This window comes from Hemitrygon akajei, chromosome 5 (assembly GCF_048418815.1).
Source record: "Hemitrygon akajei chromosome 5, sHemAka1.3, whole genome shotgun sequence".
Taxonomy (NCBI): domain Eukaryota; kingdom Metazoa; phylum Chordata; class Chondrichthyes; order Myliobatiformes; family Dasyatidae; genus Hemitrygon; species Hemitrygon akajei.
In genome coordinates, this window is record NC_133128.1 from 126,544,587 (window position 1) to 126,666,482 (window position 121,896).

Here is a 121,896-nt window from a genome sequence, read left to right on the forward strand (position 1 = left end):
AACATTCAGCTATGAAGTAGTATCTGTGGAGAGAGAAACAGGCTCCATGTGCCGGGCCGACCGTTTGTTCTTGCTTCCACAGATACTGCCACCTCAATTCCTGTTTGTGTTGAATTCCGACACGGCACACCTGTCCTCCTATCGCTATCCAAAGGAAAAGCCGGCTTGTCTGCCGGACCAACCGCTCGCGGCAGGGCAGAGTGGCAGTGAATATTAAACTCCGGCATTGGGAATAGAATTACCGGCGTGTCCAGGGGTTGAATTCAGTATACTCTTACCACTCGCCCTCCCAGACTTGTGATTCCAGAAGAATACCAAGAAGAGTAGACAGTGGAAACGCTCCATTTAGTCTGAAGATCTCGGTCCCATCCGCTGTTCGCTTCTAGTGACACGGGCTGTAGTGGAGTCTTTGATTTAATAAGATGATGCGCAGAAAGGAAGTTGCGAGTTTCCGAACTTGCAACCTGTAGAGGAAGTATTGATGCTGAGACTCTCATTTCCCCTACTAACCCATTCACCCGTCACGGTATGTTCTCTTACGCCAGGAGCTTATACTGGAGGGAAGGGTCCCCTCTGCCGAACTGGCCCACAATTAGCTCAGCGCTCCTTCGTTCACGCCGGCTTGCCAGAAGTTGTAAATAAAGAACGCGATGAAGAATGGCGACAGAGTATTTGATGGAAGACGCGTGTGAGAAACGGGGTGATGGAAAATCAACGCAGGGGGAATATGTGCCAGGCAGTAGCAAGGAAAGGGAACCTAACAGAAGATAATAGATTATAGTTTTATAACTGAGAAACCTAAGACTATTAGAGAGACAGAGGCAGAAAGAGAGTGAGAAGAGGAGAGGCGGGGAGAGGGGGGAGAGAGAGAAAATCTGAAAGGGTTTGTAATAGACACTATGGATGGAAAAACTGTGGAAAATAAGAGCAGAAAGAGATCGTGGCAGATAATAGAAAGCATGAGTGTGATAGACATTGGAAAGGAGAGGGAGAATAACATTCACGGAATGAGAATGTCGTCACGAAAGAGAAAGACAGTGGAGGAGGAAATGTGTGTGTGAGAGAGAGAGAGAGAGAGAGACGGTGAGGGGGGGGGGGGGGGGAGAAGCAAAACGACTATAGTGGAGGAACAGAATACAAATAAATATCACCTATGGAGCCACACAACAAGGAACCAAGCCCTCAGTCAAAACTCAAGGGAAACATATTTAAGGTAACTGTCAGAAGGAGCAGAAGGGAGATGTAGAAAAATATTTTCATTCAATTGGTGGTGGGCGCCCAGAGCCCGCTACATAAAGGGATGATGGAGGTAGAAATTCTCGTCACATTTAAGCAGTGCCTGGATATGCACTTGAAGAGACACCAGGCTCTGAACTTGGTGCAGTAAGGCGGGGCTGGGCTCAGTAACTCGGCTTTGATCTGCAAAGACATAATTAAATGAATACCCTCCATCTCTGTCATTAGTTCTCCACGATGTCTATTTGGAAAGAAAGGGTCTTAGCTGAGCTTTCCAAGGACAGTAGTTTCATCTCCATAGCATGTACTCAATATTAAAGTGTCGACTTAAACTTTTAGGTGACTGGTAAAAAGACTCTTACCTGGAAATGGCTATCACAGGAGAGCCCAACTTTAAACGCACGGATGGAAATTACAAAATGGAAAGATAACAGCATCTGTTAATCATAAGCTGGAACAATTTGATTCATACTGGGAAAAACAGTTTAACTACATAATGCCTCATAGGCCTGATTTTATTCTCACAAATCAATGAATCTGTTGTAAAAAAAAAAACACTCCCTACTTGTACATAGTTTTCTCCTTTTGCTTGTTCTTTCTTTCCTCTCTTTCTATAAGTGTGTACCTCAGATAAATATTAAGTGGAGATCTGAGGCAACTATGACTGTGATATATATGTATAGTATCTGAAACACATCTTTTGGAGATGTTTGTTTGATGATGAACTTCAATTAAAAAAAATTACAAACAAAATTGTGTTTCAGGGAAAGAGATGAAGAGACTCTGACCAGCATTTTGCAATCCCTAACCAACCCCCCTCCCCCCCCCCCCCCCAGATTGAGCCAGGGTGCTAGTGGCATAAGAGTTGTTTTTTAAGTAGTAGTACTACTTATAGAAAGAGATAAAGCTCTTTAGGAAACCACAAGACCAATCAGCTTGACATCAGTGGGGGGATGGGGGGTAAATTATTAGGAAATATATTTGGTGACAGAAAAATAATAATTCACCACCATCTATTCGAGAGCACTCACTGTGGATTCATTGACTTAACAAGGACATGGATGCATGTCATTCTTTTGATGTTGCTTTGTGGATTTTAGCAAGCTGTTCTACCAAGAACCCCACGATGGATCGTGGTGGAGGGGCTTGTGAGTTCCTGAGATCCCGAGAGTGGCGCTCGCTGGAGTTTAGCCATTTGGCACTCAGGGTCACCCATGGTGGTAAGGTCAAGGGAGAAGTTCCAAAGAGCAAACTAATCAAGACCTGACAGAAGATGATGGCATATCAAACACCAGTGAAGGCAGAGGAAGGCTATAGCAGTGAGAGATCCCCAATCACCTTGCACTGGACCCTGATCCTGATCTGTCAAGGACTGTGTGGTGGCTGCCCATGCATCAGGCCCTCCACATTAAACAAAGTCACGCACAGACTGTTATGACATGCACCCAACTGTGCCAGCTTCTGGTGTTTTGGAGCCATAACTCTCCAGCGCAGCCCCTTTAAGGGTTCAGGACTATCCCGCTAAATGGCAATTGTGTTTTGGGCGCCAAGAATCGAGTGTTTAAAGAGAACTTGAACTGAGTTTTGGTGCTTAATAGTGAGTCTAAAAAGAGATATCATTTAGCTTTTGCCCAGTTCTCATTCCAGCTTTATACCGTGTCTCAATTCCAGTGTAGGATACTCCAGCACTTTGGTCCAAACTGTCCTCGTCAAGACCTCTTGTCACAGTATGATAGAGCCAACGTGGAATCAGCAGGGTATCAAGAGTCTCTTGGCCACTGTTGCCAGCCTCAGCCAGCGGATTTCCAGACAGAACTTGGAGATACGTGACCTCCAGGACGCCGTGTATCAGCTGTCATGAGGAATATGCCAGATTCACTCGGGTGAGGCTGCCGGTCGCTCTGCGGAGCCAGTACATCTTCCGATCCTGGAGAGATTCGATGGAGACCCGGGTTCTTGCCGCGGCTTCTTCACTCAATGCTCACTGGTGTTTGAACTCTTGTTGACCCAGTTCCCTTTGGAGCATGGAAAAGTGGCCCTCATGGTCTTTCTTCAGATGTATGATCTGTCTTTGATTATCATGGATGAGAAGCACTAGGATGGCCTTATTTCAGAGTATTGCGTAAGAAGACCATGAAATGTTTCTTCACAAAGAAGAAGGAAAGTGGAGCTGAAGGACGGAAGAGACAAAAGCTGGAGGCAGAGGAAGCCAAGAAGTCGAGCAAGTTCTTCATGCCCTTCTTTGAAAAGCCCGGAACAAGTAGTTCGACCGGTTCCAGGGAGTCGGCTGCACTTGCTACAAGTTTGTTAGAATCCAAAGGTGGATCTAGTACAAATGCATCACAAGCTGAGGAGGAAGTCAAGTCAGATAAATCCGAGTATGATGAGATTAAGAGTGAGACGGCCACAGAGAATGTGGACATGACAGGAGGGGAAGACGATGGTGATGTTGAGTTTATTGACGAGATTTGACCTGACCAGATTGAACCGCCGACACTGAACCTAGTGAACTGGATGGTGTCAAAGAGCCACGAACTGTCATACCAGAAGTGATCGAACAGCATGACACCGGACTTCTGAAGTTCGACAAGGATACCGGAAAAGCAATTCTGCCTGATGCATTGAGAACAGAAATAATAAAACTGGGTTCAAAGTATTTCCAGAACAGGGAGGGGCATTTCCTACCAACAAATAACTGCTTAATGAACAAAACTTGGTTCAAGTGGAAATTGGGAAATGGTCATGGTGAGGAAGTGACTCGCTCATGACTGGTCTATTCTCCTTCTAAAAAGTCTGCATTTTGTATCTGTTGTCTTCTCTATTCCTGGTCAGACCATCAATCCTCATTGGAGCAGGAAAGTGGATTCAACCAGTGGAAAGCACCTGAAAGGATTAGTGTTCATGAAAATGCCAAGAATCATCGGAAATGCTTCACACAGTGGAAAGAAATGGAAAGAAATTTAGCTGGAAACAGAAGAGCTATTGATGAGTTATTAATAAAGGCAGAAGAGTTATTGATTCATAGATTGAAAAGGAAAAGCAGAAGTGGTGTGATATCTTGACGAGAATCCTTCACTGCATAAAATTCCTTGCAACTCAGAACTTGGCTTTGCCAGGACACAGGGAGTCACTCCAGCTAGGCAATGACTCCAATGTGGGAAATTTCCTTGGCTTACTGAAACTACTGGCCATCTTTGACCCTGTCATAAAAGAACACCTCACTCATTTGGAAAGTCAACCTGGATCCACGTCTTACCTTTCACCGGGTGTTCAGAATGAATTCATCCTCATGATGGCATCCACTGTTTGCCAGAGTTTACTGAGAAGCATTCGCAAAGCCAAGTACTATGGTCTTATGTTTGACTCGACTCCTGATCAGGCACACTGTGAGCAGATGTCAGAAATAGTGAGGTATGTGGAAGTTGATTTTGAGAGGAAAACAGTCTGTGTTAGAGAGTCCTTCCTTGGTTTTATCCAGATAAGCCAGAAGGAAGCTGAGAACTTGGTTGAAGACATCTTGAAACAGCTAGAGAAAGACAAAATGGAGCTACAAGATTGTCGGTCACAGTGCTATGACAATGCTGCTGTGATGGCTAAATACAGCAGAGGTGCTCATCAAAGAATAAGTGAGAAAAACAACCTGGCAGTGTTTGTGAATTGCAACAATCACTCACTCAACTTGATGGGTGTACATGCAGCCAAGCAGGATACAATGATAGTCACGTTTTTTGGAACCATCGAAGCTCTCTACATGTATTTCTCTCGTTCAACACAGTGCTGGGAAAAATCAGGTGGAGTGCAAGGACGGAAGCAGTGAAGTCCATCAAATAGAGGAGATACTTCAAGTTCTCCAGGACATGATAGACAATGAAAACAAGACCAGTGAAACAAGAAGTGATGCAAGGCAGCTGGACAACTGCATGTTGAGTTACGATTTTCTGATTTTGCTAGGATTTTGGAACAAAGTACTTATTCGCATTGACTGTATTCAAAAGAGGCTGCAGGATCCTAGCATGAACTTCCACGATGCTGCCCTGGATTTGAAAGCCCTCCGAGATCATTTTTATGATGAAAGAGAAGTGTTGGTCAGAAGAGTCACTCGAAGAAGGGGTCGGTCTCTGTCAAGAATGGAATATTGAAGTTGAAAGATGTCAGAGACGAAAGAAATGAATGGCTAATGAGAACTTGAGAGACACTGGGTTAACAGCTAAGGAGTCATGAAGGGAACACTTGACCGTCTTCACAGAGAAATGGACGAAAGGTTCCTGAAAGCAGTTTGGGTTCTGAAAACGACACTGACGCCAAGTTTGGGTTCCTTCTTGATGTCGAGGGACTGTGTTACGGCACCGACAGTAACAACCTAAAGAAGAAGTGCAAAAATTTGGGCAAATTGTACAGCTCTGATGTTGATGGACAGCAGCTATATGAAGAAATTTTGGGTTGCAGAATGTTGCTATCAAGGCGGGTCAACATGAAAATAACAAGACCTGAAGAGCTTCTTGAATTTATTGTTCAATATGGACATGACAGCATCTTCCCCAATCTTCGCATTGCTATTCAGATAATGCTAACCATTGTAGTTTCCATCGCCAGCTGTGAGAGATCATTTAGCAAGTTAAGACTAATACTTCTGTATCTGAGAGCCTCCATGGGTCAAGGCAGACTCTGTGATCTTGCTCTGCTGAGTGTAGAAAGAGAAGAAACTGAAAAAACTGACTTTGATCACATCATAGACTAATTTGCATCAGTGAAAGCCAAGGAAGGTGCAGTTATAATTTTCATGTAGTGCCATAATTTGTTAATTAAAAGATTAATGAGCTTGACCTGTATATTTGAGCTGATATTATGGTAAAGTTATCTAAAAGATGGGTGTCAGATGTTTGGACAGGGGCGCAATTTCAGTGCTTGCCATAGGCGCTATTTTCCGTAGATATGTCCCTGCAAGGGAGTGGTTGGAACAAGGAAGCCTTGGCCATTCTGTACCGCCATGGACTCTGGGACGAACTAAAAGATGTCCTCACCTTGAGAGAGCCAACAGGGGACTTGGAGGTCCTCATCAACCAGTCTATCTGCCTTGACAATCGTCAGGCGGAGTGTGGGAGAGGCCACACTATTAGGCCAAAGAGGACTAGCCCGAGCTCAATCCATTGCTGTTCCCCACCCCACCCAGAACTTGCACGGTGACCCACTCATCTCCTGCTTCGGACTCTGTCGAGCCCATGTACAACGGTTTCACAAGGCTCTCAGCTAATGTGGTTCCAGAGTTGGAATGAAGGCTGCTACTATTACTGCGGGGAAGTGGGTCACATGTGAGCTGACTGTCAGTATTGGGTGGACGGTGACATTAACAGCCACTACTCCCAATCCCATTCGTGCCGAAGGCAGAGTTCATCTGGTGTAAGAACTTGAGGCAGGTGAAGGCTTTTGTGGACTCTTGGGCTGCAGGTAATTTTCTGGACTTGGGAACTGCCTGTTGGCTTGACATATCACTGCAAGAGTTGAGCCAGTCCATGCCCACAACTCTTGGATGGTTGTCCGCTAGGTTCTGGGCAGATTCAGCAACAGACTGTGGTTTTGCAGATGAGGCTGGGGGATCACATGGGAGACATTAGTTTTTACATGATTAACTTGCCACTCACACCCTGATTCTGGATACTCTTGGCTGCCCCAGCACAACTCATCCATGGGATGGAGGTACGGACGGAGTCTAGAGAACCTAGGGAGGAGACTCGGAGATCGGGCGAACCACCTCTGCCACCTAAGAAGCCTCAGGAGTTGTCCTTGAAGGAGGGTTCAGAAGAAATTGCAACACCCAGGCCAGTTGAAGTTCCTTTGTATACAAGGAGTTGGAAGAGGTCTTCAACTAGGGAAAGGCCTTGACTCTTCCACCACACAAATCCTCAGACTTTGCTACAGATCATCTTCCTGGTACTTATCGATTATACGTGCTCTCAAGTCCAGTGAGCAGTGCAATGTAGGAATATATAAACTTAGTCCTCCACCTCCCCCAGCCAGCGCAGGCTTCTTTGTACAGAAGGATGGGAGCCTGCGGCTATGTATTGATTAGAGGATTAAACTGCATTAACAGTCAAGAATTGTTACACCCTTCCTCCCATGAATACTGTCTGTGAGATTCTCCAAGGGGCAAGAGTAGTCACTAAACTAGACCTACGGAGTGCATATAATCTGGTTCGTATAAGGGAATGCGATGAGTGGAAGACTGCATTCAATACGAGAACCTGGTTATGCCCTTCAGCCTTGCGAACATTCCAGCATTTATATTGATGTGCTCCAGGATATTTTCCATAAGTATGCTTTCTTCTCTCTGGACGATGTCATAATTTTCCTGAAGTCCATGGAGGAGCACGTCGCTCACGGCTGTGACCAAATACAAATCGACCTTTATGTCAATTTGGAGAAGTCCGAATTTCACGTGACGACTATTTCATTTCCGGGTTTCATCTCCAATGGCAATCTCAAGATGGACCCTATGAAGACCCAGGCAGTCAGAGATTGGCTGCAACCATCCAGTGCCAAACAAGTCCAACGATTCTTGTGAACTGAACTGAACTTCAGTGCTCAATCATTAACACAATTAGAGAGATCATCAAGTGTTTTGTTTCTCCAGGTTTTTAGTGTCTCGATTCCACCTGTGGATACTCAAGTACTTGGGTCCAAACCATCCTCAACAAGGTCTCTCGTCACACAGGCATTCTTAATTAAGGTAATCCATCCTAACATCCCAGATTGGTATTTTCAGCCATTTGAGGACCCAATAACAGACAACCTCTTTGGAAGACATCATCCTCAACTCAAGCGATTGCATTACTACTAGATTGATTAGGAAAGTGAAAACCCTTGTGAAAAAAGCAAACTGGATCCAGAACTGGCTCAGTGTCAGAAGGTAATGAAAGATAAGTGTTCCAGTGACTGAGAAACTATCGTGGGTTTCTGCAGAATTGCTGTGGTGAAAAATCAGCAATCTAAACTTAAACCTGAATTCTGGTTGTGTAATAGATACTAGCATTGTCAGGTGGACAATCATGAGAATGAATTTCATAAATGTATCAATGATTGTTTAGATGGACAGAACCAACAAATAAAATACAATTGAAAATGCATTTGGGCAGTGCAAGCATGATCACACAATACACAGAAATGGTGGGATATAGAGAAATAGAGAGAAGCAATGTGATGCAGAAATGAATGAGTACAAATTCCTGAAAGCAGCATGATGGGTTGATAAGATGGTTGAGGCTAATGGAATATCTGCTTGTATTAGATATGTATAACATATCAGAGCATAGAGATGGTGCTAGAATTGCATAAAATGCCTATTAAGGAATAACTGTATACATTGATACAAGAGGTTCTGCAGATGCTGGAAATCTAGACAGACAGACATGCATCCCTCCAGAGATGCTGCCTGAACTTCTGAGCTCCTCTGTCATTTTGTGTGTACATTCCTGGTTTTCACAACGCAGTAAGAAGCTTTGAGCAGTGGCCAATTGGAGAGGTCTAAGCCTGAGGATGTAATTAACACAGGTTGCCTGATCTAGTATTAAAGGCAGTAATTGATTATTACTATTTTTCTTGGTGCTTTGAGCAGAGGCCAAACAGCGGTCAGGATTGATTAGCAAGAACAAATTAAAGTAAGGCAGGGGCAAGCAGAGCAGCCATTGTTGGAGTGGACAGCATCAAGAGTGGAGAATTTGAGGCTTTAGCTCTTTGTGGCTTCAGTCAGAAGGCAAAACAAGCTGTGTGTGTAGAAGGTTTGGCACGTTTATATTTTCTCATTTAGAACAGTAGAGATACAGACAGATTAGTGGAATGTTCTTTTTGCAGGATGTGGGAGAGCAGGGAGATCTTCAGTATCCTTGATAACAGCTCGAAATGCATCGAGCTGTAACTTCTAACAATCTGCATTAAGGAGTTGGAGCTGGAAATGGATGAACTTCAGATCATTCAGGAGGCTGAGGGTGTGATACTGTGTAGGTAGCACATAACTATTTAGTTACACCCAATGTGCAGGACACAGGAAACTGGGTGAGTCAGGAAGGGGAAAGGGGTTAAATAGTCAGTGCAGAATATCCCTGTGGCTATCACCTTGGATACTGTTTTGGGTGGGGGGAGGGGAAGACCAAGCAGAGGAAAGTCACAACAGTTTGGTCACTGGCATAGAGTCTGGCTCTATCACTCAGAAGGGAAGGGGAAGAAGAAGCGAGCTGTGATGATAGGAGATCCATTAGGGGAACAGAAAGGAGGTTTTGTGGATGAAAATAAGATTACCAGATGGTACGTTGCCTCCCAAGGGTCAGGGTCTTGGACATCTTGGATCAAGTCCTCAGCATTCTTAAGAGGGAGGGTGAACAATCAGAGGTTGTGGTCCATGAAGGTATCAATGATATGGGTAGGAAGGGTGATGAGCTTCTGCAAAGTGTGTTCAGGGAGTTAGGTGCCAATTTAAAGGGCAGGACCTCGGAGGTTCTAATCTCAGGATTGCTACCCTCACTACGTGCTGAGGCCAGTAATAAGAAGATTATACAGTTTAACCCACAGCTAAGGAGTTGGTGTAGGAGAGAACATGTGATTGTAGGATCACTGGGTTCTCTTCCAGAGAAGGTGGGACCTGTATTTAAGAAACAGTTCGCACCTCAACTGGAAGGGGACTAATATCTTAGTGGGAAGGTTTGCTAATGCTGCATGGTGGGGTTTAAATTAGTTGCAGGGGATGGGAACCAGAGTGGCAGAACAGTTATTGGTAGGTTGTGGAGACAGATGTTGGTAAAACCTCAGACAAACTTGGGATTCAAAAGGTTGAACATGTGTCTAGTGTCCTGACCTGCATAAATTTCAATGCAAGAAGCATTATAGGAAAGGCAGAAGAGCTTGGGGCATGGATCAACAGCTGGAATTATGATATTTTGGCCATTAGTGAGACTTGGTTGCAGGAGGAGGACTGGTAACTCAATATTCTGGGGTTCTAATGAGTCATTGTGGGGGGGGGGGACTGAAAAATAAGAAAATGACCATGTTAATGGGGCTATATTACAGACCACCCAACAGTCTGAGGGATTTAGAGGAACAAGCTTGTAAAGAAATCACAGACCATTGCAAGAAACAAGTTTGTTATAGTAGGTGATTTTAACTTTCTATATATTTAATATATTGCACACCCATACTAAAAATTAAGATTATATGGGATAGTTTGTCAAATGTGTTTAGGAAAGTTTCCTTAATCAGTATGCAGAAGTCCCAACAATAGTGTGCAATACTGGATCTGCTATTAGAGAGACTTCTTCTTCTTCGGCTGTCCATCGATTTCGATATTGACTGAGGCCTGGACGAAGACCGGCAGTTGCCCATGCTGCAAGTCTCCTCTCTTGAACACTGATGTTGTGCAAGGGAAGGGCACTAGGCTGATACAGCTTGGCACCGGTGTTGTCGCAGAGCAATGTGTGGTTAAGTGCCAAGGACACAACATGCTGCCTCAGCTGAGGCTCGAACTAGCGACCTTCAGATTACTAGAACTGAAGAGACATTAAGAGAATGTCAACTGTTCTCTTTTCCATAGATGCTGCCAGGCCTGGACAAAATGTAGGAATCACTGAGTAGGAAGTGACAATGTGACAAGATGATCAGTAAACTCTGACAAAAATTAATAGAGAAAAGAAAGATTAAAGAAACGAGAGTAAAATAAACTGAGCAGCACAGCATGCAGATTAGCATGATAAATCTCATGTGCCATTCTCTATATTGTTGCCCAGTGTCTGGACCGGATGAACAGAAAACTCTTCAATAAATCGTCAAAGACTGAAATTTCCCAGTCTCTGACTCTATCCCTCACCCTGAGCAGTTTATCAAACTGTGATAAGATTGGTGTTGTATTTGATCCTCAATTGTATTTTCAGCCATTTACTTATTCTGTAAGTCAGGCTGCCTATCCCCACCTCCCAGAAAATCACCTTTCCAAAGGCCTTGCCCATGCCTTTGTAACCTCTAGATCTTACTCTCCCAACAAACATGATGAGCCTGTCATCCATAAGGCTATCTGTCCTGCTTGGCAGCGCAATAATATCAGCGCTGGACTCCGGAGCGAAGGTTCCTAAGTTTGAATTCAAGTTGGGTTGAGTGTCGAGCTAGCAACTCAGCCTTGTAAAAACAAGAATAGCTTGCTACGGAAACACCATCATGACAGTGCCCCGATAACTCCACTGCCGAGTTATAGGCTATTCTTCTTCTCTTCATAAGGCCATCTATTCTCTGCTTCCATTATTGTACCTTGCTGATTATAGTAGATGCTGGTCAAATGACACCTCAGTTTTAAAACTTAAGAGTAATTTTCAAATCTTACCTCTTCCAATTCTGACACTACCATTTCCCACCCCTACAATCTCCCCTATCCTTCAAAATGTCTGTGCCTGTCTAATTCTGACTTCATGAACATCTCTGGCTTTAGTTTCCCACCACCTGCTACTGGCCTTCAGTTGACAATGCATAATTCTTCTGAATTCCCTCCATTAACTCTCAACATTTTCATTTTTCTTTCACTTGGCATTTTACTTTCTTCCATGCCTTGGTGGTAAATAGTTTGATAACTATCCAATTAAGTAGCCTTATTACATAATGGTGCTATCTAAATATAAATCATCAATGTTGACAATGTAGAAAAACAGCAGATGGACGGAAGATTACCAAATACAACTCAAGAAAGAAACTATAGAATAGCTACAGCATAGAAAGAGGACATTAATCTTTTATGTTCGTGTTGGCTCACTATCATACCAACTTCTCAGTTTTAACACCCCGCCCCCACTTCGCCATAACCTTAGCTCATTTTTTCTTAACCATGTATTTATTTCATTCCTTTGTGAAGGTCACAATGGAAACTTTCTCCACACTAGGCAGTATTTTGCAGATTCCAACCAAAGGCGAACTTTGCAGAAATAAATCTGTTGACGAGGGAGAAATAGACAGGGCAAAAATGGTAAATTGTTTATTCACGTGGTGCAGATATGAAGTTAAAATTGGAAAAAAATCCACCAATATTGAAGAATACTTAACCTATCCTTTAGCACTTTCCAATTCCCAAATGTCCAGTCATTTTCTTCCACTTACCAAAACACTTCCACAGCTATAAACTGCTCAACAGCTTCTTCCCCTTTTCAGCTAAACTTACTCTCATCTAGTTAATTGCAATTGGTCTACATTTAACTCCACTTGCTGTTCACAGCTTTTACAGTCCTTCCTTTTTGGTCTGTCTAATTCCCCACATTAACCTATCAACCATTAAACTTCATCAACATTGCATCACTGAGGCAATATTGGTATCAACAAGAATGTTACCACTAGCCACCAATATCTAGCAAACTCTATAAGAAATATACCAAGATGTTAATATGCATTCTAAGTATTGTACCCACCCTCTTTAAAACTTAAAATTAACTTTTCCCTCCTTCCCTCTTCTGACCAAACATGAAACATCAATTCTTTTCCCTTTCCATGGATGTTGCCTGACCTGATGAGCATTACAACATGTTTACTTCAGATTTCCAGCAGCTGTAATTTTATTGATTTTCACTTTCTGGAATAATATCTTCAGTTGCTAAATTTCAAATGCTTATGACAGGAGCGGCTTAACAGTGCTGATCTTGTTTGTTGACTTAAACCACGTACACTCTTATCTGCTGAAATAATTTACTGTTCTAGGATTGCTAAAACCACATTTTCTCAAAATAATTTGCTCAACATGCACATGTATCTCAGAATCACAGAATGATTATATCTGTCAAGTAATCCAGCCAGTTTGCCTTCTTACCCTCTCACCATAGCCCAACAATTGTTTTTTTCCCTTTCCAATGTTTGTCAAACTCCTTTCTTTAAATGTTATAGTTAAATCTGATTTATTACACTTTGGCAGAGCAATCAAGACTGTAAACACTAGCTGCGTGACTTTCCTTATAGCTATTTTGCCAGTTATTTTCACGAGTTAATTTTAAAAACAGCGTATCAGAATCAGGTTTAAAATCAATTACAGCATGGAAACAGGCCATCTCGACCCTTCTAGTCTGTGCCAAACGCTTACTCTCACCTAGTCCCACTAACCTGCACTCAGCCCATAACCCTCCATTCCTTTCCTGTCCATATACCTATCCAATTTTTTTTTCACTTGGATATGTTGTGAAATTTGTTTTGTGGGAGCAATACATAATAAAGACTATAAATTACACTATGATATATATTTAAAATAAGTAGCGCAAAAAGAGAGCAAAAAAACCCTGTAAGAATGTCACTGAATAAAATAATGACCCACACATATAGTTCCCAGGTTATGCCCAGGCAATGAATGATACATACCTTCAAGTTGCAACAGGTTGAGGTGTTCCATTAATTTTATTTTCTATTAAATAAGGGCTTGGTATTCTATAAAATGGGTATTCTGTTCATGTACTATGAACAGAAGTGACAGGAGAAGCAGCTTCATGAAAGAGCCATTGAGTCTTGTCATTTACATGAATGCAGTAGTTCATCTGTCAATTTTTTTTTACTGCTGAAGCCACTACTCAGGTACCATTGCTTCCAGTTTGAGCAGAATTCAGAGAGGAAAAGGTTTTAGTGAACACCCTCAACTTCTGTCAAGGTGTGGTATATTCTAAACATGAGGTTCATTGATGAGGTCAATATACACAAACAGTCATTATTATCATTATGTGCCATGCCTATGATGTAGGCAGTGATGGTCCTATAACCATGAGTGTTTTTGGCAATTTTTTCTAAGTGGTTTGCCATTTTCCTCTGGCAGTGTCTTTACAAGAGGTGAACTGAGCTGTTACCAATTCTCTTCAGAGATTGTCTGCCTGGAATCAGTGGTTGCATAACCAGGATTTCTGATACGCACCAGCTGTTCATACAACCATCCACCACCTGCTGCCATGGCTCCAAGTGACACTGATCAGGGGCTAAGCAGACAAGGGAAAGAGCGCCTTACAGTTTCTTTGGTAGAGATGCATCTCCACCCCTCCACCCACAAACAGTGAATCCTTCTTATCCTCCCTTTTGCTCCTGCCCTTGCTATACAACCAGTAAACATCCGTGGCAATGAGATATTAATTGTTCTCATTAACTGCTCTGAAATCAAATGCAGCTGGATCTCCAACTTCTGCAAACATCAAAGGTCATCCTTTAATAAACACTGTTGTGCATGAGGAGTTAAAATAGTGTATTCTATGAGAGGTTGAAGTACACTTAATCAGAAAGATGATAGAATTTGATACAGTGAGGGTGTGTGGTGATTATGCTCACCTTTATACACTCTAATTACTTCATGAGCCTAACTTAAACAGATGGAAGTGCTAATAAGAATTTTGAATGTTCTGCCAAGTTAGCAGTTTTGCTAGTTTTTGGGTGATGCATGTCAACATTGACTTTCGTTTACATATTACCTATGTGAGAAAAACAGACTAGAATTTCTAAGGTTTTGTCTTTTGTCACTAACATGGATTCTATATTGCTGAGATCAATTCTTGATCTGCTTGGTACCTCACCTGCTGTAAACCGACTGATTAATTAATCATCATCTGAGCTAGTTATTCTATCTCTGTAAGACCTTGCTTTGTGTCAAATCAGGTGCCTTTTAAATTCCCAGTGTTAAATCCTCCAGCTTTCTCTTATCGACACTGTTAGTTGTCTTCAAAATTCCTAATTTTTGCATTATGACTTCCCCTCCATAAAACCAGAGATTCGTGATTAATTTAGTTTATAATTATTCTGTTGCAATAATATTATTGCATTTTCTGACAATTGACGGTAGAGGAGCTCTCTTCTAGATTGCCATGTTCTCAACTCCTCACTTCAATCTACTGGGACTGAACTAAAATCAAGGGAACATACTGGAAGGATCTACTAAACACTGACCAGTTGCAACCAGATCTTTCAGACGCTGGGAATGCTAGCCATGATTTAGACCATAAAACATAGGAGCAGAATTAGGCCATTCAGCCCACTGAATCTTTTCTACCATTCCATTATGGCTGATACTATCTCATTCTAATGCCTTCATCCAATAGCTTTTGACACGCTTACTAATCAAGAAACTATGCTTTAACTATACTCATGGAATTGGCCACAGATTCACCACCCTCTGGCTAAAGAAATTCCACCTCATCTGTTTTAAAGGAATGTCCTATTTTTAGGCTGTGCCCTCTGGTCCTCGACTCTCTCACTATAGGAAACATCCTCTCCATATCCACTCATTCTAGGCCTTTCAATATTCCATGGGTTTCAGTGAGATCCCCCTTTATTCTTCTAAACTCCAGTGAGTAGAGGCCCAGAGCCATCAAATGCTGCTCACACATTAATCCTTTCAATCCAGGATCATTCTTGTGAATTTCCTCTAGACCCTCTCCAATGTCAGCATTCATTACCCGTTAGTCATATATTCTTTAATGTCTTCTCTTTCTTTGGGAAAAAAATAACAAGTTCAGAATAATTGAGGGAGAACCAGTAGTGCATTTGGATTTATAAGGTCTCATGTAAGAGATTAGCATGCAAAAAGTAAAGCATAGGAGAGTAAGATGCAGATTACAGGAAAAAGGTTCAGAATAAATGGGTCTTTTTCTGACTAGCAGGTAGTGATTAGTGGGGTACCTTAAGGCTCGTGCTGGCAACCCATCTTTTCATGATATATATCAAAGATTCAAATGAGGAAATTAAGTATATCTCCAAGTTTCTGAATGGTACACTTGGGTGGGAGATTAGGCATTGAGGAATGAGCAGATGTGGTATAATGAGGACAAATGTGAGGTTCACTTGGTAGTAAATACAGAAAAAAGAAGTGATCTGAATTATGGACTCCAGTCAATAAAGGCAATCATGACAGCTAAAGCTGGCAATTAAGATGGCAGGTAGAATGCTGACTTTCCAAATGAGGGAAATGAGTATGGGAATCTTGCTGCTATTGTAGTATATGCCCTACTTGAAACCTAGCTCCAGCACTATCTGCAGTTTTAGTCTTTTTATCTAAGAAAAGATGTTCTTTCTATACAAGGTGCTCAGTGATGAGAGGTAGGGTCAATTAGGCTTACATTTTTAAGGATTTAGAATAATGAGATACGGTTGTACTGGATCTACAGAATTGTAACAGTACAGGATGATTTAGATGCAGCACATTCCCAATGGTGGGATTCCACGACCTGGGATTGCAGTTTAAAATAAACAGAAAGCCATTTAAGGTTGAAATTTCTTCCAGAATCGTAAACTTGTAGAATTTCTCTATCACAGCAAAAAGCTGAAGGCAAGTTATTAAAACAAAGTTATTTTTCTTTGGGCTAGATAGATCAAGGATAGGGGAAAATGTCTGAACAGGGGACTAAGTTTGTGTTATCAGCCACAGTCACATCAAATGACTTTACAGGCTTTGATGGTCTACTCCCTTTTTTAAAACTTTGTTTCCAACATTAGGTACTCAGGTTCATCGCTATCTTTAAATTATTAGTCCCCCATCTTTCTCTGGAACATTTTGCCTTCTGAAGAGAGTTGCAATAATTGTATAATATCTCTCCTTCACTACTAATGGATAAATTTACCTGTGCAACTTTAACTTCTCAATGAATTTTACATTTATTGATTTACAAGATCCAATGGTTTGCACTGTTTGTCTATTGTCAAACATTTTAGTTTAATTTTGCTAATTACTTTGGTCAGTGATGGATCAGGGTAAATTTCAACATTTAAGAGAAATTTGGGTAGGTACAGTGAGTGTGTGACAAAGGCCCATCACTGATTACGGACGGCACACAGCACATTCAGTAAAACACTCAAAGGGGCATCCACACACATTATTCCCCTCCGCCATTCTGGTGAGTGCACGCATCACAATAAATCAAGTCACAATTTTACACTTACCCCCAGCAGTAATAGGTATGAAAAAAAGAAACACACTATGTCACAGTTTAATTATCTCAGGTCAATTTATTCATATTCATCTTTTCAATAAGTGTTTTGCCGAAGTGTCATGATAATCTGACGTTTCTCTCCTCCACAGTCACTGGGTCTGAAACCGAGCTGCTGCATAGAGTGTCTAATATAGAGGCAGCAGCAACCTGCACAGGTGTGCTGATGGTGGAGGATACCATCTTTAACTGGGTCAAGGGTCATCTTGTGGTAAAATTTTGGGGTTTATTTAAGTTATTTAACAGGGAAATGGTGACTCCTATAATGAGGTATATGTGTTTATTGTGAGAACTGGCAGCAGAGTTTCAGATTGTGTGAAATGGAAGATAATTAAGTTAATTAGCTTTTGGTTGGTCTAGGGGGAGGGGCTTAGCGGTTATAAGCCTCGGGTTACAAAGGTTTTGGTTTTTTTTCCCGTTTAGTCTGAGGGTGGCTGATAACCAGGCAGGTGACAATTGCAATCTGTATATTGTTACGTACACGTGATAGTGGTGTACTTGTCACGTGACAGGTGTTGAAGCTATACTGGACTTGAGGTAATGGTCTTGTGATGGTGGAATGACGTCATTTTCCCCACCAGTAGAGGTCATGTGACAGGTTTTTTTTTACAGGGTATAAAAGGAGGACCCCTCCCTGTGAGGAAGGGCAGTTCGTGGCTGGATTTGCCATGTTGACTTCATGCCACTGCGTGATTTAATATCATGACGCAGTGTGGTTGAAAGATGGAGTTTTATTTAATGCCTAAAGTTTAAAAGGTCATTGCCAGCAGTTTCTTTATAATACTGCTAGTTGAGAATCAGTGGAGAGTGAAGATCAGAGTTCGGGAGTTAAAAGATCGAGGAAAGTCTATTTTGATGGTGAAACAGGTTCGACCTTGTTTGATCCTCATTTGGAAGGAATTCGTTGACTGTGCTCGTGTTAATCCCTGTGAATAGCAGAAAGGATTGAGTACAGTGTTGTAAAGGAAAGGTCAGTGCCTTTAAGCCGTTACATTTCATCACCCCAAATTCTTCGTGGGAAAAGTTCGATTTGGAATCGCGACGAGACGACGTGAAAGAAAATTTAAATCATCTTAAAAAGTCTCTCCCTTAAATGGACTGTAAGAATTTTGAACTTTTGCAATACTACTTTGAAGAACTGTTTTTGCAACATCGCTTTAAGAATTGCTTAAGCTTCATTGCTTTAAGAACTGTTTAAGCTGCCGCACAGCAGCTGATTTCCGGTTATGTTAGTGATTTGTTTACTTTTGGGGGTTTGTTTTTCAGTGTTTAATAAATGTTCTATTTGTTATAAAAACCCCTGCCTCACTCATACATTTATTGTTGCTGAATACGTAACAATATATATTGTATTTTTTTTCATTCTTTTTCTTGTTTTGATGTGGGTGTCCAGGTTTTTGTTTTTCCATTATTTTTGTAAATAAAAGCACCTCAATCTATTTTTGCAACTCAAGCCATCTGGTTATTCCTCTTAGACAGTTGACCCACAGTTATTTGTGACAGAGTGGCATGCAAAAGTTTGGGTCAAAATTTCTGTTACTGTGAATAGTTAAGTGACCAGAAGCTGAACTGATCTCCTAAAGTCATAAAGTTAAAGATGAAACATTCTTTTCAACATTTTAATCAAGATCAGTGTAATATTTTTGCTTTGTACAATTTTAGAGTGAGAAAAAAGAAAGGAACGCCATGCAAAAGTTTGGGCACCCCAAGAGATTTGAGCTCTCAGATAACTTTTACCAAGGTCTCAGACCTTAATTAGCTTGTTAGGGCTATGGCTTGTTCACAGTCATTGTTAGGAAAGGCCAGGTGATGCAAATTTCAAACCTTTAGAAATACCGACTCCTCAAACCTTGTCCCACCAATCAGCAGCCATCGGCTCCTCTAAGCAGCTGCCTAGCACTCTAAAAATTAAAATAAATGATTCCCACAAAGCAGGAGAAGGCTATAAGAAGATAAAGTGTTTTCAGGTAGCTGTTTCCTCAGTTTGTAATGTAATTAAGAAATGGCAGATAACAAGAACAGTGGAAGTCAAGTTGAGGTGACAGCTGCACAAATGTGACCTTCATGGAAGAGTCATCAGAAGAAAACCTTTCCTGCATCCTCACCACAAAATTCAATGTCAGAAGTTTGCAAAGGAACATCTAAACAAGCCTGATGCATTTTGGAAACAAGTTCTGTGGACTGATGAAGTTAAAATAGAACTTTTTGGCCGCAATGGGCAAAGGTTTGTTTGGAGAAAAAAGGGTGCAGAATTTCATGAAAAGAACACCTCTCCACCTGTTAAGCACAGGGGTGGATTGATCATGCTTTGGGCTTGTGTTGCAGCCAGTGGCACTGGGAATATTTCACTGGTAGAGGGAAGAATGAATTCAATTAAATGCCAGCAAATTCTGGAAGCAAACATCACACCATCTGTAAAAAAGCTGAAGATGAAAAGAGGATAGCTTCTACAACAGGATAATGATCCTAAACACACCTCAAAATCCACAATGGACTACCTCAAGAAGCGCAAGCTGAAGGTTTTGCCTTGGCCCTCACAGTCCCCCAACCTAAACCATCAAAAATGTGGATAGACCTCAAAAGAGCAGTGCATGCAAGACGGCCCAAGAATCTCACAGAACTAGAAGACTTTTGCAGGGAAGAATGGGCGAAAATCCCCCAAACAAGAATTGGAAGACTCTTAGCTGGCTACAGAAAGCATTTACAAGCTGTGATACTTGCCAAAGGGGGTGTTACTAAGTACTGACCATGCAGGGTGCCCAAACTTTTGCTTTGGGCCCTTTTCCTTTTCTGTTATTTTGAAACTGTAAAAGATGGAAATTAAAAAAAGTAATCTTGCTTAAAATATTAAAGAGGTGTGTCATCTTCAACATTATGCCTTTTGGAAATCAAGTCATCTTTTACTCGCTTAGCTATTCACAGTAACAGAAATTTTGACTGGGGTGCCCAAACTTTTGCATGCCACTGTACATGGATGGGCGTGATATAGAGGGCTATGGTCCAGGTGCAGGTCGATGGGATGGAGTAAATTAATGGTTGGGCACAGACAAGATGGCCCGAAGGGCCTGTTTCTGTGCTGCAGTGTTGTATGACACTGACTCATCCTTCACCACCTTTTCTTTTGCTTGTTAGTTATTATTTCCATATATATTGATTATACTCTGTCCTCTTGGTCATCCTTTATTATCTTTGCTTTGTAAAAAGGGCCTTGGTGAGACCACACCTGGAGTACTGTGTGTAATTTTGTTCTCCTTACCTAAAGAAGCATGTACTTCCAACAGGAGGGTAGTGACTAGGAATAGCAGGTCTGACTTATAAAAACAGGTTCAATCTTAGGTTTTTTTTTTCTTAATGTAGAATGTAAGTTGAAACTAAATATTATGCAAAGCCCTGATTCAAAGTGATTCTGAGCAAATGCACTTCAGTGGACGTACCATTTATTTCTCATCAATTTATTCAACTTGCTCACAAAACAGGAGGAGCTCAAAAAGAATAACAAGTCCAATAATCAACACAATTAGCAGAACAGCATTAAAAAGCATTGTGCCACAAACGTAGAATCCTCCAAGTCTGGATTATTTCTTCAAAGGTAAAATGAAACTGATGAAAAATGAAAGGCAAGGTTACAAACATCTCAAGCTTAACAGAAGTCAGGACTTAGTAGTGGTGTTTCTCTTTCTTCATGAACACTGAAAAGAAATTACAAGAAGCATCAAAGCACAACTAATATGTTTATAGTGCAACACATTTCAAATTCTCAAATATCAAGAAAATAACCATACAGTATACCCTCCCCTAATGACCTAGCGAGTTGTGGAAGCTAGAATATATAATGATGCGTTGAGAGTACTTATTCAGCGTAATCACTGGTTAATTTTAAATTCACCGACCTGAGCTTAAGCAGTGATAGAAATGCCATAATTACCCTCAGCGTTCATAATTTAGTCAAATTAAGCATTCATCTTACCTACTGGAAAGGGCTTGAATGTTCATACTGACTCTATCTGTGCCTATTGTAATATGACCTTATTCTGCTTTTGCTCTTAAGAGGACAAAATTCTATTCACATTTTTGTACTACCCCATTTTACTAGAATCTATAAATATAGTTTAGTGTGCAAACTTAAAGCACACAGTATTGGGGGTATGGTATTGATGTGGATAGAGAATTGGTTGGCAGACAGGAAGCAAAGAGTGGGAGTAAATGGGACCTTTTCAGAATGGCAGGCAGTGACTAGTGGGGTACTGCAAGGCTCACTGCTGGGACCCCAGTTGTTTACGATATATATTAATGATTTAGACGAGGGAATTAAATGCAGCATCTCCAAGTTTGCAGATGATACGAAGCTGGGCAGCGGTGTTAGCTGTGAGGAGGATGCTAAGGGGATGCAAGGATAGGTTAGGTGAGTGGGCAAATTCATGGCAGATGCAATTTAATGTGGATAAATGTGAGGTTATCCACTTTGTTTGCAAGAACAGGAAAAAAGATTATTATCTGAACGGTGGCCGATTAGGAAAAGGGGAGGTGCAACGAGACCTGGGTGTCATTTTACACCAGTCATTGAAGGTGGGCATGCAGGTACAGCAGGCGGTGAAAAAGGCAAATGGTATGTTGGCAGTCATAGCAAAAGGATTTGAGTACAGGAGCAGGGAGGTTCTACTGCAGTTGTACAAGGCCTTGGTGAGACCGCACCTAGAATATTGTGTGCAGTTTTGGTCCCCTAATCTGAGGAAAGACATTCTTGCCATAGAGGGAGTACAGAGAAGGTTCACCAGATTGATTCCTGGGATGGCAGGACTTTCATATGAACAAAGACTGGATTGACTAGGCTTATACCCACTGGAATTTAGAAGATTGAGGGGGGATCTTGTTGAAACGTATAAAATTCTAAAGGGATTGGACAGGCAAGATGCAGGAAGATTGTTTCCGATGTTGGGGAAGTCCAGAATGAGGGGTCACAGTTTAAGGATAAAGGGGAAGCCTTTTAGGACCGAGATGAGGAAAAACTTCTTCACACAGAGAGTGGTGAATCTGTGGAATTCTCTGGCACAGGAAACAGCTGAGGCCGGTTCATTGGCTATATTTAAGAAGAAGTTAGATATGGCCCTTGTGGCTAAAGGGATCAGTGGGTGTGGAGAGAAAGCAGGTATAGGGTTCTGAGTTGGATGATCAGCCATGATCATACTGAATGGCGGTGCAGGCTCGAAGGGCCGAATGGCCTACTTCTGCACCTATTTTCTATGTTTCTATGTTTATCTAGTTCTTAGCTTCTAATCATTCAGAAAATAATGATTTTATTTTCCTAGGATCAAGGACTCACAGTTGTTCACAATATGATCTATTATTATTTTGTCTATTTAATCCATTATTATTCCCTCTACATCTTTCTGCCCTACTACATTATTGTTGACCCTCTGGTATTTTTCCAGTAAACTGAGGGAAGAGGTGGAATGTAAAATGTGACTAAATTACAAGTTAAATGCCAAGATCTTGCAGTGACTTGAACTTTCAGGATAATAATTCTCGCAGACCTGGTTTTAAAGTATTTGCATAAACTAGTACACTATAACAAATCAGTAAGTACTCTTGTATGGGATCATGGTTTGATGAGCACAGTTGCCCTTTTAAGTACTTGACTACACTAGGTCATTAAACAACTTGATAACATGAAGATAAATTTCTCTAACTTCTGGCTCCCCTTCTACCTGCCCATTAACTCCCTCTGGTGCCCTCCTCCTTCCCTTTCTCCCAGTTCACTCTCCTCTTATCAGATTGCTTCTTTTTCAGCCCTTTACCTCTTTCACATATCATCTCTCAGCTTCTCACTTCACACTCTGCTCCCACGCACAGACCTACCCCCTCACCTGGTTTCTTGGTTTCTCCTATCACCTGCTAGCTTATACTTCTTCCCTCCCCCCCTCTTATTCTGGCTTCTTCCCTCTTCCTTTCCAGCCCTGATGAAGAGGTAGGCTCGAAACACTGGCTGTTTATTTCTCTTCACAGATGTTGCCTGCCCTACTAAGCTCCTCCAGCATTTTGTGTGAGTTACTCTGGATTTACGACATCTGCATAATATCTTGTGTTTATTAAGCAGTAAATTGTTTAATTATCTGCCTAATACATAATGGAAGTGAAATTGATTGACATCAGTAGTACAAAATAGGTTCATGGTAATTCAGCGGCCCATATTACAATGCAACCAAATTTCTTCTTAATGTACATTTATCTATCATTAATACTTCTGTCAATAACACTTCACACCCTACACCTAAGATTTCAAAAGGCTCAATAGTTTTCATAAACTGTTTCAATTCAACATCAAATAGGCTGTGGTCCTTAAGGGAAAATCTTGCCTGACAAATCTGTTGAAATTCTTTGAAAAAGTAACAAGCATGATCAACAAAGGAGAATCAGTAGACGTTATGTACTTGGATTTTCAGAAGGCCTTTGGCAAGGTACCACACGAGGTACCTTAAGAGCCCATGGTATTAAAGGAAAGATACCAGCATGGATAAAGCAATGGCTGGTTAGCAGGAGGCAAATAATGGGAATAAAGAGAGCTCTTTCTGGTTGGCTGCAGTGACTAGTGGTGTTCTACAGGGGTCTGAGTTGGGACCATTTCTTTTTATGTTATATGTCAATGACTTGGATGATGGAATTGATGGCTTTGTTGAAAGTTTGTGGACAATACAAACTTAGGTGGAGGGGCAGGTAGCTTTGAGGAAGTAGAGAGGCTACAGAAACACTTAGATTTGGAGAATGGGCAAAGAGATGGCAGATGGAATACAGTGTTGAGAAGTGTATGGTCATGCACCTTGGTAGAAGAAATAAAAGGGTAGACTATTTTCTAAATGGAGAGAAAATACAAAAAAACTGAGGTGTTAAGGGACTTGGGAATCCTTGTGCAGGATTTCCTAAAGGTTTATTTGCAGGGTGAGTTGGTGCCGAGGAAGGCAAATGCAATGTTAGCAGTCATTTCAAGATGACTAGAATATAAAAGTAAGGTTGTAATGTTGAGGGTTTATGAAGCACTGGTAAAATTTCACAGAGTACCATGAGCAGTTTTGGGCCCCTTATCTAATAAAGGATGTGCTGACAATAAAGAGTGTTCAAAATAAGCTCACAAATATGATTCCAGGATTGAAAGGCTTGTCATATGAAGAGCTTTTGATGGTTCTCGGCCTGTTCTCGCTAGAATTACAGGTGATCTCATTGAAACATATCAAACGTTAAAAGGCATCAATAGAGCAAATATGGAGAGGATGTTTCCTATGGTGTGGGAGTCTAAGACTAGAGGACACAACTTCAGAACAGTGGGATGCCTGTTTAGAATGGAGATGAGGAGGAATTTCTTTAGCCAGAAAGTGGTGAATCTGTGGAATTCATTGCCACAGGTGGCTGTGGAGGCCAAGTCATTGGGTATATTTAAGGCTTTTGATTATTCAGAGCATGAAGGGATATGGGGAGAAGGCAGGAGACTGGGCTGAGAGGGAAAGTGGATCAGCCATGATGAAATGGTGGAGCACACTTTAATGGCCAAATGGACTAATTCTGCTCCAAGAAAATGTAAGATGAAATTCTGAACACTCTTAACACATACCCTCTATTTTTTGGTATTTGAAGATAGCCGTCGTTTTAAGATAGCAGATGACAATTTGACAATCGTGGTTAGAGCCAAGCCACTCAGAAAACCCTTGTTATTTGCCTTTACTTCTTTTAATGCTTCAATGATATCATTCCTAAACACAAATCAAATTACAAATTACTTTACCACTGCAATAACATAGAAATATAAAAAGTTAAGCTACATATTGCATGCATGTGTATCATGTAATCTCCTGTAAAGCAAGCCAAACCTAATCGCCCTTAAGTGTTACAAACCCAATATGTAACTATCCATAATTGAATCAGGTCAATTTAAGATGAGTTAGCTGACCCAATTGTGACAGTAAGACAGTAAGCTACAATTGGGCTGTGTTCTCAAGGTAAAAGAGGGAATACACAAAGATTCTTGTATTTTGCCATTCCTTGTTCAAAGTTAGAATGAAAACCTAGCAGACCTAAGCTTGGCTACATCTACCACTTCATTTTTAAATAGCCTGTCAACGAATACTTCTAGCTTCACGTGTGAAAAATACAGAAGAACGGGCACATTGTTGTAATGTCTAGAAGTCAGTAATTTCAAGAGACTGGATAGTAAGACGGTTGTGTTGGAAAAGTTGGGAGATTAAACAATCGAAAATTGTTGAATCTTTACGAGAAAAGACTGTCGCCTTGGAGAATAGATCAAGAAGGAACAATATATGAATTTTGGGTCTTCCTGAGTTGGTTGAATCGACCTTTAGAATTCTTTGAAAAGCTGTTCGCTTGTTTGTTTTCTGATGTTTTGGATACTCCACCAAGAATAGATCGGGCTCATCGAGCCCCAGTATTTAGATCCTCTTCTCAACAAAAACCTCGACCTGTGAAAATTGTGTTTCATGACTTCCAAACAAAGGTTACTATAATTCGCCAATCTCGTCGGTTAGGTATGATTAATTTTGAAGATTATAAGATAAGGTTGGTCAAAGATTATTCCCGAGGTATTAAATGAATGTTTTAAGTATAAAAAGGTCATGGTGGAATTTAATAACAAAGGCTATAAACCTGCACTAAATTACCCTGCGCCCCTCAGGATTATTTTGGAAAATGGATCTCCTAAGTGGTTTCTTTCGATTGAGGAAGTGCACGATTTTCTTCAGGCCGAATCAAGTCCAGAAGATTAATTGTTTAATACTGTACCATATAAGCTACGCTTCCTTGGAATTTTGTAGTCTAATGGTTTTGTATGTTTTTCTTTTGAACAATTCTCTCTTCTATTCTCGTATACTCTCATAATTAGTTACTGTTATCGTATTTTCTTTGCCGAGTTAATTTTTTTTCAACATGATGTTTTGAACTCTTTTTTAGCTCTTTTGAATATTATTTAGTCTATCAACTCCAGAAGTTTAACTGTTTATTTCTGCTTCATATAACCTTGGTCCCTCAGTTTGGCTGATCAATTTGTTGCAATTTTGCAGTCTATTTGTTTATTACTATGTCTTTGAACAATTTTTTTTTCTTTTGAAATATTTTCATAAATAATCCTTATTTTTCTTCCTGTATTTTTATTTTTTCTGTTTAGAAAATTAATAGACTTAACTTCAGTAAGTTTTCTTGGAAATTATTCTTCGCAAACACTATGTTTTGAATTTTTTTTAGTTCTTTTTAAGGTTATGTAGTTTAGGTTGGAATTAATTCTGTACTAATCTTTTCTTCTCTTGGAGCTCTGCCTGTAGGATATTGTGGGTGGGATTTATCAATAGATTAAGCCTTTGCCCTTTCTTGGGCGATTTTTCTTCTTTGGGAGGGGGGAGGATGTGAGTGGATTGTTCTCTTTCTTGTTATCAGCTGTTTGGTTATCCCCGCTTCATCCATTGCTTGGTTAAGTATTTTGAAACTTAAGGTTAGGATTTTTTGTATATTCCAGTGGTTTATATGTTTAACCTCTGTTTTAAACATATTTAAATGGTACACAATATTAATTTATAATAATTTAGATGTGAAAGGCAATAAGATTTTTACCTATATTAAGAAATTTAAGGCCTCAATTATTTTTTTTACAAGAAACACATTTTCACAGATCTGACTGTGGGCATTTGTTCAAGCGTTGGAATGGTCTAGCTTTTCATTCTTCCTTTCAAGCCAAGGCCAGAGGTACTTCAATTTTGATTGACAATTCAGTTGCCTTTGTTCAACATGATACAATGTCTGACCCCAATGGGCGGTTTGTTATAGTCTCAGGGAAATTAGATAACAAACTAATGGTTTTTGCTAATCTTTATGCTCCAAATATAGATGATCCCAGCTTTTTTGAACTTTTTTCTTCTTTTTTTTTACCAGACTTAAATATGTATTCTTTAGTCTTGGGAGGTGACTTTAATTGCTGTCTTGACCCTGTTTTAGACTGTTCATCTTAGAAACGATAGAATATTAGTAGATCTGCCTGCTATATCCAACCTTTTCTAATGAAATGTGACATTATTGATATTTGGCATTTTTTTTTATACCCAACAAGTAGAGAATATTCCTTTTTTTCTCATTTTCATCATACCTATTCCAGGATTGATTAATTTTTTTGTCGATACTCATTTGATACTATATTCGATCCCGTGAATATAAAGAAATTGCTGTTTCAGATCATGCCCCCGTCTTTTTATCTTTAACTCTTCCGGATGTTTCTCGTTCAAACAGATTTTATCATTTTAATCCAATTTTACTATCGGATAAGGTTTTATAAAAATTTTTAGAGAGTCACATTACGTTTTTCTTTGAAGAGAATATGCTAGATGGCACACTAACCTTACTATTTGGGATGCTTTCAAGGCTTATATTAGAGGTCAAATTATTTCCTATACAGTAAGTATTAAGACAAATGCTAATAAGGAGAGAATTGATTTAGCCAATCAGCTGAAACATCTAGATCAAAAATATGCTTCCGATCCGGATTCCGTCTTATATAAAAGGCGTGTTATAGTTAAAACTAAATATGATTTGTTCTTAACGTACCCTGTTGAAACTTTTAAAAGATAAAAATCAATTTTACATTTATGGTAATAAAATGGGCAAACTTTTGGCTCAATAGTTAAATGTCAAATTGAGGAAATCTCCAAAGTGAATGGTGATATAACTTCTGATCAATTAGAAATAAACGATACTTTTAGAGAATTTTACTCTAAACTGTATAGCTCTGATTCCCCAAAAGCCAATTTTGCTATGAATAATTTTCTAGATTGTTTAAATATTCTCTCACTTTCTGAGGTTAATCGAAAATGGTTAGACCAACCTTTTCCTTCTGAGGAAATTGCCCGGGTTGTCCATTCTCTGAGTTGGGGGAAGGCTCCCAGCCCTGATGGATTTTCTGGAGAGTTCTATAAGGCTTTTGCTCCTTTGCTTATTCCCCACTTATTTTCTGTCCTTCCTGACTCTTTTAAATTAGGCAGGTTGCCACAATCCTTTTATGACGCCTCTATTTCACTTATTCTCAAAAAGAATAAAGATCCAACTGATTGCTCTTCCTACAGACCTATTTCTTCACTTAATGTTGATGCTAAAATTTTAGCTAAACTTTTGGCCCATAGGATGGAAAACATTCTGCCTTCTATTATCTCTGATGACAAGACCGGATTCATCAAAAATCGTTCTCATTTTAACATTCATCGTTTACTGAATGTTATTTATTCTTTTTCTAAAGAAACTTCAGAATGCGTGATTTCTTTAGATGCTGAGAAAGGCTTTGACCAGGTTGAACAGAATGATTTATTTAAAATATTAGAAAAATTTAACATCTGGTCCAATTTTATTCAATGGATGAAATTACTTTATTTATCTCCCACTGCACAGGTTCTTACTAACTCTCAGAGTTCTAAGTCATTTAGTCACCAACGTGGAACCAGACAAGGATGTCCTTTTTGAGTCCCTTGCTTTTTGATTTGGCTTTAGAGCCTTTAGCCATTGCGTTTCGTGAATCCGTTGACATCTCGGGTATTTTAAGGAGGGGTATCACTCATAAGTTGTCGCCTTATGCTGATGACCTTTTGCTCTACATCTCTAATGTGGAGTCCGCTCTACCCTCAGTATTTTCTTTACTTCCTGAATTTAGTCAGTTCTCAGGATATAAACCTAATCTTCATAAGAGTGAACTTTTTCCTTTGAATAATTTGGTATCACTCATCTCTGACCTTACCTTTTAAAATAGTAAGAAATCAATTTACTTATTTGGGTATAACAATTACTAGGAATTAAAAATCTTTTTAAAGAAAACTTTATCACTCTTTTGGAGTATGTTAAGAAGGTACTATTAAACTGGTCTCCCCTTTCTTTACTGCTGATTGTACTATCAATTCTATTAAAATGAATATTTTGCCTGAATGTTTATATTTATTTCAAGCCCTACCTGTTTTTATTCCTAAATCCTTTTTTGACTCTTTAAATTCGATTATATCTTATTTATGGAAGAATAAAACCCCCCCAATTAAACAAAGTTTATCTTCAGAAAACTAAAACTCTCTAGTTTTTACTCAGATTTTTCTCCATGCTGTAATAGGTGTAATGTCGAAGAGGCCCCTCTAATTCATATGTTTTAGTCCTGCCTGCGGCTTGATAAATTTTGGAAAGAAGTATTTCAAACTTTCTTGGAGCTTTTTAAAGTAATCTTTAAACCCAACCCTCTGACTGCCTTGTTTGGCATTGTTGGAGGAAATAATTTTACTCTTAAGCCAAATGATTTGCATATTTTGGGTTTTATTTCTCTTTTAGCTAGAAGAGTTTTGTTGCTTAAGTGGAAAGATGCCGCTCTGCGTACTCATGCCCATTGGTTGATTGATTTTATGTCATGTTTAAATTTAGAGAAGATAAGGTGTTCTACTTCTGTACCTAGACAAGATTTTTTCACATTATGGGGAACCTTTTGGAACTACTTTCACAATCTTTGACTTGTTCAGCAATGATGATGGCTATTATATGTTTGAATTAACGACTATGTTCATGATTTTTTTCTTTTCTTTTAACCAAACAGCTGTTTTTTTCCCTCTTTTTTTGTTATGGGGTTTTGATTTTGTTTTAGATTAGAATCAAATACACCTTTTCAATATTACATTTAATTTACCATATACAGATACGAGGCATTTCAACTTTGTTTCTGTTTTCAAAATATCATAATGTATTTGTATTCATCTATGTAAATAATCAATAAAATATTGAAAAAGAAAGTAATTCCAAGAATGGAGGAAAAATTCGAAGGGATATTCATTACATTTTTAAACAAAAAAATTGGTATGTGTATTGAGGATCTATTTTGTCTGCACTGGGAATACAAAATACAAAGCAGGATGCATTCAAATAAAATTCAAAGAGCTAAAGTAAATGTAATGTATAGGAATGCAAATTAAATGTTTTAATAACATTTTAAATATTAAATATATTTTAGAAACAATGAATTTACAGTAGAGATATAACTGAGAGCAAGTTTAGATAAAAAGTCTTAAGACAAAAAGGTGTTGAGAACAGTACATTCTAGAGCAGATATTTACTCTAATTATTAAAAAATTAGTTCCTGACCTGTTTGCTTCAGGGTGCGATACCAAGAGAATCTTCATTAGTTTGTTGAAACTACTCAAATTAGCAGAATTTGAGGGAATGAATGTTCCTGTTGCTGTAGGGGTGTCTTGTAGAAACTGCATCTGTTTATATGTCCGTCTGCTCATCTAATAACATGAATGCCAATTAGAATAAGTCTTTATTTTGCTGAAGTTCCTAGTTGTTTGTAACCTTAGATTATACTAAATTGCTTATAATAATTGTTTTAATTGCAATTATTGTTGGAATATTAGACAGCAGTAACAATTCAGACAACTTCTATAGATGTACCATAGAGAGCATCACTGCATCACTGTCCGGCATGGAGGAGCTATTGCACAGGACCAAAAGAAGCTACATAAAGTCGTACAATTAGTCAGCTCTATCTTGGGTGCTAGCCTCCATAGTACCCAAAACATCTTCAAGGAGTGGTGTCTCAAGAAGGTAACATTCATTATTAAGGACCCTCATCACCCAGGGCATGCTCTCTTCTCATTGTTACCCCCAGGAAGAAGGTAGAGAACCCTGAAGGCACACACTCAGCAATTCAGGAACAGCTTCTTCCCCTCTGCCATATGATTCCTAAATGGACATTGAACCATGAACACTACCTCACTTTTCTAATATATATTATTTCTGATTTTGCACTATTTAAAAGTTATTCAATATACATATACATATGTATACTTACTGTAGTTTTTTTATTTATCCTTTCTATATTATCATGTATTACATTGAACTACTGCTGCTAACCAATTTCATGATGCATATTGGTGGTAATAAATCTGATTCTGATTTCGATTCTGATTAACAGGGAATCCCCGAGTTACAAACGTCTGACTTACGAACAACTCGTACTTTTGAATGGCCTGCCATAAAGCGTATTATATTAAAAATCAGTTGGTGTCCGCCATTTTAAGTCGGATCACGCCACCGTTAATACTGTGTTGAGTGTGTAACTTTGTATTTGGCTAAAATTTTTCTTAGCAAAATTCACCCTGACTCCCTCCCCCCTTTTCCAGTCAGCACCATCCCCATTTGTCTCATTACAGATGGACTTTAGGACACAGGGGAGCTCGGGACCTGCCGCCCACGGCTGCTGCTGAATCCGTAGTGTTTCTTTTCCATTGAGGGAAAACAATCATGTTTGAAAATAAAGCAGAAATAATAAAGGGATTGGAAAGAGGTGAAACGCCATTGGTCACTGGAAAAGGCTTAGGCTACAGTCGGTCAACGATTGGAACAATTTTAAAGGATAAAGTGAGAATAATGTAGCATGTGAAAGGCCCTGCCCGATGAAAGCTACAATTATTATTAAACAACACAGTGGTTTAATTATTGAAATACATACATTTCTTAAGAGTTTTATATGCATAGCAAGGTAAAATATATACTATATATTAAGTCAAACGTTTGACTGACGCTAATTAATACCAGATGTACCTGTTAATAGACATAGAAGAGCATGTGCAAATTACAATTAATTTCTAAAAAATACTGCTTTGGATACATTTAGAGTATTGTGTCTTTTTCTATACATCTCACAGATAGGCTTTATAGGGTTTAGATACTGTAATTAGAAATTCAGTAAAATTATTAGAGGATGAGGGCCTTTAGTTGTGTGGCAATATTTAAGAAATGAGGTTGGTCTCCTTGGAATAGAGAATATGAAGGATTTGACAGAGACATTAAAAAACCCATATAAGGTATCGATTGAATACAAGAGGAAAACTATTACCACTTCAGAGAGATCAAGACTTAGGGGATAAAGAGCAAGATAGCAATGGAGTGTGGTGTCTCTGCAAGCTGCTCTCAGCATGTCTATTCATTAGTGTATGGTAATAGTTCTACTCATTTACATCTCAATTACTCTTAAACAGATTGTGTGTAATAAAGACAAATTCAGTCTACCTCATCGTGGCTCTTGCACCTTATTAATTACCTGCACTGCACTTTCTCTATGACTTCCTTTTTCCTTTGTAATACCTTGATGTACTTACGTTTGAAATTATCTATCTGAATGGGTTGCTAAATAAAACTTTTCAGTGTATCTTGGTACATGTGAGAATAATTAACCAGTTATAAAAGGAATGTGGTCAGCAAAAGAACTAAAAAGTGTTTTTTAAATGCATGAATAGATATGAAATTCGAGATCACTTTGTTGAAGATTCAACAGGGGTAATGACTGTTTTAGATTTCACTTTATGCAATGATAAAAGAGTTAATTCCCAGTTTTGTTGTAAGGAGGAATTTTAGGAAAAAGAAACCACAAACAGAAGAATTTCATGGCGAGTTTGAAAAACAATTCAAAAACCTAGGCTCCTAAATTTAAACAAACAAAACTATGAAGATATGAGGGGAGACTTGATTGTGTTTCACTGGAATACATAAAGGAAAGGCATTGCCTAGCAGTTAATTTACAGAAATATATTCCTTTAAAGCAACAAGAACCCATTAAGAAAAGTAGCCCATCTACAGTTGATAGAAATTAAAGACAGCATTAGAGGAAAAAAATCTGTTAGGTCAATGGATTGGAAGCACCAAAGAATTTTGCAATGGAAAAGGAAACTGATTAAAAAAAAAGCAAGAATGAGGAAGTAAACTGGCAAGAAACAAAGAAAACAGATGGAAAGAGCTTCTTGGGTATGTAAAAGGGAAATACCAAGCCAGGGCAAGTGTGGGCTTCTTATAGGCAGAGAAGGGAGAATTTATTTTTAGGAATAAAGAAATGGGTGAAGAATTAAACAACTCTGTTCTCACAGGAGAGACAAAACAATGGCTCCAAAGAACAGACCAACAAAAATAAAAATCCAGAGGAAATACACTGTTGTTGGTCGAATTGGCATATTGGCATATAGGAGAAAATTGAAGATCTGGTTGAATGGTGTCACAAGAGCCTCTCACTCAATGTTAGCAAAGCCAAAGAGCTGATTATCGATTACAGGTACAACAGCAACTCTACTTTCTTAGAAGTTTGCATATTTCGGCATGTCATTTAAAATTCTGACAATCTTCTAAGGCTGCACAGTGGAGAATATTCTGACTGGTTACATCACAGCGTGGTAATGAGATACCAATGGCCAGGAACAGAAAAGTCTATAGAAAGTGGTGGATACAGCCCAGTCCATCACAGGCAAAATCCTCCCTACCAATGAGCACATTTACGATTAGTGCTGCCACAAGGAAGTAACATCCCTCATCAAAGAGCCCTATAATCCAGACCATTCTCTCTTCTCGCTACTACCTCTGGGCAGGAGATACAGGAACCTTAGGTTGCATACCACCAGGTTCAGTAACAGTTATTACCCTACAATCATCGGGCTCCCAAATCTGCATGAATAACTTCATTCCTCTCAACTATGAACTGAAACCACACAAGTGTGTGTGCACATGCACTCGCACCAGAGGTCCTGAGGGCAAGAAGGGTGTGTAGCTGGAGCTGTGAGTGTGGAGTGCTGCCAAAGCTGGGGTACAGAACAATGTAGTGAGGGACATGGGTAGGTTTGTGGCCCCAGAGTGCTCATATACTTTTCTGCTTCTTTTAAAATTGTTGGTTCATTGGAAAATTATACCACTTATGACATGTTTAAAATATGAAACAGAAGTGTGCTAGGGTATATTAGCAGTAAAATCTAGTTCAGCTCTACCAAAGTCCCATGAATGCTGGGTTATTGTAGTTTTAAGGCACAAATGAATTATTTTTCTGCAACACTCATCTGCTGTGTTCCAGAGCATGATCACTTTTAGCATTTTAAAATATTTTACTTATATTGTTTCACTTTATGTCTTTTGCTCAAAATTATAAATTTGTATTCCTTGGTCCTTGAACATTTTGCAATTGAGAACAGCTTCCTGTTATCTATCACGTTCTAAACCAGTTATGATCTTGTCCACCACACTCAAATCTCTTTTCACCCTTTTCTACAAGAACATTTTCAGCTTTCCAGTTCTGATTGCTCACTCCTGGAATCTTCACAGTAAATCTTTATCTGTCTGTTACCTTCAGATCTTTCCAAAGTGTGGTGAGTAGAGTTTTCTATGTATAATCCAGCCATTGTTTTTTACAATGTCAATGAAACTTGTCATATTTCATACTTTGTTTCTTTATGAATCTCAAGTCTTCATATACTTTTGCAATCTGCATTTATTCCATATTGTCTCTGCTGAAGTGTATCGAGGCTCTCCACTGGTTGAGGTTGACCATGGATATTGCATCCTAGCTGTTTACGTGATAAGCAAGCCAGGATATGGAAAGCAAGCTATTGCCCATGCAGCAGGCTCTCCTTCTCCACGCAGCTGATGATTCTAAAGGAGTTGCAGAGACTGATACCGTTTGGCATCAGTGGCACTGCAGGAATTGCCCATCAATGTTGAACTCAACGTAGGACTGCATTAGGGTCTCCAGCTCCAGATTTTTCCTTGGGATTACGCCTGAAGCCTTCACCATGAGTGGATATAGCTGCAAGATTGTGGAAGTTTGGGATCAGAGTTTTCCTTCTCCTAGGTGAACTGCCAATCATGGCTGACGAGCCCCATCTGTCTGAAGCGACTGGTTTTAAGGCACCAGTAACCCACCTTTGCCCCTTCTTGTATCAGTAGAAGCGGTTCTACTGGACTTAGTAGCTAAGCTAGATGTGAAGGCCATGAGCTGGACTTAGTTGTCAGAGGCCATTTGAGGTGGAGGCCGTTGAGAGCGTTTAATATGTAGTGGTAGCTTATCTCCTCTACCTGCCCCCAGCCATGAAAACCTTATGATTGTATTGCTTTACTCTTTACTGTATTAAATTCCACATGAAACTTGCCTGTCAATTCAATATAATGTTTATCATCACTGATATAAATCATGCAATTTGTTTTGTGGCCACAATACAGTGTAAGATATAAAGATTACTAAAATACACAAAATAATTAAATGAATAGCACAAAAGAGGAATAACAAAGTAGTGTTGATGAGTTCATAGACCATTTGGAAATCTAATGACAAAGAGGAAAGAAGCTGTTCCTAAAATGTTGTTTGTGGGTCTTAAGGCTGCTGTACTTCCTCCCTGATGTTAGTAATGTGAAGAGTGCATTGTTAACACTCGAACAAGGCCTCTTATTTTTCTTTTGTTTAAACAACTTCACTTTCAACATCTTCCTTCAATATCTGAGGGCCACCACCTTTACATCCCACAATTTCTCTCTCTCCACATGCGTGCATGTACATAACAGGGAGAGTATGCATTTGTACTAAATACTTACATGGTCCAAATGAACAGAACATGCATGTCCTGGATTAAGGTACTTAATGATGGATGCCACCTTTTTGAGCCACTGCTTCTTGAGCTACTGCTATCCTTGTTAACACACCTTCAATCTGTAACTTTGGACCTTTACCTGTACGCTCATGTCCAAGCAATTAAAATACATGACAGTGAAGAACACCTCTGTCCACTATACTTTATGAGAAGTAACTATTTACCACTTCTCTGTGTTCTTTCCTTCACAAAGAAAAGAGAACTCTTCCCGGGGCTCCCGCCGGTTTCTCCGGGATCGTTTGCGTTACCGCACTGGACGCCGCGAGGCGCCCGTCTCCGTCACTCCGGATTCAGGGATCTGAACCCGATTCCCTTTTGATCGGCCCAGGGCAACGGAGGCCATTGCCCGTCCCTTCAGAACGGCATTCGCCCATCTCTTAGGACCCACTGACCCATGTTAAACTGCTGTTCACATGGAACCCTTCTCCACTTCGGCCTTCAAAGTTCTCGTTGGGGAATGGACTCTCATCTGTGGCTTCCCCTGTAGCTAGGCCGTTCTTCCGTGGTGAGGTCGCCAATCCCAGGCAAGGAAAAGACGCACACGAACCCCACCACCGGCTGTCGCTCTCAAAACGCTGTCGCAGGAATTCTCGCGTATCTTCTGGTGCGTCTGAAGGGATCCTCCCCCCCAGACCCTCCTTTATACTTCCTCACGGGACCGCCGGTGTCAATCTCTCTCAACCAGCCCACTTTGCCCGAGGGCTTTACACGTGGTCTTCATGAGACAATAGTCAAAGAGTCGCTTTATTCTGCTTCCCGGGGGAACGTGGTCTTCAGCACGTCTCCCTCTCTCTCTTGGGTCATTTGACCCCCCCTTGACTAGGGCTCTTGCGAATCTCACAAAGGAGGGGGCTGGGGTCATAACAAAGTTTTCTGCTACTAATCATCAAATTCAATTTTGCTAAGCAGTCTTGTGTGGGACTTCAAGTACTATCTAAAAATCATGTAGATGATCTTCTGCATTCCCTTTGTCAATATACTCCATTCTAAAAGCTTGCTCACATAAGTCATTGACTTCACTAGCCTGTAGTTTCTGCCATGACTCTGCACTCCCTTTTGAATAAATGCCATTTTCTAAGAGAAATCTAAAGTAGCACCTGATGAAATCCTGATGAAGGATCTTAGTCTGAATCATGACTGTTTATTCTTCTCCATTGAGGCCACCTGACTTGCTGAGTTCTACAGTATTTTTTTTCTGCTGTTCAAGATTTCCAGCATCTGCAGAATCTCTTGTGCTTATAAAGTGGAACTAAGTGGTTCTCCAGATCAAAGTTTGAAGTAAGTTTATTATCAAAGTACATATCAGAATCAGCCTTAATATCGCCGGCATATGTCATGTAATTTGTTGTCTTTTGAGGCAGCAGTACAATGCAATATATAATAATGGAGAGAAAAAACTGTGGATTACATTATATTAAATAAGTAGTGCAAAAATAGAGATAACAACATAGTGGTGTAGTGTTCATGGGTTCAGTGCCCATTTAGAAATCAGATGGCAGAGGGGATAGCAGATTGCTCAATGACATTCCAAATATAAATATATCAACTCCTATCTGTCTGAAAGGAACCCAGTACATGTCTGGAAGAAATCCAAGGGAATAAATTCCAGGGCACAAAACATAGTGCATCAGGTATATAAGATAAAACTTAACCACATCAGCCATTGAGACATGCATGGTCTTATATGGATAATATAGAATACAACAATTATATTGATGCATTCAAGCTAGAAAACAACCTTGTTACTCAGACCATCTTCTGTTTAATCTGGACCTCAAGTTTTTATAGATGTGAAACACCTGCAATCCAAATGAGGAGCTGTTCCAGAAATTAAAAACAGCAGAAATATTAAATAGCATTCCAGATATAATTACAGAAGAGAGCCAAGATCCGTAACAGAAACACGAAAGACTGCTGGAATGTGGAGCCACACATATAAAGCTGGAGGAATTCTGCTGGTCAGGTAGTATCTATGGAAGAAAATGGACAGTTGGCATTTCTGGTTGAGTGACTTCATCTGGACTGAAAGATAGAGGAGAGATAGCCAACATAAAAAGGCGGAGGGTGGCAGGCACTAGGTGGATCCAAGTGAGGGAAGGGGGGCAAATGGGGAAATGGAAGATTTTGAATAGTGTCAGAAGCTACAAAGACTATAGGTATGAGAAAAAGGGCTGAAGGTCATGGTGTCTGATAGGACAGAAGGAAGAGAATGGAATAAAGGGAGGCGGGGAGGCTAGTTCAGATAAAAAATGTCTGAACCCAAAATGTCAACTGGCCATTCTTCTCCATAGATGCTACCTAACACACTGAATTCCTCCAGCTTGTTTGATGGGCCAGATCCATTTACATTTGCACAGGTGGCCTTGCTAATTGCTTCAGAAATGCAACTACAGAAATGAGTATGCCAACTGGGTGGCAGTGGTGTAGCTAATAGTTACCTCTACACAACAACTCAGCTTCATTCTGACCTTTGGTAGGGTCTATGGTATCATGTGTTCTCACTGTGAACACACAGGCTTACTCTAGGTACTCTGTTTTCCTGCAACATCTCAAAGAGGGGTATCTATTAGGTTAATTGGCCATTGTAAATAGATCCTAATGCATAGATGAGTGCTAGAATCTAGATGGATGTATAGGAATGTGGCGTGAATAAAGTGCAGTTACCATAAATGGGTCCTTGATGGTCAGCATGGACTTGGAAAGCCAAAGAGCCCTGTTTCCATGCTATATCACTCTATTAACTGAACTAACGCTAAACAGTAATTCTGGTACTATATATTTATATATTACAGACATTGTGGTTTAGCTGAGAACCTGGTGCAAATTTATCATTGAATTGTTCCATTGTCAGTGATGTGGAGAAACTGCATGTGAGGATTAGTGCTGGCGGTGTGGTATAACCATTCTGCAATGAGATGTTGCGGATGGGTAGCACCTGCTTTGTATATTGATATACCACCAGGAACTTATGGTCATTCTTATCATGATGGAAACTTCACTACATAGCTCTTGACAGTTGAGAGGTTTGTTTATGCTAGTGCTGAGAGTACCCAGCAATAGAGTGCATTTAGTGTGCTGGCTGGGGTCTACCCTCAAACCTGTGATCTCAGTGCTGAGCAGCTATATCACTTGCCTCAAAGAACACCAACTCTCACAGGCAACCTGTCCCCACCTAGTTTTGGGGCTATTCAATGCTAGGGCAGTGCAAGTGGAGGATAGCGATTTATGCCTGATTCACAGCACTCAAGTTTCCAGAAGGCAGGGGTTTGTACCAGATTCTCAAAAGAGCAATGCATAACATAAGCAGACCCAGAGTGGATGAGAGGGGGAGGGTACCTACTCATGAGTGTTTGGACTGGAGGACCAAGAATGCTAACGTAACAATATTCTACAGGATTGTACATGCAAAGTACCTGCATATTTGCTCATAAAGAACATTTTTACCCCCAAAGCCGTCTCTTAAATATAACCTTTTTTTCTCTAGTACTGACTTAAGAAGGACAAGTCCTGTGCAGCTTAAAGTTTCCTCCACTTACATCACTCTTGAGTTAGGCAGTATTATTCACATGCTTAGCTGCACTGTACTTCTTTATCCAATGTCAACAGTCTTTCCCCATATAGCAAAGCACATGCATACATATTAATGCATATGGATTTAACATTAAACAAAATATCTAAGTAAAGACAACAGGCATTTTATATATTTTTTCAATACCTTATGAGAAGCTGCATGATGAATCTTTGTTAATTCAGAATAAGAGTCCCATTGACTGTCCGCTTTGAATTTGGTATTCTTTGTAGCATGGTCTTGCATCAGGTGGTGTTCCTTCAGTGGAAGCTGTGGATGATTTTTAAGTACAGATAACATGTGATCTTCTGAGATTTTTACCATATGGACTTTAATGGGCATTCCATGATATTCTCTTCCATTCATTTCATCCACTGCTAACTTGGCAAAGTCGGGAGAGTCAACTTTCAGAACTGCACACCTGACAAGAGCATAAGCAAAAATATTTATACCATATCTCCAATGCAAAAACATGCAGTTCCGTATCAAAAATAAGAAACTTTAACTAAGTGGTAGATGCTGTTAGATTTACTGATGTATCCTTCAGCTCAAAGCATTCTTGCCTTTTCCAACTGCTGAAAGTGTATTCTGATAATAGCAAATCAGAGAAAATAGGACATTTGGGTTTGAATAAATGTGGCAACCAAAATCAATCATTAAGAGTTTTGGGGAGTGAACAATAGGAATGTGGGATCAAAAGGACAGCAGAGTTGATATTGTATTACGTAGATTTTGGTAAGATCTTTGAAAAGGTCTCAGGTGGAAGACTGGTTCAAAAGATGAGGGACCATGAGATTCAGAAGTTGGCAATTGAAACAAGAGGGTGATGATAGACAACTGTTTTAGTGATTGGATGCCATCACTAATGATTCACATGGCTCCGTGTTGAAACCTTTGCTGTGCATAATATACTTGAATGATTTGGATGTGGAGTATGGTCTTAGGTTACAGCATGACATTGACAGGTGGGTGAAATAGGTTGAGAAATGGCAGACACAAAATGTTGGAGGAACTCAGCAGGCCAGGCAGCATCCATGGGAAAAAGAACAGTTCACGTTTCCACCTGAGACTCTTCAGCAGGACTAGAGAAAAAAACGAGGAGTAGATTTAAAAGATGGGGTGAGGGGAGAGGGAAACATAAAGTGATATGTGAAACTGGGAGGGGGAGGGATGAAGTAAAGAGCTGGGAAGTTGATTGGTGAAAGAGATACAGGGCTGGAGAAAGGGGAGTCTGATAGGAGAGGACAGAAGATCAGAATCAGAATTAGTATCATCGACATGTGACGTGAAATTTGTTAACTTAGCAGCAGCAGTCCAATGCAATACATAATCTATCAGAGAGAAAATAATAATAAATAAAACAATAATAAACAAACAAGTAAATCAATTACATATATTGAATAGATTTTTTTTAATGTGCAAAAACAGAAATACTCTATATTTAAAAAAGTGAGGTAGTGTCCAAAGCTTTAATGACTATTTAGGAATCGGATGGCAGAGGGGAAGAAGCTGTTCCTGAACTGCTGAGTGTGTGCCTTCAGGCTTCTGTATCTCCTACCTGATGGTAACAGTGAGAAAAGGGCATGCCCTGGGTGCCGGAGGTCCTTAATAATGGACACTGCCTTTCTGAGACACCGCTCCATAAAGATGTCCTGGCTAGTGCCCAAGATGGAGCTGACTAGATTTACAACCTTCTGCAGCTTCTTTTGGTCCTGTGCAGAAGCCCAACAGTGATGCAGCCTGTCAGAATGCTCTCCACAGTACAACTATATTAGTTTTTGAGTGTATTTGTTGACATGCTGAATCTCTTCAAACTCCTAATAAAGTATAGACACTGTCTTGCCTTCTTTATGACTACATCGATATATTGGGACCAGGTTGTTGCAATGAGGCTACACTCAGGTTGGAGGTACACCACCTTATATTCCGTCTTGGTAGCTTCCAATCTGATGGCATGAACATCGATTTCTTGAACTTCCAGTAATGCCCCCCTACTCACCATTCCCCATCCAGATTTCCAACATCTGCATATTTTCTCGTTTTTGAGAAATGGCAGGTAGAATTTAATCACGATAAATATGAGATGATGCATTTGTAAGTACTAATGAGGTTGGGAACATAAACCATGAATGAGAAGGTCTTAGTGAACACTGAAGAACAGAAGTACCTTGGCATTCAAGTCCAAAGCTCCTTAAAGATGGCAGCTTAGGAAAATTAAAAATTAAAGCAGCACTGGGGTATTGGACTACATTTGTCAATGTAGTAAATACAAGAGTATGTGGTTATGCTCCGATGTCATAAAACATTGGTCAGACCTCAGCTAGAGTACTGCTTGTAACTCTGGACACAACAATATAGGAAAGATGTGATAAAATTGGAAAGGGTGCAAAGAAAATTCACTAGGATAAAGGGATCAGAGATGTCAACATTCTCCTCCCTCCATAGAAGTGTTCCTCTAGCAGACTAGCTATTGCTCCAGATTCCAGCATCTGCAGTCCCAAGTTTTCACCAGGATATTGCTTTGGGTGGAGTGTTTCAGTTATGAGAGACTGGGGATCTGTTCTTCCTGGAGCCAAGGAGGCTAAGAGGGGAATATGACCAAAGCAAATATAATTATGATACGTTTATATATGGTAACAGCAGGAAATATTCTCCATATCTGAGCTGAATAAAACTAGTGACATAGATTTGGGGTAAAGGACAAAGAGTTAGCTGGATCTGAGAGGGATCTTTTCCATGCAGAGATTGCTGAGCACCTGGATTTTACTGCCAGAAAGAGTGGTAGTAGTAGTCACTAACAGCATTTAAGTCTAGATGAGTACTTGTCCATTCATTCCTCCCCACTAATCTCCCTCCTGGTACTTAACACTGCAAGCAGTCTAAGGTGTTATTCACCTCCTCCCTCACCTCCATTCAAGACCCCAAGTAATCCTTCCGGGTGAGACAACACTTCACCTGCAAATCTGCTGGGATTGCCTATTGTGTCCCGTGTTCCCACTGCAGCCTCCTCTACATTGATGAGATCAGTCATAAATTAGGGAATACTTCAATAGGCACCTCTACTCCATCCACCAAAAGTGGAACTTCCCAGTGGCCAAACATTTTAATTCCATTTCCCATTTCCACATGGCAGTCCATGGCCTCCTCTTGTGTCAAGATGAGACTACCCTCAGGGTCGAGGAGCAACAACTATATTCTGTCCGGGTAGCCTCCTAACTGATGGCATGAACATCGATTTCTCCTTCCAGTAAAATTCCCCCCATCCCCTCTTCTTCAATTTCCCCCTCAGAGTTCTTACCTCTTTTCACCTGCCTATCACCTTTACCTGCATCCCCTCCTCCTTCCCTTTCTCCTATAGACCACCCTCCTCTCCTACTGATTTCTTCTTCTCCAGCCCTTTATCTTTCCAACACACCTGGCTTCACCTATCAACTTCGAGCCATCCTCCTTCCCCTACCGCCCCCCCCCCCCCACCTTTTTATTCTGGCATCTTCCCTTTTCCTTTTCAGTCCTTAAGAAAGGTCTTGGCACGAAACATCTGACTCTTTATTCATTTCCATAGATGTTGCCTGACCTGCCGAGTTTCTCTAGCATTTACTGTGTGTTGCTTTCGATTTCCAGCACTGCAGACATTCTCATGTTTATAAGTACTTAAATTGTCTACATTTCAAATTCTGGAAGATGGGGATATGGGGATTAATACAGATGATTGCTCACTGGTCAATGAGGACATGGGGCCGATCTAAATAAAAATTCATGCTGTACGATTCTACAACTGAGAGAAGGGTGAAAACAAAAGTGAAATTAATATTTCACGTACAGAAAGAGAAGATGGAAAATGGTATCGATGGAGATACAAAAAGGATCAGTCTGTCAAATAATTTTCTCATAACTGTATTTAAAAGCTCAAACAACACAAACTGAAGGAATTAATTTTGACCTTAGTTTTTTTAAGTGAAAACTCATTGTTAATGGTTTATTAGCAGCAAATTAAAATACTAATTAACAATCCTAAGCATCCATAATGTGCAGCTTATATTTCAAACACGGCAATAAATGTCAAAAGGCAACTAACAAAATTCTGATTTCATCAACTTATTGCTAAAGTAGCACCAATCAAATTATTTTTGCTTATCTATATTTAACCACACATCAGTCTTCATTTGAAACAGCTATATAATTTATGTATAAATAGTAGATCACATTATTGAAAGCACTGCTACTCAAGACAATAAAATCTAGCTGAATATCATTATTACTACTTCACTTAACTGTTCTTCTACAAGTATTTACTGAAATGGTTATAATTAAATTACAGCACAGGAGTCCAGAATAACAGTATATGCAATGTGTAAAATGCACTTAAAACTGAGTCTTCCGTAACTGTTGTTAGACTAGGGTAGGATGTTAAGTAGAGATCTACAAAATTAGCATTTACTAAATCTAGACAGCAAAAATAAATTCATTGATTAGATAGACTGATAATGCAAATATCAGTACTGCAGAACCTCCAAATTAAAACTAATCTTTTTATATCTTATGCATTCAAGAGATAAGTATATTTAAACATAGTATAAATAATTATTTAGCCTTAAATTGCTGAATTTGTGTTTTTAATAACTAGGTTGTACTTTGAAAAATATTATAAACATTAAGAAAACCTCTGGTATATAAAGAGCAAACATACAAATTATGCTGAGGCTTTGGCTCAGATGTATTACATGAAATTATTAGAAATAAAAATTTAATATCCATCTTAAGAAATACAGAGGTGTAAAGACAGTAATAATGTTACTTTAGTGTAAAGGAAATAAATGGAGGAAAGAACAGAGTAGAAAATTTTCTAATTTAATCGGATAGTTCTTAATTCTCTTTTGTCTTATTTTGTTTCTGTGTCTATATTAACAGTGCAATATGAACACTTTATAGGAACACAGTAATTCTAACAAATTTCTACAGATAAAAACACAAAATGCTGGCAGAACTCCACAGGCCAGACAGCAGCTATGGGAGGAGGTAGTGATGACGTTTCGGGCCGAAACCCTTCATCAGGAGTGAAGTAACATGGGATGGTCGAGGGGGGATAAGAAGTGGGGGGAGGGATGAAGTAGAGAGCTGGGAAGTGATAGGCTGGAGGGAAATGAGCTAGGGGGAAGGTGGAGAATTATGGGAAATAAAAGAGAAAGAAAGGTAGGGCTGGGGGGAGATTATAGTGAGGGAGGAAAAGAGAGAGAAAGAGAACCAGACTAAAATTATAGATAGGGATGGGGTGGGGTGGGGGGCAGGGATATCAACAGAGGTCTGTGAGTTGAATGTTCATGCCGGCAGGTAGGAGGCTACCTAGGCGGGAGATAAGGTATTGCTCCATCGACCTGCGTGTGGCCTCATCTTGACGATAGACAAGGCCTTGGACAGACATATCGGAGTGGGAGTGGTCTGTGGAATTGAAGTGTGTGGCCACAGGGAGATCCCGCCACTGCTGGAGGACTGAGCGCCGGTGTTCGGCGAAATGGTCTCCAAGTCTGCGGCAGGTCTCCCCAATGTATAAATGGACACATTGGGAGCACCGGATACAGTATATCACCCCAGTTGACTCGCAGGTGAAGTGGTGCCTCACCTGAAAGGACTGTCTGGGTGCCTAAGATGGTGGTGAGGGAAGAAGTGTGGGGGCAGGTGTAGCACCTCTTCCGTTTGCAGGGATGAGTGCCTGGAGGGAGGTCAGTGGGATGAATGGACAAGGGAGTCGTGTAGGGAGCGATCCCTGCGGAAAGTCAAGAGTGGAGTGGAGGGGAAGATGTGGCTGGTGGTGGGATCCCGTAGGAGGTGGTGGAAGTTACGGAGGATTATACATTGGATCTGTAGGCTGGTAGGGTGATAGGTGAGGACCAGGGGGACTCTATCCCTGGTGGGCTGGGGTGAGGGCAGAGGTGCGTGAAATACGGGAGACGCGATGGAGGGCAGAGTTGATAGTGGACGAAGGGAAGTTCCTTTCTTTAAAAAAGGAAGACATCTCCTTTGCCCTAGAATGAAAGGCCTCATCCTGAGAGCAGATGTGGCGGAGGCGGAGGAATTGAGAGAAAGGGATAGCATTTTTGTAGGTAACAGGGTGGGAGGAGGAATAGTTTAGGTAGCTGTGGGAGTTTGTAGTAGACATTGGTGGATAGGCTGTCTCCAGAGATAGAAACAGAAAGATCTAGAAAGGGGAGGGAGGTGTCGGAAATATACCAGGTGAATTTGAGGGCGGGGTGAAATTTGGAGGCGAAGTTAATGAAGTCGACGAGCTCAGCATGTGTGCAAGAAACAGCGCTGATGCAGTCGTTGATGTAACGTAAGAAAAGAGGAGGACAGATACTGGTGTAGGCTTGGAACATAGATTGCTCCACATGGCCGACAAAAAGGCAGGCATAGCTAGGACCCATGCGGATGCCCATGTCTACACCTTTAGTTTGGAGGAAGTGGGAGGAGCGAAAGGAGAAATTGTTAAGGGTGAGGACTAATTCCGCGAGGCGGAGAAGAGTGGTGGTAGAAGGTGACTGGCTGGATCTGGAATCCAGGAAGAAACGGAGAGCTTGGAGACCTTCCTGCTGGGGGATAGAGGTATATAGGGACTGGACGTCCATGGTGAAAATGAGGCGGTGGGGGCCAGGGAACTTGAAATCTTTGAAAAGATGTAAAGCATGGGAAGTATCACAGACATAGGTGGGAAGGGATTGAACAAGGGGAGATAAAACAGAGTCGAGATAGGCAGAAATGAGTTCAGTGGGGCAGGAGCAAGAAGAGACAATGAGTCTGCCTGGACAGGCAGGTTTGTGAATTTTAGGTAGGAGGTAGAAAGGGGAAGTGCGGGGTGTGGGAACTATAAGTTTGGTGGCCGTGGATGGGAGATCTCCCGAGCTGATGAGATCAGAAATGGTTTGGGAGACAATGGACTGGTGCTCCCTAGTGGGGTCATGGTCCAGGGGTAGATAAGAGGAGGTGTCAGCGAGTTGTCTATTTCCAACACCTCCCTCCCCTTTCTAGATCTTTCTGTTTCTACCTCTGGAGACAGCCTATCCACCGATGTCTACTACAAACCGACAGACTCCCACAGCTACCTAGACTATTCCTCCTCCCACCCTGTCTCCTGCAAAAATGCTATCCCTTTCTCTCAATTCCTCCGCCTCCGTCGCAGCTGCTCTTAGGATGAGGCCTTTCATTCTAGGACAAAGGAGATGTCTTCCTTTTTTAAAGAAAGGGGCCTCCCTTCGTCCACTATCAACTCTGCCCTCCAACGCGTCTCCCGTATTTCATGCACCTCTGCCCTCACCCCAACCCCCGCCAGCCCACCAGGGATAGAGTCCCCCTGGTCCTCACCTATCACCCTACCAGCCTACAGATCCAACGTATAATCCTCCGTAACTTCTGCCACCTCCTACGGGATCCCACCACCAGCCACATCTTCCCCTCCCTCCCCACTCTCGGCTTTCCGCTGGGATTGCTCCCTACGCGACTCCCTTGTCCATTCATTCCCCCCCCCCCCCAAATCGAACTCCCTCCAGGCACTCATCCCTGTAAACGGAAGAAGTGCTACACCTGCCCCCACACTTCATCCCTCACCACCATCCTAGGCCCCAGACAGTCCTTTCAGGTGAGGCACCACTTCACCTGCGAGTCAACTGGGGTGATATACCGTGTCTGGTGCTCCCAATGTGGACATTTATACATTGGGGAGACCCACCACAGACTGGGAGACCGTTTTGCCGAACACTGGCCCTCAGTCCTCCAGCAGTGGCGGGATCTCCCTGTGGCTACACACTTCAATTCCAGACGACTCCCACTCCGATATGTCTGTCCGTGGCCTCCTCTACCGTCAAGATGAGGCCACACGCAGGTCAATGGAGCAATACCTTATCTCCCGCCTAGGTAGCCTCCTACCTGCTGGCATGAACATTCAACTCACAGACCTCTGTTGATACCCCTGCCCCCCCCCCCATCCCTATCTATAATTTTAGTCTGGTTCTCTTTCTCTCTCTTTTCCTCCCTCACTATAATCTCCCCCCAGCCCTACCTTTCTTTCTCTTTTATTTCCCATAATTCTCCACCTTCCCCCTAGCTGTTTTCCCTCCAGCCTATCATTTCCCAGCTCTCTACTTCATCCCTCCCCCCACTTTATTCCCCCTCGACCATCCCATGTTACTTTACTCCTGATGAAAGGTTTCGGCCCGAAACGTCGTCACTACCTCCTCCTATAGATGCTGTCTGGCCTGCTGAGTTCTGCCAGCATTTGTGTTTTTATTTATTTCCAGCATCTGCAGATTCACTCGTGTTGCCTTTAAATTTCTACAGATGTATAGTTGAAAGTATCCTGATTGGCAATTCAAATGCATATGAATGCAAGGAGCTGTAGAGCAGTGAACTCTGCCTAATATCCTGCAGGTACATCGCTCCCCACTATCAGTAGTATCCACACTCCTGTAAGGAGACTCAATAAAGCAACAGCCATCATCAAAGATCCCCCACCACCTGGGCCACGTCATATTCCTGCAGCTGCTATTAGGCAGGTGCTACAGAAGACTTAAGTCCCACACCACTAAGTTCAAGGGCAGAAATAGTCAGGGACTAATTATGGATTAGTCAACATGCTTTGTGCATGGTAGTTTGTGTATAATCAATCTCATTGAATTATTTGAGGATGTTACTTGGAAAGTTAATGACGGCAAGGCAGTGAATGTTGTATACATGGACTTCAGCAAAGCCTTTGACAAAGTCCTGAGTAGGAGGTTGGTCAAGATGGTTCAGTCGCTTGGCATTCAGAATGAGGTAGTAAATTGGATTAGACATTGGCTCTGCAGGAGAAGCCAGAGAGTGGTAGTAGATGTTGGCCTCTCTGATGGGAGGCCTCTGACTAGTGGTGGTGCCGCAGGGATCAATTTTAGGACCATGTTTTTTGTCATCTATGTACATCTATGATCTGCATTACAATGTGGTAAATTGGATCAGCAAATTTGCAGATGACACCAAAATAGAAGGCATAGTGGATGGTGAGGAAGGCTATCAGAGCTTGCAGCAGGATCTGGACCAGCTGGAACAATGGACTGAGAAATAGCAGATTGAACTTAATACAGACAAGTATGAGGTGTGCACTTTTGGAGGACAAACCAGGAATAGAAGAGCAGTAGAACAGAGAGATCTGGGAATACAGATCTATAATTCCTTGAAAGATGTGTCACAGGTAGATAGGATCATAAAGCCAGCTTTTTGCATATTGGTCTTCATAAATCAGAGTACTGAATACAAGAGTTGGGATGTTATATTGAAGTTGTGTAAGACGTTGGTGAGGCCTGATTTGGAGTACTGTGTGCAGTTCTGCTCACCTACTTACAGAAAAGATATCTATAAGATTGTGTAACTCTCAGTTTGGCTAGGGGATAATAGCCTCCAGCCCGGCCAAACAGAAATCCTGTTTGGGTGGATGCTGCTCGATGTGTCCCCTGTTAGAAATCAGTACCACAAAATAACAAACCGTACACAATATGTGATTAAATGAATGAGCTTTACAATTCTTAATTTGACTATATGGTTAGAAAAGAAACAAAAAAAAAGAGAGCCCATTATCATGAAACAGTCTACTGTGCAACGTTGGAGCTCACTGATAAGGCCATTCGTCCACCATTGACCTCCTCCGATCATCGCCGACCTTCGGACCCTCGCCCTAGGTGCACTCCGTCCGGCAGTCTACCAACTCTCTCCATTCATGTCTTCTGTCCTCGTCTCTCCCCGGCAAAAGACAGCAAATTCCCGGCTCCCAGACACACAAGAAAGAACATCCTGCTCATTGGCTAACATGTCTCGTTATCTCTAGTCATAACCCAAACATTGCTGCTGCAGAAAAACCATTACCTTAGCAGTGAAACATTACAGAGAGGCCATTACATTAGCAGTGAGAATGTTACTGGGATGCGAGTACCTGAATTACAGGGAAAGGTTGAATAGATTAGGACATTGCCTAGAACATAGAAGATAGAGGGGAGATTTGATAGAATTATACAAAATTATGAGAGGCACAGACAGGATAAGTGCAAGAGGTTTTTTCCACTGAGGTTGGGTGAGACTAGAACTAGAGGTCATGGGTTAAAGTGAAAGGTGAAATGTTTAAGGAGAACATGAGGGGAAAATTCTTCACTCAGAGGGTGATGAGAGAGTGGAAAGAGCTGACAGTGGAGAGCTCAATCTTATTATTCCTATTGAGAATTGGGATAAAATTCTTCAATTAGTTAATACATCATCTATATGTGCCAAACATTCATTAATACAATTTAAGGTTGTACATAGGGCCCATATGTCCAAGGATAAATTAGCTCATTTTTATTCTTATATAAACCCTATTTGTGACAGATGTCAATTAGAAATCGCGTCTTTAACTCATATGTTTTGGTCATGTCCGCTTTTGAAAAAATATTGGAAAGATATTTTTGATATTACCTCTGCGGTACTGAACATCGATTTACAACCCCATCCTATTACCGCAATTTTTGGTTTACCGACGGACTCACTCCATTTATCTCCTTCGGCCTGTCGAATGATTGCTTTTCTCACTTTGATGGCTAGAAGATCTATTTTGTTGAATTGGAAGGAAATTAATCCTCCCACGGTATTTCATTGGCTTTCTCAAACTATGTTATGTCTAAATTTAGAAGTGCTGTATTTGATACTTCTATTAAATTTGAAAAGATATGGAGACCATTTATTCAATATTTTCATATGATGTAATATGGCCCTGTGCCAAGCTTATTGGTTTTTTCAGCTTTAATTGTATGTATGTTGAGAGGATCGGAGTTGACGACATTGATGTTTATGTATTCTTGTGAGATACTATAAACAGCCCTTTTTTTCTCTCTTTTTCTTTAGTTTTTTCTCTTTTTTTGCTTTCTTTTTTTTTCCCTTAGATATTAGATTAGTAGGTTAGTAACTTGCATATATTTTTTTTTCTTTTTCTTTTCTTTATATGTTATATATTATGAAATATCTAGATTTACCTTGTTCATATATATACTATATGGTTCATGTTTTGGGAAAACTTATTTATACTGTATTCATTGCTTGTGTATTCCTTCATGTGTAATGGGAATTTGTATGTTTGTAATCCCTTTATTAATATATTAACTGTATTTTGTTCATAATATTTTTAATACTAATAAAGAGATTGAAAAAGAAAGGAAAGAGTTGACAGTGAAAGTGGTGGACGTGGGTTTGATTTCAACATTTAAGACGTTTGGAGAGGTGCATGGTGGAAAGAGTATAGAAGGTCATGGTCCAGGTGTAGATCAATGGGACTACGCAGAAGAATAGTTTGGCATGGACTAGATGGGCCAAAGGACCTGTTTCCGTGCTGTAGAGTTCTATCACTCTATAACAGCTACTTATTGGAATAAGTTTATGGTCACATGTACCAAGTTACATTCAAAAAGTTTGTTTTGCAGACTGTTTATACAAATCAAATCATTACTGAGGTAAAGCAATTAGGCGGAATAAAATGTAAAACTTTCAAAAAAGTGCAGTGGAGGTGGTTTTCGAACAAACATTATCCTAATCAATATAGTTTAGCAAGATTGGTACTACCTTGTATTGAAATGAACTTGTGGTTTTTTATCTAATTATATTTTTTGTGAAAATTTAGTTTAATTTATGTTTTTGTGAATACCGCTTATATAATGCTATGTGCCTGTGACGCTAGTGCAAGTAAGCTTTTAATTGCATCTGTACATGTGACAAAAAGCTTAACTTCAATTTTGAATTTTTTAGGGAAAGGATCTCATTCATTTCTTATAGATACAGTATAAGACAGAATGCAAACTAAGTAAATTAGAATAAAATTTCAAAATCAGAATCAGGTTTACTATCACTGGATTATATTGTGAAATTTGTTGTTTTGTGGCAGCAGTACATTGCAATATACAATAAAAAACTATAAATTACAAGTAGTATAGTATTTATGAAATTGATTAAATTAAATAAGTAGTGCAAAAAGAGAGTAAAAAAAAGTGGGTTAGTTCTCATGGAGTCATTGTCCAATCAAAAATCTGATGGGAGAGGGAAAGAACTGTCCCTGATAGGTGTGTCTTTTCAGGATCTTGTACCTCCTCTTTGATGGTAGTAATGAGAAGAAGGCAGGTCCTGGTTGACGGGGTCCTTAGTGATGGATGGCACTTTTTCTGAGGCATTGCCTTTTGAAGCTGTCCTGATGCTGGAGAGGCTAGTGCCCATGATGTAACTGTCTGAGTGCACAACTTTCTGCAGCTTTTTCCAATCCTGTGTAGTGGCCCCTCCATACCAGGTGCTGATACAACCAGTTAGAATGCCCCCCATGGAACACCAGTAGAAATTTGCAAGTGACTGGTGACATACTAAGTCTCCTCGAACACCTGTAGAAATATTGTCACTATCATGCCCTTTTTTGTAATTCCATCAATATGTTGGGCCAAGGATAGACCTTCAGAGATATTGACACCCAAGAACTTGAAACTGCTCAACCCTTTCCACATGTGATCCCTTGATGAGAACTGGTGTGCGTTCCTTCAAATTCCTCTTCCTGAAGTCCACAATCAATTCCTTGGTCCTACTGACTTTGAGCACAAGGTTGTTGCAACACCACTCAACCAGCTGATCTATCTCACTCCTGTATGCCTCCTCTTCACCATCTGAAATTCTGCCAACAATAATGTTGACGGGAAATTTATAGATGGTGTTTGAGCTGTGCCTAGCCACAGTGGGCTAAGCATGCATCCTTGAGATACACCAGTGTTAACTGCTAACGAGGAGGAGATGTTAATTCTGATCCACACAGACTGGTTGCCTGGTGAGGAAGTCAAGAATCCAGTTGCAGAGTGAGATACAGAGACCCAGGGTTTGGAGTTTATTGATTAGAATTGAGCGTATGATTGTGTTGAATGCTGAGCTGTAATCAATGAATAGCAGCCTGATGTAAGTATTACTATTGTCCATGTGATCCAAGGCTGAATGGAGAGGCAGTGAGATCGCATCTGCTGTAGACCTGCTGTAGCGATAGTAAATCGCAGACCCTTGCTTAGGCAGGAGTTGCCTAATCACCTCCTTTACCTTTAAAAAACTCAACTGACCTGTCGTTATAGTGAATGGTGAAGCCATTCGGCTGCAATGCTGCATAGAAATGGCAGTGGTGAGCCATGTTTCCATGAAGCAAAGTACACAGCAGTCCCGATGTCCCTCCGGTACCATATGAAATAAATCTCCATTCTGACATCTCTTCAATTCAACACAGGTTCTGATTATTGTAATGTTCAAACCGAGCCATTATATCCTTCCCAGCTACTCTCCAATTGCACAGAACAGCACAACCATTTAAGCAATTACCTGTAATCATTGTGCAAGTTGCCAAGCCAAACACCTGACACATGGTACTTCTGTAAAAGCCTTTTTAATTCCACCTGGTGAAAGTAGAAGCAAAGTTCATTGTTACATGATTATCACAATTGCATACAAAGCAATCATCAGCAATGTTCTTGTGCAAGTATTCAATAAACTTCTATCAGATTTTTACTTTAACAACTTACATGGGTTAGTATTTTTGATAAAACAGAAAATTTGATGAGTTTACTTACAGATGAAATGTGATTGAATGGTATTTAAAAATACAGTACCTCTGTTACTATTGTGGGCAATCCATCTATATAAATATAACTTGTTTGAGCTGTCTCTTTTTCCACAGATTTATCAACATGAACACCTATAAGTACAGGTCAATTATTATCCTTGATAAATAAGCAGACAAGACTTACAACATACTAATCATCAAATTATTACAGAAAATGTGTTAATCTTCCATCAAATGGAAGGGAGATACATAAAACAGTACACCACAGCGCAGGCACTTTGGCCACAATATTGTGCCGATCTTTTAACCTACTCTAAGATCAATCTAACACTTCCCTCTCCCACATCTCTATTTTGCTTCCATCCATCTGCCTATCTAAGGGTCTCTCAAATGTCCCCTCACCACTCCTAGCAGTGCTTTCATGAACTCACCACTTTGCTATTTGGGTTTATGAGAACAAAGTGTCCGGATGATTGACATATTGAAAGGCAACAAAGACCTGACAGATGTATTCCTCTGAGGAATAAAACTGACAGTTGAGGAAAAAAAAGCCATGAAATGTATGAATTCTGCAATTCAACAGCACAGATGGAGCACATGGGAGTCCAGCCATACAAGCAGACCAATATCTTACTCTAAATACCTAGAGATCTGGGAAATTTATGGTAGGTGTCATTGAATGACAGTGCAGGAAATATAAATGCTGCAATTAAACTAATATAGAGCCCTTTACCTTTTAGACCCTTTACGCACCCACCTTCTCCACAACTGGTTTCATCTATCACCTGCCAGTATGGACACCTTTCCTTCCCCCCACCTTCTTATTTTGGCTTCTCCTCCCTTACTTTCCAAACCTGATGAAGGGTCTCATCTCAAAATGTTAACTGTTTATTCACCTGCATAGATGCTGCAAGACCTGCTGAGTTCCTCCCTCATTTTGTGTGTGTTGCTCTGGATTTTCAGCATCTGCAGAATCTGTTGTGTTTACAATAACATAACTGATGTGTTGTAATCTCAACTCTGTAGTCCTGCATCCCCTGGAAAACTGCTTATCAACAATCCCTTTACCTCTCTCTTAAAATTATTCAAGGATTTCGCTTTCATCATTCTTTGTGGAATAGTTTCGAAGACTTAAAATCTCAATTTTTTTGCCTGATCTCCTTTAAGTGAGTGACCTTTTAAACATGGTCCTCTGGTTTTGCAAGTAACTATTTCAATTCATGGCTCAGTTAGAAGTTTAGAAACTCTCAGCAAATGGGAGTTCTGCTGTAAATTGTGTACACTAGTGAATATGAAGCTGTGTGCATCCATGTAGTTCAAACTTAAAAAAGAGTATCGTGTGTAGAAATGAATGGAATAGAAATGGATGAACATAAGAATTTTCAACACAGGTACAAAACCATAGGTGGCACATGGCAACTTTTGGCTATCAAGGCCTTTGTCAAATCCCAACTCCAAGGATGCCATCCCACACATGGGAGATTTCAGTTAAGTGAATGCAGTATTCTTCAAAGTGCCATCATGGCTAGAAGCAACCTGAGCTAGAATTATACCTTTGAAGCTGGTGCAATTTGAGAATTGAAAAATTGGAGTAACACAAGGACAAAGGGAAAATACTTTCTACGCTGAAATACCTCCCACTCTTTATCCCCAGGCATATGTTCTAATCATCAGCAATAAAACAGATTGATGACTGAGTTACAGAAAGTAAACATGAAACTTCCCGTTCTGCAATATCTTATCAATCCCTAGCTTAAACGGTACAATATTCTACACAAACACCTGTACTGACATCACCAAGTAATAGTGAAAAAAGCGCTAATTGGGACCGTTTTGACTTTTAAAGTAAAGAAACTGTCTATTCGATAGACAATATTTATGGCTGAAGCATTTAAAAAAAACTGGAACATAACAATAATCAAATCTCTAAACTTCAATGAATTAATTTGGATATGACTTTTCTTCTTACATTCATTGCTTCTTGGTTCACCTATTGCTGCTACAGCTCCACCTTGATCATTCACCTTCCCTTCTGTTGGTTCAGGGTCACCAGGGGAAACAAAATTCTCTTCTGCATCAAACCAGTCACCAGTTACTTCAAGGTCCTTGGCTGTAGGTGCAGAAAAGACAGCAGAAGTTCATTTTCAGATACTTAGAGAGAAGAAAATTAAAATTTAAATACTTTTACTAACAATTTTATCTGAATTACTTAAAATCTTCAGAAGTAGCACAATGTAAAAGGTTATGTCATAAATTTGATTATCCAAACTGGCCAAGTTGGTTGGAGTTAGAATTAATAGTTATGGCTGAATTCATTTGCACAAATACTGCTCTACAAATACCTTTCTACAAAAAACTATGCAGCTAAATTGAACTTAACTTGAAAGCTAACAACATAATAGTCCATCATTTGAACTTAATGCTACACAAAGGCTCAGGATTTAAAAAGGGTAGGTGATGCTATGTTAGATATTTAATCACAAAGTTCTGAAATACAGTAATGTCCGTAAAAGACCATGAAACTATTTGTTATAAAAGGTCCTAATAGTCAATCACTATCAACTCAATATCAGCCCAAGAGTCCTTGGCAGTCAGCAACATGTAATCTAGAGGAACATATCAGTTAGGCAGCATTTGGAAAGGAAAATATAGTTGACATTTTGGGTTGAGACCTTTCATCTATCCAGACTGAAAGATAGAAGGATGCTAGCTAGTATAAGAAGGTGAAAGGAAGGAGTAGGGGAAGAGCTGGCAGGCAATAGATGAATCCAGCTTGGTGGTGGTGGAGGGTGTTGGATGGAGTGGTATGAAAGGCAGACAGAGGTGGAAAGAGTGGGTGTAGCTCCAGAAGCTGGGAGGCGATAGGTGGAAGTGACACACTGCTGGAGATGATGGAATCTGATAGGAGAGAAGGATGGAATCAAGTCAAGGGGGTGGGGTGGGGTAGGATGGGTAAATGGGAGTAGTGGAGGAGAGAAGAGAATGAGAATATGTGAATCATAGGAAAATAGAATAGGTGAAGGAGAAGGATGAGACAGTGATGGGGGATGGGTAGATCAGGGAAAGAGAAAAAGGACAGTGGGGGAATAGTTACTAGAAGATAGAGAATTCAAGGTTCATGAAAGGATTGCAGTCTACCCAGACGGTAACCTACATCAAATGCACTACCTTTACCTAATGTATTTTAGACCTCTTTAAAAATACTAGTTAATTTGAAACAATCATTCTTTAATAAATCCATGCTGATGGTCCCCAATTAATTTATGACTTTCTGAACAAAGATATATGCCATCTCTTAGAATTAATTCCAATAATTTTTCCAACATTAAAAATAAACTAAACGGCTTACAATTATTCAATTTATTCATCATTTGAAATAAAACAGACCATATGATATAGAAGCAAAATTAGGTCATTCTGTCCATCAAATGTTTTGCCACTCAATCACGGCTGATGTTTTTTCAAGGTCGTTGTACTGCCTTCTTCCCATAACCCTTTAAAATAACCCCTTTAAAATCAAGAATTTATCAAACTCTGCCTTAAATACACCTAATAATTTGACTTCCAGAGTCCACTGTGGCATAAAAATTCCACAAATTCACCACCCTCTGGCTGATGAAATTCCTCATCTCTCTTTTAAAAGGATACCCCTTTATTTTGTGCCTTCAAATTAAAGACTCTCCTACTAATGGAAACAACCTTTCTATGTCCAATCTATCTAGGTCTTTCAATATCCCCTAAGTTTCAATGTAAAATATCAGCAGTCCTTCAATTACCCTGCACTATATTATAACCAGGGATTATTAAAAAGTAGTCAGTCTCTCCTCAATTTCCTCCTTTGTTTTTTAACAGCCTAGAGTATATTTCATAAAAAGTTAGTAGTTTACTAATTTCCATCAATGCTAAGTCTTCTAATACAGCTCTTATGTTTATCCCATCCAATATTACTCACTCTTCCTCATTAATCATCACACTGACATTCATCCCTCTTTTATGTTAAGTTTTGATTAAAAAAAAACAATCCACATTCTCCACCTCCACACCTTTGTATTCACCTCCAGGCCTGACTCTTCTTTATTCTTTGCAGGACAGTAAGGATTCTAGGATATCTGACTTACAGAAGAGATAATCAAAATGGGGAAAAAGACGAGTAGCTTCTCCTTGTGCATTAACAGCATGCATTTGCAAACTACAAAGAAATTTAAAGGTAGTTCAAAAACATGAGAAAAATGGAAAGAAAACTATTATCTTTAACAGACGTAATACCTCGGTTAAGGACATATTATATTCCTACTGCTGTGCTGTCCAGTATTTTATTTCAGCAGCCTTTCTGCAAAATGCAGTGGTTTTGCTAATTAAGCTTCATAGATTAGTATTTTGGTTTTTGCTAAGATAATGAGTCATTTGCTCAGCTAAGGAATGTTGTGTCAGCCAATCGGATTTGTCTTGGTAACATTTTGTGAAGTGGGATGCATTGGAACATTTGAGAGAGCTGGGCAGGATCAGATTTCTAAAGAACAGTGGGATGGTTTTGGGTATTTTGGCGGGCAGTGGTTGGAGAGAAGAAGATGCGGGGAACAGCACAAGGTCAGATGTTTACAAAACCCTGCCCAAAGGGGAAAACTGTTTACAAGAAGTAGTTTTTGCTGATGAGTGGTTCCAAGAGGAAGTGCCAATACTTCTGAGTTGACCAGTTTGTACATAACATTCTTCAAGGGAAGTTCGAACTGTGGCTGGTGATGTGGGTTCAACGCCTTTAGTAAAAGTGATACACCCAACTACTTCAGAAATGAACTCCAATGTTTATGTGCACACTTAGACTGGTTTAACTGTAATGGGCCTTTTTTCTTTTCTTTTTCTATTAACAATTTGTTAAAATTGAAATAACTGTAAATATATTTCCACTTTAATTTTATGCTGTTGTAAGGTCTGTTATTTCCTTGCGAATGATAACTTTGCAGGGGACAGTATTTACAAAGCATTCACCACAATTTTGGTTCCCTCATTGGAACGTTCCAACTTTCCTGTTTGGTTGAACCCAAATCATACCGACCCTAGACCTGTGAAGGCTTATTGAAGGTGGCCTTCTCACCGTTACTCATGAAATACTGAGTCACAAGGCTGTTAGCCAGAGTTAGATAATGAGCCTGGTTTATTACGAGCCATGGTGACAAGGTTACACAAAGTATAAACCTCCAACATCTCACAGAAAAATCAAAATACATTTGACACCATAGTATAAAGATTTGTAAAGGAGATACAAATATTTAATTTAAAAAGGCTTTAAGGAGAAGAGTAAAGATGCAAAGGAATTTTAAGAGGGAATTCCAAAGCTTTGAGATAAGGCTGATGAAAACATGGGCACCAACGGAAAATAAATAAAAATAATGCATAAAAAGTCAAGTATGAGCTTGCACAGAGATATTACATCAAGCAGACTTCTAGATGGATAGGAAATAATGGGAAGGAATAGATTTAAAAACAAAGAACAATAAAACTGAGGTATTTTCATAGCAGTAGCTAACATGTCAATTACAGAACGGGATGGATGCGATAAACGTGCAAGTTCTACAACCACCAGAATTTTGGACTAACGCAAGTTTTCATTGAATAGAATATGATAGAATGGCCAGAAATTCACTTCAATTCTCAAATCTCAAACTTTAAGTTTTCAGCTGTAGATAGACTAAGCAGGGGTGGAATTAGCCACATTATTGAAGTAGGATTATGTGATCTGTGATAATATGATTAGAAGCTCATCTTAGGATCAAATATATAATCAAGATTCTAATTTGTTTGAAATTACAAGAAAACAGCAGTCATTCAGCCCCTAAAGCTTGCCTCCTCATTCAATATGAAATGGCTGATTTATGCTGTTTTCAACTCCTCCCCTGGGCCAGATTCCCATAACCCTTCATCTTTTAAATATTGATCTAACTCCACCTTAAATATACAATGCCTATAAAAATTATTACTCCCCCCCCCCCGGAAGTTTTAATGTTTTAATGTTTTACAACATTGAATCAGTGGATTTAATTTGGCTTTTTTGTCACTGATCAACAGAAAAAGACTCGTTTGTGACAAAGTGAAAACAGATCTCTACAAAGTGATCAGCTTAAGTGTAACATGGGGCAAAATCAAAAAGGACGATGAATACAGGACTGAAGGTGTTAAATTTGAATGCGTGCAGTATACAGAATAAGGCAGATGATCTTGTAGCACTGTTAGAAATTGGCAGGTATGACATTGTGGGCATCACTGAGTCATGGCTGAAAGAAGATCATAGTTGAGAGTTTAACATCCAAGGATGACATTATATTGAAAGTAGGCAGACAGGCAGAGGACACGTGGCTCTGTTGGTAAAAAATGAAATCAAATCATTCAAAAGAGGTTATATAGGAAGATGTAGAATCCCTGTGGGTAGAGCTAAAAAACTGCAAGGGTAAAAATAAGACTCTGATAGGAATTGTTAATACAGGCCTCCAAGCAGTAGCCAGGATGTGGGATATAAATTACATGGGAGATAGAAAATGCATGTCAAAAGGGCAATGTTACAACAGTCATAGGGGAATTTCAATGTGCAGGTAGACTGGGAAAATCAGGTGGGTGCTGGATCCCAAGAGAGTGAGTTTATAGAATCCTAAAAGATGGCTTTTTAGAGCAGCTTGTGGTTGAGGCCACTAGGGAAAAGGCAATTCTAGATTGGGAGTCATGTATTGAACCAGATTTGATTAGGGAGCTTAAAGTAAAGGAACTCTTAGGAGCCAGTGACCATAATATAACTGAATTTACCCTGCAGTTTGGAAGGCAGAAAATAAAGCAATATGTATCAGTATTACAGCATAGTAAAGGGAATTACAGAGGTATGAGAGTGGAGCTGCCCAAAGTTAATTGGAAGGGGACACTATCATGGATGATGGCAGAAGAATAATAGCTAGAGTTTCTGGTGCAATTTGTAAAGTATAGGATGGATACATTCCAATGATGAAGTATCCTAAAAGGAGGATGAGACAACCATGACTGACATCTTCATTATTGTTCTGTGCCATGTCGTATGATGTAGGCGATCATGGTCTCATGACAGTGATTGTCCTTGGCAAATTTTTCTATTCGTTGTTTGCCGTTGCTTTCTTTTGAGCAGTTTCTTTACAAGTGGTCTCAGCCATGATCCATAATCTTCAGAGGTTGTCTGCCTGATATTCGCGGCTGCATAACCAGGACTTATGATATGCACCAGCTGCTCATATGACCATCCACGACCTGCACCCATATGACCTTGATCAAGGAGATAAGCAAGTGCTATACCTTGCCCAAGAGTGAGCTACGGGCTAACAGAGGAAAACATATCTCCACCCTGCCACCCTGTGGCTGACAAGGGAAATTAAAGACAGCATAAAAGGAAAAGAAAGGAACTATAATATAGCAAAAATAAGTAGGAAGTTAGAGGATTGGGAAGCTTTTAAAAAACCAACAGAAGACAACTAAAAAAGGCATAAGGAGAAAAAAGATGAAATATGAAGGTAAGCTAGCCAATAATTAAAGAGGATACCAAAATATATAAAGAGTAAAAGAGAGGCGAGAGTGGATATCGGACTGCTGGAGAGGTAGTAATGGGGGAAAAGGACAATGGGGGAATAAACAAATGGCGGATGAACTTGTTAAGTATTTTGCACCAGTCTTCACTGTGGAAGACTCTGGCAATGTGCCAGAAATTTGAGTGTCAGGGAGCAGAAATGAGTGTAGTTGCCGTCAGATCGCCAGTAGGAGGTAAGAGTGGGCTCCCTCACCTCTGCCGCCCTACCCAGGTGCCCCTCAGGGGTGTGTCCCAAGCCCCATCCTTTATTCTCTGTATACCCATGACTGTGTCACCACCCACAGCTCCAATCTGCTAATTAAATTTGCTGATGATACTACATTGATAGGCCTAATCTCAAATAAGTCTGGGACAGCTTCTTCTTCCAGGCCATCAGACTGATAAATTCATGCTGATACAATTGTATTTCTATGTTACACTGACTGTCCTGTTGTACATACTATTTATCATAAATTACTATAAATTGCATATTTAGACAGTGACGTAACATAAAGATTTTTACTCCTCGTGTATGAATGATCTGAGTAATAATATCAATTCAATTCAAAATAAAGCAATGTCAGTTCATCTTACATAGAACATAAAACCGTACAGCACAGGAACAGGCCATTCGGTCCACAATATTGTGCCGAACCAGCTAAAAAGCAAAGCAAAAACACTCAAGTACTAATTCCCCTGCCTACACAATGTCTGTATCCCTCCATCACATTCAGGTGCCTATCTAAACATCTCTTAAAAGCCTCTAAAATATTTGCTTCTACCACCATACAAGGCAGCACATTCCTGGCATTCTCTGAGTGAAAAACTTACCCCTCACATCTCACTTGAACCTACCCCCCTCATTTTCAATGCATGCCCTCTGGTATCAGTCATTTCAACTCTGGGAAACAGATATTTCTGGTCTACCTTATCTGTGCCTCTCATAATCTTATAAACTTCTTAGATCTCCCCCCAGCCTCTGCCACTCCAGAGAAAACAACCTAAGTTTATCCAGCCTCTTATGATAGCACACACCATCTAAAGCAGGTAAACCTCCTCTGCACCGTCCCCAAAGCCTCAACATCCATCCTACAGTGGGGCAACCAGAACTGTGTGCAATACGCCAGATGTGGCATAACCAGAGTTTTGTAACGTTGCAACATAATCTCTTCACTTTTGAACTCAGTGCCTCAACTACAAAGTAATAAAAGCAAGCATTCCATAAGCTTTCTTAACCACCTTATCGACCTGTGCAGCTACTTTCAAGGAACTATGAACTTGGATCCCAAGATCTCTCTGCTCAGCAACACTATTAACGATCTTGCCCTTAAGAGTGTACTGTCTCCTTGCATTTGCCCTACCAAGGTGCAACTCCTCACATTTATCTAGGTTAAACTCCATCGCCCTCGGCCCATACCTGCAACTGATCGATATTGTGCTTTATTCTATGCCAGTCTTCTACACTATCCACAACTCCACCAATCTTGGTATCATCTGCAAAAATACTAACCCATCCATTCACATTTTCACCTAGATCATTTTTATACATCACAAACAGCATAAGTCCCAGCAGATTTCTGCGGATCACCACTAACTACCGACCTCCAGCTCAAACGCCTTACTAAAATCCATATAGGCAACATCCACTGCCCTACCTTCATCAAGCTCTCATCACCTTGTCAAAAAATTTAATCAAGTTGGTAGGACACATCCTGCCCTGCACAAAGCCATACTGGCTCTCCCTAATTAGGCCATGGGCTTCCAAATGCTCATATATCCTATTCCTAAGAATTTTCTCCAGTAACTTCCCTACAAATGATGTGACACTCATTGGTCTATAGTTCCCAGAATTTTCTCTTGATACTTGCTTAAATAGAGGTACAACATTAGCCACTCACTAGTCCTCTGGGATCTCACCTGTGCCTAGACAAGACACAAAGATACTGGTCTTGCCACAGCAATCTCGTCTCTTGACTCCTTTAATAACCTGGGGTAAATCCCATCAGTCCCTGGGGACATCCACCTTAATGCTCATTAGGAGGCCAAACACTTCCTCCTCTTTGAACTCTAAATGCCTTAACATATTTATACACTCAGTACAGATGTCCTGATCCACCATATCCTTTTCCTAAATACCAAACCAATATACTCATAAAGTACCTCACTCACATTCTCTACATCTAAGCAAATGCTCCCCCTTTTATCCTTGAGTGGTCCTTCCTTCTTCCTAGTGATAACTCTTACATAGAAACATAGAAAATAGGTGCAGGATTAGGCCATTCGGCCCTTCGAGCCTGCACCGCCATTCAGTATGATCATGGCTGATCATCCAACTCAGAACCCTGTACCTGCTTTCTCTCCACACCCACTGATCCCTTTAGCCACAAGGGCCATATCTAACTTCTTCTTAAATATAGCCAATGAACTGGCCTCAAGTGTTTCCTGTGGCAGAAAATTCCACAGATTCACCACTCTCTGTGTGAAGTTTTTCCTCATCTCGGTCCTAAAAGGCTTCCCCGTTATCCTTAAACTGTGACCCCTCGTTCTGGACTTCCCCAACATCAGAAACAATCTTCCTGCATCTAGCCTGTCCAATCCCTTTAGAATTTTATACGTTTCAATAAGATCCCCCCTCAATCTTCTAAATTCCAGTGAGTATAAGCCTAGTCGATCCAATCTTTCTTCATATGAAAGTCCTGCCATCCCAGGAATCAATCTGGTGAACCTTCTCTGGACTCCCTGTATGGCAAGAATGTCTTTCCTCAGATTAGGGGACCAAAACTGCACACAATATTCTAGGTGTGATCTCACCAAGGCCTTGTACAACTGCAGTAGAACCTCCCTGCTCCTGTACTCAAATCCTTTTGCTATGAACGCCAACATACCATTTGTTTTTTTCACCACCTGCTGTACCTGCATGCCCACCTTCAATGACTGGTGTACAATGACACCCAGGTCTCGTTGCATCTCCCCTTTTCCTAATCGGCCACCGTTCAGATAATAATCTGTTTTCCTGTTCTTGCAGCCAAAGTGGATAACCTCACATTTATCCACATTAAATTTCATCTGCCATGAATTTGCCCACTCACCTAACCTATCCAAGTCACCCGGCATCCTCTTAGCATCCTCCTCACAGCTAACACCGCCGCCCAGCTTCGTGTCATCCATAAACTTGGAGATGCTGCATTTAATTCCCTCATCTAAATCATTAATATATATTGTAAACAACTGGGGTCCCAGCACTGAGCCTTGCAGAACCCCACTAGTCACTGCCTGCCATTTTGAAAAGGTCTCGTTTACTCCCACTCTTTGCTTCCTGTCTGCCAACCAATTCTCTATCCACATCAATACAATACCCCCAATACCGTGTGCTTTAAGTTTGCACACTAATCTCCTGTGTGGGACCTTGTCAAAAGCCTTTTGAAAATCTAAATATACCACATCCACTGGCTCTCCCCTATCCACTCTACTAGTTACAACTTCAAAAAATTCTATAAGATTCTTCAGACATGATTTTCCTTTCACAAACCCATGCTGACTTTGTCCGATGATTTCACCTCTTTCCAAATGTGCTGTTATCACATCTTTGATAACCGACTCTAGCATTTTCCCCCACCACCGATGTCAGACTAACCGGTCTATAATTCCCTGGTTTCTCTCTCCCTCCTTTTTTAAAAAGTGGGGTTACATTAGCCATCCTCCAATCCTCAGGAACAAATCCAGAATCTAAGGAGTTGTGAAAAACTATCACTAATGCATCCACTATTTCTTGGGCTACTTCCTTAAGCACTCTGGGATGCAGACCATCTGGCCCTGGGGATTTATCTGCCTTTAATCTCTTCAATTTACCTAACACCACTTCCCTACTAACATGTATTTCCCCCAGTTCCTCCATCTCACTAGACCCTCGGTTCCTTACTATTTCCGGAAGATTATTTATGTCCTCCTTAGCGAAGACAGAACCAAAGTAGTTATTCAATTGGTCTGCCATGTCTTTGTTCCCTATGATCAATTCACCTGTTTCCGACTGTAAAGGACCTACATTTGGCTTGACCAATCTTTTTCTTTTCACGTATCTATAAAAGCTTTTACAGTCAGTTTTTATGTTCCCTGCCAGCTTTCTCTCATAATCTTTTTTCCCTTTCCTAATTAAGCCCTTTGTCATCCTCTGCTGGTCTCTGAATTTCTCCCAGTCCTTAGGTGTGCTGCTTTTTTTTGCTAATTTATATTGTTACGAAGGATGAACAACTCTGATGGGCAAAAGGGTGCAGAGTTGCCCATGCCCCCCCCTTTTGGAGAATCGCATACTGTTACTATTTCGATGCTGCTAACGAGAGAGTAAGAGAGACAAAAGAAAACAGGCCAGGACATCTGTTACTGATAACAGCCTGAGAGAGAGTTATGTTTATCCACCATGTTATGACTCCCGAAAGACTTATGGCTGCGGAGAGGGCTGTTTATGTGGTACCATCCTGCTCATTAAAATTCCTCAGTGGACAGCCAGAGTGGGCTGGTTTGATGGGTTAAGTCATTCAAACCTGACTGACACCTGAGTGGGGATAAAAGTGAGGTCTGGGGTGACACCCCTCGGACGCACCAGGAAACACACTAGTGAGCATCAGAAACCCATGAGAAAGTGTGGGGCATCGGGGACCGAACGGATCGGTCAATTTCACTCACAGTGGTTATTGCGAGGCCGATGGGGGCTTGTGTGTGTGTCCACCCTTGCCTGGGTGACGAGTCCACCACAGAAGAACGGTCTAGCTAAAGGACAGAGTGGTCATACTTGAATGGACACAACAACACATTGACGGATCAAGATCGTAAAGGAAGGTTTGCAAGACAATAGCTGTCACTGTTTGATCGCCCTCTCTCTCTCTCCAACAATTACAACACATCGACCAACAACTACCTCAGCCTGCATGAACTGAACTGAACTTTATACTCACATACGACAATTCATTATCCCCTAGACAACGATAGGGTTTGTTTATTATTGATTATTATTATACCCACACTTCTAGGTTTAGTATTGCTAATGTGTATTATCTGTATATTTGCATTGATATTGTTTTGTATATTTTACTAATAAACACTGTTGAAAATAGTACCACCAGACTCCAACGGATACTTCTATCTTTGCTGGTAAGACACCCAGTTACGGGGTACGTAACAATATGTTTCTTCTTTGGACTTGATACTATCCCTAATTTCCCTTGTCAGCCACGGGTGCACTACCTTCCCTGGTTTATTCTTTTGCCAAACTGGGATGAACAATTGTTGTAGTTCATCCATGCGATCTTTAAATGCTTGCCATTGCATATCCACCGTCAACCCTTTAAGTATCATTTACCAGTCTATCTTAGCTAATTCACGTCTCATACTTTCAAAGTTACCCTTATTTAAGTTCAGAACCTTTGTTTCTGAATTAACTATGTCACTCTCCATCTTAATGAAGAATTCCACCATGTTATGGTCACTCTTACCCAAGGGGCCTTGCACGACAAGATTGCTAACTAACCCTTCCTCATTGCTCAATACCCAATCTAGAATGGCCTGCTCCCTAGTTGGTTCCTCGACATGTTGGTTCAGAAAATCATCCTGCATACATTCCAAGAAATCCTCTTCCTCAGCACCCTTACCAATTTGGTTCACCCAATCTATATGTAGATTGAAGTCACCCATTATAACTACTGTTCCTTTATTGCACGGATCCCTAATTTCCTGTTTAATGCCATCCCCAACCTCACTACTACTGTTAGGTGGCCTGTACACAACTCCCACCAGCGTTTTCTGCTCCTTAGTGTTATGCAGCTCTACCCATATCGATTCCACATCCTCCAGGCTAATGTCCTTCCTTTCTATTGCGTTAATCTCCTCTCTAACCAGCAATGCTACCCCACCTCCTTTTCTTTCCTGTCTATCCCTCCTGAATATTGAATATCCCTGGATGTTGAGCTCCCATCCTTGGTCACCCTGGAGCCATGTCTCTGTGATCCCAACTATATCATATTCATTAATAACTATCTGCACATTCAATTCATCCACCTTGTTACAAATGCTTGTTACATTGACACACAAAGCCTTCAGGCTTGTTTTTACAACACTCTTAGCCCTTATACAATTATGTTGAAAAATGGCTCTTTTTGCTTTTTGCCCTGGATTTGCCTGCCTGCCACTTTTACTTTTCACCTTACTACTTTTTGCTTCTACCCTCATTTTACACCCCTCTGTCTCTCTGCACTTGTTTCCATCCCCGTCATATTAGTTTAAAGCCTCCTGAACAGCAGTAGCAAACGCTCTCCCTAGGACATTGGTTCCAGTCCAGCCCAGGTGCAGACCGTCCTGTTTATACCAGTCCCACCTCCCCCAGAACTGGTTCCAATGCCCCAGAAATTAGAATCCCTCCCCCTTGCACCATTTTTCAAGCCACATATTCATCTGAAATATCCTCCAATTTCTACTCTGACTAGCACGTGGCACTGGTAGTAATTCAGAGATTATTACCTTTGTGGTCCTACTTTTTAGTTTATCTCCTAACTCCCTAAATTCACCTTGTAGGACCTCATCCCATTTTTTAACCTATATCGTTGGTACCTATGTGCACCACGACCACTGGCTGTTCACCCTCCCATTCCAGAATGTCCTGCAACCGCTCAGACATCCTTGACCCTTGCACCAGGGAGGCAACATACCATCCTGGAGTCTCGTTTGCGGCCGCAGAAACGCCTATTTATTCCCCTTACAATCGAATCCCCTATCACTATAGCTCTCCCACTCCTTTTCCTTTCCTCCTGTGCCACAGAGTCACCCATGGTGCAATGAACTCGGCTGCTGCTGCCTTCCCCTGATGAGACATCTCCCCCAGCAGTATCCAAAACAGTATATCTTGCTCTTAATATATGTACAGAATGCCTTGGGATTCATCTTAATCTTACTAACTAAGGAATTTTCATCGCCCCTCTTGGTTTTCCTAATCCTCTTCTTTATATCTTTTCTGGCTTCTTTATACTGCTCATGTGCTCCATTTGATTGTAAAATCTGAAACTTTATATACTTTTCCTTTTATTTCATAACTAAGTTCATCACCCCTCTAGACATCCAAGGTTCTCTTACCTTTCCATCTCTGTCTTTCATCCTAACAGGAGCATATCTTTCCTGTACTCTATGCAATTGATCTTTAAACACCCTCCATATGTCTGATGTGACCTTGCCAGAAAAAACGATGTTCCCAATTAACTCCTCTTAGCTCTTTCCCTCGCAGTTTGCCCTAATCCAATTTAAAACTCTCCCACAAGGACCATACCTATCCTGAAAGTTAAGGAATTGTGATCACTGTTGTCTCTGTTGCCTCACCCATTGAAAGGTCAGTCACCTGGCCAGGCTTATTACCCAACAGCAGATCCAGTACACCCCCTTCTCTTGTTGTATCTTGCACATATTGAGTTAAGAAATTCTTTTGGATACACTTAACACATTCTGCCCCATCTAAGTCATGTGCACTAAGAAGATCCTAGTTTATATTAGGAAAGTTGAAATCCCCCATGACAACTACTCTTATTATTTTTACACATTTCCTTAATCTGAATATGTATCTGTTCTTGAATATCCAGGTGGCTACTAGGGAGTCTGTGGTACAATTGCAATCAGTGTGACTGCACCCTTCCTATTCCTGAGGTCCAACCCAAATGGACTCAGTGTCTGAACCCTCCATCATGCCTCCCCTGAGTGTAGAGGTGATATTGTCCCTGATTAGCAATACAACTGTGCCCCCCCTCACTTTTACTTCCTTCTCTATCTTTTCTAAAGCTTCAAAAACCTGGTACATTAATCACCCATTCCTGTCCCTCTCTCAACCAAGTTTCAGTAATTCCATTGTAGTTCCATGTACTTATCCATGGTCTAGGTTCATCACCTTTACCCACAATACTCCTAGCATTAAAGTATACACACTTCAAACTATCTGACCCATCATACCTGTTATTTTGGTTTTGCCTTTCATTACTTTTCTTGACATCTACCTTCCGGTCCAGTCTATCACTTACTGATCTGATGCTTTGGTTCCCAGCTCCTTGCAAAATTAGTTTAAACTCTCCCATGCAGCATTAGTAAACCTCCCAGCCAGGATATCAAGTCCCCTCCAGTTCATGTAAAACTCATCCCTCTTGTACCGGTCATCCCTTCCCTAGATAAGGCACAAATGATCCAAGAACTTGAAACCCTGTCCCCTGCACCATCTCCACAGCCACTCATTCATCCATCCCATCACCCCTTTTGTACCTGCACTAGCCTTTGGCATTGGGAGTAATCTGGAGATTACTACCTTGGAGGTTCTTCACTTGAGCCTCTTCCCTAACTCTATTATATAGTCACTGCAAAGGACCTCTTCCCCTTTTCTGCCTATGTAATTGGTGCCAATATGCACCACGATCTCTGGTTGTTCACCTTCCTCTTTGAGAATATCCTGCATCTGCTCTGATAAATCCTGGCCCCTAGCACCTGGGAGGCAACACACCATCCTAGTGTCTCTTTTGTAGTCATAGAATGTCTTTTCTGTGCCCCTTTCAACTCTCCTATAATTACTGCACTGCCTCACTTTGTCCTCCCCTGTTGAGCCTCAGAGCTGGCCACCATGCCACCAGCCTGGCTGCTGCTGCCCTGCCCTGATGGGTCGCCCTGCCCAGCAGTATCCAAAGAGGTATACTTGATGCTGTGGGGAATGGCCACAGGGGAACCATATACTGATTTCTTAATCTCCTTACCTCTCCTGGCAGTCACCCATCTATGGTCTGAAGCTTGTTCTCTGGGCCTGACCACCTCTTCAAAAGTTAACATCTTATGATATAATACGGGCCAACATCTTCAGAATGAAACTCTAATTATGCTTAATTAGCTACTTCTGTCATGTTGTTTGTGTGTATGACATCAGGTTCCAAAAATAAACATTTTATTCTGAGTTGTGTTGTGTGTGTGAGGAGTTTACCAGGCAGTCAGAAACAAAGATTCAAAGTTCTATTCAGAACTTCCTTGGTGCTGCAGCACTTTCCAGTGGTCATAGGCTAGTTGTTCCCATCGACTCCCGGAACTGCTGGCCCACAACTGCTTAAAAAGTTGAGAGAGCATTTGGAATGATATCAAGAAAATGGGGGCTGCATATTGGAAGTACACAAAAGTCCTGCTTAAGCAGCAGAATGGGTATACCAGCTCTTCAACCACTCATTCACCTGTCCCAACTGCTACCATCGATCTCAACTGGTTCTTTCATTGGTCTTAGTAGCCAACTCAGAACCCATAAAACTCAAGTAGAAGCAAATCATTCTTGAGGACAGTAGACTGCTTTAGAAAAAGAATGTTGCTTCCCTCCAAGTAATTAAGCTTCTAATTAGGATTTAAGGACGCAGCCATACAGAAAGATTATTTTATCATTTTTTCTATATCGAAATAATGCTCTATAGAACTTTCTATTAAGAACTGCTCTGAAAGCCAGTGTAGGCTTGGTTAACTAAATGAGTTCCTTCTATGTTGTAAATTAAAACTGTCTAAGTCATAACAATCTATAACTTAGAAGGGTTCTTGCAGGTGGTGCAGTTTACATGCTGCTCCAGCCATTGATATCCTGGTTATAGAGGTTGCAGGCTTATGATGTGCCACTGCAAAACAAAAATGGTAAATTGATGTGATATGTAGGTTGTGTAGATGGTAGCCATAATGCGGAAACGTATGTTTAACATGGCAAGTCAGGTACCAATGAAGTCAATTACTTTGTTCTGTTGAATAAAACTGAAATACTTGTGTGCTCCTGGAGCTGCACTCATCAGGAATATGAGGCATGACAAATAATAAATGAAGACATGTCATTTAATGCAGAGTACCAAACTATTTACCTGTTATTTTCACTAATGTTTATCTAGCTTGTCCAATATCTGATCTATAGTGAACCACAGGATGTCAATGGTGAGGATAAGGGTGATGTCAATGGGATCACTTGGACATGTTACTGTGCTGTATGTTTCCATGCTACTATGTTTACATTTGAGTTAAATATTCTATTGTTTATACATTTTTAAGAAAAATAATGCTTCCCACCTTGATTTACTGTCTCTTCACAAACACTGTCGGCTTTATCTGACACATGTTGATTAAGATCACAACGTAGCTGTAGAAAAACACAAAATTTTAATTAAAAAGTTTCCAAGTTGGAAAACTGCTAAGGAAATAAATATTCTATACTGAACATTCACTGAAATATTCTGTATTATTAAAAGCTGTGTAATAAATTTTGCAAACTAATCATGCAGGTCAAAGATCAATTGTAATTAATTAAAATATAAATAACAACAATTAATGGAAATATGAGATAAAACAGAATGCTGCAAACAGTATGTCAGGAAGCAGCTCTGGTAGGAGAAATTAAGTCAATGCTTCAGATTGTTGACTCACGATAACTGGGAAAGAGAGAGAACAAGTTAGCTTTAAATTGACACACACAAATTACTGGTGGAACACAGCAGGCCAGGCAGCATCTATAGGAAGAAGCACTGTCGACGTTTCAGGCCAAGACCCTTTGACAGGACGAAGGGTCTCAGCCTGAAACGTCAACAGTGCTTCTTTCTATAAATGCTGCCTGGCCTGCTGTGTTCCACCAGCATTTTGTGTGTGTTGTTTGAATTTCCAGCAACTGCAGATTTCCTCATGTTAGTTTTAAATTGAAGTGAGTCTGAAGGAAGGATGAGGATGAAGCCAAGTTAACATTGGGGTGGGGGTGGGGAGGGGGTTGGAGAGAAAAAATCAGTTGCCGAACAAGTTATCTGGTTGGTAGGTTAATGAAGCTGACAGAGATGGGCATTGCAGAGAAAGCACTCAGGTACTCAGCAAATCAGTCACCTAATCTACGCTTGATCTTACCATCACCTTTCAAAATGGAGTTATACCACTATTTTAATATTTAAATTAATTATTTACTTCCTTAGGTTGCTCTCCAGGCTTATCATCATCTCCACAATTTTTTCTAGCTAGGTCTTCACAAGGTAGTTCTTCAATCAAAGCCACTTCATTTCTAGAAATAACAGGAATATCAAGTTGGATTTTTAATACAATTTGAACTTCATATTAGTAATCAAATGCCCCACTAAACCTACCCTTTTGCATACGTAACGTCCATATTCTTCCATTTCCTTTGCAAATTTTATACTGCACATGAGAGAATGGATGAATCAATGATAACACAGTTCAAGTGAAAGACTTTATTAAACCAAGGACAGTGAAATTACCAGAAAAATAACCTTAGTCTCTTATTCCATACATCTGGGACTAAACCAACTAGTTGTCAATGAGGCTTAACAAGACTAAAGAAAACTGTTTGCCAAAATCATCAAAAAAAATCAACAGGGAGTGCAGGGGAATGCTTTATAAAACGTTATTTAGGCATGCACCAACCAAGAAATTATGCTTCTTGCCTTAAGATGACTAAAAATAAAATGTAAAGAAAACATTGTGAAGGTGTCATTAAGAACTTGTTTAAGAAACTGTGCTCTAAAGGTCTTGTAAGATTTTAATGGCACTATGAAATTTTGAAGCAAAGTAATTTCTTGAGTAAATACCACAAAGTTTTGGTTTAAATTTATTTATTGTGGAACATGAAAACCGGGGCTTTAAGTTATGTATTGAATGAATTCTGAATTTTCCAGTGTCAGGTAACCCATAGCATATGTTCTACTACATCCGCCAGTCTTCCAAATGGAACCTCGGCAATGGCCTTATTGAAGTCCATGTAGAGCTCATAAATACCTCTTCAAAAAACTTAGTGAAATGCAGATGTCCTACCAACACATCTATGGTATCAATGATCAATCCCTGCACATCAGGTGTAGACTAATCCTGTACCTCAGGAATTTTTCCTATTTAATTTCTCTACCAATGGCATTAGACTCACTGGCCTACAATAAGCAGGCTTACTGCTGCTGCCCTTCTTGAGTAAGGCTCCACATTGTATCTCTATTTAAGAAGGGAACAAAGGAAAATCCTGGGAACTATAGACTGGTGAGTCTCAGCACAGTTGTAGGGAAATTGCTGGAGGCAATTCTTAAAGATAGTATATATGTGCATTTGGAAACCCATGGGCTAATTAGGGAGAGCTAATACAGCTTTGTGTAGGGCAGGTTATGTCTTACCAACTTGATCCAGTTTTTTGACAAGGTGATGAGAGAGATTGATGAAAGTAGGGAAGTGGATGTTGTCTACATGGATTTTAGTAAGGCATTTGACAAAGACTCTCATGGGAGGCTAATCTAGAAGATTAGGATGTACGCTGTCTGCAGCAAATTGGCTGTTCGGATTCAGAACTGGCTTGCGGGTAGAAGATAGAGGGTAGTGGTTGAATAGACTTATGCGAGTTGGAGGTCTATAGTTGTGGTGTTCCGCAGGAATCTCTGCTGGGACCTCTACTGTTTGTGATTTATAAAAGTGACCTAGATGAAAATATGGATGGGTGGGTTAGTAAGTTTACAGGTGATACCAAGATTGGTGGAGCTGTGGATAGTTTAGAAGACGGGCAAAGAATAAAGTAGCCACTCATTGTATCTATGTGATCTTTTGTTGCTGTAGCCCATCCATTTCAAGGGTTAGCATGTTATGTATTCCGAGATGCTCCTCTGCACACTACTGTTGTAACGTATGGTTATTTGAATTACTGCTGCCTTCCTCTCAGTTTGAACCAGTTTGGCCATTCTCTGTTGACACCTCTCATTAACAAGCCATTTTTTCCCACAGATTTGTGGCTTACTGGATGTTTTTTGCATCATATTGTGCACCATTTCAGGAGATCAGCAGTTTCTAAGATACTCAAACCACCCTGCTGGCACCAACAATCATCCACAGTCAGTCACTTAGATCACATTTCTTCTTCATTCTGATGTTTGGTCTGAACAACAACTGAACCTCTTGACCATGTTGATGTTTTTATACACTGATTTTCTGCTTCATGATTAGCTGATTAGATATTTGCATTATCAAGCAGGTGTACTTAATAAGTGGCCACTGAGCATATATTCATCTACAATTTGTATTTTAATTTCCTGTTTCTGTACTAACACATGATGTGACATGAGTAATAATATAAAAATTACTGCCTTTGAAATCTTGCTCAACCAATTTTTGCTTTTTAAACTTGGCCTACACAATTTTATCCCTTCTTTTACCTTCCTTGTCATTGATACCAATATTGACTATAACCTCTAAACATTTGCTCTTCCCTTTCAAAATATTCTGCAGTTATTCAGTGACATCATTAATATTTATGAAATTCTAACCCAATCCTCTTAAAGCTATATATAGTTAAAGAATGGTAGATTCCTTGAGCCAAAGGATGAAATCATCAGGTCTTGGGTCTTGGATTTCAGCATGGACTAGAAGGGCCGAGATGGCCTGTTTCCGTGCTGTAATTATATGGTTATATGGCTATATGAGTCCACTTTAAATTCTATTATTTCCTCCATTGGTTCCTGTCTTGATCAGTTTATGTACTAGGAAACAGCAATTTAATATCAAGCATTCCTCTTGGACATACTTTATTATCTCCTACACCTGCCCTCAATAGAATAATAGATAAAACAAGTAACAGTTAAAAAGCCCAAACAGAAGTATAGTTTCCAATAAGACCTGGAAGTTCCAGAGTTTATATGCAGATCTGGAGCGAATTGGCTGGCTTCCACTCAGGTGGCAGATGCACAATTGACTTCAGCATCCAAAGGTTTCTTAAAGGCAAAGGAAAATGCAGCATCTCCAAGTTTGCGGATGACACGAAGCTGGGCAGCGGTGTTAGCTGTGAGGATGCAGGGTGACTTGGATAGGTTAGGTGAGTGGGCAAATTCATGGTAGATGCAATTTAATGTGGATAAATGTGAGGTTATCCACTTTGGTTGCAAGAACAGGAAAACAGATTATTATCTGAATGGTGGCCAATTAGGAAAAGGGGAGGTGCAATGAGACCTGGGTGTCATTGTACACCAGTTATTGAAAGTGGGCATGCAGGTACAGCAGGCGGTGAAAAAGGCAAATGGTATGTTGGCATTCATAGCAAGAGGATTCGAGTACAGGAGCAGGGAGGTTCTACTGCAGTTGTACAAGGCCTTGGTGAGACCGCACCTAGAATATTGTGTGCAGCTTTTGTCCCCTAATCTGAGGAAAGACATTCTTGCCATAGAGGGAGTACAAAGAAGGTTCACCAGATTGATTCCTGGGATGGCAGGACTTTCACATGAAGAAAGACTGGATCGACTAGGCTTATACTCGCTGGAATTTAGAAGACTGAGGGGGGATCTTATTGAAATGTATAAAATTCTAAAGGGATTGGACAGGCTAGATGCAGGAAGATTGTTTCCGATGTTGGGGAAGTCCAGAATGAGGGGTCACAGTTTAAGGATAAAGGGGAAGCCTTTTAGGACCAAGATGAGGAAAAACTTCTTCACACAGAGAGTGGTGAATCTGTGGAATTTTCTGCCACAGGAAACACTTGAGGCCGGTTCATTGGCTATATTTAAGAGGGAGTTAGATATGGCCCTTGTGGCTAAAGGGATCAGGGGATATGGAGAGAAAGCAGGTACAGGGTTCTGAGTTGGATGATCAGCCATGATCATACTGAATGGCAGTGCAGGCTCCAAGGGCCGAATGGCCTACTCCTGCACCTATTTTCTATGTTTCTATGAAACAGCCAGCATCTCTACTTTTGATCAGCCTAGTAATTCCTACTACAAAATGAATGTAATAAAGGCCTGGAAGTCATTATCAACCAATAATACACTGAGCCTGAAGTATAGAATAGCACATGACATAAAGCTGCTTGGATAAAGTACCTAACTGGCACAACACTATTATTACCTCCCAAAACAGACTTTGAGAAGAAGTAAAGTGAATGACTAGCCATATACAAATTGAAAATTACCTATAATTTAAACAGCTTTGATCCTGAGAAGATGGTGATTTCTCTCCCAACTGAATAAGAGAAAAGGAAAAAGGTTATAATCAACTATCAAAACAATTCTAATCTGCAAATCCTCTCCTTTATTCTTTCACAAAGTAAATGTTTACATGCCTTCACTGTAGTTGGTCTTGCTGAAATCTCACCCCACTCATGACTGTGGAAACCAATTGTTAAATCAGCTAACTTGGGGGTGAACTGGGATCCCTTTTGCCTTTATTTTAGTCAGCTAAATCATTAAGAAACCATATGTACTTTATGGTGAAAATGTCTCCCATTTTGCTACAGAGATATGTGTCTCTTTTTTCCAAGGTTTCATTATGAACTGGTCTAGTGCCTAATCATTTAGAGAAATGACAGTTATACAGTGCAATAGACTTGTTAAGATTTGTAGATGACATAACTGAATAGTTCTAGCTGGAAACTCAAAATTTTGCAAAGGATTCATTAACCTGATCCTTCAATATGGTAAATGTATAAGACTCTTAGGATCTGAAGACCAAAATAATTTTAAGAGAGGTCTCTGGGCTTTGAAATTCTATTCACTCAGTTCCAGATAACCAATGCTCCACAATCTGGATTGTGCTGAGTTACTAAACTACAGGAAACTAAAGTGTGTAACATAAATAAACAACATGGTTTTTAGTTGGTTAAAATCAAACAACATGTAATATCTCTATGTTACTGAGACTAGACTTGTCCTGAATGCAATTAGTTGCAATTGCTAAGGAAAGAAGGATACATTCCAATATAAGCAAATAGAAATTCCAGGAACATGGATAGATGTAAAGAATATTAAAAGTGGTGTGGTTTTTCAGTCATTAAGTATCTGGCTATTCAAGAAAAAGATAAAATCTACCTGGCATCAGCAATACAGACAATTCTCTAAATCATTTCATACCATAGCTGGAACAAATGTAGCATGTGGCAGACTCCTTAACTCAACAGATAGCAAAGGGAGACTGTCCAAAGATATTCCTTCTAGCACTTTCTTCCTTATGCTCTCATAGTTATCTTTAAGCTCTTGTAAAGCAGAGGATAACGCAGTTGCATTGTCAGTGTCTACTTCAAATCCTGGGAACCTTTATAATAGTTAAGTGAAAAAAAAGTTCTCAGACAAAAATACAAAACAGGAATTTACACAATTTTATCTTAACAAGGAGCTAGAAAATTTTGGACTGAACTCTTCTTCAAAGTGATTTGTTACCACATTTAACACTGAAAACTTGAACAAGTAGATTGTATAGCTGACAACCTAAATAATTATAAAAATACCATGGCACAAACCTTCTTATCTTAAAATACTTCATCTGATTAGTTCATTTGTTGAACTAGTCGGCCAACTTTTGGACATTACTATTCCCCAATAAAGTAACAAATAAAAAAGGCAGAGTAACTGTGATTACCTTAACACTACAACCAATTTATTTTTTAGGAAGCTCTTATATACTTTGTGAAACTATGATATACGTGACGGAACAACGGAATCCATAAGACACTGGTTTTAGACAAGCTGACATTGTCTGCATGTTGAAATTGTGGGGTCTGAATTTGAACTAATTTAAGATGAGTTAAGTTGCCAAAAAATAGCTACTTATTTCTATACATTTAGAAACATCAGTTTCTCAATACTCTTACAGAGTTTTTGTTAGTATAGCTGAACAGAACTAGACAGCAGATGAAAAGGAGGAAATGTCAAAATGAATTAAGTTATTATACATGACATCTGTTAAGTTCCAAACTAAAAAGGAACCTGCCAATACTTAAATATTCTACCACCTTGCTTCCCCCATCTCAGTTTGAAAAATAGATAGCTAAGTATTGGACAACTGTTGGTGCCATGCAAATATTGTGAACTGAGGTTCATCATTTTGATCTCGGTTGTGATGTTATAAATGTTGGTGATATGGTTTCTGTTGTGAGCAACATAAACAATTCATATTGAATATGCCTATTAAGCTTCCAAGGGGTTTCACAGAAAGGTCAAATGAGAAAATAAAATCACTCAAGGAGATAACTGGACACATGACTAAAAGCTGGATTAAGGAGATACATTTTAAAGAGGGTCTTGAAAAAAAAGGCAGTTTTTTTTTGGATGGAATGAACTACAATTTTGGTAGCTGAAGATGGTGAAATAATTCAGTGTGGAGATAACTTTCAAAAATATAGAGCAAATTACAGAGATAGGGAGGAAAGAGAAGGTTAGATATTTTTAAGCAGATTTTCTTCTGCATGACTATGATCGGGATCAGTTGGGACATTCTGTGTGCCTGAGATAGCAAGGAACCATTGAATTGTGCATTGTGGGAGTGTGATTTGAAAAAGCAAGTGGGGCAAATTAAGATTGTCATGTAATTAGGCACTTGGCAAAGAGCAATAAAAAGTTAGGTTTAAGCAGAGCGGCTATTATTGGAGTGGGATAGTGGGGAAGTTGACACTTTGGCTTGAGAGGCTTCAGCAAGAAGAGGCTGATGCTATAGGTAGGTTTCGGGTCATTTTTCTTTCCTTTTTTCTTACTGCACAATTAGAGCAGTGGAAATGCCAGACAGGACAGTGGAATACTCTTGTTGCAGGATCTGGGAAGATGTACCTGCTCCTTAACCAGGGCTATGACTTGATCTGAGATGTCCCTAGCTCTAGCACCTGAGAGGCAAAACCTCCTGTCTGTTCCCCTAACTGATGAGTCCCTTATCACTAAAGCTTGTCTCTTCTTCCTTCTTCCCTTCTGAGCCACAGAGCCAAACTCATTGCCAGAGACCTGACCACTGTGGTTTCCTCTTTTAAAAAGAGGCTGCAAAGCAATTGCTCAATTAAATGTCACAATTGTGCTGAACTTAAAAGTTTTAGAATAAAAGATTCGGAGTCATCAATATTAGAAAAGAATTATGCATGATTTTTAAAAATAATTGGAACCTTTAAGTTGATCTCTTACCCTGAGGCATATCACTTATGAAGAACCATTTTTAAACTCTATTAGATATGACAAATACATGAAGTTCACAATTACACCATCTCTATACACCTACCCCAGGTCTCCAAAAATGCTCTGTTCAATATCCACATTGTGAATTCTCCAGCAATGCTGTCGACACATCCAGTATTGCATTTTTAAAAGTTGTAACTCTGCCTTCATCGTTCGTTGTTTCATACAGCAACAGCAGTCTGATGAATGATTTTCATCTTTGGTGACAGAATGGTAAACTGAACCCTGATGTTTTAGCCCTATACTTTAAAACAAAATGTAAAAGCTGATATTTAGAAAAACTTCTCGGTACAACTTAAAGTTTTGGAACACCACTAATTGAAATTTAGTCAGTTATGTCAGGTTCCTACCAGATTTCTACAGATTGAGCTTTCACTTCTAAAACATTACATCCTTTATCACCTCCTATCAAGATTCCAAGAAATACAATAGAATCAATGAAAAACTAAACACAAAGACTGAGAAACAACCAATGTGTAAAAGAACACAACTGCGCAAGCACAAAAATAAATAAATAATGCCAAGAACAAGAATTGTAAAGTCCTTGAAAGCAAGTCTATAGGTTGTGGTTTCAGTTCAGTATTGAGGTGAATGAATTTATCTGTAATGGTTCAGCAGCCTATTAGTTGAAGGGTAATAACTGTTCCTGCACCTGGTGGTATGAGACCCAAGGCTCAATAGGTAACATTTAATACAGAGCAGCATTGATATCTATACTGCTTGTTGCACAAATTATTTCCTTAATGAAACAGGGAAAACTATTAATTCCCTTGAATTAACCAACATTAGGTTGTACTTAATTAGTACAATATGAGTGTCACTGGCAATGCTTTCTACCCATTCAAAATACCCTCATAGTTAGACATTAGACATTTTCCTCAGGTAAAGTTTGAGTGTTCCAGGAACGTGACCCAGCAATGAATCTGTAGTTTATTTTTAAACCAGGAAGCTGAAGCAGAGGTTTTTCTGTATTTTTGAATAATTTGGAGGCATTGCTGAAGAAAACCGAGAGAATTGCTACAGTATAGATAGAGTTTACTGCAGCCAGACTATATTAAGTGGTGGAGGTGAGGGCATGCTAAGGAAGATGAATTGGCGCAAGTCAAGGAGTTTGTTTCCTGGATATGCAGAACTTCCTGAGCATTATTAGAATTACATCTATTCAGTGAAGCAGGAAGAAATCCACAATGGAGTAAGATGCTTCATTTGTTGCTGGATACTTAACACATTGTTAGTTCATAAATGAAATATCCTACTGCCTATTGTATAGAGCACAGTGGCAAGATAGACAAACAACTGAAGGGTATATCTAGAGGAAGAATTTGAATAAGGGAACCTTCAAGTTGAAGCTTTAGACTTTTGGAATCAGACTATTGGTGAAAGTAATGTGAGATAACAAGACTTAAGTATCATCTTAGGTCCCCTCCCACCTAAAGACACCTAAGACCTCCCACTGATCTGATGAGAATGTCATCAGAAGAATAAAAATTTAATTTTCACAAACATCTTCATAACCTGCAAAAGTAATGGTAATGTCTAGTTTGTGGTAGTATTGCTACCTTAATTAGATAGCAGTACAATGCTGGTCCCGACAGCCAGTAATTCAGTGATCAAAAAGTATAACTCTGAAGGCATTTGGGATCTAAAATATTCCACAGATAAGGCAGCCATCTGGTAATAATGCAATAGAGTTGATGTTTTTTATCAAAGACCTTTTACCAGAGTTGGAAATGTTGTAAGTGAAATAAATATTGAATTGCAAATATTGAAAAGGAGTGGAAGAAATAAATGGAAACATCTGTAAAGGAGTAGGGACCAAGAGCACGACAAACACTCCATTCATTTCCTATCTACACTTCCTCTAAAAATAATCTTTTATAATTTATTAACTTTTGTCATCCTCTGAACACCACCAATCTCTCCTGGTTTTCATCTATTTAAAACCTTCCCTTTTCTTTCTTTCATCTTCTCTGCCACCTACTGATTCAGTTTTATTTATTTACTAGACAACTGGGTGACTCGGGACACCCTTTGTGAGAAAGGTAGTGCAGTCTGATGAGACCTTTTATCATCTGTCTCTTCCTCTCTCCTCCTTCTGTGTCAGTTGTTGTCATTCTGGAGGCACACAGCCCTTTCATCCTTCGTCTCCTCGTCTCTTCTACCTTTTGTTCTTTCTCTCTGATCCTGGAGTTGTGCAGCCCTGGCCTGATCCGATTCTTGTTCTCTCCTCCTTCTGTGCCTATTGTTGTCATTTTGGAGACGTGCATGCCTCTCTTCCTCTGTCTCTTCTTCTCTCATCATTTTTGTCCTGTCTCTTTGATCCTGCAGTCGTGCGGCCCTAGACTCATCCGATTCTTTTTCTCTCCCTCTCCTTGCCTCTTCCCGACGACATTTGGCATCATCTCTTGACCACAATGTCCCCCTTCTCTTTCCACGCGGCATAATTAGGCTGACAATATTCTTTTCCCTTAATGCTGGATAAAAGATACAAAGCAGTAACACCAAATATTCCGGGATGCTGATTTCTCTTGATGACGTGGTTGGCGCTCTCCTAGATGAATGTGATATAGTCACCGCTGACTGCAGCAAAGGGTTTGATGGGTGTTTTGAAGTACTCCATTATAGTAAGATTTAATTATCTTTTATTGACGGGTCGCAGTTTGATCTGTCCCAATCCTGCACATGCTGATTGTGATTAGCAGAATGTGACCACTCGAAATAGAGCTGCCCTGTCCTTTTGCTGCATTTGGTGTCGCTGCTGTGAGCATCAAGAGGCGCTGCTGAGGCTGGTCGCGTCGCGGTTTCCATTACAGCTGGAATTGGCTCGGGTTGTGGAAAGCGGGGCCTGCTGATTGACGAGTGAGCAATTTTATACGAACATATAACCCCGAACTTTGCATGCATTCTGTAAGTTAGCTAATTTTAAGTCACTTTAGTCAAAAAAAAATGCCGCTGTAATGCAGTTTGGGCTAACTGGAGGTCACAAACAGACAAACAGAGCATGAGAATTTTAGTAGTATATAGATTACATCTACTTTGAAACATACAGCAAAATACGTTGTTTGCATTAACAACCAACACAACTTACTTTTAAAAATTTTAATGAAAGATCATGAAACTGAACCAAAAACATGGTTCCACAGATGCTGCCTTATAGACAAATATTTCAAGCATTTTGGTTTTAGCACTAATTCAGTTATTAACTACTCTAAGATCACTTGCCTTGAATATACATATTCTTAATGTGCCCTGTCCATTTCTTTAATTGGTACCAAAATAACTGTCCTTCAAAATTTCAGCTAGCTACATTGTTTTATAGTGATAGAATTAAACTTCTAATAGTCTATTATTATGGTAGGATCTGAAGATTCTTTAACAGTACCAAGCAATAGCTAGACTCCAGATCAAGGTATCAAACTATAATTAAAGGCATTGTATCTGCAAATGTTCTCAATTTAAAATAGAAATTAATTATTGAATAGCAGTATTTCACTATACTTTGCTAAATCAAAATGAAATAATATGTATTTGTCTACTATCAGATGAAAATATTTTCAAGAGATATTAGACAAATACATTTTATTTCATAAGTTCAAAATCACAATCAGGTTTAATATCACTGGCATAAGCCATGAAACTTGTTTTGTGGCAACAGTGCAATGCATAATATTAAAAAATATAAATTATATTCGTAAAGAAGATATTTCACATTCTTTCAAAGGATGGAAGGGTATACATTTTCACTCACCCTCTCAATCCAGATCGAGAGGCGTCTCTATCCTGTTTGATCAGAATGTATCCTTTATTCAACATGTAATTTCTGATACAAATGGGTGCTTTGTTATTGTTTCGGGTAGTCTTGAGAATAAACTAATGGTATTTGTGAATGTATACGCTCCAAATACAGATGACTCCTTGCTCTTTGAACGTCTTTTCTCTTTTCTGCCTGATTTGAATCGGTAATCCTTAGTGATGGGTGGAGATTTTAATTTTTGGCTTGACCCTAGATTAGACCGCTCTTCAAGTAAAACCCGTCACTAATAAATCAGTCCTACTTTGTAAATCTTTTCTATTTCAATGTAGTATTCTCGACATGTGGCGTTTTTTCCACCCCCAAGAAAAGGAATATTCATATTTCTCTCAGGTTCATCATATGTACTCTCGGATTGACTACTTTTTTATAGACAGAAACTTGCTTCCACTGGTACAATCCTGTGATTATAAGGAGATTGCTTTGTCTGATCATGCACCTGTGCTTCTGGCTTTAAGATTACCTGTTTACTCTGTACCAAATAGAAGTTGGAGTTTTAACTTATCATTGTTATCTGATAAAAATTTTCTAAAGTTTTTGGAAAACCATATTACTTTTTTCTTTAAAGAAAATTTTAAAGGAGATACTGCTGGTACTATAGTCTGGGATACTTTTAAAGCCTATATTCTTGGAAAAATTATCTCTTACTCTACCTATATAAAGAAGAAAGCTGACAAAGAAAGGTCTGACTTAGCAGCAATATTAAAAGATCTTGATCGAAAGTATGCCCTATCTCCAGATCCAAGTATATATAATAAGCGGATTGAAATCCAATCCAAGTATGAACTTCTGCTGACTTACCCAATTGACCGACAGCTGTTGAGAGATAAAACTCAATTTTACATTCACGGGGATAGAACAGGTAGAATATTAGCCAATTGCTTACAGTTAATCGTCAAATCACAGAAATTTTTAAAGATAATGGTACTAAGATATCCGACCATTCTGAAATTAACAACGTATTTAAAGACTTCTACCTTAAGTTGTATCAGTCTGACTCTTCTTCAGATGATACCCATATGTTTTTTTCAGTAATATCAACATTCCTACATTGTCTGCTGATAGCCTAACACAGTTAGATCAGCCTATTTCCAATGAAGAAGTGGCTGACGCTATACGTGCTTTACATTCTGGTAAGACCCCAGGACCTGATGGCTTTCCTGGGGAGTTTTATAAAACTTTTACTACGTTACTTACACCTTATTTATCCTCTGTTTTATCAGAGTCCTTTAAATCAGGTAAACTCCCTCAATCTTTTTATGAAGCATTTATTTCTCTTATTCTTAAAAAAAATCCAGCTGAATGTTCTTCATATAGACTGATTTCTTCATTAAATGTTGATGCAAAAATTTTTATCCAAAATCTTAGCTCGAAGACTTGAAAATATTTTACCATCTATTATATCACATGACCAGATAGGATTTATTAAAAATCGTTACTCACATTTTAATATACGTTGGTTATTGAATGTGATATATTCACCATCCAAAAAAATATTAGAGTGTACATTATCCTTAGATGCAGAAAAAGCCTTTGATAAGATTGAGTGGAATTATCTTTTAAGACCTTAGAAAAGTTTAATTTTGGGCCTAATTTTGTTCGTTGGGTTAAATTAATTTACTTGTCTCCTACCGCTCAGGTTATTACTAACGCTCAAATTTCTAAGCCCTTTAAATTACAGTGGGGAACTAGACAAGGTTGTCCTCTTAGTCCTTTACTTTTTGCTTTAGCTATAGAACCCTTAGCAATAGCATTTCGAGAATCTAAGGACATTACTGGTATACTAAGGGAAGGTATGACTCATAAAATTTCATTCTACGCTGATGATATTTTACTTTTTATCTCTAACACTGAAACTTCTTTACCTTCGGTTCTTTCTTTAATTTCCCAGTTTAGTTTTTTTTTTCAGGATATAAGCTGAACTTACATAAAAGTGAGCTATTTCCTTTAAATGACCTAATGTCATCAAATGCCAAATTTCCATTCCAAGTTGTTACAAGTCAATTTACATATCTAGGTGTAACAATTACTAAAAACTTCAAGAACTTATTTAAAGAAAACTTAAACCCCTTATTGAATTATGTGAAAAAGACACTTTCTAAATGGTCTCCTCTTTCTTTATCCCTAATTGGCCGAATTAATTTGATTAAAATGAAGATTATTCCTAAATTTTTATATCTTTTTCAGGCTTTACCTATTTTTATTCCTAAGACCTACTTTGATTCTTTAGATTCAATTTTAACATCTTATATTTGGAATAATAAACAAGCTCATTTAAGTAAAGTTTACCTAAAAAGAAATAAAGAGATGGGTGGATTAGCCCTACCCAATTTTAGGTTTTACTATTGGGCTGCCAATATAAGGAATATTACTTTCTGGTCCTATTATATTTATTGTAAATATTGTCCATCATGGGTCTCCTTAGAAGTTAATTCTGTAAAAAATTCCTCTATTGTCTCTCTTCTTGGATCATACTCTTCTTTTTCAGCAAATAAAACAACAGATAACATAATTGTTAAGCAAACTTTTAAGGATTTGGTCTCAATTTAGAAATTTTTTTGGTTTAGCGAATTTTTCGTTATCATCTCCCATCCTCCTTAATTATTTTTTTTTATCCCTTCCATGACTGACAAAGTCTTTAAGGAAAGGGATGAACTAGGAATTGTGTTTTTGGGACCTGTTTATCTCAGGATCTCTTGCTTCATTTGACCAACTGTCAACTAAATTTGCACTCCCAAAAACACGTTTTTAGAGATACCTTCAAATTAGAGATTTCTTACGTTTCCAATTAACTACTTTTCCTATAGGTCCTGATAAAAATTTACTGGACGATCTTTTAAATTTAAAACCTTTCGTTAATGGTTCTATTACCAGTGTCTATAACTTGTTGATTGATTCTAGACAAGACTTTTTAGATAAAATAAAAAAAGCTTGGGAGGATGACCTAAATTGTCAGATTTCTGATGAAAGATGGAATAAAATTCTTAAATGGGTTAATAAATCATCATTCTGTGCTCGTCATTCTCTTCTACAATTTAAAGTGGTTCATAGAGCTTATATTTCTAAACAGAAGCTGTCCAGTTTTTATCCAAATGTTTCTCCACTTTGTAATAAATGCAACTCTGCTGATGCTTCTTTAATTCATATGTTTTGGTTTTGCCCTAAAATTGAGAAGTTTTGGCGGGAAGTATTCCATACCTTCTCACAACTTTTTAGGGTCCAATTTGACCCAAATCCCCTTACTGCCTTGTTTGGTATTATTGCAAATGAAGATATAACTTTAAGTACTCCTAACCTACAGGTTTTAGTTTTTACCTCTCTTTTAGCAAGGAGAGCAATCTTGCTTAAATGGAAGGAGCCTACCCCTCCTACACATCTTCAATGGCTACGTGATATTATGTCTTATTTAAATTTAGAAAAGATCCACTGCTCAGTCTTAAATTCGAAACAATCTTTTTATGATATCTGGGGACCTTTCCTAAATTACTTTTCCAATTTATAAAGCTTAACAGTGCACAGACTTTTATGTATATTTTTATCTTCTCTTCTTAAGCGAATATGTTTTTTTTCTAATTATCCATTATCATCCATCAGCTTTTTTCTTTGGTAGTTGGTAGGGGGTTGACTTTTTTTAAAATATAAAAAAATTATTTTATGATGTATGACCTATCTTTAAATTTTTGATTACAGAGTAGTATTAGTATACCTTTATGTGTTATGTTATAACATTTTGATCAATTTTATTACAATATATGAATGTACACAAGTTATGTTGAGATGCATCTATGTGTTGCACTCTGTAAATTGTTTTTTCTTCTGAATAAAAATATTGTAAAAAGAAAAAATATAAATTACTATATATATATATACTGTATATACATAGACACACATACATATATCACATACATACAGCACACACATTAAAATAGTGCAAATAGAGAGCAAAAATGAAGTGAGGTAGTGTATGTGGATTCATTGTCCATTCAGAAATCTGATGGCAGACAGGAAGAAATGATTCCAAAAACTTTGAGTGTGTATATTTAGGTTCCTGTAACTCTTCCTTGATGGTAGCAATTAGAAGCGGGCATGTCCTGGGTGATGAGGGTCACTAATGATTGATGCTGCCTTTTTGAGGCATCGCCTTTTGAAGATGTCCTCAATGCTGGAGATGCTAGTGTTCATGATGGAGCTGACTGCATTTGCCACTTTCTGCAGCTTTTTCCCATTTTGTGCAGTGCCCCTTCCCATACCAGATGATGATGCAACCAGTTGGAATGCTCTCCATGCTCTATCTGCAAAAAGCTGCGGGAGTCTTTGGTGACTTACCCAATCTCTTCAAACTCCTAATGAAATATAGCCACCGTAGTGCCTTTTTCATAATTGAATCAATATGTTGGGCCCAGGATAAATCTCCAGAGATGTTAACACCCAGGAACTTAAATTGCTCACTTTTTCCACTGCTGATCCCTCAATAAGGATTGGTGTGTGTTCCCCCAACTTCCTCCTCCTGAAGTTCACAATCAAATTTTTGGTCTTACTTACACTGTGCAACTAGCTGATCTGTCTCACTCCTGTATACCTCCTTACACCATCTGAAATTCTGCCAGTCACAGCTGAGTCATTGGCAACTTTATAGATGGCATTTGAGCTGTGCCTAGCTTCACAGTCATCGGTGTAAAGAAAGTAGAGCAGTGGGCTAAGCCGGTCAGTGAGGAGGTGTTACATTGGATCCGCACTGAAAGTGGTCTCCCAATGAGGAAGGATCCAATTACAGAGGCAGGCAAAGAGGCCCAGGCTTTGGAACTTGTTGATTACTACAGCGAAGCCTTGGATCAATTAATTATCTATGATACACAGGGGTTAAGTTTCTATAGTTTCAGAAAACCAAAGAAATAACCAACCGATCTGGTAAAAAGGACTAACAGTTCAAATTTGCCTTTTACATACTAGAAATAAACATGAATGAATAGTGTAACACTATTCATCTGAACAAATTGAAATTGAAAGTAAATACTTCTCACTTTCACAACTCTCAAATCATCATGATTTGTTGTATCTTGTAAATATTTCACTATCACATGTTGAAAAAAAATCTCCACTGGAGGAGGGTGGAAATAGAGCGTTTATTTTCACACTGAAGGCATATAAGCAGATGCATGCTGCAGGAATTGGTGCTGGGTCCTTTGTTGTTTGTCATATATATTAAAAGATTTGGAAGATAATGTGGGTGGCATGATTAATAAGTCTGCATATGCTACCAAAATTAGTGGTATAAAAGATTATCTAAGGTCACAACAAGATCCAGATCAACTAGGAAAGTGGACAAAGGGAATGGCTAATAGAATTTAACTCAGACAAGGGCAATGCTTGGGAAATTAAACCCTATCAGGACTTAAGCAATAAGCAGCTGTGGCAAATATCTTTGAATAGTGAGACCTAAGCGTATAAGAACATAGTTCCCCAAAACTGGTGACACAGGTAGATAGAGTAATGAAGATATTTGGTGTGCCTCTCTTTATCAGCAAGGCATTGACAAAATGAGTTAAAACAGTATATTACAGTTGTTTAGGTCTCAGAGTTCTGATTGCAATTCTCATTACCACACTACAAGAAGGATGGTTCAAGCTTGAGAGGGTTCAGAAAAGACTCATTGGAAAGTTGTCTAGATTTAATGGCTTGAGTTATAAGGAATCTGGATAGGTTGGGACAGTCTCCTCCGGTGTGAAGAATGCTGAGGGGTAGTACTCATTGTCCTAGGGTTTAATAAGATTGAGAGGAATAGTCACAGCCTTTTTCCAAGAGTAGGGGAGCCAAAAACTAGAAGGCATAGGTTCAAGGTGAAGGGGGAAAGATTTAAAGGGCATCTGAGGGGCAAGCTTTTCAAACAGAAGGAGGTGGAATATGGAACAAGCTGCCAGAGAAGCTTGAGGTAGGTACAATTACAACATTTGGTCAGGCACATGAATTGGCAAGGTTTCAAGGGATTTGAACTAAATGCAGACAAATGAGATAAATGTAAACATAATAGTACAGCACAGGAACAGGCCCATTCTCACACAATGTTTGCAGAAAAACCTAGATTAAGTTGGGCCATACGGTGTTACATTATAAATCTATGACAGTGAGGTTTTCAAATTCTCTGACCAAGATGGTTGTGGAGACTCGGTTGCTGAGTCCAGTTAAGACAGAGAGAAACAGGGAAGAATGGGATATAGAATAGTGCAGGAAAATGGCACTGTGATGAAACTTCACACTCCAGAGTGTTTCTATGGAATATACTTAATGACTGCTTCTCATCTTATTGTTTTAAAGAATAATATACACTCGGTGACAAACAAGAGAAAATCTGCAGGTGTTGGAAATCCACGCAACACACACAAAACGTTAGAGGAACTCAGTAGGCCAGGCAGCATCTATGGAAAAGAGTAGAGTCGAAGTTTCCGGCTGAGACCCTTCAGCAGGACTCAGTGACCACTTTATTAGGTACACCAGTACACCTGCTTGTTAATGTGAATCATGTGGCAGCAACTCAATGTATAAAAGCATACAGAGAAGGTCAAGAGATTCAGTTGTTCAGACCAAATATCAGAATGGGGAAGTAATGTGATCTAAATGACTTTGACGTGGAATGATTCTTGGTGCCAGTTGGGGTGGTTTCTGTATTTCAGAAAGAGTTGCTCTCCTGGGATTTTTATGCACAACGATTTCTAGAGTTTACAAAGGATGGTACGAAAACTAAAAACATCCCATGAGTGGCAGTTCTGTGGATGAAAATGCTTTGTCAATGGGAAAAGTCAGAGGAGAATGACAGGACTGGTTCAAGCTGACAGGAAGGTGACAGTAACTCAAATAACCACGTGTTACAATAGCAGTGTGCAGACGAGTGTATCTGAACGCACCGCATGTTGAACCTTGAAGTGGATGAGCTCCCCTACACTCAGTCACCACTTTATTAGATACAGGAGGTACCTGATAAAGTGACCACTTAGTGTATATGTGATGGTGTTCCAGGTTCATAAACTGAGGAAGCAACTAGAGAGGAAGCTAATTTATGCTTGTATATTGATAAAGTGTTAATTGATTTTATGTTGTGCATTGGATGAACAGGCTGCATTGGTCACCTACTGGTATCTGCCAAAGTGCAGCATGCATAAACGTGGAGAGCATCATTCACTATAGCTTCCTCAGTTCACCTGGAAAACCCACTGGCTCCAGAAGGTAAAAGGAGAGCAGTGTCATATGTTCTTAACTGCCTGCAAGATTGTCTACGTACAGCTATACACCTGCTCATTAATTCAAATATCTAATCAGCCAGTTATGTAGAAGCAACACCAAGCACAAAAATATGCAAACATGGTCAAAAGGTTCAGTTGCTGTTCAGACCAAATATCAGAATGAGGAAAAAATAAGATCTAAGTGACTGACCATGGAGTGAATGTTGGTGCCAGGCACGGTGGTTTGAGTATCTCAGAAACTGCTAATTCCCTGGGATTTTCACACACAAGTCTCTAGAGTTTACAGAGAATGGTGCAAGAAACAAAAATAGACATCCATTGAGTGATAGTTCTGAAGACAAGAGCACCTTGTTAATGAGAGTTCAGAGGAGAATGGCCAGACTGGTTCAAGCTGACAGTACTACGCGTTGAACCTTGAGGTGGATGGACTACAGCAGCAGGAGACCACACTAAGTTCCACTCCTGTACCTAATAAACTGGCCACTGAGTCTATGTAATTGATTAAAGAATTATCCATTCAAAATGTTATTACTTTTATTTAGAAAAATCTTTTTTACTCAATTTAAGGAACCTGCTGACATTTCTTCTGCACTAAATCCTTGTTATTCACTCAGTTACTATCTACAGATCCATGCAGGCATTCATGAAATCGGCTTTGTATTTCTTGGAATGCTGGTACCAAATTATTCCCTTATCAAACCAGTTGTGGAGACCTAGTTGATATGATCTATAGTTATTACGGGAATGAAGGGAAAGGGTTAGCCCAAGAAAGTGTCATTGCCAGCAGCCTTAATGGCATTCATGAAAATCCATGGCATGAACAAGCAATTGAAGAATATAGTATTAATTAAATGTTGATAATCTTTTCTACATGCTCAATAAATACCCCACTACCCAGTGCTAAAAAGCAGTGACACCTGTTTCAGTGTCAAAGTTTCTACATGTTTCAAAAACATTTTAGTTACAACTCTAAGATACAACACCGAAGAGATATCTTACTCAATTTGGCTTTACTGATTTTGAATGACAATTTCTTAATGTACAAGGGCAATATCCTAAATATTTTGTGCTATCCAGTCATACAGAAGGGTTATCAAATAGACTATCTTTCTGACAAAAACAATGTGACCATAATGTGTAGCCAGTTTAAGATTGTTTATTGTTTTCAGCATCCAATTGTAAAGGAGAATGAAATAATTGTTACTCCATTCTCATTTTCTAGACTAAAAAAGGAATTAAAGTTTCAGGTCAAAGTAGGGACTTATGGATTAATTTAGAAATGGATCTAGAATTACCTTTTACTTAATTTCTTTAACTCTTTAAGTTCACCCGGAACTTTCTTCAGTTTGGTTTTACATCTGTTATTGACCAATTCCTGCAAGAAAAATATAATTTCGGTTGCAGTAAGCATTCAAATATTGCATCTGTTGTATTGAAGTTTTTCCTTGACATGGATAAACATAAGATGGTTATACCAAGATCAAAGAATATGCTTGGTAAATATAAGCTGTGTGGTGGTAGATTACAATATATCATGCATGGAAAGCATTTGGACTAAAGGCTTATTAAAGCTAGTACAGAATGAGCAGTGAAAATATTGTATCTTACAGTATTTCAAAGGAATGAAATGTGATCCGGGGATGATGGTAAACCTGGAGCCCTAGGAATACCACAATGTTGCAGGGAAGTAAAATGATAAATGAGTTTAGGACAGTGGAAAGATAAAATAAAGTGTATAAGATATGGAACACAGCAATTGCTGGAAATCTGGAAGTTAATAGGTCAGGTAGATCTGTAGAAAGAAAAAAAGACAACTAAAAGTAAATTAATATTATAGAATGATGACCTTTAATATATCTGACAGGTTCTGATACAAATTCAAAAGAATGGTTAATTAGAAATTGTCACATTCAATGTTCAGTTCTGAAGACTGTAATATGCTTAGTTAGATAACCAAATACTGTTACTCGAGTTTGATAGGTTTCACTGGAACAGTATAAGAACATAAAGACTGCAAGACCATAAGACATAGGAGCAGAATTAACCCATTCAGCCTATCAAGTCTGCTCTGCCATTCTATCGTGGTTGATCCTGGATCCCACTCAAACACACCCACCTGCCTTCTCGCCATATCCTTTAATGCCCTGACTGATCAGGAAACTATCAACTTCCGCCTTAAATATACCCACGGACTTGGCTTCATTGCAGTCTGTAGCAGAACATTCAACAGATTCACTACTCTTTGGCTAAAAAAATTCCTCCTTACTTCAGCTCTAAAAGGTCACTCAATTTTGAGGCTATGCCCTCTAGTTCTGGATAGCCCCATCATAGAGACAGGCATAGGTAGGTTGCAAACTCAAAAGTGACAGGCAATAGAAGCCCAATGGGTATTTTATCAGATGAAACTGAGGTGTTCCATTAAGTAGTCACCTGATCTGCACTTGGTTTCTGGATCATGAGCAACACATGCAGCACACTAACTTGGAAGCAGTACGAGTGAATTATTCCTTCACCCACAAGCTATGTACTGGATCCCTGTATGATATAAAGAGAAAAGCAGAAACAAAGATATAGGACAAGGAGTAAGTAGACTACTCAAGCCTACTCTGCCATTCAATGTGATCGTGGCTGACCATCCAAATGTTCCTGCCCAACTCTTTTGATTCCTCTAACCCAAAGAACCATAACTAATTCCTTGCAGAAAATATTTGTTCATTTGGCTTCAACTGTTTTCTGTGGGAGAAAATTCTAGAAGAAATTTCTCATATCAGATTTAACTGCCTTCCTTTTATTCCTTAGACTGTCCTGCCTGTTCTTGGTTACCTACACCATTGTGATCATCTTTGCTGCATCTAATCTGTACAGCGCTGAATTTGGTATGCTTTTTAGAGTTCCAAATATATGCTTAATTGGCCATGCTGGTTTTGGTATATTTTATCATGTGCCTCCAAGTATCCTGAAACCGCATCCTTAGTAATGGACTTCAACATCTTCTCAGCCAGAGGTCCCTTTCTTCTGCTTCCCTCCCTTCTTAAAGAGTAGAATGACGTTTGCAATTTTCCAGTCCTTTGGAACCATTCCAGAATCTAGTAATTCCTGAAAAGTGACTTCTAATGCCTCCACAATCTCTTCAGCTAGCACTTTCAGAACTTTGAGGTTCTGAAAGTGGTCCATCTGGCCAAGTGACTTATCTACTTTCAGACCTTTCAGCTTCCCAAGCACCTTCTCCTTAACAATAACAACTACACTCACTTCTGCCCTGACACTCTCGAATTTCTGGGATATTGCTAAGGTCTTTTGCAGTGATGAATGATGAAAAATACTTAAATTTTTCCTCCATTTCTTTGTCCCCCATTACTACCTCTCCAGTGTCATTTTCCAGCAGTCCAATATTACCTCTTACTACTCCTTTATATATTGAAAAAATGCTGGTACCCTCTTTTATATTATTGGCTAGCATTCTTCCTATTTTAACCTGAAGTTCATACCTGAATCTCATACCTGCAATTAATCTGACTATCCCATGTGCCCTTATGAATTTTTTAGACAGTGATATTATATTTACTACTACTTATGCTTCTGGCACCTCTCCTACACCAAGAGGACTGGTTGACTATGGCAAGCTTTTCTGCATATTAGTCCTATAATTCATTTGGCAACTTTGGATGCCTCCATCTGGACCTGTAATTTGTTTATTTAGGAACAACCAGCACCTCTAGTTTGTTCTACTAATTAATTTTCACTCTTTCTATTATGTTTATTTTCTCTACTACTGAGATTTTGAAAGCAAACTCTTGGTAAATAAACAATATACAGTTATAGTGCATATTTTGTGAAGGTCAGTGTCCAACCTATGTACTGCACTGTTTCTGTTTCTCTTTCTCATGCCATTTATAACCTGAAAATAAACTTGAACTTGAACCCGAGTCTGGAATAAAACAATGATGCTTTCTATATAAAAATTAACTAAATTATAATTCAAGACCTGCAGCAACTAGATACAAGTTTAGCTGACCACAAAACATAGGGTACCAATAGTTAAAAAAAAATGACTACACTCCAATGTAATGCCATGGCTATGAAAATGATCTTTTCTTCATTTCAGCTCTCAAAACTTTGGCTTCATCTGTTACCACTTAATTTTATCTATGGTATCTCAAACAAAAGTATTTAGTTGATGAAAAACATACCTTTTCGCTTATATTAAACTCTGTTATTTGTGAGACAGTATTGGTGCATTTCTCCTCTGTATTGACCATAACTGTCTGGGTGCTTTGATGTTTCATAATTGATTCACCAATGGACCATTTGGTGTTACAAGCTACAGTTCCATGTGTTTTATTTTGACCTAGAGTTGGTCTATTTTTGCTCATCAAAATTATGTCTGTGTTGTTAGCTCGGTCAACAACAGAGATCGTAGCTGTTGTGGCTTTATCCATAGTGAAATCAGCTCTGAAATCAGTGCCAGCATCAACAGTTTGATCAACCTTCATAATTAAATCACTAGTGTCTTTGCCGAATGTGCAATCACATTTCATTTGGGTTTCAATGCAAGTACTTTGAAACATGGTAGTACTTCTTGAAGGTGTCACATCTGGTGAATGGTGGACACATTCTGTAGATTTATTATTGTCCCCAGCCATCCTTAATGATCCAAAAGCATCATTCATTCGGACAGTTCTATCAGGGCAACACTCTCCCACCATCATACTTGCAATACTATCACCTACAGCTGATACAAAGGAGTCCTCCAATAAATTCAGCTGATCTGAACTGTCCAAAAGTTCACAGGATTTTTCCCATCTTCGATTTGAATCCACACATATGGATACTGTATTATTTTGTCTTTGGTCACCTTGATTCTGTAAGGTATCCTGAGTTCTGGAAACTGCATTAACAGAAATTCCAGACATCATATTAAGTAGCTCCAATGGTACTTGACTGTCAGTTTCAAGTTTTGTTGATGTACTACGGACAGGTTGATCATTTTCCATTTCTGTTTGGAAAGGGAAACATTGTTCATTTTTATGTGCTGTTTCCAATAATACTTCATTCTTCAGGTCTCTATTATTTCTACTGTTTACTGGTTCAGATTTGCTCCCATTAGAATCTTCAGTATTGCTATCGCCGAATACACTATCACTATTTTGCGCTGGGATCCCAGTAGATTGACATTCTACAAGCAACACTCTATTTTCTACAGGTTGGGAAGCAGATGTCCCATTATTTTCAAGTACAAATGACTGCTGCGTTGAAGTAACAGCAGAAAGGAATGAAGTCTCATCTACATCTTCAGCTGGATCAGAGCAATGTGCTAATTGAAATGAGTCTAATGGATAGCCTGTTGGACTTTGTACTTCTGGGGAAATTTCTCCATGGCTTAAATAATCAAAATCAAAAAAGTAATGGCTTTCTGTGCTATTTGTACTGTGATAACCAGCAGCTAGTTCCATATCTAAGGTATCAGATGTTGCAGAATACTTATATTCAGGAATGTACTGATGCTGAGTTTTCTGGTCAAATTCTTGGAAGCAGTCACTAGAGGCTTCTTGTAAAGGTATTTCGCTCAACTTCCTGTACATCTCAAATTCTGTGTCCAAGGACAGATTGGAGACATCTCCGTTCTCTTTCATCAAATCCATTTTGAGAATTTAATTTTCTTGCCCAAGAGCAGTTAGTGAAGCAGCTACTGTCGGATTGGTAAATAAATTCTTAATGCATGAACTTTCATGGGAAGGCCTGAATTCATCTGCTGAATTCAAAGTAGTTGAAGGCTGAGATTTTACAACAAAAACTTCTTCACCACATTGAATCTGTAATCCCCTACACAGGGCATCAAGTTTTATTGTAAATTCCAAGAGTTCAATTGTTTTAGCACACACAGCTTTGTCATTTGTCTTCTTGCTTACAAGATGAGATCCATAAGCAGTCCTTAAGTACCATGTCCTTTCCCAGTAGTTGAACAAGTTGCAAGAATTCTCTGGTGTTACGCATGAAGTAATTTATCTATAAAATGAATAACAATTAGTGTAATTAATATTTTACAACCCCATTAAAATAGTCCCAATATCTCAAGCAATACCAAATTATTCAATCAGAACTGGGAGAGCGATTTAGGAACTGCAGGAGCATTGGATAGGAGAAATGGTCAGTACTGTACCTCATTATTACCGCTGGTAGATAGACAGATGGACCTGAAATGAGAACAACTTCAAGCTTTTTATGCCATCTTCACCCTTTACTATGCCTACATGAAATTCATATCATAAGTTTACCAATTTGGTATTTGAAAATAGCAAGGTGCGAAACAAGAGTTCTAAAAAATAAAGTATAACAGGATTGAGGATTTTGTCATTAATTGAAACAAAAGGCTGAGTGAGGAAGCTACTCGCAAGGACTGCACAAATTGGGAAATATGGCTTGAGAAATGGTAAATATAGTTTTACCCATCACCTACTGTCTTACTTTTACTTGTTTTCCCTGGCTAACTTCACTCTATATATTCAGTATTAATAATAGGGTTTGACCCAGAACATTAGTCATTCCTCTGCCTCTGCAGATATTAAACAACACACACAGTTCTTCCAGCAGTTTGTTCTTTTTTGTTTAGATTCCAGCATCTGTAGTCCTTGTGTATGCAATCTGCAAGATCTGCTGAGAAAGCATCTGTGGAACACTGTACCTAAGGATAGAACAGCAGCTTCAATATTGAGGTGAAGGAAATCAGTGTTGTTCATTAAAAGATACAAATGTTAGACTTCCCTTTTTCTTTCCACAGAAACTGAACCTGAATCTCAAAATTCTACAGGTAATGATAATTTCAACAGGTAACAATAAAGAAAATCAAACGGAAAGGGTATTTTAAAAGCTTAAAATAGGCAGATAATTAATGGATGAAAATACTAGCAAAAGATGTTTAAATGGCTCACTTGACTGAGTCCACTCATTTTAAATGCTTATTTTACAAAGAAGCCTGGAGGCCCACTCTCAATGATTCAGGAACAGTCACTTCTCCTCTGCCATGAGATTTCTGAACAGTCTATGAACTCATGAACACTAGCTCTTTATTCCACCTTTTGCGCTACTTATTTACTTCGCAATTTACGGTGTAAAGGTTGGTATTCACCCAACCTTTGGAAGTTTTCATGTTTTATTGTTTTACAACATTGAATCACAGTAGATTTAATTTAACAATTTTTTGACAATGATCAAGGGAAAAAGACTCTTTTGTGACAAAGTGAAAACAGATCTCTACAAAATAATCTAAATGAATTACAAACATAAAATAATTGACTGCAAAAGTATTCACCCACTTTAATATGGCACACCAAATCATCACTGGTGCAGCCAATTAGTTATAGAAGTCATAATTAGTTAAATAGAGATCACCTGTGTGCAGTCAAGGTGTTTCAATTGATTACAGTAAAAATACACCTGCATCTGGAAGCTCCAACATTGGTGAGACAGTACCCTGGCAAAAACTACACCATGAAGACAAATGAACTTTCCAAAAGTTACTGAAAAGCACAAATCAGGAGATGAATACAAGAAAATTTCTGAGTCACTAAATATCACTTGGAGTATAGTTAAGTTAATCATCAGAAAGAATATGGCACAGCTGTAAATCTGCCTAGAGTAGGCCGTCCTCAAAAACAGATGATTATGCAAGAAGAGGACTAGTGAGGGAGGTCACCAAGAGACCCATGACAACTCTGGAGGAGATACAAGCTTCAGTGCTGAGATGGGAGAGACTGTGCATACAACTGTTGCCCAGATGCTTCACCAGTCACACCTTTATGGGAAAGTGGCAAAGAAAAAGCAACTGTTGAAAAAGCACGCTGAAATCTCAGCTAGAGTTTGCCAGAAGGTATGTGGGAGACTCTGAAGTCAGCTGGAAGAAGGCTCTATCGTCAGATGAAACCAAAGTTGAGCTTCTCAGCCATCAGACTAAACACTATATTTGGCATAAGCCAAACACCACACATCATCAGAAACACACCATGCCTACTGTGAAACATGGTGGTGGTTACATCATGCTGTGGGAATGCTTCACTGCAGCAGGCCCTGGAAGGCTTGTAAAGGTAGAGGGTAAAATGAACGCAGCAAAATACAGGGTACAGGGAAATCCTGGACAAAAACCTGATGCAGTCTGTTGTTGCGTGAATGACACTGCCGAAGAAAATTACTGGTAGATACAAAGCAGCTTCCTTATTTGAAAAAAACAAGGTACAGCAGGCATCATATGGAGATGCTTTCAGTGGAAAGGTTTGCTGGCCCAACGTGGGCTTGATATTTTATGGTGCCAAACAAATAAAGGACAACTACATATTTACAAAGTATAGACAATGCTTTCTTTTGAAACTACATACCACCTGATTCATATCCATACCACTGTCTGGACTGGGATTCACGGCTTTTAGGAATCCATTGTTCCAAATTAAATCCACAATATATATTCAAAGGCAGAAGACTGGTAGGCAAAGCCATTTGCTAAATGTAAATGACCTAAACCCAAAAATCACTCCAAGAGCCCCTCCGGGACAAAAATAAATTTGTATCAGGAAAGGCTAACTTAGGAGGATCTACTCAAATAGGGCAACAAAAACACCCTGCCTCGAAAATTCCCAATTTTGTGTGCCTCGTTATCTACCCGAGCATTCCCTAATCGCTACCTACCAAATGCTAAGCAGAGATATTGTTCCAGAAATTTGAACAAGTCTTTAGAAATACCGCTTCTTTCATGTGCCTGTTGGCTTTTTCCCTGAAGGCTGATTGCAGCTTAATCACATTCCTTGTCTTCACTCCTTCATTCTCTGGTTGCTGAAACTCTTTCTTTCCAGGGTACCAGCAAGGTAAACGCATGAGGCCCACAGGCCCTCTCACTGATATACAGGAAGCAGTTAGGGTGGTCTCTATGTAAATGACTGAAAGAACCTCTCCCCAGTGACACCCACTTATGAACTGTCCAGTCGATCACTGGCCCAACTGCTGAAATGGACCAGCTCATTTGTATTTACTCGTTCAGACTGGGGGTGACTACCTTCAGAATCTTGCTCAGTCTGAAATGCCATCAAAGTTATGGAACTTGCTGTCTCTGTTTTAACTTAAAATCCCACCCCATCTACTTTCTAATATATTTTCTGTTCTATGCTATTAATCATTTACCTTCAGAAACCAGCCTTCATTGGAGTGCCATCACCATCACACCTTAGCATGCTATTCACGGGTTTCCATCTAGTTCTCGGTGTTTTTTCCCTTTGCGTTTCCCTCAGGTATGTTTTTATCGGCTGTGGTCAGGTTTAGTGTGGCCGGCTGGTGTTCATCTCTTAGGTTATCTGTAATTAATGGTTACTGGGTACACTTGCTCCCCCGCTCGGTCTGTGGGAGCAGCAAGAGGGCGAGTCACATGCTTTAACCTGAGTCCAGTGTTTCCATTGCCTGCCTCGCTGAGTCTGCCCACAGACACAGGTGTCACTTGTTAAAAGTACCATCTGTGGTCCTACCCACCTGGTGGCAAACCCTGGCCTTTCTGGCAGCACCCTCACTGCGACTTTATCGCGGGCTGTGGGAGGACTATCTCCTTTCCCTCTGGCTCTCTCTGATGAGCAATGCGTTGCATTGTTTTGCTTGGTCCTTCAATACTTTAAGTTGGTTAGAAAGGTTTTTCACATACTGTGTCATTCTATCCCTGTAAGCCTCCTTTCTTTGCCATTTCTCCTTCTTTTCTGCCTCCACCTTTTCATATAATTTTACTAAACTGGCTTCGGTCATTTCTTCCTGCACACTTGCAATTTCAATTGCCTCTTGTTTCTCTGCTGCCTTATTCGCAGTAATGTCTGCCCTTGAAGGGACTGGAAAATCTTCATGTTCTAGAGGTAGGCTGTTCAGGATTGTTGCAGGGCCCACCACTATCGGATGCAAACTTGGCATGGTCTTAAGGCGGTATAGCCTATTGTTAATGGATATGATCCACTGGGCTTCTTTACTGGCCATATAGCCAAGTTAGTAGTTGCCGCAGTCTGAGTATCCCCAGGTGTTTTAGTTCCTTCACTTTATCCTGAACAGCGGTCAGTGCATCAGTTTTAATAGGGTACTGCTTATAGGGCTTATACAGACCTTCTTCTATTTTAACTGTGTTTATCTTTACTCGACCACAATCCTGCTTGTGACACCCCACACTGCTGGGAACTGTTAGCTCCAGTCTCTAATAACCGGGGCAGCTGTGACAATGCCAGCCAGGTTGTGTATTCTATTGGTTGTACATGCTCGCTGCCCCTGACTTGTCCAATTATTTCTCCCTTTCCTGAATCAGTAACAGCCCCTGCTTCCCTTAGGATGTCTATTCCAAGAATAGTGCCCTCATTATTTGAACATCTCAATAGGTGCCATCCTAACAGATATATCTGGGTAAAACCTCTCCCTGAAATACTTCCACATTAATTTCCACACTATGCAAAATATAAAAGATGGGTACCAGTTAAACAGTACATACTTAAAACAGCAGAGTACGTACTCTGCAATCTGTTCCTTTTGAGCACCTGAGCTCATGATGCCTGCCAAATTCCTTTGCATCACACTTGCAAAACATGTACACTAAAATGTAGCTCCCTGAATGAGCATACGCACCCCCACTCTGGCGTCCTGAACCATCAGTAACCACCCTTCGCAACTGGTGGCTCCTTCTCACCAAATTAACACGCGAAGTTTTGTCTCTTACATAAACACACATGCACTTGCACACACTACTTTTCAGTTTAGATCTCCGCGTTTGAATTCCTCGTGTTCCTGTGTACCACTGACCCAAACAGATCCAAGTGTAAGTGCTAATTTTTAAAAATACTCACCCACTTAGAATGCTAAGATCGCTGGCCACACGGTGGGGCATCCCACTTATGACACCAAATATTGTTGCATGAATAAAATTGCCAGAGAAATTTTACTGGAAGATACAAAGCAGCTTCTTTATTTGACAAAACAAGGTACAGCAGGGGTCTGCTGGCCAAAGTGGGGCTCGATATTTTAAGTGCCAAACATTGAAGAACAACTCCATATTTACAAAGTGTAGACAATGCTTTCTTTTGAAACTACACACCTCCTGATTTGCATCCATACCAGACGCCAGCATTATCTGGACTGGGATTCACAGCTTTTAGGAATCCATTGTTCCAAATTAAATCCACAATACATATTCAAAGGCAGAAGAGTGGTAGCCAAAGCCATTTGCTAAATGTGATTGACCTAAACCCAAAAATCTAACACATTCTGCAAGATATCTGCGACTTGGGAGAAGATCTGTTTTCAAGCAAGACAATGACCCAAAGCATAAAGCCAAGGCTACGCAGGAATGGCTTAAAAACAACAAGTTAATGTCCTGGAGTGGGTAAGTCAGAGTCCAGACATCAATCCGACTAAGAACGTTTTGACTTGAAAAGGGCTGTGCACTCATGATCTCTATGTAAACTGACAGAGCTTGAGCAGTTTTGTAAAGAATGGGGAAAAGTTGTAATGTACAGACATGCAAAGCAGGTAAGAGACCTATCAACACAGACTCAGTCTGTAATTGCGTCTACTAACTACTGACTTAAAGGGGGTGGGTAATTATGCAATCAATTATATTGTGTTTAATAATTATAATAAATTTAGACCAATTTGTAGAAATTTGTTTTCACTTTGGCATGACAGAGTCTTTTCTGTTGATCAATGTCAAAGGCAGATTACTGGTGCCTTAAAAACCAGTTGCTTCAGGCAGATGGGGCTCATTAGCTGTGGTTGGCAGCTCATCAGAAGGAAAACTCTAAGATCTCAAACCTCTGCTGCCTTGTGGCTATACACACTCATGGGGAACGCTTCAGGAGTAAACCTCGAAGGGAAAAATCCAGTGCTGGAGTCCTCAAGGTAGTCCTACATTAAGTTCAATGCCGACTGGCAATTCCTGCGACGTTGCTGATACCAAACTGTATTGGTCTCTGCCGCTCCTTTGGGTTCATCAGATCCATGGAGAGGGGGAGCTTGGCACATGGGCAACAGCTTGCTCTCCATATTGTACTGCCTAGGCTTGCGTATCTAACAGCTAGGGTGCATTATCCATGGTTAATCCTGACTGATGGAGGCTCTCACCTCACATATAATGCATTGGGGACTGCCTGTACTTCAATAATAGATTCACTTTCAACTAGAGGCTTTTAAAATTTTTTGCTTGCAATTATGTATATAGTGCCTACCAAACCATTGCCAACATTTCATGAAAAAAACTTCATAAAAGTGACTACTTAAATTTTTTTGGATGGCATTACTGAAAGATAATTTAGACCATATAATTTGTATTTGGTGCATTTACAAATAGAGCCCACACTTCATTAATTTTGTGATGCATTTTGTGCATTTACCACATTTAAGATACTGTGTAGATATAAACTTAAATGTCAGTCAGTACCAGAAAGCATCAGTTACTGCCATCTTAAATTGTCCTGAAAAATGTTGTCTCATTTTTACTATGTACGGTACATAGCAGTTATGGTCAAAATGACAATAAAAGTGACTTGACTTGACTATCACTTCATCAGGACTCATGAACAGTCTCAGCCCAAAACATCGATTGATTACTCTTTTCCATAGATGTTATCTGACCTGCTGAGTTCTTCCAGTATTTTTGTGTGTGTTGCTGTGGTCTCACCTATACCCTACAAATGTGTTATATTATCAATATCACACGAGGTTCTGCAGATCAATACACACTTGATGAAGTGTCTCAACCTGAAACATCAATTATTTATTCCTCTCTATAGGTGCAGTCTGGCCTGCTGAGCTCCCCTAGCATTTTCTGTGTGTTGTTGCATTATCAAAGTCGAGTTTATTGTCAATCCTCTTATTTTTGATTCCTCCTATATAGAAATAGAAATCCTCCTATTTCTGGTTCCATCTACTGTCCACCTCTCCCTTAATGATTCTAATTATGACTTCCTTTATCAGATTTCAGCATCAGTAACCTGTTGTGTTCCTGCTCATCCCTCTCCAGCAGCTGTCTCCAATCATCACACTCTTTTCCTCTCACCTCACTCCACATGCCTCATTTTTTCCTCTTCTACCTGCCTGTCATTTTACCCTTCCTTAGTATCCTAATCACCTTGGACTACTGCTTCATAACTCCCCTTCTCTCTATACTGGCCATTTCACCTTCTGCTCACAGTGGCTTTCCTACCACAGATGCTGTTTGACCTGCAGGGTCTTCAACATTTTAGATCATGATTATAATAAATTTAGGGAACAATCAAGTTATGCTTTCAGAAGTTTAGTGAGAGCTGATTGAAAGAGTTTTGGCATTAGGACACTTCTTAACTCATTGTGCTTGAATACCACTGTTGCCAAAGTTCTCTTGCATAGTGAAGTTCCCAATGTGGAGTTATGTAGCACAGAACTAGGTAGTTCTGCCCACCATGTCTATGACAGTCATCAAGTTATTTACCAGCACTCAATCTGTAGCCTTCTATGTCTCAACATCTGCTTCCCTAGTTACAATTGGTTTTGGTTTATTATTGTCACTCATATCAAGGTACAATGAAAAGCTTGTCTTGTGGACGGACAGACATACAGATCAAGTCATTACGAGTTCCGTTCCTGAGTCCATCCAAGTCGAAACAAGTACATCCAGTATTATTTAACTTCAGTTAGTCAAACATTTGTCTTAGTATATAGTATATAATTTACCTTTCTATGCATATAAAACACTTAAGAAACGTATGTATTTCAATAATTAAACCACTATGTTGCTTAGTAATAATTGTAGCTTTCATCTGGGCAGGGCCTTTCACATGCTCCATTATTCTCATTTTATCCCTTAAAATTGTTGCAGTTGTTGACGGACTGTAGCCTAACGCTTTTCCAATGACCGATGACATTTCACCTCTTTCCAAACGCTTTATTATTTCCACTTCATTTTCAATCACGATCGCTTCCTGTCAACAGAACAGAAACACTGCAGGCAGCGGGTCCCAAGCTCTACCGGGTCCTAAGGACCACCGCACTGAATTCCCCGGGTCCTAAAGTCCACGACACTGAGACAGGTTAAATGGGACAAGTGGGGACTGTGCTGAGTTTGGGTATTTGATCCTCCACAATATTCCACGTGGGAATTTAAAGTGGAGTTGGCAGTGTTTTTTTTACGAGGTCGAGTTGCAAGCTCGACATCAACCCAGCACGGAAGGAGAGCGCACTCAGAAGCGGTCTGTCACTGGATCGAACTCGGGAACCTCCATTCTCGAGCCCGGCGCTGATCTCACTGCGCCACCAGCTGACCAGAAAAGGGGGCCTGGGCGGGGTCAGGGTGAATCTTGCTGAGAAATATTTAAGCCAAATACAAAGATATACACTCAACACAGTGTCAACGGCAATGACTTAAAATGGCGGACAGTGTTGCGATCTGACTTAAAATGGCGAATGGCATTGCGGTCCGACTAAAATGGTGGACGGTGTCCTCCTTCCTCGGTTCGTAAGTATGAGCTGCTCGCAAGTTGGGCATTCGTAACTTGGGGACTACCTGTACATGTATGCCACCGTTCACTACCCCGATAATTCATTTTCTTGAAGTCATTCACAGTAGCACAAGAAATACAGTAGAATCAATTAAAAAAAACTGCACACAAGTCTGAAAACCAATTGGCAATAGATGACAAACTGCAAATACAAAAAAAATCTTAAGTCTCTCTTAAAAAATCTCTCTTGTCCACTATGGTTCTGTCTAGCTTTAAGCCTGCTCTCTTATTTACTGAATTAGACAATAATTGGGTATCACATCAAAAACAACCAAATGAGCTACATCTTTTATACATGGATAATTTTAAATTATGTGCTCCTTCATCAGTTAAGATAAAGCAAATAATTCAAATAGTAAGCCTATTTTCCAATGATATAAACATGAACTTTAGATTGGATAAATGCAGAACATTAAACATAAAGAAAGGTGCAATAGAGCTAGCAGGATACAATATAACCAATGGATGAATATGAAACGTAAGTATCTGGGTAAGTAAGTAAGTAATTTTTGCAGACGCGGCCTAGATGATGAGTGCGTCTTCAGGGTTCCGGTGTTTCATGGCTCTGGTGACGTGCTGATTCCAGGCCAGTGTCCCTGATTGAAGTGCTGCAGGAGAACCCCGAACACTGGGAACAGGTTAGCTCCTGAGACTAGTGTGCCCGGAGAGCTGCACCTTTTTGGTGCCAACTCTCTGGGCACAGAGCTTGAAAACAGCGATGCAATAGTCTTCTAACATCGTAAATCCACAAGTTGTTTGTTATGTCTCCCGTCTCACTGTGAAATGGGGATGCCTCTTTTTCCCCCTTATTTGGGGGGGGGGGGGAGAGAGCCTGTAGTTATGTTGAATTACTGGGTGAACGAGTAGTTTTTGGTGTACTGCAAGTTTGTATCTTTATTGATGCTTTGCCACATGCTTGTGTACTCAGTGGAGGGTGCTGATGCTTTTTGGGGGGGGGGGTCATTGCCTTGCTGCTGCTTGTGCATTGGAGGGGGGAGCTGTGGGGTTCTAACGTTTTAACTGTTATTCATTCTTTAGGGCAATTGTCTGTTTTCATGGATGTCTGCGAAGAAACAGAATTTCAGGATATATATTGTATGCATTTCTCTGACATTACATGTACCTACTGAGAAGTTACTTCCAGGCTTAAGAAGATCTGTCCAACAGAGCACAATAGTAAAAATGTAACAAAGGCAATAAACACCTTCACTATACTTATATTAATATACTCTCTTGGCATAATATATTGAGCCAAAATTGATCTGGAAAATTTACAAAGAAAAATAAGAACTGAAACAACAAATTTCAGAAAACATTATGTACATTTGAATGCACTTAGATTAATACTGCCTAGACAGAAGGATGAAGAGGAATAACAGACATTAAAAATCTACATAAATCAGATAAAACTTCAAAGGATATACTTTCATCAATGAAAACAGGAATCAGCACTCCATGCAAGCATATGCAATTCTGATAAGAGGTATGCACCACTAAACTTAAAAGAGAGCACAACCCAGAAAAAAGATATTGTCATTATTGAAGAAAATCATAACCCATGGAAGAGCTTAACCCTCCATGGAAGACATCCCCACAATTTGAGCAGACTAGGTGTTGACAAGGAAGCATTGAACGCCAGGCTCAGAGTTGGAGACCTCTTTCCCAGAAACAGAAGGTTCCTTGTGGCAATACAGGTCCAGGTGGTTAACACAAAAAAATGATCAAAAATACACAATAAAAGACCAATAAATTCAAAACGATATACCTAGAAAACGCCGAGAAAAAATAAAGAAACAATCCAACAAATTACAGGATCCCGTAGCAGTTCAATACGACCTGATTACTTATACAGGCATAATCAAGTCATAAACTAGCTACCAATCATAGTGCATAAACTAGCTACCATTTGCTATAGTATTTATACGGAACTGTTGTTAACGACACAGAACTGGAAGTCATACTTGGGTTAATTTTTTTGGTAGAGCTAGCTGCTTTTTTTGGTAGCCGTCTAGTTTTGGGTCGCGAGGGTGGGGCGGGTTCTCCAGTTCCAACACTACTCACTGTTTCCTTTGCTTTCCTGTGTTACTCAGGACATGTTTCTGTTTTGATTCTACGAATCTATGTTTACATTTTTGCTCCCAGACTGTTATTGTACTGCTTGACTTTTTATATGCCTGCTGCCTTCTACGCACTAACAATTGATAATGGTTAATACACTTAAATTTGTGAGCTGGAATGTAAAGGGATTGAATCACCCTGTTAAAAGAAGGAAGGTCTTCTCACATATTAAACATCTCAAAGCTGACATTGCTTTCCTTCAAGAAACTCATATTTGTTGTTTTGATAACTCCCGGCTTTTGTCAAAGTGGGCGGGTCAGCATTTTCATTCATCCTTTGCCGCCAAAGCTAGGGGGGTCTCCATCCTTATTAATTCAAATATTCCTTTTGAACTCCATAATAAGATATCTGATACAAATGGCCATTTTATTATTGTTTCTGGTAAACTATATAATACTAAAGTTGTACTAGCAAACCTGTATGCCCCCAATTTTGATTATGTTAATTTTTTTGAACTTTTTTTCTCCTCACTACCAGACTTAAACTCATACTCTTTTATACTGGGTGGTGATTTCAATTGTTGGTTAGATCCTAATTTGGATCGATCGTCCTCTGTTACTAGACCACCTACTAAATCTGCCTTAGCTATTCAATCGTTTCTCTCTAATTATGGTATCTCTGATATATGGCGTTTCCTTCATCCTACTGAGAGAGATTATTCTTTTTTTTCACATGTTCACCATACCTTTACTAGAAATGACTACTTCTTACTCGATAATCAACTCATTCCATTTGTCTATTCTTGTGATTATCAGAGTATACTGATTTCTGACCATGCCCCAATTACTCTGTCTTTAAATTTTCCTGGTCTCCCTCAGAGGAATAAACACTGGCGGTTTGATTCGACTTTATTATCGGATGATGATTTTCTAAAATTTATTAAGGATCAGATAACCTTCTATTTTAACACCAATACATCACCTGAAGTGTCATCCCAGATTGTCTGGGATGCCATGAAAGCATATTTGAGGGGCCAAATAATCTCCTATACAGCAAATCTTAATAGAAAGTCCTGTGCAGATCGATTAGACCTCATTAATCAGATTAAAGATTTGGATCAACTGTATGCTCAATCTAAGAACCCTGAACTATACAAGAAGCGTGTAGAACTTCAAGCTAAATTTAACCTCCTGTCTACTCAACCTGTCGAACGCCAACTTCTTGAAAGTAAGAGTCGCTTTTATATCCATGGCGACAAATCTGGTAAATTTCTAGCCAATCAGTTGAGGCGTTCCAAAGCCAAACAGCATATTACAAAGATCCGGAAGGAGAATGGTGACCTTACATCGGATCACCTAGAAATCAATGACGCATTTAAACATTTCTACTCTCGACTTTATTCCTCTGAATCTTTGAATGACAATATCTCTGTTGACCATTTTTTAAATAATCTGAATATTCCTTCGCTTTCATCTGATTTTAAAGCCAAACTTAATGCGCCTATATCATCAGAAGAAATATCTTTTGCAATTTCTGCATTGTCTTCAGGGAAATCTCCTGGACCTTATGGGTCCCCCGTAGAATTTTATAAATCATTCTCTTCACTTCTCTCTCCTCAGTTACTCTCAGTATTATCTGACTTGTTTAGGTGTGGCCAATTGCCACCCTCCTATAATGAGGCATCTATTATTCTTTTATTAAAAAAGGGTAAAGACCCAACAGAGTGTTCCTCGTATAGGCCGATTTCTTTGCTTAATTTTGATGTTAAAATCTTGGCCAAAGTCTTGGCTTATAGATTAGAAACTGTTATTCCCTCTATTATTTCCGATGATCAAACTGGTTTTATTAAAAACCGTCTCCCTTTTTTTAACATGCGACGCTTATTTAACATTTTATATTCACCTCCAACTGGGATTCCTGAATGTGTTATTTCCCTCGATGCAGAGAAAGCATTTGATCGTATAGAGTGGAATTACCTTTTTGCAGGTTTAGAAAAATTTGACTTCGGTCAAAGTTTTATCTCCTGGGTCAAATTGCTGTATTTGTGTCCTACTGCCTCCGTTTTAACTAATTTTCAGAAATCCCAGTTATTTAACCTCAAATGTGGCACCCGTCAGGGATGCCCTTTAAGTCCCTTTCTCTTTGATTTGGCTATAGAACCCTTGGCGATAGCATTTCGAAATTGTCCTGAACTGACCGGGATTTGGAGAGGGGGTGTTAAGCATAAAGTTTCTCTTTATGCCGATGACTTATTACTTTTTCTTTCAAATCTGTCTACATCCTTACCTCCAATGTTTTCACTTCTTGACCAGTTTAGCCAGCTCTCTGGATATAAACTTAATTTACATAAGAGCGAACTTTTCCCAATTAATAAAGAAGCACAAGAATTAACATTTCGTGATCTCCCTTTTAAAGTAGTTCATAACCAATTTACTTATCTTGGGATTACAGTCACAAGAAAGTTTAAAGATCTCTTTCATGAAAATTTTGCCAATCTTTCATATACTATTAAACAGAGTCTGTTACAATGGTCACCTCTTTCTATGTCTTTGGTAGGTCGTATTAATGTTGTTAAAATGTATGTTCGCCCTAAACTTTTATATTTATTTCAATCAATCCCAATTTTTATTCCTAAATCTTTTTTTGATTCCTTAGACTCTATTACTTTATTATATCTGTGGAAGAATAAGCGCTCTAGAATTAATAAAGGTTATAAAGGAATTAATAAAGGTTATCTCCAAAAATCTAAAAGGGAGGGTGGCATGGCTTTACCTAACTTTCGTTTATATTATTGGGCAGCCAATATACGTTGGTCTTTTTTTCACGGCCAACCCGAGTGCCCTAATTGGGTGGCAATGGAGTTGAGCTCCACTAAAGAATTATCTATCTCTGCACTTCTTGGGTCTGTACTCCCTAGTAGTTTGTCCAGATTAATAGTTAATCCTCTTGTTAGACACACTCTGCATATATGGGCTCAGTTTAGGAAATTTTATGGTTTCCATGGTTTTTCCTTTTCTAGCCCTATCTTACAGAATCACCTTTTTTTTTACCTACTACGTATGACTCAGCATTCCATGATTGGTATAGGAAGGGCATTAGACATTTTGAAGATCTTTTTATTGATAATCACTTCGCTTCTTTTCAACAGCTCTCTGCTAAGTTCAATCTGCCCAATGCTCATTTTTTTAGATATCTCCAAATTAGACACTTTATTACTCCTTTAATTCCTAACTTCCCTGAAATGCCTGAGAAAAATGTTATGGACTTATTTCTTTCTATTAATCCACTAGGTAAAGGTTTAATATCATTTATTCGTGATAAATTAGCAGCCTTACGACGTGCCCCTGTGGATAAAATTAAAATGGCATGGGAGCATGATTTAAATACCTCCTTATCTGATGAGACTTGGGACTCGATTCTCAAATCGGTTAATTCAACTTCTCTTTGTGCTCGCCATTGCCTTTTACAGCTTAAGATTGTTCATAGAGCCCATATGTCTAAATCTAAATTATCTCGATTTTACCCTAACATTAGTCTGCTTTGTGATAAATGCAAAAGGGGCGAGGCCTCTCTCATTCATATGTACTGGCTTTGTCCTAGCTTGGAGAAATTTTGGAAAGATGTCTTCATAACGTTATCGCATATTCTGAATCACCACTTAGAACCTAACCCTTTAATTGCTTTGTTCGGTTTCTGGGGTGAGACAGATTTACGTCTGAATTCGACTAAGTGTTGAATATTATCTTTTGCCTCTCTCCTGGCTAGACGTTTAATCCTCCTTAGATGGAGAGATGTTGCCCCGCCCATGCATGCTCAATGGCTTAACGATATTATGGCCTGCTCAGACCTTGAAAAAATTCATTATTCAGTTCTTAATTCGGATTTAAAGTTCCATAAGGTCTGGGGACCTTTTATTGAGTACTTTCATAACCTTCCTCTTGACTAGGGTTTTTTTTCAGTCCCTTGCTTTCAGCTTTTTTTGGTAGTAGGCATTAATATCTTCTGTTGCTAAGTGTATTTACAGTTTTGGGGGTTTGATTGTCCTGATTTATATTCTCTATATTGTGTTGTGGTTGGTCTGGAGTTTTTTTGTTGCGGGGCTTGGGGAGGATACTAATTTTACATGTCTTCAATTTGGGTGCTTTCTCAATTATCTTTCTTTGTATTATATTATTATTGTATGTTTATTTTTGCACTGTATCAATGTTCATTTTGATTTGGGTTTTTTTTAATCTGTAGCTACGTAGAAAATGTATAAAAAAACTAATAAAAAAATAAAGAAAGCCTCAGACACAGTGCTTACCAAGTTAAGAGCCCATGGTATTACAGGAAAGTTACTAGCATGTTTAGAGTATTGACTGATTGGTAGGAGGTAGTGAGTTGGAATAAAATGATCCTTTTCTGGTTGGCTACCAATAACTAGTGTTGTTCCTCAGGGGTCGGTGTTGGGACCGCATCTTTTTATGCTGTACGAGGGGTGATTGATAAGTTTGTGGCCTAGGGTAGAAGGGGGTGAGTTATACAGCTCTTTTTACATGCATGTGCAGTTCAACACTTTGAGTGATTATGCAGAAAGTTTGAAGTTAATAACTTTTGTGGTATTTCTGTTTCTGATAATTGAAAATTGCAAGTAAACACTGTCTGAGAAAATGGACATCGGCCTTCATGCAGTCATCCGCTTATCAAGGTCTCAAGGGCTTATCACCCAAGGAGGAAACGAAGACATGGTGGCAACAATAGGGGAGGGTGCCCCTTCTTACAGCATGGTGAAGAAGTGGGCTGCTGAATTCAAATGTGGCAGCGAGAGCCTGGAAGATGACCCCCATCCTGGAAGGTCTGTCATCGTCACCACACAGGAGACCATTGACAAGATCCATGACATGATCTTGACAGATGGTGAATAACACAGTGGTACATTGCCACAGAGCTGGGTATCTCCCAGGAATGCGTCCATGCAGTTATCCACAACGAACTCTAAATGACCGAGGTGTCAGCTCGATGGGTCCCGAAACTCCTCAGGCCTGATGAGAAGCAGATTCGGCACGTCAAGCCATTTGTGAGGCGGATCCCGAGAGATTTCTCCAGCAATTCGTAACCACGGATGAGACTTGGATCCACCACTTCCAACCAGAGACGAAAGAACAATCGAAACAATGGAAACACCCAGGATCTCTGACTCCCAAGAAAACTAAGTCAGTGATGTCCGCAGGCAAGGTGATGGCCTCTGTTTTCTGGGATGCAAAGGGAGTGCTGCTGGTGGAAACGGGGTCACATTGTTACAGGGGCCTACTACGTTGATCTCTTGAGACAGCTACGGGAGAAAATCAAGAAGATTCGGCGTGGGAAGCAGACAAGAGGAGTGCTCTTCCACCAGGACAACACTCCAGCTCACAAGTCCACAGTGGCAATGGCTGTCCTCCAGGAATGCAGATTCAAACTTGTCAAACACCCGCCCTACTCACCTGATTTGGCACTCTCAGACTACTACCTGCTCCCCAAGATGAAGAAGGAGCTCAGTGGTTGCCATTTTGACACTGATGATGATGTCATCGCTGCTGTGGACCACTTTCTGGAGGTCCAAGATGCCGACTTCTACAAAGAAGGGATCCGTATGCTCCACCACTGCTGGACTGAGTGTGTAAATGTAGGAGGGGACTATATTGAAAAACAAATGTGCTAGGTTTTCTAAAATTGACTCCTTCTACCTTAGGCCACAAATTTATTAATCACCCCTCGTACATCAATGATTTAGATGATTGAATAGATGGCTTTGTTGCCAAGCTTGCAGATGATGTGAAGATTGGTAGAGGGGCAGGTAGTGTTAAGGAAACAGGAAGGCTGCAGAAGGACTTAGACAGATTAGGAGAATGGGCAAGAAAGTGGCAAATATGATGTTGGAAAATGCATGGTCATGCACTTTGGTAGTAGAAATAAATGTGCAAACTATTTTCTAAACAGGGAGAAAATCCAAAAATCTGAGATGCAAGGGGACTTGGAAGTCCTTGTATAGAACACTCTAAAGGTTAACTTGCAGGTTGAGTCAGTGGTGGGGAAGGCAAATGCAATGTTAGCATTCATTACAAGAGGACTAGAATATAAGAGCAGGGATGTGATGCTGAGGCTTTATAAGGCACTGGTGAGGCCTCAACTTGAATATTGTGAACAATTTTGGGCTCCTTATCTAAGAAAAGATGTGCTGGTATAGGAGAGGTTCACAAGGATGATTCCAGGAATTAAAGGGTGAACATGAGGAATGTTTGATGACTCTGGGCCTGTACTTGCTGTAATTTAGAAAGCTGAGGGGGAGATCTCATTGAGACCTTTTGAATATTGAAAGGCCTACACAGAGTAGATGTGGAAAGGACATTCCCCATGGTGGGAGAAGTCTTAGGCAAGAGGGCACAGTCTCAGGATAGAGGGGCAATCACTTAAAACAGAGATGTGGATAAATTTCTTTATGCAGAGGGTGGTGAATTTGTGGAATTTTAACCACAGGCAACTGTGGAGGCCAGGTTATTGAATATATTTAAGGCGGAGATTGATAGGTTCTTGATTTGCCACGACATCAAAGGTTGCCAGGGAGTGGGACTGAGAAGGGGAAAAGAAAGATCAGCGATGATTGAATGGCAGAACAGACTTGATAGGCCAAATGGCCTAATTCTGCTCCTATGTCTTATGGTCTCAGGTTTTACCAGCTTGAGCTGAGAAAAAGTCAAAAAATAACAATAACAAATAAATAAATCATATTGAGAACATGAGTTGTAGAGTCCTTGAAAGCAATTCATAGGTTGTGGAATCAGTTCAGTGCTGGGCTGACTGAAGTTATCCACACTGGTTCAGGAACCTGATAGTTGATGGGTAGTAACTGTTCCTGAACTTTGGTATATGTTAAAATAGAATGGAAGTCTGTAAGACAAAATGATGTTAGCTCAGAGTGAGATAATTTTGAAAAAGTACAAGAGAACCAATCCACAGCTCTATTTTCAGAAAGTCAAGGAAGTACAAGTCTGCAGCCATAATAGTGGAAAGTGGTGAAAAAGATGTTTGGCTGGGCTGAAGGTTGTAAGAGAATAGGGAGTGCAGCTGGTACCACCAAGGGTTGGAAAAGTACTAATGTAAGGAGTTATGAAGGGTATAAGAGGCTCTTTCTTTGTGCAGGAGAGAACTTTGTCTTAGGATAGGTAATGGCCCATGCTAGGGACAAATATGTCAAGTCAAGAGTAAGGGAAAGAGAGAAAACAGGCTGCGTGAAAGATTGTTGTATCTGTGTCTCCTCTCCAACATGCAGGGATCAGCATGTTTACTGGATGATATGTATTATTTTGATTTCTGTACTGCTACTACTGTAGACATTTGATTTTCTTCCTGCATTGCATTTGTACTAGTTCTAATAAACTGTTTTCTTGTGATTTTAATGTGTGGAGTACCTCCTTTGTTTATGGATACATATACTCTGAGCTGAATAAGTAAAGAACACATAACAAATTTTTAAATATTTTTCATTACAGACCCATTGTCAGATTATAACTTGATGGTATTCTTTAAACAAGACTTTCAAATTGCATTCACTCTTGATACAACTGTCACTTGCTATTTAATAATAAAGCAAGTCATTGCTGGAGTTTTCAGTACTACTGAAAAGGCGTATCATTCCTTAACATTCATAAAGAAGTTTACATTCTGAAACAGGTTACAAATTTCTTTGGGGCATTTTAAAAACAAGAGCTGAAGGTCATCAAGAATCACAATACTAACGTAAAATTCCTTCTCATTTCCATTTTAGTTAGGCTAAAACGACGCTCCACAGGAATCAAGCTCTCAGCCTTCACTTTGTTAAGTCTCTCAGGATCTTAGATGTTCCAGTATAAACGCTTCCGTCCAGTTTGTATAACCTTTTCCCACAAAACAAGCTATCAACTAGGCAATTTTTTTTTAAACTGCTATGAATCCATGCATTCTTCTTCAAATAGGGACACCATAACTGCTCTCACTACTCCAGGTGCGGTCTCACCATTGTTATCTACAACTCTAAAAAGTGTACCCTACTTGTATAATCCATTTGCTTTGCATTGGAATATAGCTTCATGTTTCCTGTGCTCTCATATCTAGGTCCCTCTACATTATGTATTCTCTCTCCATTTAAATAATATTATTTTTCTATTCATCTTAACAAAATGGATTACCTCACTTCCCGAAGTTGTTTTGCACAGGCTAATATTTTGCCCATTCTATTCCTTTCCAAAACCTTTCCACCTTCTTCATAACCTGTTTATTCACCTGCCTTTATATCAGCAACAATACAATCAGTCTATTCATCAAAGTCTTTAATGTAGCATAAACAATAGTGAAAACGTAATATTTAACCCAGTGACACTGATAGCTAAATGCAAAATAAACGAGTGCCATGCTAATCTTTCAGATGTATTCAGGGGAGAGGAAAATTCTTAATCTTAGACATCCAGTCAGATTGCACCATAAGTTTGTCATCCAATCATGCACACTTCATGTTTAATAGCTTGCTACCTTCCAGAACAAGTTGGACCCATTGTTAGATGCCATGAAAACTGTGCAAGCTGAGCTGACTTTTTTTTTAAGAGATTAAGTTAGGTTCATAAGGCTTCTCTTAGCCAAAAACAGACATCAAATACATTGTCTTCCAGGGAATGCCAGTTCAAAAGCCCAAGGATTTCCACCACATAATACTGGTTTACAGCAATAGCTAGCAGCCAATGTTATTCCACTATTCAAGGAGAGAAACAGGGATAAGCCTGTTAACAACAGACTGTTGAGTCTCACATCGGCAGCAGGGAAAGCAATTGGGGAGGATTCTTGGGGATAGGATTTTCAAGCATTTGGAGAAATGTGGTTTACTTAGAGTAAAACACTGTTTTGTTTGGCTATATTCATGTGTATGGTTGAATGACAATTATACTTAAACTTGAACTTGGGGATAGTCAGTATGGCTTTGCGTGGGGCAGATCATGTTTTGCTAACTTGATTGAGTTTGTCGAGGAGGTAATGAAGGTGACTGAGGGTAGGGCTGTAATATATTGTGGAGGTGACAGATACTGTAAGAGTTAGATTGATCTTAGAGTAGGTTAAAGGGCCGGCACAACATCATGGGCCAAAGGGCCTGAACTGTGCTGCTGCTAAACTCTCTTACACCAAAGTAGCTAAATGACTATTGATCGTGTTTGAAAGAAGCCATTGGCAGCCTCTAGGAGTACCTCAAAATGACGCAGTGATGCAATGTTTAGAGGTCGGTGGAGGTAAATAAAATGATGAAATAGATCAGCAGTAAACTGGAAGATTATTAAGGATTAAACTAGTAAGCAGTAAAACTAGTAAATAAACAAGGATTTAGTTAAGGAAATTCAAAAACCTCTATTTCTTTGAAGAAACTCTAGCCCAAACAGAATGCATAAAATGACATACAAAATGCATGAAATACTCTATTCACACAGTACCTTCAGTCTGGAATCCACCTTACAGCTCTTGGTAACCTGCAGTAAACCACATTATCAATCATCATGTGAACAACTCAACTGGTCATTTTTTTCAATAATCCTGGCTGAACTGTTATAGTCATTACCACTGAGTGCAGTCCAGCATTCTATATGCCTTTAATGATAGCTCCGAAAAATTCAAAATACATACCTTTTGAATATGGAGACTGTTCTGCATCTCTCATTAGTTCACTACAGTTCTTACATTTTCTTGTATGTAATACATTGAAGTAGCTGCACTTTTCACAAAGCCAAATGCAGTAAAATGCCAGACATTCCTGTCCTAAATGCAAAGATATGTGTATGCAATTAACTCTGAGCTGTTGCCAACCTCAATAAATCTTGCCCTCTTGCCGAACAATGGTCCAAAAAACATTCAAACACAAAAGACTAAAACAAACTACAAACTTCCAAAATGCTCCTTATGAATTATTTTGAAAAACTATTCTGGATAGTTTTCTGGATAAGCTTGAAACAAAGACCATTAAATTCAGAGACAGCTTCTATACCACTGTTATAACTTGAATGGACCTCTTGTGCAAAGGAAGTGGAGCTTGATCTTTCAGTCTACTGTGTCAGAGTCAGCGAGCAGTACAGCACAGAAACAGGCTCTTCAGCCCATCTGTCTTCTGCCTTTGGCAGTCTTCTGCCAAACTGTTATTCTGCCTAGTCTCACTGAACAGCACCTGGACCATAGCCCTCCATAGCTCTCCTATCTATGTACTTCAAATTAAACCCGTCTCCACCACTGGCAGCTTGTTCCACTCGTACCACCCTCTGAGTAAGTATGTAGTTCCCCTTAAATATTTCGCCTTTCACCCTTAACCTATGACCTCTAGTTCTAATTTCACCCAACTTCAAGGAAAAAGCCTGTTTGCATTAACCCTATCTTACACCTTGTAATTTTGTATTAAGTCTTCCCTCATTCTCCTACGCTCCGGGAATAAAGTCCTTACCAATTCAACCTTTTCCTGTAACTCAGGCCCTCAGTTCTGACAACATTCTTGTAAATCTTCTCTACACTCTTTCAATCTTACTGACATATTTAGTGACCAGAACTGAACACAGTACTTCAAATGTGGCCTCATCAGTGTCTTATACAAATTCAACATCACATCCCAACTTTTGTACTCAATCTTCATGCTCAAACTTTGTACTTAACTTCGATTTATGAAGACCAACATGCCAAAAGCTCTGTATGACTTGTGATGCTACTTTCAAGGATTATGAGTCTGTATTCCCAAATCCCTCTGTTCTATCAGTGTTCAATGTCCCACCGTTCACTATGTTAGTGTTTTCCTGGTTTGTCTTCCCAAAGTGTGACACCTCACACTAGTTTGGATTAAATTTCATCTCACATTTTTCAGCCCATTATTCCAGCTGGTCCAGATCCTGCTACAAGCTTTGTTAGCCTTTATCACTGTCCACTACACCCCCAGTCTTGGATTCATTCGCAAATTTGCTGATCCAGTTTACCACATTATCATCCAAATTGTTAATATACATGATAAACAACAATGGAGCCAGTATCAATCCCTGTAGCACAGCACTATGTCACAGGCTTCCAGTCGCAAGGCAACCATCTACCACTCTACGGCTTCTCCTACTAAGCCGACATTGAATTCTATTTACTATTTCATCCTGAATGTCAAATGATTGAATCTTCTTGACCAACCTATCACGTGGGACTTTGTCAAAAGCCTTGGTAAAGTTCATGCAGACAATATCATGACCCTTCTCCTTATTTGTCTATTTGTATTACACTTTCTCAGTAACTATAGTTTGTATTACCTTGATGTTACTGTGTATGAAATATGTCTGGATGCTAATGCAAACAAAGTTTTCCACTATATCTCAGTATATGTGACAATAATAACCCAATTGCAAAAGTATTTTCTACCTCCTTGAGAATTACAAGCAGTACTATCCTGGTAAATCTGTAATTAAATGAAAATAACAGATACCAGGAATCTGAAAAACACAAAACACTTAGCAGTTCAGTAAACATCCACAAAAAAAGGAAAGAATATTCCAGGTGCTACATATTTCATTAGAACTGGGAAATAAGCGAGAATAAATTGGCATTCAGAAATAGACCTATTTGCAGCCTGCACGAATCATACAGAGTATACTTCTTTCTACCTTGATCTTTTATTTCCCAGCTTCTTCCCACCCATATCCGCAATATTTCTGATACCCTCTGCCACTTTAACAGCTTCCTGTCTACAACTGCATTATTCTTAGAGAATGGGACAATGTCCCATCTCTCTACACCTCCCTTCCACAACAAGCAACCTGAGAGTTCCTTGCTACCTCCTCCAAAAGAATATTAACCAGAAGGTGAATATTTACAATACTGAAAAAATGAAAGTTTGACTAATTTATAAAAGCAGATTAAATGTTTTAAAAAGCAAAAAGTTCCATTGTTTTATAGACAACATGACCGTTATATTTTTTTCTACATTTCCTCTTCAGATAATATATTTCACTTTCTCAACTTTCTGCCACAATACACTTTTCTTATTATACTTCTACTTTCATAATTTTTGTTTATTTACACACCAGATAATGTGTAAAGATTAACACATACTATGCAGCTTTGTACTATCTCTTACCATAATGCAAACTGATGCAAAGATACTGTAATCACCCCTCCTTATCCGCGGGTTCCACATGAGCGGATTCAGCCAACCATGGGTTGGGAAAACCCGCAAGTTCTCTCTCCAGCACTCATTTGAGCATTGTTCGTCTCACGTCTCGTTTGGTTGCTACTTTGTTTCTATGAAAAAATGACTCCTAAAAAGCAATTATGTGGTCACAGCAATTCCTCAAAGGCTAAGAGGGAGAGTAAAATGCTATCTCTCACCAAGAAAGTAGAAATCTTAGATCTTTTGAAAAGTGGCATATTGCTTGCCAAAGTGGTCCTCAGCCCTCAACCTCCACAGATCCTGACTTTAGTATTATTGAGCCTCCTCCAAAGCATCCTTATTCCCTAAACAATACAGTGTAACAACTATTTACATAGCATTTCCATTGTATTAGGTATTATAAGTACTGTAATCCAGAGATGATTAAAAGTATTACTCGTTGTTTGAGCATTGTTCACCTTGCATCTTGTTCGTTCGCTACTTGTGTTGTGAGTGAGAGGAAGGAGTTTAAAGCTAGTAAGGGATGGCTGGCTAACTACGTAAAACGCTACAGCCTCTAGAACTTAAAGATCACGAGAGAATCGGGATCAGCTGATGCCAAGGCAGCATTAGCGTTCTCAGAAGAGCTACGGTGGTTGTGTCTGTACTGAACATGTACAGACTTTTTTTTCTTGTCATTATTCCCTAAACAATGCAGTATAACAACTATTTACATTGTATTAGGTATTATAAGTAATATAGAGATGATTTAAAGTATACGGAAGGATGTGTGTAGGTTATATGCAAATACTACGTCATCTTATATAAGGGACTTGAGCATCCGCGGGGGGTCCCGGAACCAATCCCCCGGGAATAAGGAGGGCCGACTGAACTAGTGAGAGATGGAAGAATTTGGAAGGTTTGTGCTGGAAAAAAGTAAGTAACTAAAATGATAACTAATTAAATAGAGATGCAGAGGCAGGTGATGTATTGTAGTTGCATGATATTGGAGCAAGTGGACACTTTTGTATTTTGTACATCAGTTGACAGTGTTGGTTGCTTGTGGAACTCCAGCTCAAAGTTGATGAGCTACAATATGAGCTTCAAACACTGTGACACTTCAGGGAAGGGGAGAAGTACCTTAACACTGTTTTCCAGGAGGCAGTCACACCCGAGATCAAATTCGTCAGTTGTCAAGGACAAAAGGGTGTGACTGCAAGTAAGGTAAATAGAGGGATCCAGGAGATGGTGCTGAAGGAATCTCCTTCCTTGAATTTGTCTATCAGGTTTGAGATTCTTGTTCCCTATGTAGATTACAGTGGCAGCTGATAGCATGAGCAACCTAATCACAGCACTATGGTTCAAGGTGCCATTCAAGAAGGGGAGAGAAGTGTAGCTATAATTAGAGATAGTGTACTCAGAACAGCTACAGTTCTCTGTTGCCTGTGACTAAAAGTTCCAAAGGCAGCCCTTTAATGGGTAAACAGATGGGCAGAGTTTATAAGGATATGGGCTGAACACATGAAATTGGGATTAGCTAGGTGGATAACGTGGCTGGCATGGACTGGTTAGGCTGAAGGGTATGTATCTAAGGCCTGACAAATGTCTTTTCTCTTTCCAGTTCCATTGAAAAGATCTGAAAATTTAAATGTTTCCATTTCCATAGTTGCTGTGTGCTTCCAGCATTTTCTGTTTTCATTTAAAACTTCCAAAATCTGTAGTTTATTTTTGCTTTATCAATGAGTGCGTTCACCATAATAACTAAAACTGCATTTGTCACTGCCTTGCAGTGCCAGGGGCCAGGGTTCAATCTTGATCTCAAGTGTTACATATGTGAAGTTTGTACATTCTCCCTCTGAATACGTTCCCTCTGGGTGTTCCATTCCCTTCCACATCCAAATGACACATGGGTCAGTAGGTTAACTGGATGCTCTAAGCAGCCCTTAGTGTGCAGATGAGTGGAGGGAGTTCCTGAGAATGTGGGGAGAATAAAAATGATTAAAGCAGTATTAGTGTAAATAAGTGGTGAATGATCATCACAGAATTGGGAGGCTGGAGGGCTTGTTTCTGGGTTTATCTCTGACTCTTCTGTACATTGTCCTCATAAGGGGGATCACAACCAATAATTACAGACAATACTTCAGTCTCAAGTCACACTCTCAATTATTTTTAAATCTTTTTTTAAAGGCATCCTTTAATGAAACAAGGTACAAACAGCGGTCTCCAATTAAAAATGCATAGTTTAAGATACTAATATCCTCAACATTCATTCAGTAATTTGCTCAGTGAATTCCTAAAATTGGATACAAGAACAGAAAATGTTGGAAATACTGTATGACGAGCAGCACCTGTGGAAAGAACCAGTTAACACTTTAACCAGACTCTTGCGAATGCTCATTCTTAACAAAAGACTTAAAATCTTATGAAAAATAAGTATCTCTGAACATTCAATGGAATTAATGCATATCACATCAATAAACTGTGTTCAATCCAATACATTTTTAAATCACAATGAAATAAAGCCATGCACATAGTCCAAGTTGCAGTAGTGTCCAAACTTATCTGTGATTGGGATTGGAAAACATACGTGCTGAAAATATTGTCCAAAGTAATATTATTCAGCGATTTCTGCTGGAAAATACATGTATATGGGTAGTTAGTATATAGCTTGCCGATCAAAGAGTTTACCATTACTATCGAGGAAGATATCGGAACTCTCCAGTAGATATAGTGACTGTAGAACTGATTCTCAATTACGTTTCCACTCTCATTGGGAAGAAATAAGGATAGAAGTGCAGGAGGCAGGATGGGGACTAAAATCAGTAGCTTGCACTCAACAATTTAACGGACTGTATCATCCTTAAACTGAATCTATACAAAGCTGCTGAGCAAAACCACCAAACCGTCATGGCTGTCCCGGCCTGCTACGTGGGCATTCACAGGCGGGAGCAGTCACGAGTGGTAGCTTCATGGTGCAGATACTTTAAAGAGTGCGAAATTTCACCGTGAAATTAATTTTTTTAGTGGATGTGGAGGTGTATATAAATAGGGCGGGGTCAGAGATATACGATATTGGGGTGGGGGCATTTGGGGAACGGTAAACGCGTCGAGGTAATAACGGTGCCCTGCACAAGAGGAAAGCACAATGCATTATGGTGGGTGGGGCATTGATGCACCAAGGCAGGTTGTGGATTTAGCAATGGGGATAACCACCAGTTGGATTTTTACCGTGCTTAAAAACTGCGACCGAGTCTCCACCTGCGAGCGCAGAGTCCAACCTCAAACCTCGCAACATCAACCGCCAACTGCCACCAACCGCCCACATGGGTGGGGACAGCAGCGCCACCCCCTCCCTTCCCCAACACTGATTGGTTCTGGCCGTCTCCGTCCACCTGGCTCTCATTGGTCAAGCGGACATCAGTTAAACCCCGCGGAGCCTCGTGTTGGAGCATGCCGCATGCACAGTGAGGCGGGAGGTGCGAGGTGATGGCGGAATGGCAAGAGGGGAGTGGGCAGCAGGAGTTTAGGTCGAGCCCCTGTGTTAGGCTCCTGTATTGGAAACCTTTTGCAAAGAATGCATATGTGTGCATGTTTACTATGCTGCCTGTTAATTAGGACACTTGCTGGCGAAGACTCTTTCGACCAAGGTTAATCACGTCAGCAGCTAAACTCTGATCATCAGTACACTTTTATTTCACTACTTTCGCATGATCTAACAGTTACTTGCATAGGTAAGCTAGAGTGTCATGGTTCAAGCATGTAAGTACGGAATGTATATAGGAAGGT

At 39.6% G+C, this 121,896-nt stretch overlaps 2 protein-coding genes across 3 annotated transcripts in view; both read right to left on the bottom strand.

Moving 5' to 3' along the window:
* LOC140727370 (cytotoxic T-lymphocyte protein 4-like) overlaps nucleotides 1-492 on the bottom strand; it is an 11,696-nt gene extending 11,204 nt beyond the window's left edge. The window contains exon 1 of the mRNA XM_073044646.1: nucleotides 279-492. Within this exon, the coding sequence (XP_072900747.1) occupies nucleotides 279-345 (67 nt within the window). The 5' untranslated portion in view covers nucleotides 346-492. The remainder of the gene's footprint in view (nucleotides 1-278) is intronic.
* A 20,145-nt stretch (nucleotides 493-20,637) lies between these two features.
* Nucleotides 20,638-121,417, bottom strand: rbm44 (RNA binding motif protein 44). 2 transcript variants are annotated; one of them, XM_073044647.1, is made up of 16 exons: nucleotides 121,339-121,417; nucleotides 93,582-95,397; nucleotides 90,687-90,766; nucleotides 82,958-82,972; nucleotides 78,389-78,589; nucleotides 76,264-76,444; nucleotides 75,327-75,376; nucleotides 71,351-71,444; nucleotides 70,475-70,544; nucleotides 54,785-54,925; nucleotides 52,862-52,947; nucleotides 52,575-52,648; nucleotides 39,354-39,627; nucleotides 30,324-30,469; nucleotides 24,787-24,925; nucleotides 20,638-20,875 (listed from the first exon to the last, which is right to left on the bottom strand). In XM_073044647.1, the coding sequence occupies exons 2-15, from the start codon at nucleotides 95,031-95,033 to the stop codon at nucleotides 24,790-24,792; spliced, it is 3,000 nt and encodes a 999-aa protein (XP_072900748.1). In that variant the 5' UTR covers nucleotides 95,034-95,397; nucleotides 121,339-121,417; the 3' UTR covers nucleotides 20,638-20,875; nucleotides 24,787-24,789. The 2 variants fall into 2 exon arrangements, with proteins under 2 accessions (XP_072900748.1, XP_072900749.1); XM_073044648.1 differs by lacking the exon at nucleotides 82,958-82,972.
* Between the last annotated feature and the right edge of the window lie 479 nt (nucleotides 121,418-121,896).

Bases quoted from the DNA above. Each gene is read 5' to 3' on its own strand.
- rbm44 (XM_073044647.1), bottom strand. From the start codon at position 95,033: ATGGATTTGATGAAAGAGAACGGAGATGTCTCCAATCTGTCCTTGGAC. The intron at 52,948-54,784 runs GTAAGAAGAAAA...CTGTACTTATAG, and splicing joins TGAACCAAGAAGCAATGAAT to GTGTTCATGTTGATAAATCT. The intron at 30,470-39,353 runs GTATTGAAAAAA...TCATGTTATTAG, and splicing joins ATCATGCAGCTTCTCATAAG to ATGAGCAGACGGACATATAA.